The sequence below is a fragment of the Natrix helvetica genome (genome assembly GCF_964273705.1).
Source record: "Natrix helvetica genome assembly, chromosome: 7".
In the NCBI taxonomy this organism is placed as follows: domain Eukaryota; kingdom Metazoa; phylum Chordata; class Lepidosauria; order Squamata; family Natricidae; genus Natrix; species Natrix helvetica.
Window position 1 is genome coordinate 30,530,986 of NC_138558.1, and position 127,601 is coordinate 30,658,586.

Below are 127,601 nucleotides of genomic sequence, written 5' to 3' on the forward strand. Positions count from 1 at the left end.
TTAAGCATTTATGTACTCTGCATACTTTTGCTGACCTGCTCCACTAAGGTCCTATTGCGTTTTTTTTTATACTGAAGAATAACTGGTTTTGAAAAAGAACTGAGAAATTCCTTTCTTCTAATTAAAAAAAAAACAGGTTATAAATATTTCTCAATAAATATGGTTCTTTTATGAGCCACTGATAACAAAAGTTAGTTTCTCAGGTGACTTTCTAACTTTCTGTATGAAATGGTTTTAAGATACTAAGTTAGAAAGGTTGTTACTATGGTCATTTAGGTCACAATGTCAAGTCTATAAATGTGAGCTGGTATCATAAGTTGTTAGAACAGAAATAGAAATTAAAGCAAATTCAGAACCAGAGATGGCTATGAACACATCTGGTTATAAAATCTTATTCCTGTATAATTACTAGAAAGCAGTCTTTTAAAGCTTTAATTCAAATAGAGATAATAACAATGAGAACAGAAGCAAAAATTAGTTAAGCCTTCTCTACTTTGGATGCCAAGCTCATACAATGTCTAGTAAGCATATATTTGCCCATTCTGGCGAGGAAATGTAGGATTGGACATCCAACACATCTGGAATATCTCAGGTTGGGGAAAGATAGTCCAGTTTGTTTTATGACATGTGTTATATCATTTGCTTAAAAAGGTGAATTAAGAAGAACATATACATTTATGATAATTATTTATATTGTCTGAGCTTTTCTTGCTGTAAATTTTGGCATGGCTGGGTCTGGACAGATTACAATCTTGCATTATATTACTTTTTAAAATTAGACCTCTGAAATACACCAGCTGGTTCTGGGTGCAATTTATGCACGGCCTTTCCAAACAAACCCCCAACACCTGAGTAGATTGCATAGGCTGTATAGTGCTGTTACTATTAGTTAACTGGTTACTCCTAGATATCTCCATTTAGTGTTGCAATTGGTTCTTAGCCCTATTTTATATTATAATATGCAATAATAAGGATGGCTATTGCAACATGTTGAACAATTACAATAGGAATGTCACTGAAAATTTTACTGAGAAAATGATACATTGAGAAATAATACCATGACACTAATTATGCCATGTCACTAAGACTGGATGAGTTAATTAGCTTTTGGTGCTAATTTACAAATACCTTTTGTAATGAAGTGGATCTAGATTTCCATTGGCACATTCAGTACTCTGCTTAATATGCATTACTGTAAAAATATACTTCTCAGCATTTCAACTTGCATAATAGTATTAATATCTCTGCAAACAATTTTAACCCAAATATATACTAGCATGTTTACAGAGACTTCTGGGTTGCCATTTTCTCAGTTGTTTCCAGTGTGACATATAAAAAGAATACATGGGAAAAATTACATAGATACCTACACTATATTGCCAAAAGTATTCGCTCACAACTGAATCTGATTATTTGGATGGGTGAGGGAATACTTTTGGCAATATAGTGTACATCAACATACTGGAATGTATGAATGACCTTGGAAGGAGAGGGGAAGAGATGCTGTCTAGGAACAACCAAATAAAACTGGGAGGACCCTGTAACTGAGTAATGGTCAAAGAAAGAAACTTATCAGGTAGTTAAAAAGAGATAGCGGGGTAGATGTGTACTTTCAGACTTGCAAGGTTCTTTTAATGTATTAATGTAATGTATTGTGTTACAATAAAGTAGAATTAGTCCATCTTATTGTGTTTCCTGTCTGGTCTACTTGGGAGGCTGACAATAAATATTAAATAGCATCATACTACGAATTATTTTTCTCTCCAGAGAAAAAAATACTTATAAAAAGTGTTTTTAAAAACATAAAAAGTGTTATAATTTGTATAATTGAAATTTTAAGTGACTCCACATCAAGGTTACAAGGAAGGAATTTATGATTACATCAAACTAATGATAAAACAAAAAATGAGTCATAGCTATTTACTATTAATCCCTTTGTTCTCTCACTTTGCTGAAGACTGACTGCTTAGCAACAGACTACTAATTGATTGACTTTATTGGATTGGACATTTCATTTGCTTCTTTGGCATAATTAATATAACTAGAATATAGCCAAAACATTACCACTTGTTAAAGCATATCATAGTGTAGCACAGTGCATAGCAAAGTAAAATACAGTGACATTAGAAAGGTATGGGGCAAATATAAAGTAAAATTAAATATTGCATATTCATGGTCCTAACTGGTTTTAGATCAGAAAAAGAATGAGGCAAGCAGTCAGGCTCTAGAATTACAGTTTAAGACCTCAAGGCAATTCAGTTTTGCAGTCACCAGATGAAACCATCAAACTGGACATCAACACAAGTGATTTTTAAGTTGTGCAAACAAAAACTGAAAATTGTTTTGACCTGTAACTCTTACAAATCTCCTTAAAAGCAAAATAAATAAATAAATAAGAATCCTACCCTGAAGTGCTGAACATGGCTTCAAAGGTTGCTTGCCTTATTGCTCTATATCAGTAATTTTCAATCTTGACAACTTTAAGATATGTGGATTTTAACTCCCGGAATTTCCAGCTACACATCTTAATTTGCCAAGGTGCAGAAATTGATGACATACAGAATTTATGTATGATTACTAGTTCTTCTATTTTGGTACTGTCTACATTTATGATATGATAGCATGTTTTATTTTGGTTTTAGCATTTTAAAATATGTACATATAAAAATTAAACAAAAATCAAAATAATTAAATAACTATCAATATATTTGAGGTTTTATTAAATAATAGGACTAAAACATAGTATTAATTGTCTTAAAGACCTCTTAAATTTAAAGAGTTTAAACTATATTTCTTATCTTTTGCTCTAGTCTGTAGGACTTTGGTGCCATCTAGGGTCTATTAAGTATTATAGAAACTATAGTACAGTATCATGAAAAGTTGTTAACCATATGAAAAACTTTTGAGAGCTAGCCTACGCCACTGGAAATACCCTAAGATAGCTTTACAAGCAATTCAAACCTTTTTATCAAGCCAGATGTCAACAAATCAATCACAAGAAAAAAGGAACTACGTTAAAATTAAATTTCTACACTGAAATCAATGCATACAGAAGTTAAAAAATAGATTACGGACATTTGAATTAAATTGTGCTGAGTAATGGTCCCATTGAGTACTTAAGGTTGTGTAAGGCTTCTAGAAGCAAGAAGACTCCTGAAATACATATTTAAGTGAAACTTACACTGATTTCTTGGTGGAAACCAACATGGAGTTTTATACTGTGTTCATTTCGGAAAGTCAAACAGAAGTAAAATTGAATAGTTTATCTAGAAGATAAAGTACTGTACCCCCACAAAATACAATTCCAGTACTGGAATTTTACTATGCAATTCTTAGTTTCACTATAAGACTTTATTGTGGCTATGATTGCAAAAGACTGGTTTGCTTGCATTAAAATGACATATATCAATACAGTTAGGTATAAATGGAGGGAGGATCCACTGCTAAGTGGAGACATGAAGAGAAAATTGGAAATATCACTGTAGTCAGGTGTCATCTTCTAACTTAGGGGTGAACAATTATGACATATTCTTTGAAGAAGAGAAAATAACCAGCCTTAAGAAAACCACAATTTTAACTATTTAACTATTAGCCTCTTGTTGTCAAGAAAACTGCAGGGATTTGTCAGGCAGGCTCCAAGAATGAGACACGACTGAATGAAAAGGGGGGGGGGGATTTGTGAAGACAGCTCTGGGCTGTCTTTTTATTCCATGTGTTCTATGTATCTGGATCAGTGTCTTCTCAACCTTGGTCATTAGTTGAAATCCACATATCTTCAAACAACCCAGGTCGAGAAATGCTGAACTGGACCCTTGGGGTGTGGGCTTTTTTTTTGTTTGAACTAAACCAAGGGTCTTCACACTGGCAACCTTAAGCCTTGTTATTGTTGTTAGTTGTGTCCGACCCATCGCCATCCCATGGATAACATTCCTCCAGACCAGGGGTCCCCAAACTTGGCAACTTTAAGACTTGTGGACTTCAACTTCCAGAATTCTCCAGCCAGCAAGACCTCTGCTCCAGGCCTTCCTGTCCTCTACCATCCTCTGGAGTCCATTTAAGTTCAAGCCAACTGCTTCAGTGACTCATTCCAGCCACCTCATTCTCTGTCGTCCCGTTCTCCTTTTGCCCTCAATCTTTCCCAGCATTAGGCTCTTCTCCAGTGAGTCCTTCCTTCTCATTTGGTGGCCAAAGTATTTGAGTTTCATCTTCAACTTTAAGCCTGGAGAAATTCTGGGAGTTGAAGTCCACCAGGCTTAAAGTTGCCAAGGTTGGAGACCCCTGAGCTAAACAGCCGAGTTACCAAGGGGTTGCGCTTGTTTTGAGAAGGCAACCGCAGGGCTCCGCCGCAAACGGCTCTTTTTAGACCTGTCTTCTTAGACCAATCACATGAAAGTAATCACAGGGAGCGCCAAGGTCACCAAACAACTCAGCAGCTCCCGCCTGCCAGACCGCCCGCCCGCTCCCCATTCGGTTAGGAAGCCCGCCAGACAAGGCGGGAAGAAGCGGGGCGGGATCGTCGCCCCTCCCTTCACGCCGCTGCCACTTCCTGCTGGACTCGAACTACAACTCCCAGAAAACCTTGGCGTGCCGGCCTGGCTCTGAAAGTGAAAACAAACTTTTTAAGGGCTGTCCGTTTCGCTGGAAACGCCGCAGGTTTCGTTTCCGAGTGGGACGCGCCGAAGCCGCCGCCGGGAGCTGGTTTGGGGAGGGAGGGCGCGCTGGGGTTAGTGGAGGTTAGAAGCCCGGCGGGTGTCCCGAGGAGGAGGAGGAGGCCGAAGCGGGGGGGGGGGGAAGCGGGTCTCCGGTTCAAGTGGCGCCTCTCGCAAGAGTCCCACATGCGAGCTGCAAACGTGAGCCCGGCGTCTCCCGCTGCTCCAGCCGCCGCCTTGGCAACCGCCTCTCGCTTTCGGGCAGCTTTTCACGGCGGGTTGCTTTGCATGCCGCTCGCCCTGTGTTCTATAGCCGTCTAGTTTCTTTTTCAACCATGTGGGGCTAACTAAAGAGAGGGGGGGGCGGGAAAAGGACTTCCCTGCCGCTTCTGGAGCAATAAACAAACATGGAGGAGGAGGAGACGGCCGGCAGCAAGGAGGAGCAGCAGCAGAGCCGCCTGGGCAACGGCGTGGAGAGCCCTGCCGAGGCTGCCATGGACGGCTACTTGAGATCTCAGGGATTGCACCGCAAGCGGGTGGCGAAGGACGGCTCGTGCCTCTTCCGAGCGGTGGCCGAGCAGGTAAAAAGTGCGGCTCTCCGTAAGCAGCCCCCGTTCGGGTCAGAGGGCCGGAGTATGGTGGGGACGCTTCGGGCTTCTCTGCCAACTTGTTACACTCCAATGCCCATCACTCTCCGGAGACGAGAGGCTTGGGGGCAAATAATAGAAGAAACGGCTGGATGGGGGAGGAAGCGAATCCTGGTTCGCCGTAGGCCTCAGCAGATCGAGATTTCCCTTAGCCGGGAAGGTTATAATATCCAATCTCATTGTATATATGTTGTGCACTGACAATAAATAATAATTATAAGGAGGTCTTGGCTGAGCGGGGCCGGCTGTGGGCTATCACCAACCGCAGCCACACTGGAGACGGCTACTCGGGAAGTTTTGTGCTTCTAACTTTGGGCTCACGCCAGGCAGGGCGAAAGGAGAAGCGCTTAGGGTGTAGCCGCTTTATGGGGGAGAAATCCACCTGGGATGGAAAATTCGGGATGGGAGCTCATTCTCCAGGCCTTCCTTCTTGTAGCGACTCCAGATCGTCGCTTACCCTAGTAGTTTCTGGGGAGACAAATCTTGCTTTTGCATCCAGAAAGTTATTTTGGCGTTAAGTTTCTGTTTCCTGTTTCGAAAAAAAAAGTGATTCATTGTGTTGGGCCAGAAAAAAAAAAAAGGGGGGGGGAGGAGAAGAGGCTATTTTTGTATTTTGCACTCTGACCCATGAAAGTCTAATAATTTCACCGGGCATACATAGGGTGTGAATGTTATACAAAGTGCAAAGCAAAAATAAAAATGCAAGGGATCCAAAGCTTTTTAACCTTTGCTATTAAAGTGCAAAACTCATTGAAGCTGATTGGCTTTGTTTTTCCTGTGGCTCAGCAGACTTGCAGAGTATTTGTGTGTCCCAACTGGCATTTAAATGCAGCCTGCAGGATGTCTGGCCTTTTGAATAAATGGATGCCCCAAGGGCTGCTTTAATTTAGGCTAGCTTTCTGTAGCCCTAATGACTAAGCATTTAAAAAAAGGCAGGAATGGAAAGCTTTCCAGAATATTGATATACTTTCACTTTCACCCACATAACATTGGATTCTGATATGAAAGTGATACTTGATGATCAGAGAGGAATTATCAGGTCTGAAATACAATACAATACAATAGCAGAGTTGGAAGGGACCTTGGAGTCTAACCTCCTGCCTAGGCAGGAAACCCTTTACCAGTGGTTCTCAACCTTCCCAATGCCACGACCCTTTAATACAGTTCCTCCTGATGTGACCCCCAACCATAAAATTGGTGTGTCGGTTCCTAAGACCATCAAAAATACGTGTTTTCCGATGGACTTAGGTGACCGCTATGAAAGGGTCGTTCGAGCCCCCAAAGGGTTCCCGACCCTCAGGTTGAGAACCACTGCCCTATACTGTTCCAGACAAATGGCTATCCAGCATCTTCTTAAAGACTTCCAATGTTGGGGCATTCACAACTTCTGGAGGCAAGCTGTTCCACTGATTAATTGTTCTAACTGTCAGGAAATTTCTCCTCAGTTCTAAGTTGCTTCTCTCCTTGATTAGTTTCTACCCATTGCTTCTTGTTCTACCCTCAGGTGCCTTGGAGAATAGTTTGACTCCCTCTTCTTTGTGGCAACCCCTGAGATATTGGAACATTGCTATCATGTCTCGCCTAGTCCTTCTTTTCATTAAACTAGACATACCCAGTTCCTGCAACCGTTCTTCATATGTTTTAGTCTCCAGTCCCCTAATCATCTTTGTTGCTCTTCTCTGCCGTCTTTCTAGAGTCTCCACATCTTTTCTACATTGTGATGACCAAAACTGAATGCAGTATTCCAAATGTGGCTTTACCAAGGCATTATAAAGTGGTATTAACACTTCACGTGATCTTGATTCTATCCCTCTGTTGATGCAGCCTAGAACTGTGTTGGCTTTTTTGGCAGCTGCTGCACACTGCTGGCTCATATTTAAATGGTTGTCCACTAGGACTCCAAGATCCCTTTCACAGTTACTACTATTGAGCAAGGTACCACCTATACTGTACCTGTGCATTTCGTTTTTGTTGCCTAAATGTAGAACCTTACTCTTTTCACCATTGAATTTCATTTTATTAGATAGTGCCCAATGTTCAAGTTTGTCAAGATCCTTCTGTATCTTAAGCCTATCTTCTGGAATGTTAGCTATTCCTGCCAGCTTGGTGTCATCTGCAAATTTGATGAGTTCCCCATTTATTCCCTCATCCAAATCATTGATGAAGATGCTGAAGAGTACTGGGCCTAAAACAGAGCCTTGGGGTACTCCACTGCATACCTCCCTCCATGTAGATGCAGTTCCATTCCATACTTTAGGATGGTTCCCAAGAAAAGTTAATATTCATCAAGAAGTCCTTGGTTTGACTTGCATGTCGTTTGTGGAATTTATGCGATAAGCAACTGCCTTTCCTCAAGTTGCTTGGAATTCCAACTCTTCAACAGGGTTAGTGAACATAAATTATGGAAGCTGTAGTCCCAAATAGGTGAATGCCATTATATTGCCTGTCCTTATATTGCCTGCAATAGATTGGGTCACTAGTTCTGGATTCTCCTCAAATGTCAATAAAAGAAATGTTTCTAAGGGAGAAACCTTGTTTCCAGGTTAACCCAATACTAAACCACAATCTAGGCCAGGGGTGATTCATTATTCAGGCAAAACATGTTTCAACATGCTCTCTATTCAATAAAGAATAAGTCGTTTTTAAGTATCTTCATCTTCATCTGATTCTTGAACTTTAAAATTTCAGATATTAGTTTCTTGAGATTTTGCATTACTGTACACTTTGTATTTTGATAATTCTGTAATACATTCATCTGAAAAGTGCCAAAATTGATTTAGTATGTACTGCATCTATGTCTAGATATTTCTGGGACTAGTTGCATGGAATGATAACAGATTTAAGATGGGTCCATAATTTCTTTGAATTAGGTCTTTTACTTAGCTTCATTATAAACATAACTGTTGCTAAATTATATGGTGATTGAAAAGACAGTCTCAGTTCCGAAAGGTAAGAGATAATTTTATTTTTCAATTTCCTAGAAAAATGAAACAACTAAATATTGTTGAAATAAAAAAAATATTGTTTCCAAAATATAGATTGGACCCAGATGGTTTTTTCTGGATATGTTATTTTAAATAATCATTTTTTAAAGCTTATTTTGAAATTGGCAGGAACAATTTAATTTATAAATTAAAGCTGAATTTAGCTCTAATTTAACAACTTTTAACTTTAACAACTTTTAGATTTTAAATTCTAAATAAATATACATAAACTTGGAACTCTTTTTTTAAATAACTTTTTTCCAGGTTTTCCACTCGCAGTCTCAGCATCTTGATGTTAGGATGGCCTGTATAAATTATCTGTGGAAAAACAGAGAGAAATTTGAAGCGGTAAAAACATTATTATATTATGGATAACTATTAAAGCTATTCTGAACCTTTTAAGCACATCTCCTTTTTTACCATTATGCTCTGCGAAAAAGCATGGTCAATTTTCTTATGACAGGCATTTTATTCCAGCTAAGAGGATCTATGGGTAGTGCCTGAATAGACTTACTTCTTGGTTATTCCTTGTGTCAAATGATGTGATTTATAATGAATAGAAGACAAAATATAAATGTGCTAAATAAGCCATGCAGGTTTATTACCACATGATGATGTTCACATTTTTTGTTTTGCTTTATGGAAAGAAACTAACTCCGGGCATAAAGTCCGTCATAACCATGAAAAATCCATGGTCTTGTTTGCTTTTTTTGGTTTAGCATACTGTAGTTGCTAAACCATGTTGTATGGTTTAGTATGTAGGGTAAATTCAACTACTTGTCACTTAACCATGGTTTTATATAACTGATAGGTGAAACCCATGATATGTGCCACATCAGTATCAGGCAGTTTAGTAAAACTATTTCTTACATGCTGTATACATCATCCCAAGACTATTTATGTACTTTCAACTATGGTTAATTTCAACTTCCACAGTTCCCACTTAGAATGCCTAGTGGCAGTGCTGGTTTTGATCTATGAAAATTCTAGCCCAAAACATTTGGCGAGTACCAGAGTAATTAAGGTTTTCATCAACCGTTTACCTTTTATGAAGTCGGATACCTTCTGGGACTCATTAGATTTTAAAGAATGCTTTGAGTGTAGAAGTGGCTAACATTATGTTCTAACAATATATACAATAATTATCTCTTGAAATGTGGTTAATATAATGTATTGACTTTGCATATGGAAACATGAGAAGTGGATGCATTCAAGATACATGCACTATTTCAAAAATTTAAAATATCTGTAGTGAAGCATTTATCAACAGTGAGAACTTGCAGATATGCAGCCTCATCTCATAGAATTCTTAGCCATAGTGAATTCTGGGATTTGAAGTCCATTTACATCTGAAAATCACTAAGTTTGTAAACAGCTTGGAGGCTTACCACAATATCCCAATGGTTCCTACTGAGTTATCAGCCTGCAATTATGGAAAGGAAGTTAATATATGACCTGGTGCATTCCTAGATGCTAATCAGAAGTATATAATTTCTGGAGTATTACTAATGATAAATCATAAGTCTTCACAATTTGAAGATTAGAAGTAAGAGTCTCTGATCAAATCTTTTTACAGAACTGAGCCTTGTTATCTTTACTTAAGAGTAAAATTGGATGTTTCATCACACTGCTATTAAAACCTCTTCATTTTCATGCTTTACAGTTTATAGAGGGGTCATTTGAGGAATATCTGAAGCGTCTGGAAAATCCACAGGTATGTACTATCAAATTAACCACATATATAACATTTGGCTTATCTTATTCAGTCCTCCTTAAGGACTGAATCTCACAAATGAATTTTCTTTGAATATTACATGTAACAGTTTCACAAAGAATGGTTAAAAAAGTAAACTGCATGGGTGACTACAGATAGTCATCGACATAACGATCACAACTGAGCCCAAAATTTCTGTTGCTAAGCAAGACAGTTGTTAAGTGAACATTGCCCCACTTTATGACCTTTCTTGCCACAGTTGTTAAGTGAATCACTGCAGTTGTTAAATGTGTAACAATGGTGTTTAGGTGAATCTGGCTTGTCAGAAGTTTGCAGAAAGTGATCACATGACCACAGGGCACTGCAAAAGTGACTTATGACCATTTTTCACATTAACCGTTACAGCATTGCTATGGTCACATGATCAAAATTCAGACTCATGGCAACTGACTCATATTTATTTACCGTACATGACTCATATATTTAAATGGGTCAGTTATGAGTCATATATTATCCAGCGTCTGAAGTTTGATCATGCGACCATAGGAATGCTGTAATGGTCAGTGTGAAAAATGGTCATGTCACTTTTTCAGTGCCATTGTAACTTCAGAATTCTTGTAAGTCAAAGACTATCTGTACCCACTACTTCAAGTGTTTGAGGGAGAGATTTGAAGTTGCACAAAACATGTACATTTCCTGCAAACAGAGATTTGTTTATAGACATTTGTTTATTATAGCTTGCAAAAGAAAGACAAACCTCGCAGAATACACAAAAAGAATAAATGGTGCATAGGAAACACATAAGGAACCTTAAGCAGTAAGATGGGTCTGGGCATATCTTTTCTCTTGTTAGAAACTTAAAATGGCTTAGTGAATAAACTGTTTTTGGTAGGCAATTAGATATAATAAGATAAATGAAGGTAATTAGTATGGGAATCTATTATCAGGATAAAACTCCTGACTAAATAATAATTCCTGGGTATCTAACAAGACCATATTTCTTATATAGATTTTGTCTGTGCTAAGTCCCCATCTATCAGGAGGTGAACAGGGGAGCCCTCACATAGAACAGCTTTTCCTCTAAACCAGTGTTTCTCAAACTTGGCGACTTTAAGTCCTGTGGACTTCAACTCCCAGAATCCCCCAGCCAGCATAGCTGGCTGGGGAATTCTGGGAGTTGAAGTCCACAGGACTTAAAGTCGCCAAGTTTGAGAAACACTGCTCTAAACTGAGGATGGCCTCCATTCTCAAAACTTTGCAAGAGGTCTTTGAAGACTGAGTATAGAATCACAGGCCTTAATATGTGTTGTGGTAGAGACATTAAAGTTCCTCACTATGTAATTTGTTTATGCAACCTACTGAACAACCGATAGCTTCTCCACCTAGTTTTGCAAGTAGAATTGGGGATTGGAGGAATAAAACTCGTAGGGAGATTTTTATCTGCTTCTGTAAATTTAAAATAGGGAGAATGGTAGTCCATTTGTGATACTCACTGAGGGAGTGTATTGATCTGGCTCTGGTGTTCATGGTAATTGGAATGATTGAAGTTCAATTATTACTTTTCCAGCTTCTCCCTTGAGGTAATGGTGGGATAATTCTTTTGCCTGTTGGCTCCTCAAAGGAAGTGATAAGCCAGAAGAATAGAAAGCATTAGTGCTGGAACAAAACATGCTATTCTGTCTGTAATACTGCTTTTCAAATTAATGTAATTAATAAATCTCCAATGCCCAACTACGAGGGGGCATATTTAATGCATATCTGTGTTGGCGTTTTTGTATATTGCTTCGTGCCCTTTTTTGACTGCTTGAGTTCTTTCTACTTATTGGGCAAGAATAAAAATACAGCTAATCCTTCCCATATTTGAACTGCAGCATCATTGGTGGTGGAGACAAGGACAATGTTTTTAATATTTTGCATTATACATTAAGCCTTATTGTGGAGTTTTCACTGCTGTTTCATATAAAAAGGTAGTGTTTGGAATTTGAAGTCATGGATTATTTTCTCTGGTTAAATTGCTTAGAGACAGTCTGTTCTGTTCTGGGGTTGTATTGTTGGATAGGGCCTTCACTCTAAAGGAGAGCAAAAATAGGGACAGTTGGGATACATTTTTGCCTGTATAAGCAAAGCATGCAGGAATTGAATGATTTAATAAGGTTATAAGGTTATGGATCAAGACTTTTGGGACAGGATATTTTGAATACTAGGCAGCCGTGCTTCAGGAAAAATAAGGAGCATATGATAAAAATGGAAAGAATTGATTTTATATAAATTAAAAATTCATGAAAACTTCTTTGGAATTACAAAAACTTTAATATTGGTGAGTTGCAAAAAAATGCACATTCACTGAGGCTTTATTAAGTAAACTTTTCCCAATCTGGAGCCATCGAGATATGTTATATTACAATTTGGGTCATATCTCCTATAATTTGTAATTGAGAAAGGTTAAACCAAAGTATTAACTATTGCTGCTTGCTAATGATTTAAGGGTTCTTAACTATCCTTTGGGAATGTAACTGGTTATTTACATGTTACTTATTGTTTACTTACAATATTTTTTCTCTTGCTACTACAGGAATGGGTTGGACAAGTTGAAATAAGTGCCCTTTCTCTTATGTTCAAGTAAGAAACAATTCTTTAAGGTTCAAAATAATGCTCAAACTTTTTGGAGGCGGGTGGCATAAGAGAATCCTAAGGACACCAGAGTGTGATCTCACCATGGAGAGAGGGGGGGAATAGTGATAGTTTTTCCCATTAGCTCACATTGCTGACAAAAATATATCTGGTGTGTGACCCTCTAGTCGGACTCAAGATGATCTGGGAAAGGCCCATAGTGGCTGTGAACTCGGGATGCTTTCAAGGCCAAACTCAGGAATGGCAGATTGAAGTCTCTAGGATCATAAGCCTGTGGAACTTCACCGCCAACTCTGGGATGGCCGTCAGCTGCTTAGACGGGGAGGCTGCTGTATAGCAGGGAAGTTGGTACAATGGCAACAATTCCAACTGATTCTAGCTTCAGAAATCAGGTCCCACAACAAGATACTTGGGGAACAAGGGCAGAAGAGTGGGAATAAAGGAAGAATCATATCAACAATCCTTTTTCCAGTATAAATGCTGCTAGAGTTGATTAGTCTTTTTATTAGACGGCTGAAATATATAAGCTATTAACATTGCCAGGAAATACAGATGCATGGATAAAACCAAAGTGGCATATAATGTATAATGCATTATAGGCAGTCCTCAACTTACAACAGTTCATTTAGTGACCATTCAAAGTTACAGCATCATTGAAAAAAAGTGCCTTATGACCATTTTCACACTTATGGCCACTGCCACATCCCCATGGTCACATGATCAAAATTCAGATGCTTGTCAGCTGACTCATATTTATGAAGGTTGCAATGTCCAGGGGTCCTGTGATCCCCTTTTGCGACTGTCTGACAAGTAAAGTCAATGGGGAAACCAGTTTCACTTAACAACCGTGTTACTAATTTACCAAGTGCAGTGATTCACTTAACAACTGTGGCAAGAAAAGTCATAATATGGGGCAGAACTCAACAAATGTTTCACTTAGCAACAGAAATTCTGGGCTCAATTGGAGTCGTAAGTTGAGGACTACCTATATATTGTAACCTTATGTTTAAGGAAGAAATCAGGGAACTTAAGGCAGAGCAAGCATAGGATAAAGGGAGAAAATAGGGTGTTGTGTGTGATTATTGTTGCTAGGCTTGTTCATGGCTTCTTGAGGGCTGATCATCACATTTAATAGATCTTTTGGGGAACTTTGCAGAATAAACTTAGCCAGGGTATTGCGGTGCTAAAGATCCAAGGAACCTTATTTATCTTTTGGCCCTTGTTTGACAATTTTAAGACAGACATGGAAGTATTAGAAGCAGATATGGGGGAAACTTTGGTACAGAGTGAGGAGTGGAAGGAATATCAGGTTCTGTTAAGCAATCCTGTTCCATCTAATAGCCATTGCCATTCCTGCTACTTGACCTGAGCCTTGCAGTTGTTACATATTGCCATTGCAGAATTCACAAGATATTTTTTCCTGAATTACATAAACTCATTAAACAAAGAGTCCTGCACAATTTCTGTCAAGATCAGTCTGTTCTATTTTTAGTTATTAGCCATTTCATAATAACACTTGTGATTTATAGATGGTTTTTCCCTTTATTCGTTTTCTAGAAAAGATTTTATAATATATCGGGAACCAAACTGCACTCCTTCTTATATAACTGAAAATGGCTTTCATGACAAGGTAAGATGAATCCAACTGTAATAGATCTTGCTTGTCATATAACTGGAAGAATTGGGAGGTTTTTGCAGAAGTCATGTAGGAAGTATTGTGCTAGTCTTTAATTTGTCAGGGTGTAAATTTGCTAACTATTATACCCTAAGTATTCTTGTGCTCCTTTTTAGATACTGCTGTGTTTTTCAAATGGCAATCACTATGATATTGTTTACCCTATAGACTACACAATGAAGGCTGCTCTTTGTCAGTGTAAGTATTAATGTGATATATTAACTTTGAAACGTAATCATAGTATGGGATCAGAGAGAATCCTTCACATAGTTGCATGTTTCTATATGGGGTGTGGCTGTTTTAACAGACAAAAATGTAAATGCTGGCAGAGAGGCCCTATTGCAGGGGTGTCCAAACTTGGGAACTTTAAGACTTGTGGACTTCAACTCCCAGAATTCCCCAGCCAGCATGGCTGGCTGGGGATTTCTGGGAGTTGAAGTCCACAAGTCTTAAAGTTCCCAAGTTTGGACACCCCTGCCCTACTGCAAATCCCATTGGTCAAAGAAATCCTTCTATTGGGATCCAGTAGTGCCTTCCCTGCTGTAGCACCCAGCCTCTGTAACATCTATCCTCTAAGGTTCCACTCTTCCATTATTTTACTATTCTTATGTTTACACTTTTCATTTCTCCCTTTTTATTGCTGTAAGCTGCCTAGTGTAGCCCCCATGGTGAGATAGATGGCAAATAAAATTAACAAATAAAAAAAAATCTGTAAAGTAAAATAAATGATAAAAAACAAGTGAATTGGATGCACTAGTAGCCCTTGTGGTGGGTACCCATAAAATGTATTAAGGTGAGTTCCTGCATTTGAGTTATCTGCCCTAAATTATATTGTAGCTGGAATTGTAGTTTAAAATATTTAAATACCACTATTAATAAAATATGTATGGGTGTGTACCATACCTAAAATGGACGTAGCGTAAACATTGATGTGTTTGATTGTTTGCTTTATCTCCATGAATATTTGCAAGTGGATGTTGTAAAACCGATTATAAGTAATGGTAGAACAGCAAAAATAATAATAATCCAAAAACCCTTAGTTTGGGATCAAAAAAGTGCTTTTTCAAAAACCTGAAAGTCCAGTTGCCTCTTGAAAAAGCACCTTTGGAACAACCATGACCTAAATGACTGAGAATCTCACTTAGTTTGGGATATAAGTTGGAAGCCGAAAAACTGTCTGGAGAATTCCAGTTCTTCATCATCTTGAATACTAGAGCCTTCAAAAAATGCTCCTGGAAATGCTGTATGATAGGTTAGATAGAAATTGAAACCTGTGGAAGTGCTTTAGATCAGCGGTTCTCAACCTCTGCGCTGCGACCCCTTTGGGGGTCGAACGACCCTTTCACAGGGGTCGCCTAAAACACGGGCGCACGCTGCCCTCTTCTCTCTGACAGCCACCTGGTTAAAAAGTCATCCCCCGCGGCGTTTTTCCCTGGGGGGCTCCGCAGAACATCCCAAGACTGATGCCACTACATCTGCCCTCTTCGGGACAGGTCCTCTTCAGAAGGATGAGGCCCCTCTGGTCCCCTTCACGTTCCTTGCCTTCCAGCCGCTGCCCACACCGTGGAAAACATAGATGTGCACACGCCCTGCACAATTACAGCCTGGAGCAGGACCAAAGCCCCTCTCTCAACTGGCCCTTCCTCCCTCGAAGGGCTTCGGGGAGAAGCTTTTGCAGAAGCCTGGGTGAGTGAGAATAAGTTCCCACCGTTACGATGTCTCTGAGGCTGTAATTGTATGTGGGGGGTGCGCACGCCTATGTTTCCACAGCATGGAACTGTGCTGAGGCTCTGGGCAGCCGGTGATGATTCTGGAGCCCATCCGCGGGGGGGGGGGTCTCCCTCGCGTTCCTCATCTTCCCAGATGGGCTCCGGAGTCATCGCCGTCTGCGCAGAGCCTCGGCAGGGCTCCATGCCATGGAAAACATAGGTGCACCCACCCTCAGAATTACAGCCTCAGAATCTTTGTTAATGGCGGGAACTTGTTCTCACTTGCCCGGGCTTCTGCAGAAGCTTCCCTCCGAAGCCCTCTAAAGCCCTCCAAGGGAGGAAGGGCCAGTTGGGAGAGGAGCTTTGGTTCTGCTCCAGGCTATAATTGCATGGGGTGTGCACGGGCCCATGTTTTCTATGGTGTGGGGCTGCGGCTGGAAGATGAAGAACGTGAGGGGGACCAGCGGGGCCTCGTCCTTCTGAAGAGGACCTGTCCCCAATGAGGGGAGATGTGGTGGCATCGGTCTTGGGATGTTCTGTGGAGCCCTCCAGGGAAAAATGCCCCTGCCAGGTACTTTTAACCATATATTTTGGTCCTATGACTGCAGAATGCTGCAAAAAATCATAAATGCAGGCCAGTTGTTGAGGGTTTCAAATATGATTGGAACACTCAACAAGGTGACCACAGTATGTGTGTGCGCGTGAGAGAGAGTGAGTAAGTGAGAGAGAGAGACAGAGGGTGGGAAGGAATCAGAGAGAGATGGACAGACAGAGAGAGACAGACAGGGGGAGGGAGGAAGGGAGAGACAGGCAGACAGACAGAGCCACAAAGAGAGAGAGACACACACAGAGTGAGTAATTAAGTGTGAGTGAGAGACAGACACACACATATACACACACAGTGACACAGAGAGACACACACACAGAGAGTGAGTGAGAAACACACACACAGAGTGACAGAGATGGGGGATGGAGAGAGTGAGTGATACAGAGAGAGAGACAGACAGACATAAAGAGCGAATGACAGATAGAGACAGGGAGAGAGAGAGAGCGACAAAGAGCCAGAGAGAGAGAGACAGAAAGAGAAAGAGAGAGAAAGAGAAAGAAGAAAGAAAGAGAAAAGAAAAAGAAAGTGGGAGAGAGAGATGAAAGAAAAAAAGAAAGAAAAAGAAAGAGAACTTATGACCACAATTGAGCTCAAAATTTTGGTTGCTAAGCAAGAGCGTCGTTAACTGTGCAACGAGTTGGATGCGCTGAACAATGCTCTGCTATTTCACATTGCGCATACTGTCTCAAAATGTAGCAATGTAGTTTACTGTTGTTATATTAAGACTGTTACCTATGCTACATCATGCTTCAAGACAAAATGTCATTTATTTGTAATTAGAAATAATATTTCGCAATATATAATTACATATTGTTTTTGTGATTAATCACCATGCTTTAATTATATTCAATTTGTAATAGTGAAAATACATCCTGCATATCAGATATTTACATTATGATTCATAACAGTAGCAATGAAAATAACCACTGTTTTAGATGAACGTGATATGAAACTCATATTTTGAGTATTTGATCTGATACCCCAGGTTTCAAATCTGTTGTTGCAACTGTAAATTACTTTGCCAGCTTGGAAATGAAAAGTCCTGAACATATGAAGTTTATCAGAGTAATTGAAGTTAATGTTTGTGCTAACCTATACAAAGCATTATTCCTAGAGGTATAGAGAGTATTTCTTAGGGAATTGCAGTTAGTAATTAGCCATCTCTGTTTCCCTTTTTAGGAGAGTATAAATCTGCCTCTTCATTTTCAATTCTATTCGCTTGCAACATTCCCATAAATCATTCAAGGAAGTTAATAATCTAATATAACATACAAACAATTACAATCAAATAAAATATTTGATTCCCGAAATAATAATTTTAAATATTTTTATTTTGTTTTAAATTATTTACATTTTATTTTAAATTATTAACACCCTTAAATATCTTACAGACAGAAAGGTAGCATGTACATCAAAATAAGAATAAATTTTCCCTATTAAATCTAAATGCTATGCAAATGTAGTTCTGGATTCCTTAACAGAATATATATATTAAAATATATATATTTTCTGTTAAGAATATATATAATGTCTAGCCACTTACCCAAATCACTGCTGCAATAATTTTTGAAAGGTGCCGGCTGCGTAACCTCTGGAAAATTATATTTGCTGCCTAACTTTAAAATATCCTCAGTTTTGTCATTAGTCCCTTTTAGAGTTTTTTTTTTTAAATTTTAATTATAACTAAAGTATGTTTGTGATAAATGCCCATTGTTATTTGTTTTGTGTCTTAACTAGCTATTCTGTATGAATTGCTATATGAAAAAGTATTTGACATTGATGTGAATAAAGTCTTAAAAGAATTGAGCCATGGTGATTTGATTAAGAATGGCAGAAGGAACAGCGAAGAATCTGATTCAGAGGATGAAGACCTAGAGTAAGTAAGCCTGCATGTTTAAAGGTTAAGATGGTCGGACAGATACAATTTACAGTTATAGAGAGAATAAAGTACAGAAAAGCAAAACAGTATGAGGAAATAGTATGTTTTCCTCAAACCTACACGCATTATCATGTTTACTGAGTATTAATGGGAATTTCACCTGAAAGATATCTATAAGATGTCAGATTGAGGAAGACCATTGTATATAAATTAGCTAAATAATGACTAAATTGTTACAGAAATCAATTTTGGTCAAAGGGAGGGATGAGGTATATGATGGCGAACCTATGGCAAGTGTGCATTTCTTAGGGCACGCGAGGCATTGCCCTGTCAGCTCCTGCGCACATGCACACGCTGGCCAACTGATTTTGGCTTTCATTTCAACTGTTTTTTGTCCTCCGGAGGCTTCCCTGAAGCCTCCGGAGGGGAAAAACCAACCCAATGCACAAACCAGAAGTTTGGGCATCAGAGATGAAAAACGTTGCCATCACTGGTATAGGGAATTAATTCTCCCTTCTTATAATACTTGTGCTTTGTATGGTTCTTTAGGGCCTTATTTCACTCTACTAATCAACAAAGGATACAATCTTATATCCTTCTTTTAGCCAGCCTGTATATCTCCATAAACCATAGTTCTTGACAACTTGATAGATTGCATATGTAGAAAGCATATATACATATTAAACATACAATTTGATTTTGCATGATTTTAGCAACAAATATGATTTGATTTGAAAACCCAGTTACTGGTGCAAAAACCCACTCTCGACTTTATATCAAAATGAAATTACAATTTGTGTCCTTGGCTCAGAGGGTGAGGCAGGAGCTCTGATATTTCCCATCAATAGTATCGTAGAGGGCATTTGAATTGATAGTTGAGCTCTTGCACAGTGATGTTTAGTATGGCCAGAAATGTAATAGTTTACAAATCAGAAATAGGTTGCTGCTCCATTTTAAAACAAGGTGAACGTGCTGAACTACAAGCTAATCAATTGCCGTTAGTTGCCCAGTTAACACATGCATAAGATATGATCTTAACCTAGAGTTACAGCTAGCTTTCTTTTACTTGCTAGCTTTCAAATGTGTTGGAATTTCAAATGCGTTGTGAGTGCAACTCTCAGAAGTCATAAAGATTGCAGATTGGGAAGATAAAGAGAGATTTTCACCTGTTTATTGCCTGTTTGTTTTCATTTCCAGTATCTCTTCTGTTGGTGTCAGAGTTAATGCAGAAAAGCATTACAGCTTATGAGCTTGATAGGGTTTAAAATTGTCATCCCCCTGAGGTTAAAGCTGGCTCCAACCCTGTTGGCCTTTTGGAAGGCCCTCAAAAAAATGGAGTGATAGAGTGGAGGGTGTTGGATGATTATATGATGATTAACCGAGGGACTCTCTGTATGATTTGCTGCCATTTTGTCTTTGACTTCTTTTTTATTTTAATTTAAATTGTGTTTTAAATTGTGTTTTTAAATTTGTATATATATCAGCTCAACTGATAAGGAGGAGAGCCTGTGGCTTAGTGGCTAAGACTCCTGCCTAATATATAATACAGCCCATGTTCAAATCCCAGTAAGGGTATGGCTAGCTGATGAGAGCTAATTAGCTCGAAATAGATCTATACTAGTCTCCTTTTATTTATTTATCAGTACAAATACAACACACACACACACACACACACAATTTTATGTTATTAATATGCCACATAGAGTCACTTTTATAAGTAAGTAAGTATAATCTTTATTGTCATTGTACTTAAATACAACGAAATTGAGTGGGTGACTATAAAAATGTGACAAAATAAACAGTTGCTGAATTTTACCACTAAGCCAGCAACACTTGAGATGGCCAGTGGGGTGGGGGTAGGGCATAATTGATAGTATATGAACTGCTGAGATGAACCATTGAGATGCATAAGCTTCCTTTGCTGTCCCTGTCTAAAGCAATTTTTAAGATTAATATTCAACTGGTTATGCATATGTTTATTATAGTCACAATGGATTAGTACTGGCTTCATAGAATATCATTCTATTGAAGCTGCTCAGAGTGAAATGCACTGTATCACTATGCTCCTTACTTCTTTCATAAGGGTAAACACCAATAATGATTGTTTAAATGAAAACAAAGTTCTTCCTTGATTTTGAAATGTTTCTGTTGCATATCTTTCCTTTGTCCAGAAGTGAAAAGGCCATATCAAGTTATACAAACAACAATAAGGTATTTTATTTCAGTCTGTTTACTTATTTATTCAATGTCTGCGGCTGGTCCTCTTATGTAGTGTGACTGGGTGATTTTATTAATTTCTTGAATTTTTGCAATCTACTGTAACTTGAAATCACAGTTGCTACTACCTGTCTTCTAGAACAATTTACTTGGTATACTCTTAATAGCTTTAGTAGATGAGAGAGAGCGCTGGTACCCCAGAGCCCACGAGCCTTACTGGCAAGTAAAAACAAAATAAAATAAATTCTGTAGTTTCATTTCCTGGTCATACAGTGTTGTGTGTGACTTAGGAAAGAAACCCCTCTCTTTTGGGAGGTAGATCCATCTTAATAAGGTATAGAACAAATTTTATTTTAAAAAAGGAAAGAAGATGGTTAAAAATCATCTTTTTCAGTATTTATATATAAAATATCCAGTGCTGGGGGAAAAATTTAAAGTCAATATCTGAAAATGATTTCCCATAGAGAAATTATAAAGGGCAGTATACAATTCAGACTACATCACAAGATAGATCTGCAATTAATATAAAAACATCTAAGAATTCTTTATTTGAGAAATGGTTAAAGAAGTATAAACTTGTGAATATAGGAAGGAATATAGGAATATAGGAAGGAATATAGAAACAAGAATGTACAAATGTCCTCATTTAATAACCACTCATTCAGTGACTGTTCTAAGTTATGACAGGGTGAAACAAGTGATACTTATGACTGGTCCTTAAAAGTTCCAATTCTTGCAGAGCCCCTGTGATCACATAATCATGATCTAGATGCTTAGCAATTAGCATGGATCTCCAATCTTTGCAGCATTCCATGATCATGGGGAACATGATTTGCAAACTTCCCTGCTGAGCTTCCCATAAGCAAAGTAAATGGGGAATCTGGCAGGAAGTTTTAAGACGTGACCATGTCATGTTTCATTTAATGACTGGTGTGGTCCACATTTAAAGATGATAACTGGGGACTCCTGGAACTGTCATTGCTAAGTGGTCTGGTCATGCGACATCAAGCTTTACAACCACATCACTTAGCGACAGAAGTTGCGTCCATCATTAAGTGAGGACTAACTTTAAAACATGCAGCTGATGCTATTAATGTGAAAGATTTAAAGAGTAAAACTTGAAAAGGTTGTACTATAAAATGGTAGAAACAGCAGATTAAAGAGAAGGCAAGAGAAGTTTAACGGCTTTGTAATTAATGAGAATGAAGCCCATAATTATGTTTTAAGGCTAGATTTCTCAACAAACTCCTATTACAGTGAAGAAGAGATTCAATATGATGGAACTTCTGAATTAACACATAAAGGATTATGCTGCAGATTGCTTTGAGCATTTGCCACATGCAATTTTTTAAAAATATGCCTTTCAGTGGGTAAAATTAGCTTACCCAGATATAATCAGAAAAGAAACTATCGAAGTTGTTAATCAGTGATGCAGTTGATAAGCTTTGCATTACATGCTTATCAAGTCATAAATATTGGGCTATTGCATTTTTAACAATTATCATGAATAATACTTAGAAATTTTTACAGGAAGATGTTCTTATTTTGTATGCATGTTTGTAAGGTTTTGATTTAATAATCGATATACTATTGCTTGGCTTTGCTTCAGATTCTTTTTATATCCTGTATAGAATTGTTCACTTGTTTTTCTAAGTATTCTTTATCCTTTTGCACAATAGCTTCATAAACCTGGGAAATCACACAAGGTTTCGAGCTTGCCTGGAAAAGTTCTTCGTTCCCTTAATCCATCAGTTTACCAAAATGTTGAATATGAAGTCTGGCGACAGTCAAAAATAGGTGAGGAGCTAATGCTGAAATCACTTATTCTGGGAAGAAAAGGCAGAGGAAGCTGAGCAACTTTTTGTGCTCACCTAAGTGTATAGTATAATGCATTGTCTTTTTGTGCTTGCAGATCAGCAAAAACAAGATTTTTCTATTGCTGCTGGCATGCAGTATTCAGTTGGAGATAAATGTAAAGTAGGTGGCATTACATCTGAGTAACTCTGCTTAACAGCTCTTTCATTTTTCAGCATCATGTATAGGGTTTCACTTAGATTACCACTTTCCCCCCCATCAGGGATATATGTTTTTAAGAGCAGCTTTGCAACGAAGAAATGTGTCTGGAACAAGGTCGGGCATGATGACACAGGGAGAGGGGAAATTGCTGTTGCATTAAATTTGCACTGCCTCTCTAGGATGAAATGTTGATAAGCCCACCGCTTATTTCATTGTGTTACTTTGGCTTATTATCTTGTGCTCCATTTCTGATCCAGCCATTTGTTTATTATGTTCATTGTTCTCATTTTGCCTGGTTGATAACTCCCAGTCCTCCCAGATATGATGGCTTTGGAGCATCCTGAACATGGTATAGTTTCTGCATTCCATAGCCTGGAGCCACTCAGAAGGCCCCTTTTTCATGGGCCTACTAGCCAAGCTTCTAGCTCTGATGATGTTACCTAATTAGGGCAATGAAATGTCTGCAAGAAAACAAGCCAGCTCAGACAGCACCAAGGACCCCTCATTTCAACCCTGTGCTACAAATATTCTCCTTTATAAGAATGTTTTCAGAATGGCTTCTCAGATAATCACATCTTCAGATACTTAGGACTCTTGAGGTCAACAGCAGCATCTTAAGTTGTGCTTCGTAAGGAGTTAACTTACAATTATCATGACATGCATTCATTGTTAGTTTTGTTTTCTTTTTAATTAAAGTGATGTTCATTGGCACAACTTGTAGCAATGAATTCCAGAGTTTAAAGTGCTGTATCACTAAAGAAATACTATATTTAATCTCTCCTTAATTTCTCACCATTCTGCATCATTGAATTACCTGTGTGGCACTAAAATTAGAGTGAATTTTAAAAAAATCTTCTTGACTTATAAACCTATTTCCTGTGTTTCCTTTTGCATACGCTTTATTTTAATTTCTCCATAGGTATATTTAAAGAATAGTGGAAGGTATTACAATGCTCACATTCAAGAAGTCCAGTCTGCAGATGGACCAGTTATTGTTTTTGTGGAAGAACTTGGTATTAAGTAAGTAATCTTGGGGTGAATGGTGGAGTAGTAAATACTGTGGAATAACCTAATTTGTGAAGTAATAGACTTTCCTCCTTCACATATTAGAAGGATTTATGAAGGTCGGACATAAATTTTTGATGACCACACCAGATCCCCTCCAAATCTGTAATATAACCATGTAGTGTCCTAAAGTATACATATTTTGCTATCCAAAATGGAATATTGTTGGTTTCTGTCTGGTCAGATTTTGTCTGGCTTGCATAATATTAATGAAAGATAAATAGATAATGACACTTGTAAGTGGTGCATTAAAAAGGCAGGATGGAAGTTTGAATATAAATAAATATTCAGTGCTAGAATGTTTTGAATTAGATTCTTGAAAGGACTATGTATTTTTGACGCATTGTGTCGTTTCCATTAAAACTCCTCCTAATATTTAAGTAATACACAAAATTACTAAATTTATATTCTCTTAGAAGTAAATAGTGTGTTTTGATAGCTGCATGTGATAGTATTTATTATGTAACTATAAATCTGGGATATTAAAATGAATATTTATATTAATTATGTTCAGTGAAATACTTTTTATGCACAGTTATTGGGAAATTCTAGGAATTTATTTAATAGTTCTACTTTATTGCTAACAAAATTGTTTTGCAATTTATACCCTTACTTATTTACTGGAGCAGATATAAAACTGCAGTCCAGCAGGAAATGATGGAACTATGTTAAAAACTAGCGGTTATCCCAGGGGTGTCCAAACTTGGGAACTTTAAGACTTGTGGACTTCAGCTCCCAGAATTCCCCAGCTGGCTGGGGAATTCTGGGAGTTGAAGTCCACAAGTCTTAAAGTCCCCAAGTTTGGACACCCCTGGGTTAAGGCATTGGGAACCAGAAGGCTATTAGTCTTGCCTTAGGCATGAAAGCCAATTGAGTTATTTTGGACCAGTGACTTTCTCTCAATTCACCTCGCCTCACAGGGCTGTGGGAAAATAGGAGGATGAAAGAGTATTAGGTATGTTTGTTGTTTATAAAAACAATAAAGGCAGGATACAAATGAAATAAATAATAAAATATATTAAATGTGAAAACGATTAAATATAGATCTGATAAAAATCAATCAGATATGTGTTTTTAAAGGCAAGAAAAGTTGGAGCCATTAGATTCAGGAGAGAGGGCATTGCATTCCAGAAAATGGCAGTGATTGTTTATCATACTGTAATGTATTTCAGTTGCTCAAGTTAAGTAAAAAAATTCACTGGATTTAACTCTGATTCTTGCAGTTAGTAATAGCAATGTAAACACTGTTCGTAAAGAAGTGACATTGTGTTGCATAGTGAAACAGTGGAGAGGAGTGGATAACCTTTTGCCTATTTGAAAGAAACATGACTTCTGTTTAAAATGGACAGTTTTAATTATTGATCATCTAATATTCCTTTATATTCTTTCCTTCTTCTTAAAGTGTTAAAATAATACCGTGAACTACTTGAAGGTGATTTACTTACTTGATTTATATCCCACCTTTAATTCAGGTATTCAGGATGGCAAATATAACATTCCCTCTTCCAAGTTTTCTTCCACAAAAACAACTCTGTTATACAGCTAAGCGTGTACTAGAAGTTGGGTCTCCTGTTCCTAATCTTTATCCACTATGCCTCTGTTGTGCTATAGAAATTAAGCACACAGACGACACACACAGACATTGAAAATTATGTTCCATAACGTGTATAGGTTCTGTTGGCAGCCTATTTGGTTTTACTAATGCCTTCAGTGCAATAGTGAAATTACTACAGAAGCTTTGTTTCTTCTTTCTTCCATCAGGCATTCAGTACTGCTAAGAAACATTAAACCTGTTCCACAGGCAACTCCTTTGGAAACCTGGAGCACAGTACCAGGGAAGAAAAGTAAAAAAAACACTCCGGTGCATGGGCAAAATGTTCAGACTGGTACGTGTTTTTAACTTAAATTCTACTGACTTTATTGCTGATCTATTTTGGATTAACTGATGAAAAATATGTCTTCCAGATACAGATTGCAGAGGCTCCAAAAATCCAAACAGGCTAATAAAAACCACATCAATTTTGCCTCCTCAAATGCAAATCACAAGACAGCATCAGTTGTCCAGTTTGGGGGTGTCTTCTCAACAATCTTCTGCTCATCACAAAACTCAAGGCAGAAACCCTCTGCAAGCTGTAAGGTGACTAATATCTCACGCTTTTTTAGCTACAACTTGACATTTTAAAAGAGGAGTTACTAACTGTCCTTTCTATCCTTTTTCATTTCTTTTCATTTTGAATTTCTTTTTCAAAATACTGTACTTAAGAGAGAAGAGAGAAAAGAAAAAGGAATTGTTCTATGTAGTCCTTTTAAAATGTAAGAACTAAATAGGAACTTACAAAATACTAAGGCAAGGGAAAATATTCCTCTGTTATTTTACTAATACATCAGAAAGGATGTAATCATATCTCAATTTGACCATTTAAGGACTATTATTAAAGTCATAAGTTAACAAAAATAGCCAAAATATAGGACTTATTAAGATAATGAGAAGAAACAAGAATTTCTAGCTAAACCTGGAAGAAAAATTGAAGCATCCAAAGCTACTTGTCTGAAGTAAGTATATGAAATGTAGGAGATGAGCAGGCTAAACTGGAGGGCAGGGTTAAACATGTCATCAGTTTGGGATAATTGCGCAGCCACCAAGTGACCCCAAGATCAGCCCCCACCATGAATTCCTTTGATCCTTATCTAGCACCACTTTAGCTTGGACTGTTAATTGACCAGATTCTTGTGTATAGATAGTAATAAACTCCTCAGTGCTGTAAATTCAGTGAGTGTTCCTTGTTCTTTGCACCTGACAGACATCAGACAGAATCGAAAGATTGAAGACATTTTGTTAAGAGGAACCTAAACTTGGATTATGCAAAATTGTATGGGAAATCCTCAATAATTGGAATTGGATTTCTGTTGTTAAGTGATGCAGTTATAAAGTGTGATGCCACATGATCCCATAGTTTAGTGATGTCACTCCCTGTTGCCTGATTGTGAGTAGTTAAGTGAGCCCTGGATGACTGGCAGGCAGCTGAATGACTGCTGGCAGGAGGGGGAGAATGTGTGGTGACCTGTGAGACGCAGTAGGGCTGAGGGTGGCTGCTGCCATGTGGGGCGGAGTGTGAATGACTCAACAGAGCAATTTATGACTTTTGCTATTGGCTTCCCTGTTGACTTTTCTTATGGGAAATGTACACGGAAGGTTGCTAATGGTGACCATGGAACTGTGGGATGTTACAATTGTCATAAGTGCAAATGCTTCCTAAATGCCCAGATCAAGGTCATGTGACTGGATGCTTGGACACCTGGAGCTTTGAGAATTGGTCATAAGTGCCCCTTGTTCAGCCTTACTGTAACTTTGAACAGTCTTGAAGAAGTGGCCGTTAAATGAGAACTATCTATACATGCAAAATTACAATTAACAGTTCCCGAATTACGTTAAAGTTAATACCAGATGGCATTTTTTAATATCAAGTTATTTTTTGACATTGAAGCATACTCACCGACCTTATTCTGCCAGTCCTCTAATGGAATAAATAAATGTAAACATTTTGTGGGAGGCATTGTGACTTTCCATGAGTTACCATCTCACCTCAGTATACTTTTGTAAGAATATATGGCTGGGTGATGCTTAACCAAAAAAGCGGGCAGGAATGGAAAGTCAGCATTTAAAATTTGTATATTTCTATAGTCATTCATCTTCCAGAACTGCTGAGCTTTGTGTCATTGCCTCCATGTATAAATGAACCTATATTGCAATATTGATACATTGATATACTTTTTGGTAGAATTATTCTCCTTGGATTTTCTATTGAGAAACTCAAAGATTTCAAAGGGATGCATAATTCAAAATACGAGATTTACCCTTTGAATTAGCAGAAGTTTAAACAGGCTTTAAACAGTAATATTTTTGCTTTAAGTGAAGATAAATTTACAGTGATAAAAAGTTTAGATTAGTTTGAAATATTGGATTAGTTTTTAATCCAGAAATTTGACAGATCGAAACAATCAACATCAGATGAAGCACCATTTTGCTACTACACATTGTACATGCAGGTAGCAGTTTCTAAAAACAAGACCAAATTAATATTTGATCTTGTTATTTAATTGAATATTTGAAATGCCATAAAAGGATGATGAAGGGGCATGATGGCTCAGTGATTAATGATGCTGAACTTGTCATCTGGAAAGCTGACAGCTAGGGTTCGAGATCTGAACTCAGCAGGACAGAGTGAGCTCCCATCACTTGCCCAAACTAGCATTTGAAAGCAAGCAAATCCAAGTAGACGAATATGTACCACTTTGGTGGGAAGGTCAGTGTTCTGTGCACCTTGGCATATGGTCCTGCTGGCCATATGGCCATGCAAGTGTCTTCAGACAAGGCTGGCTTCCTCAGCTGAGAAATAGAGATGAACACCACCCCCTAGAGTCAGACAAAACTGGATAAAAGAAATATTTACTTTTTAAAAAGGTGATGAAACTGCTGCAGTTTTAATAGATGTAATTTCCCCCCAGAAAAACAGATTGTGAGACAGTGCAAGAATTGGACCACCGAAACAAGAATTGTAACGTTGGTCTTTCTCCAGAGGAACATAAAGAGAAACAAGCTATAGATGAAGTTAATTCACTTTATGAAATCCAGTTCCAGGATGAAGAAGCTTTCCCTGCACTTTTGGTATGTGTGCTGGGTTTGCCATTGGGCTCTATGTATGCTGGACTACAGTACATTATTATTCTGTTCCAGTGAATAATGAAAGAGAAAGTCAGTCTTTCTCACAACTGAAATATTACCTGATATATTTTGCTTTGCCAGTTGAATCTGTTATATACTATGGCACTTGGATAGTACAGACCTGCACCAATCCTAAAATGTCTTAATAAGGTAAACCATATTCTAAAAAGTTTTTGCCCATGGGAGTCCTTCAGACAATGTTGGCACCAGCACCCAGCTTAATTAGGTACATATTGGAGGCCAGTGCATTTAAGAGCTGCACAGCTTATGTAACTATACTGGACAGCTCTCCCTTATTAATGACTTTACACTCATCTCTAATATCCATGTTAAGGCTTGATGCCATTATTAACAGTGCAGGCTCTTAGATCCAGTGCACATTGAGATATCAGTTTGATAATCAGACAAATAAGCGAGAAGGGTGCTGGCAACAATACACTCTGCATTCCTAAAACTAGAAATGGGCCTGCCTTTAAATATTATCATTTTTTCTCGGTTAAGAAACACAAAAGAGATTGGATAGGTATACTGCCATTCAAGGAATACATACACTAATATGTTGTACTGTAGAGACAAAGAAAAATCTTGCACTATATTATTAATAATTCACTAGATTCAACTGGTCCCTTAATTTGAGCAGAAATTAGTTTTCAGATATTCATTAGAATGAAGTTAAATATGGTAAAAGGACATAGCTACAACTTGGTCTTCCTGGTTTTGTTCATAGGCTGGACACATTCAATAGTTCATGGTATTTTTCTGTTCAAGTATTTTTGTTTAATAAACAGTATTTCCACATATTTTTCATTCTGGCTTTAAAAATCAGAGGGGACTTTTGTGATGCAGAATGTTTGCTCGGTTAAGGAAGAAAAGTTCTTAAACTTGTAGCTCTTCAGGTCTTGACCATTGTGCAGATAATTAGACTTTGAGATTATATATTCAGAACAGGAACAAATGATTTGGATTGGGGCTCAATACAAGAAAATTCAACAGGGACAGTTACTCATTTTGAGAGTGTGTGTTTAATAATTCATTCTCACTTTGGGGGAAATTACCTGACTTGGATTTTAACTAGATGACCCATCATTTCCTGGGTCATTATTTCAGAGATGTTTCCTTACCTAAACAGATAAACAGTGATTATGGGCAGGTAGTAGAGTAGTGGGGCTTTCTGCTGGCTTTCTCATTGATTTTGCTTGTGAGAAGCTGGCGGGACTATTGGGAACAATGATCATGTGGCAGTGCTATAGCAGCCATAACTTTGCCCAATCTGAAGACCCTTGAAATTTCAATGCTCTGGGAGTAATGGGTCATGGATTTTGGAATCATTCTTTAACTTATTCCCTTCAAATAGCTTGATTCAAAAATTGATGCCCAATGATGCATTATTTTGCCCAAATGAAGGTAACGGACAGAGTTTTAATAATACATAAATTAAAGCAAGAAGATAATTTTTAGACTTGCAATTCCTAGCACTATTGTTAGGACACAACATCTGAGAAATCCTGTTATTTTTCTTAAGGAAAAAAAAACAGTGAAGACTCAGAATTAATTTTGCTAAGGTTACCTCATCTTAATGGGAGGTTTGGTAAACTTATTATGGGAACATATTTACCTAAATTTTGATTGAAAGCACTTTATGGCACTTGTGACCAGGACTTTCATATAAAATTAGGAGCTCTCTCAGATTCATATTCAATTATTTCAGAATACACCTGTGTCTCAAGTAGCTACACAGACTAATGAGGCTTCTGCATGGCAAACATCCCAAGTTCCTAATGGGAGAAGAATTGGCAACTTAAAGGAAGAACAGGTGACAAAAAATAAAGATGCAAAGGATGAGAAAGGTATGAATAAAGTCAGATATTGGGATTTCTTTGGATTGATGACCAATATATTTTCATATTAAAGATTTTAATATATTGTTCAATAAAGGAGATAACACAGTAAAACAATAGCACAAACTGGAGGGTTTGGAGATCCTAAAATCTTGGTGTATTTTTAGAGCATGGATGAATAAGTCTATGCCATCTAGATCATTAGATTTCAAGTTCCCATGTTGTTCGCTTTATTGGCTAGAGATGATATAGAAGTTTATAACATCTGAAAGTTGCAGTACCTGCTTTCTGTTATTCTGTCATTTTATTAATTTTGCTGCTTTCTTACACATTATTGCAGTGTCTAATCTTGAGCAGATTCTTGCAGATCAGAAGCTGGATCCCAGAATGTCTAAGGTAAGCATGGTGCACTGTGGTGCATCCTGATCATCTTTTCTTCTTTTGCAAAATAGATACCATCAAGTGTCGTTTTTAATTTGCAGGACACTAAGGAGGATGTAGCTGTTGCAGGTATATCATCTCTGTCAAGCAATGGAAATATTCATTCACAGCCAGTTGAGCAGGTAAGAGATGTATGTTTAAATTTGTGTGGCTGTTTCAGGGGAAAGATGACCTGAATTGAAGTTTGTCTCAAAATTTGAGTTTTAAGCAAATTGCTAAAATTCATATTTCTTCGGTTGGAATCTTAAATACAATCCATTAAAAATATATTGCAACAGTCCTGTCAGAATTACTAGAATCTATAGAATGTGAATTGTTCACTAAAGATATGTGTCTTAATTACGGATATTCAGTATATCTAATGAAAGGTACCAAGATCCACAACATCTGGCATTTGTCAACCTTGTAGCTTTATTGGATTTCTGACATTTGACAAATTCAGCACTGTTCCGTGTGAAAGCCTTTGGAGTCAGTTAAGCAGAGCAAATGACCTAGTCTGCTCTCAGTTCAGTCTGAAAGCCAATTTATTATAGCTTTATAGAATCACCTTGTTCAATGATAGCAATAGTGAAGGTTTATTTCTTTCCTGCTACATGTACATTTCCTGTATGTACATTTCCAAGAAATTGGCTGGATGCTGGAAAATATATTCTGATCTTATCAAATAGAATTCTATTTTTATATTTTTCTTGGGGAGTATTGAAGCATGCGGGAAGGGAGAGGGAATATTAAGCTACTTCAAACTGAATTGTCCTCACTAAAGATGGTAGGACAGTGTAATGTGTACTGTTAATTTGCCTTACAGTAAGGATGTTGTATATGCAACTGATCATGGAATGCAAATGTTGTCAATGATATTTTGCATAAAGTATACTTTGGCCCATGTTTCCTGCATATTTCCCAGAAGGCAAGACTGGTTATTTATTTATTTATTTATTTATTTATTTATTTATTTATTTATTTATTTATCTATCTATCTATCTATCTATCTATCTATCTATCTATCTATCTATCTATCTATCTATCTATCTATCTATCTATCTATCTATCTATCTATCTATCTATCTATCATCTATCTATCATCTATCTATCATCTATCTATCATTTATTTATTTATTTATTTATTTATTTATTTATTTATTTATTTATTTATTTATTTATTTATTTATTTATTTATTATTTATTATTTATTTATTTATTTATTTATTTATTTATTTATTTATTTATTTATTTATTTATTTATTTATTTATTATTTATTTATTTATTTGACTTCTTAGTCGCCCCCTCTCCCCCAAGGGACTTGGGGTGACGTACACTAGCAGCGGTCACAACAGTACAATATGGAGGAGGTGGAAATAAATAAATAAATTACAATAATTTAAAACAATTAAAAACCCCAATGATAGTTAAAGTTTAAAAATTAAAATTAACAAATAAAAATAATTTAGAGCTTCTCCAAGAGGTGGAGAAGCGCCGGCTAGTCGGAACAGGTGGGTCTTAAGTTTCGTGCGGAAGGAGCGGAGGTCAGTTGTTGTCCTAATGTCTGGGGGGAGGTCATTCCAAAGGGTATGGCCCATCACAGAGAAGGCCCTACTCCTGGGCGCCGCCCTCTGACACTCTCTGGAGGACGGCACCCGGAGGAGTCCCTCTCTGTGCGAGCGAATAGGTCGCAGGGATGTGTGGGGCAGAACGCGATCCCGCAGGTAACTAGGCCCTGTGCCATGGAGCGCTTTAAAGATGGTAACTAACACCTTGAAGCGCACCCGGTAGGCCACAGGAAGCCAGTGCAGCTTGCGCAGGAGAGGTGTTATATGGGAGAACCTCGTTCTCCCCATAATTGCCCGCGCGGCTGCATTCTGGACCAACTGCAATCTCCGGGCGCACCTCAAGGGGAGCCCCATGTAGAGAGCATTGCAGTAGTCCAGGCGGGACGTCACCAGCGCGTGAGTGACTGTGCGCAGGGCATCCCGGTCCAAAAGGGGTCGCAATTGGCACACCAGGCGAACCTGGTGGAACGCCCCCCTCGCCACGGCTGCCACATGGTCATCCATAGCCAGCCGGGCATCTAGGAGGACGCCCAAATTGCGCGCCCGTTCCACCGGGGCTAATTGCTCGTCCCCGATGGCCAGAGATGGAATGTACTGGTTGAACCGGGAAGCCGGAAGCCACAGCCACTCTGTCTTGGAGGGGTTGAGCTTGAGCCTGTTGTCCCCCATCCAGACCCGCACGGCTTCCAGACACTGGGACATCACTTCAACGGCCTCGTTGGGGTGGTTTGGGGTGGAAATGTACAGCTGCGTGTCGTCAGCGTACAGATGGTATCCCACCCCAAAACCACGGATGATCTCGCCCAGCGGCTTCATATATGTGTTGAACAGGAGAGGCGAGAGGACCGACCCCTGCGGGACCCCACAAGTGAGGGGCCTCGGGGTCGACCTCTGCTCCCCTGCCAACATGCATTGCGTCCGGCCAGAGAGGTAGGAGCGGAACCACCGCAGCACGGTGCCTCCTACCCCCAACCCCTCCAGACGGCGCAATAGGATACCATGGTCGATGGTACCGAAAGCCGCCGAGAGGTCTAATAGGACAAGGACAGAGGAGCAACCCCTATCCTTTGCCCTCCAGAGATCATCCACCAACGCGACCAAGGCCGTCTCCGTGCTGTGTCCGGGTTGGAAGCCGGACTGGCGCGGGTCTAGATAATCAGATTTCTCCAGGTGACGCGGGAACTGCTGAGCCACCACACTCTCAACAACCTTCGCTAAGAAAGGAAGGTTGGAGACAGGACGATAATTTGCTAGCTCCGTTGGGTCCAGAGAAGGCTTCTTGAGCAGGGGCCTCACCACCGCCTCTTTCAAGGTGGCTGGTAGAAGGCCCTCACTCAACGAAGCGTTCACCAGTCCCAGTAGCCAGCCTCGTGAGCCCTCCCAGGATGCCAGTACAAGCCAGGAGGGACACGGGTCCAATAAACATGTGGTGGCTCGCAGTCGCCCGCGCAACCTGTCCAAATCTTCGGTGACCACAGGGTCAAACTCCTCCCAGCGTGGTCTCTCAAGACTCGCCTCGGACGCCCCCCCTGGAGCACTGAAGGGGGTCCATTCCCTCTGGATCTGATCGATTTTATCCTGCAGGTATTCCCCAAATTCCTCTGCCCTGCCCTGCAAAGGGGGATCCCGCTGCCCCTGTGACAGAAGGGAGCGGGTCACCCGAAACAGGGCGGCAGGGCGGTTCTCTGCGGACGCAATAAGGGTGGCACAATATCGGTGTTTGGCCACTCTTATTGCCACAAGGTAGGTCCTTAAGTAGGCTCTTACCTGTGTTCGGTCAGATTCGGAGCGGGAGGTTCAACTCAAAGGGACCATACAAAGAATTGGACTATGAAATTGCAGAATTAATTTTTGGATTTTAAAACCGAATTAGACTGTTTTAATTTAACATATATTAAATGATTACAAAATGTATTAAAAGTCCATATTATTTTTACAGGAATCTTTATCAGGTATAAATAAACAGTCTTCAACTGCTCCTGAAATACATTTGCCTCCCACTGTGCCTTCTGCACCAGCTTGGTCAAATGAATCAACAGACTATGGATTAACAGGTTCGCAAAGGGGAAAAACTCTTTTAGTCCCAAACTGGTTTTGCAATAGAAGATCGTTAGTACTATTATACTAACCAATATTCAGTATTCAGAGGCCAAATTAAAGTTACATGTCCGTGTATGTGTGTGTGTGTGTGTGTGTATTTGTGTAAGTTTTCTTGATATTGTGATTTCTTATTCATTTACATATATATTTCTGCATTTCACATGCATTTATAGCGATATATAATAAAAGTAAACTATAAGAGCAATACAGAAATTATTATCCATAAAGGCCATAATATTTCCCAGCTGAAAAATACAAGTATTGCCCATGCTATACTACATTTCACCCTCTGCTCTGCCAACATTCTGATTCCTGGGGGCTTCAATAGCTTTGATTGAATTTGTACTTTTCTCTGCCTGCCTTGGACAATTTGAGAATAATAGCTTCTCTTTTAGTTGCGTAGATTTATGTTTGTTTGTGTTTTTCTTTGTTCATGCCTTAGGTGTTCCATCCCAAATTCCTGTGTCATCTGGGATACCAACACCAACCCCTGGATTAGATTCAACTCTGAGTCAGGCAGCCTCTAGTCCAGTTGCTGCCATTCCAGTAACACTCCAAACAGTTAATCAGCCTTTAATACCTATGCCTCAAACGCTGAATCTTTATCAGGATCCCTTGTACCCTGGATTCCCAATTAATGAAAAGGGGGAAAGAGTTATTACGCCTTCATATTCTTTGTGTGGTACAGGAGAAGATCTACCAAATGGTAAGAGAGTTGTCCCTTCCTTATCAAGTGGGTGTGGGTGTGTAAGTGGTGACAGCAGTAGGAAATGCTGTATATTTAGTAGTAGTTTCAACTATTCAGTCATGTCTGACTCTTGCCATCTTTACAGAGAAGTGCTCTCCATGCTGTATATATAAAACTCCATTAAAGTGGAACAAGCATGAAGAAGGATGTCTATTCTATGAAGGAAATTGTCTCATCCAGTTATCTATTTTTACAGTTTAACATAAGAATAAACGTTAGTTGAGAAAAGCTAAATTTTCATTTGGTAGTTTGAAACAAGTTGGACAATAGAATTCTGATCCTAATTTACTTCCTAAAATATTTATAAATAAGGGTTGGAGAGCAGCTAAATATTTAATTGATGTATATTCTATTGGATAGATTAGATCACCAAAAGTATTAAGTAATAACTACGAGAGAAAAAAAATTAAAAATTAAGTAACAAGCTATATTCAAAGCTACTAAACTTTATTAGTTTATCCTTAATGTCTTCTTTCCTAACTCCAACTGTTAGAGTAAAGAGCACACAGTGGAGATGGATCCCTGTAAATAAGTTTAGTGTATATTCCACTTCTAGCAATATATGATCAGCTTGATCTAGAAATAAAACAATGATGGACAAAATGTCATCTGGCAACATTATATATAATATTAAGAAAAGAAATATTCTGCAGTTTGTGAAAAGAATCAAAGCACTTTCCATCAGTGATGTGTACAAGATTGTTGCTATTTGTGAGTGCTTAACTCTTTATCTCTCCCATGCCTTTATTAAAAAAAACCCCACAGAAAAATAAATTATACTGTGATTATTAATTTATATAAAAGATATAACACGCCTTTTTGAAGAGTCGTAATTCTTTTAATTTTTTTTTCTATAATGTATTGGCAGTAACACATCACAATCTAAAGCTTTAGAAATAACACATTTTGATTGCTGAATCTCTATGTTTTAATTTATATACATAACTGAACAATATTTTTGTTTCTTTTCATGAAGATAAAAATATCCTCAGATTTTTCTTCAATCTTGGTGTAAAGGTAACTGTCAACATTCTCTGTTCTGTAAAATTGTGTGAAAAGCTGAATGATTTTTAAAATATTGTTTAAAAACTGTAATATTAGAATAATTAGCTGAGGATATGGCAAACTAATTATTATAATCTGACTATAAACCCAAGGTTGTGAATATATTTAGTACTCCTGCCTCCTATTTTGTCCACACAATTTAGTGAGATGAATTGGGCTTAGAAAGACTGATGATCATATAGTCACCAGTCAGCTTTCATGCTGAAAGGAGGTGTAGAACAGTCTCTTGGTTTCTAGGCCAACACTTTAACCGCTATACCAAACTGGCTCTACAGAACAACTTGCCAGCATTCTATAAAAATATCCCAAGATTTTGTTACTTTTACAAATAAAAAAATTACAACAGAGTTACCAAGTAAGATCTTGTGGGTAAAATTGGTTTATGCACCTAATCATCATCATCCATGTTTATTTCACATTAGCTCAGGGCAGTGGAGTAAACCTAGGCTGTTTAGTTTTTGTTTATCCCAGGGGAGAAGACAGTTACTTTCTGGATATTTGGGATTAATTCCATTAGTTCCACCCATCATGGGCATTTAACAGTGATTATGGAAATTGTAGTTAAAAAATTTGGAAGGCACATGGTTGCCTACCCCTATCTCACACATATGTATAATTAAATAAAATATATTACCATGGAAGAATAATAAACTAAGCAATGCTTAGAACATATTAATAAAGTTAATGTTAGAAACTGGATAATGTTATGAGGGCTTACATGGGAGATTTCCAGAAAATATCAAGGTGGTAAGCTAGACTAGAGAGTTTTTTTTAAAGCATCTCAGCAGAAGGCAACAGCCTTCTACTTCCTTATTGTTGTCAAGAAGACTTCAAAGGGGTATTAAGGAAACCAATAAGAGTCAAGCTTTAGTTTTACATTATCTTGAATATAGCATGGTCTACTGCTGTGAATTGTATGGAAACCTCATGACTTGGATCTTCTCAGCATAGCCCCCATGGTTTTTCTGCATGTGTGCCCATTCAGAGCATGTGCTGTTGGGTTTTTGATGCTTTTATTAATAGTTGGTATATTTGTAACAAATATAGAGACTACTAGATTTATAAGACCACATCTTCAGCCCAGAACAATTATTTGATGCATGGAATAAAACAATGCATTAAAATGTAATAATTTGTAAAATAATAATCTGACCTAATCTACTTTTAAAATGTAATGAAAATTGTCTTTGTTGCATTACTTCAGGCATACAGTTGTCCCATGTGGGCGCCACACTCCTATTTGTACCCTCTACATCAAGCTTACCTGAATGCCTGTAGAATGTACCCAAAGGTGCCAGTTGCAATGTATTCTCATCATCCTTGGATGCAGGAGATACCATTGACTCAGGATGAAAATGAACAAATAGATGGACCATTCCATGTACCAAATGACGTCAGAATGGATGGCTCAAGTCTGCAGACTGATACTATGTCTTCACCCATGCCTCTGTTTATACATGCTACCCAAGTGCCTGAAAATCAAGGACTTGTCTGCGTAGAGTCTGAGAATCCAGCACAAGCATTACATGCTGGTTATGAGGAGTCCCTAGGAGGCAAAAATATATTTCCACAACCTCCATTTGGGCAGAATCCATTTTTAGGTTCTGTACCACTTACATCAGTTTTCCCTCAATTTTGGTATGGATATCCTGTTCCAGGTTATATTGAAAATTCTGGATTGAGGCAAGTTGTGCCACAGGAGGCCAAGAGAGATGATATGGTCTTGTCTGTGGAGGAAACTTCTTCAGCTTCAGCTGCTGAATGTGCCGAGCCACTTCAGAAAAACAAGGTGGAAAGAAATCTCCAAAGCATACCTCTCCCTAAAACTGCCATCAAGAATGAATGTAATATCATAAATAAAACCTCAGCCCGAGTGCCTAAGGATCAGCAGACCAGTCCTGCTATCCCACCTGCTACCCAAACAAAATCTCTACTCCAAAACCTCTCTCCTACGGAAAAGCAGGACATCAAGAGACAAAAATCAACTTCAAAAACTGAATTTAAAAATGTTCTTGGCCATAAAGAAAAGAGTAACAAGACTAATGCATTTATACCAGCAAGTGGGGAGGAAAGTAGAGTACCACGGGCAAGGGAAGAGAGCTCTGAAGATGAGCATGAAGTATCTGATATGCTTAGAAGTGGCAGATCAAAACAATTTTATAATCAAACTTATGGTGGTGGTAGAAGACCTAGAAGTGAAAGGAGCTATTTACCTGGGAGAGGAGGCTATCAGCATCCAAAAAATGAGGAACCATGGAAAGGGTCACCTACTGGAACTAGAGGGGAAGGTTCGCATTATCACCGCAATTTCAGAGGGAGGCCATATCGTAATGAGAGAAGAAGGTCAAACATAGGAGATAGTTACCGAGGGCTACAGTTGTCTTAGCTATCAAAATCCAGACATTCAGCATGCATATAAATGCTGATAATGCTCAAGGCTTATATTTCTGCTTTTCTTAAAGAACAGAATATTCTTTTTGTTTTGTCAAAGGAAAGATGTGGGGTCTTTCAGAAATTTAAGTGGTTAGATATTATATAACATGATAATTGATAAAAACTAATTTTGCTTTATTTAATTTTTTAAAGACTAAATATGATTGTGTTTTAAACATAAAAAGTGTGTTTTTGTTTAAGTTTTATTTTTCCCATAAAGATTTAAGTTTGTGATAGAGAAGAAAAGAAAGAAGGTATAGTGAAAAGATACTGTGGTTATTTCATACCTGATAATGATGCACCAAATACACTCTATAGCATAGTGTATGCTATGTTGAGTCTAAGGATTCTCAAATCCTAGACTTATTTTTATATACTCCAATCCAAAGCTTTTCATCTCAAAAAAAACTAGTAAAACTTGAATGTATGAGATTTTATTTTGCTTCTTAAAATAACTTAATTTTTTTTTGCAATCACTATTTTTGTGTCTTAAAGATGGTTTACTTTGTTTTATCCATAGTGGTAGTGTGTGTGTGTTTATTTCTTGAACTATTTAAAAACAATCAAGAATCTCCATATATCACGTGGTAGTATGCTCAGTTTGGTGAATTCTTCCAAGGAGTCCTAACACAGGAATGACTATAATAGTGCCTATGCGAAAATATGTATATAAGACAAGAGTAGATGCCATGCATTTCCAAAATAATTTTACACCTGTTACAAATGAACTTTTAAGATAGTTTTGCATTGAAAATTCCCCAAACGAACTATGGGAGAGATGCATGAAATAGATTAAACAGCATTTGTCTTGTACTTTGGGGTTATTGAGGCTTTTTTCTTTTGTTGTTGAACATGTTTGTGTTGTTTTATAAAAAGTGGGATTTTTTTTTTAAAAATGTGATTATTATAGTGTGATTTCTAACTTTACAGTCAGTATATGTGCTTTCCTTTGGTATTGCAAACCTATACTTCCATTTTTTCATATCTAAAACCAATTTGTGTACAGTTGTCACTCTCTGTGTGCGTGTATCTGTGTGGGTGTGGTATAGAATGTGAGTTACATTTACCATAATGTTTGATCATGTGAATTGAGTAATACTTGGTAAATTCCCTTAATATACACATACATTGTATAAATAAACATTTGCCCTTTCTGATATAGATTTGAACTGTTGGCTTATCCATCAACTTCTATATGTACTATATAACCAGAAGTGACAGGTTTTGGACTGAAACTAATTGAAAGTTAAACCTGCAGCTCAAATCACTGCTCCCTGAAACGTAAGGAAATCTTAAATGTTTGTTTAAAAAATTACCATTTAAAAAACAAAAAGCAGTGGATATTCTTTAAGATTTCATTTGTCATCAGCTGAAATAATTTGTGCATTGAAAATTCAACTAACTTAGCTCTTCTATCCTTTGTTCCAAAATAATATCCCCCCCCCTCTTTGGTACCCCTCTTAGGCAGAAACTCATATATTCTAATCAATTGGTCCATTTCCCAGAAGTGCAAATAAGATGGATTAGTGAGTTCCCCATTTTGGAAGGATCCACATGTATACAAAGGATTACAGATAGAATATGAAGCTTAGAGAACATCACGATTGCCTTCATGCTAATTTAGTTTATATACTTTCTTGAATTTTTCCTCAAATGGTTGATAGTTTTCCTTTACTTTCATTGCAGCACCTTCCCCAAATATACAGCTTATCTGAGGAAGCCAGTGGTGTGGCAACTATAAAAAAGGGATAGTGCCATTATATATCAGATTTTAACATTAAATTTTGATCCTATCAACTTGTATTCTGACAGAAAAAATGTATTGCAAGTTTATTTTTACAGTAGATAAAATATACAAATGAAAGGTTGCGATTTAAAAGAGGCAAAGCTAAACTTTCCCTTGGATTATCAATGAATAAACATACTAGTTAAAACTTTCAGGAACTCATGTCACATATTATTGATCTTAGATGTAGAGACAAGTGCATCATCAGAATGAATGGAGGAACTAGGCTAAAAATAACCTAAAGAGAAATCTGGCCACTTCAAAATATATTAAATGTTTGGGATAATTTATTTATAATCATCAACCAAAAGATAGTAAGGCTAAACTAAAAACTCAGGGTGTGTGTGTCAGTTCTTGGGTATTTGCTGTCCAATTTTTCATATGGCTAAAAATATTTTCGTGTTGCGAAGGCCTACCATGTTCATTTAATTTTGGCAAAATAAATGATGTGGGTATATTTGGAGCCGGATGCAGGTAGGTCTTGATTTTTCACAAAACAAATGGCCAAATACCTTTTATACAACATTGAGGACTGGGTAAATAACTTGTTACTCAAAGAGCAAAATGGATTTAGGTTTGATCACTCTGCCATTCATAATTGTTCTATATTGAGTCATCTAATAGAAAAATATACAGCTAAAAGGAGCGAACTCTTCACAACTTTGATAGACTTTAGTGCAGCATTTAATTCAATAAGCGGGACCTTTGGAAGAAATTTAACAATCTGACATGGAGCCCAGACTCATCTTTTTAATTAAGGCATTATACTCAAAACTAATAACACACACAGGAACATGTACTTTAATATCAATAAAAGGGTCAGACAAGGATGTATACTGGCTCCCATTTTGTTTAATTTGTACATTAACAATATCCCAAACTCCGACGGATATGCATATGGCTAAAATTAACATATAAACATTCTGCTTTACGCAGATGCCATAACATTGATGCCATATATTCAGGATAGGATTGAGAAGCCCTCTCTGCATTCAACTACCTGAATATCAAATCTAAAATTAAGGTGCAGGTAATTCTCAATGTGGAACCATTTATTTAGTGATCATAGTTACAACAGCATTGAAAAAAGTGTTTTATGACTGTTTTTCACGCTTGTGACTTGTAGCATCAAGGTCATGTGATCAAAATTTGTATGCTTGGCAATTGGCATGTATGACTAAATTAACAACTGCGATGATTCACCTAACTGGCAAGTAAAGTAGTAAAATGGAGCAAAACTCAATAAGCTATCCAACAGAAATGTTGGGCTCAATTGTTGCAAGTTGTGGACTATCTGTAGTTTTTTGGGGGAATAAGTGGATCCAATTGGAGCTTGGATAGGGAACATAGAGATTAAGTTGTATCTATACTTAGGGTTTTTTTGCAAAGTTCCTGGCTCCTGTATTTTAGGAGCTACAGCTTTAAAAATGTCATAAGATACTGGAGTCCTCTATTTTCATTCATAAAGTTATGTAACAGCAAAATAGTTCCAAAGTTCACATGGCGCAAAACCATGGGGACATATAAATGCCTCATTGGAACAGATAGTCTGTTTCCGTGATGGTGAGCCTATGTGCTGGAGGTGGCATAGAGCCCTCTCTGTGGGCACGTGCGCCATCGCCAGCTGTTCTGATTTCCATCCAGCTGGTCCTTGTGGGTGCTGGAAAATGGCCTGAAACCGGCCCAAAAATGACCAAAAAACAGGCATGCGTGCGACAGATGGTTGGTCTTCAGGTGTTCGGCGTGTACAAAGACCAGCTGGCCAGCGTGCAAGTGTTTGCCAGAAACCCTAATATCAGCTGGCCGGCATGCACATGTGCACTGGCCAGTTGGTCTTTGGGTTTCTGGTGCTCTGGCGTACGCACATGCATGCATGTGCGTTCCAGTTTGGGTACTGTCGAAAAGGTTCACCATCACTGGTATATTATCTGAAATGTATCTTGGGTTGAGTAAGTCTACACCATCTCCAGACAATGGACCTATCCTTTTTGAATACAAATTGTACTCTGCAGAAAGGGCTGTTTATGTAGATTCTTATTTAAAAGCTAAAAAAATACTGGGACATCTAGGAGAAAGTCTTTTTGCATGGAACCTGCGCATCTCTAATAAAGCTATACTCCTTATATCAAAGGCTATTTTGAAGAGGATGGAATATTTAGATCAGTGTAGATGTGATGACTTACCATGAAGATGTCCTATTTTCTTTGTATCTATTGTACTTTTGTATTTGCTTTATTGATACGGTTTGTCACAAAACAAATGGCCAAAATGAAATGGGTATGAAATTTACAACTGAATTGTAGAAAAGGAGTTTTGTATAATCATTTATTTACAAAAATGTCTTTGTGCAGACCAATCATGACTTTCCCTCCAATAAAAAATGGTATTTGCAAGTAAATTATCTGATTTAACGGTTGCTAATACTGACACACTTGTCAATAAGCCACACTGTAAAGCACAATGTCACATGATTGTACTGCATCAAGACAATTCCTGGTTGTCATTAAGCAAATCCTGTGGCGTTTAGCGTGGCATCATATGGTCATCATTTGTGGCCTGCTGGCTTCCCAACTGATTTTGCTTGTCAGAAGCTGGCAGTGAAGGTTGCAAATGGTGATGTGACCATAGGATGCTGTAATTGGTCACCAAGTGCCCAGATCACAATCACATGACCCTGCAATGGTTACCACCTCTTCAATGCCATTGTAAGTTTGAACATTTGATGAATAAAGTGATTGTTAAGTGAGGATTACTACCTGTAACCAATTCTGTTTTTTCAGTAAAGCTTTTAGGATTTTTTTAAAGAATATCCAACTCCAGACCTAATTTAGTGAAGGTACACATTAGAGGATTTGTAAAATACTCTAGTATAAGATATTAATTCAAATGTGTGTTTTAAATCACCAGGCCTTACAATCTTGTGTTTCTAAAAAAAATTCAAGCCATTGCATGCATTACATTTTCAGTCTGACTATGAATCAAATATACTAGAATTCCAAAATATGGAACGCACAAATCAGTAGAAGCAATATCTGCTGATACGTGAAAACGTGAATGGCTAATGAAATTCCATTAGATAGGTTGTTTATAGCACAGTTTTTACTCAACCCAGGATTCCACTACAAGCAATCGGGCAGCAGGAATAGTGTAGGAACTCAGTACTCTTGCTCCTCAAAATTTTATACACATTTTAATCATAACTGAGTCATTAACATTAAAAACAACTGCTATAGCTTTAGATGGGCATTTATTTAGGAACCTCTCATTTTTCAGGTTTTATAATAGTAATTTGTGTGATGACCTTTTTTGTAAACGACCCTGTACAGAAAACAGCTTAAAAAAGTAAAATTGGAAACATGACAGCATATGGTATGTTAATAAGTTATATTTGAACCACAGTGAAAAACACACAGTCTTTCTATGACATCAGCTGTATTTGTTTTGAAATATTACATCCAAAAGATGGCCATGTCAGGCACAAAAATTGGTACTGCTTTTAGGCAGTAAATGTTACATAAAGAGTACCATTTTTACTCTTTAACCACTGGAATGAGCATTACATTTTAAAACCTGATTGTATTTCATGTAACAAAAGTTTTCACTGTTCTAAATCAATGAACTATTTTTTAATTAATCGTCCAAGAAAAAGTAATTTCCACTTTTCTTCTGTTCCACGTCCTGGGGAGAGAAAAACACTATTAATGAGCTTACTTAACACTCATAACTACAGAAAACCCCTCCACTACCACCACCTAACATTTTGCAGATGCGGTAAGTATATGTATGAGAAGAAAAAAATAACATTTCTCATGACTATTCCTACCTTGATTGAATTGACTTTGTTTATTCTTGGTCTATAGTTGTTTGGATCTCTTCTGAAAGTAATTTCCAGCTGAGACAAAAACTTATTCATACCAGCCAGAAGAGTTTGAGGACTGTAAAGAAAATTGGCAATTATTATTACATTTTAGACAATAAACAACTTTTCTAATTAAGTGAAAGCCATCTACAATTTGCCACATATTAAATAGCATTTATATACAACAAAGCACACATAATTTGATTCATCTCGCATTTTGCTACAGTCTAGTAGAAATCTATTATGCTGGCAACTATTTAGGGGCAATACATACCTGACATGAACTAACGGGAAAAAAGGATGTAAGAAAAGGATACTTGTACACATAACATCCAGCCCGCTCACCCAATTTTGCTTAGGCTTGTAAAATTCTATTTTGAAGTGATTTTACCCAGCTTTCAAATATACCTGTAGAGCTTTTCCAGCCTAAAAGGGACCTCGGAGATCTTTCCTGTCCCTAAACAAAATATAGGAAACAACCCTCCCCTTCCTTAATTGCTACTACTGGAGGCAATTTTTTTTTTTAAATGGTCCAAGTGCAAAGATTCGAAATCAATTGCAGAGCTGGCAGTGAGGCCTGTGAAATGTAATAGAATTCAGATATTTCTTCCAGAAAGATTAGAAAATAACTACCTCCCAAACCTTGAAAGAAAGGAGTGGGAAAGAATTTTTCATAGTTCCGATTAGTGTAAGTACTGACATGAAAGCCCTTTCAACATCTAGCCAGCCTCTTCCACTTTGTGGAAATACCAAATCAGCCTCCTTCCAATTTGTGTCCAAACATGTCCAAACAATGTAACAGTTTAATTTGCAAACTACAAAGGCTACATCTGTTTCCCAGTAACAAATTACTTAAGTGTACTAAACTTCCTTTGTGGTGCTTAGCTCTGTTCTTATAAAGATACATCTGCGTTAGAATCCATTTAGTCTAAATTACTAAGAAATATGCTCTGTGCTCTTCCATCAAAGACAACTGTTTTTCTTTTCCTGCAGTTAGGAAATGGGAATCTGCTAACTGAACGTAAATTAAAACAACTTTTTTAAATATTTTTTTTATTTTCAAACACACACACACAACACATAATAACATAAAACCCTCTTCAATTACACACAAAGTCTTTCTGTGTCCTTTCCGTGGTCCTCAATTGAATTTTATCAAAATTCACATATTGACAATCAAGATATCTTTGTATACATTGTTATTATGCTTCCTCCTATTCTCATTAAATCATGTTAGCATTGATAACATTCTCTAAAAGTTTCCAATTCCATGTTTTTCCCCATTATTAGTATCATCAATCTAATATACATGTATACAAATTGTTATACTTATTAAACATCCATTAAGCCCAGCTATTATTACATCCTTTCAACATAAGGCATATTAAATTTGAAGTAAATTTATATTATAACATTTTATTACATTATCCTGAAATCATCTAATGATATTACGTCTTTCTAATCTATTCTATATAGTTTCTTTTATAAAAAGGCTTTTCAACATCATCTCCATATCCTCACAGTATTGTATAAAATTTCATATTATCAATCCAGTATATATAAATGTGTTATCATTATTAATCATTTATTTGACTATAGCTATTATTACGTTGTACATAGCATTCAAAATTTAACTACATTTGACTAAAATTTATTATGACATTTCATCATCCTGTATCGTTCCAGAGAGAGTGTAGTCCAATATCTCTTGCCATTTGTAAAGTCTGTATTCTAAATGTTTTCTTGATAAGTCTTATGTGGACTTCTCTTAAGAACTTGTTATTCATTATAAGAATACGAAACCCTTTATTCAGCTTCACTTTTGTTATCATTAGTGCTTCACTTTTGTTATCATTAGTGATTACTCTCATTATTTCTGCCAAATCTGAAGATCCGGTTCATCAATTTCTCCTTTTCATATTTCACACCTGTCATTTCCCTCCACTGTCTGTTTGCTGTCAATGCCAACAATTTTCTTATCACTTTCAAATATCTCTGTTATTTTTTCAGCTCTGTCCTCAAACTTCATCGCTGTCCCCATACTTTTTGTATTTTGATCTATAATTTCAAATCTCTTTTCAATTCTCTTTGTAATTATTAAAACTTTTTGAATTTCTAAGAAAATTATTTGCAAAGTTAGTGCCTTTCCACTAGATGGCAGTGTTACCTCTTTTCCATCTGTTTCTGCCTCTCTATCCGAGAGGGGGAAAAAAAACCCTGTAAAAATTACGCTGCATCCCAGCCTTACGAGAGAAGAAGCCTTTAATCCACGAATACCAAAAATGGAGAACGTATAGAAGGAAGAAAAAGAGACCAGTCCAGTTTAAATGTAAGAGGCATTTGTAAAGAGTCCATCCATAGAAAACAAATAAAGTTAAGGTAGAAAAGATAACACGATCGTCTTAGACCAGAGTTGATTCGCCACTTGTTTTCATTCTGTCTTCAATTCTATTTTAAATTCCAATTCTTTTGGGTTTTCCCTTCTCTAATAATAAAATTTTTTCTCACCAAGTTGACACACTCCTGCACAGCTTCTGTTTCAGAGGCTTGTCGCAACCTTTGGCAGCCATTTTGGTTGGTTTTTTTTGTAGCTGGCAAAAAGAGCTTTCTCCTGGATCAATCAGGGGCTTTGCGATGCCCCTGAGATCAGCAGGACATGCTCTTCTCTATCACTGTTCCTTCAGAACAGTTTAGGTCCAAAAGGACCATCCAGAAACAGAGATATCGACAGCAATCCTGGAGACCCAGGGGTGCATGTCTTGTCGTTGCGACATCAAGCCCCGCCCCTCCAAATTAAAACAACTCTTAAGACTACTTTAGCTTAGTTTATCCTAGTCAAATACTCCTTTTGAGAGAGGCAAATAGCTGCTGATCTGGCTTACTGTCAATTCTCTTACACTGTTTATGATAGAACCATAGAAAACCATGGTTGAGATCAAGCTGCAAGCACTTCACTCCAATCTACACAATGGCAGCCAAATACCCATCTAATACAATCCCTCTAATACCCATAACAACATTCCTAAAATTCTTTGACAACACCTTTGCCTGATACAAAAGAGTGTTCACCTTATCTGATTTGACTATTAACTTCAAAGGTAATGGACAAAAGATTTAACATCCCTTTTCAAGAATGTCTATGGAGATTCTCAGTTATCCAGGTCATGGTTGTCCCAAAAGTGCTTTTTCAAGAGGCAACGAAACTTTCTTTGTTTTCCCTTGAAGACATTTCGCTTCTCAACCAAGAAGCATCTTGGAGCTTCCGGTTCCGGCGGCTACGGCGACAGGCAAGCCTTTGCCTGCTCCCGCTCTCCCGGTGGGCTTCCCCCGCTTCTGGGGGGGCACAGGATGCCCCGGAGAGGCGTCCTGCCGAGGGAACGGCTCGCGGAGGGTCCTGGCGTCGGCTGGCGGGGGCTTCTCCGCTTCGTTCTAGGCATCGGGGAGCAGTTTTGGAGGGCGCGTGTGCGTCTCGCTTCATGCCGATCGGAGAACGCACTCTTGAACGAAGCAGCGGCAGTATGGTGAGAGGCTTCCTTTCTTCATTCCCTCTCTTTTGAATTTATGGACTTTTCAGCACTTTTAAAAAGTTAAACTTTCGGATCCTTGCTAGAGGTGCGGCTAGAGGGAGGGGGATTTCCCCCCCTCCCTTGGACAAGCGGCTTGAGAAGATTTTGCTTTCACCCCCAGGGGAAGGAGGAGGGGGGAGAGCCAACTAATGATGCCTCACCCCCATAAAAGTGACTTTCATTGGACTTAGCTCCAGAACCTATGGGTGAGCTGAGAACTTTCTGAACTTTTAAAATTTTATTATGCCTCTGAGCCCAAAGCTGGCAGGGCAAGATGGCACACTTCCGTTGTCTTCATGAACTGTGAAACCTGACTCCACCTTTAAAATTCAGGCTTCCGGTCTTTGTCTCCGAGTCACCCAGAGGAATCTCTTGTGGATTGTTATTTTCTGAACTCTTTGGAGAAAAAACTTTCATCTATCGCTAGAGTGAAAAGAAACTCCCACTTGTTTGGATCCTCTGCCTTCTGAATTCGCCTGCCTGCTCTACTTCCCCAGCTGCCCAGTTTCTACTCTGACTGATCTCCTTGCTTCATAAACCATGTCTCCAAAAAGACCACCTCCTGGAAAGCCTGGCTTTGCTACTTCTGCCCCAACGTCTGCAACGTCTAGTCCAGCTACACAGTCAAAGATAACAGAACTGATGCAACCCAAGACTACAGAGATAGACTTTCAACAAATGCTTCAACAAATTCTACAGGGCCAGGAGGAAATTAAGAAACAGTTAAGGGAAATGAAAGATGAAATTAAAGAGAATCAAGCCCAAATCTTTAAGAACTCACAGAGACTGGACCTTGTGGAGGGTGGGGTGGCGGAGGCGAAGGGGGGGGGTAGAGGCTTTACAGAAGGGGAACAAAGAACTTGACATCCAACAAATGAAAACAGAGTTTGATCTTTATCTTAGATTTCAAAATGTAATAGAAGCAGATGGGGAAAATATAAGGGACATTATGACTAACATTTTAGCTGAATACATACACAAAGATAAAACAGCAGATGGAATGGGAGATAGACCTAGCCTATAGAGTGAATTCAGCATATGCCAGAACACATAATGTACCCAGGGAGGTTCATATTAAATTCCTTAGGAAAACCACAAGAGATGAAATTCTGGGTGTACAAAGGGGGCAAACACTGACATACCATGACAGGGAGATAACCATTCTGAAGCAGATTCCCAAAAAAATTAGGGAAAAAAGAAAAAGTTATTCGCAACTGGCGAATAAATTATACCAGAAGGGGGTGTGGTTTAGATGGTTGATGCCTGAAGGTATGCTGATATTCTGGGAGGAGACAAGAATCAGAATCAACACACCCATAGAGGCACAGGCCTTTATGGAAAAAAATAAAGCGAACCTAGAAAAAACAGAAGACACTACAACGGTCATACAGGACACGGGAGGGGCCGGAGCTCTGCCAGCGGGGGGTGAAGGGGCAACACCAAGAAAGCTCAGATCACAAAAATAAATAAGAAAACCACAATGTTATAAACAGACCGAAAGTAATAATGAATTTATAACTAGACTATATATTATAACTATATAAACTGATTGAAAATTATCTTTTCTAGAATTAATATGCTGATTTTTTATGACTATGTATTATGGTTTGATATTTAGATGTAACCTAGGAGTTTGGAGGGAGGGGGCGTCTGCCACACTTGCAACTGCCAAAATTTGTAACCATTCCACTTACCCTTTTCCGCATAAATGTTTTAAAAAAACCAATAAAACTTTTTGAAAAAAAAACAAAAACAAGAAGCATCTTGGATGAGAAGCAAAAGGTTTTCAAGGAAAAACAAAGTCCAGTTGCCTCTTGAAAACGTACTTTTGGGACTTTTCAATGCCTTTCTTCAGATGCAGACACAAATCCACACAGATACATCGTCCTGAGTATCCCTCATATCAGACCTGACAATTTTTCTTCTGAGCAGCTTCCTAGAATGATCTCAATCTAAATTAATGTCATTTCAATGTAGAGTTCAGCTAGTGCAACATTACAAACATTGTGAAATTCTACCTACTGCAACTACAATTAGAAGATGGACATGGTTTTGACTTCAACACTACCGAGAGTCCTTGATTCAGACCTATAATGGAATCTGCCCATTTTGGTCGGAAGTTGTAAAAGGTGATAACTGAATGGCCCACATGATCGCCTAACAATGATCCTGGTCTCCCGGATGCAATTGTTAAATGAACACGCGAGTCATTATGCAGAGCATGGAATGCCTCAGGTAATCCCAAGAGGGGCCGAATGTTGGCGCTACCCCAAGCTTCCCAAGGTATATCTCACGTTGAGGACTACATGCAATCTGATTTCCTCATCTCATATTTGCACACATATATTTTATACAGTTTATTCCCTTTAACTCATTATAAATAGCTTTTATGTAAAGTATAAGAGAGTGAATCCATATATTCCTTAAAAATATCCAATCCACACATAGAATCACTGAAATCAGAATGTGTTAATTTCATAGCCATAAAACTATAGAAAAATGTAGTTCCTTATTTTCATTTGTCCCCATCAATATCAGCCTTTTGTTGACTTTACAATGAATATAGTTAATTATCATATCCCATTTTAGCATTCCATATCTGTATAATTTCAATATTCCTTCTTCTGTTCCCTTTATTGTCCTTTACATCCTAAGATACTTTTGCAAGACATTGTCACTAAGTAAGATTCTTGATTAAATATGCATTGTATGTGTATGTGTATGCACACATGCAGTAGAGTTAGCACTGACTCCTGTACAACTTACTGCAGTTTTCTTGGCAAGAATTCAAAAGTGATTTACCACTGCTTGCCTCCTGGAGCTAAGAGTGACTGCCTAAAAGTTAAGGGTCTTTGTGCCTGAAGTGGGACTAGAACTCAGTTGCCTAGCTTCTCGCCTGATGCCTTACCAGACTGGCTCAACTCTATATTACCTTAATCTTCATTATTCTGAACTAGTGCTCAACTGCAAAGTCATCTCTGATATAATACACTGAAAATATATCACAAGTGTTTATTGTTTTTGGAGCTGTCATTATTAATTTTTATTTACTTCTACTTTTATTTATTTATTAGAAGAGCTGCCCGTACTCTAAAGTGTGTGTTTATGTGTAAAATACAAAATGGCTTGATTGAAAAATGAGAATAAGAATGCAAAAATAATTCATTATAGCATAAGTAGTTCTCTTTTTTTCTATCCATCCTGCTTACCTGTTTGCCACTGTGCACCTGGATGGTATTCCATCGAAGACAATGACACGATCTGCTAGGTAGGTGGCCATTATAAAATCATGCTCTACCACAAAAGCAGTTTTTTTAGCGTGAAGAATGAAACTGAAATAGAAGAGAGTTTATTAATTTTTTGCAATCAGATTTTTCATAAATTACAATTGCCTTCAGATACTAGATATTTCTCAATAAGGGTGGAGATAGCATCCATGCATGGGTTGACACTGTCCTCGCTCTGATTGGACTGAGTCTGAATATTAATTAGTCACTGTACTATATAACCCGCCCCTGTGAGTGTTACCAACCAGTTTCCGACTCAGTCCACTCTGGGACAGTCATGTTATCCCTTGCATGTATTTGCTATCTATTTACTTCTACTTACCGATTTGACAAGTTCCATCCTCGTTATCGCAGTGGAAGACGATCTGTTGGAAGGACCGTGAGTAGTTACAAACTCCTCTGGGGGCTCATCTCTCTCTCTCTCTGGCACGGGGCTCCGGCCCACAGGCCTGTGTTCCTGACAAACTCTTTGAACTGGCTACGCATTGCGAGAGAAGAGGGAGACAATTGAGGTCAAAGAGCCCAGTCTCACAGCCACCCAGCAGGTCGCCTGCGAGGCTTGTCTTTTACGGCCGAGAAGCGTTACACATGCTGGGCTTGAAGCGGAGGAGCGCACGCATCTCGCTGTTTTGGAAAGCTGCGCGCGCTGCAGATTAGCCAGGCGAAGGCCTCCTGCCTCTAAACATCGCGGTGTGGAAGCAATCTCTCCGAGCGAAGCGTCAGTGGCCCAAAACGGCCGGCTGAAGCCAGGCAGTGGCAGGAAGCCTCCTCTTTCCATCGGGACCTGGACCGCCGCCAAAAAAAGGCGGGAGCGCCATTTTGAGCCAGTGGGGTGTAGCCCGCATTGTAGCGGTCGCCATTTTGAATCAGCAGTCCCTTTAGCGGCGACATGGCTGACAGCAGCGTATCTGAACTGGGCCCAGAGATCAACAGGCCCACCAGTCAAATCGGCGGCTTGGGGTTTTATCCCTTGTTATTTGTCATTCCTAAGGCCTCTGGAGGGTGGAGGGCCATCCTTGACTTGAAATGGTTGAATAGGTTTATTGTGTATAAACGTTTTAAGATTTACTCCTTGCAGACCATCTTGGAAGTTGTAAGGGAGGATGATTACCTTACCTCAATTGATCTCACAGAGGCGTACTTACACATACTCATCCAGCAGGAGCATCGACAGTTTTTACGTTCTTCTCATTAATACACGGCTTTGCCATTTGGCCTTTCTTCAGCTCCCCGTGTCTTTACTAAGGTTTTGGCTGCCCCAGCAGCTCATTTATGCACAGTGCCTGTCAGGGTTCAACTATACCTTGATGACATCTTGGTACAATCCACTTCTCCGGCCAGGGCCAGAGCAGACCTCCACATTACAACACAGGTGTTGCAGGTCCATGGGTTTTCCATTAATGAGGCTAAAAGCCATTTCATACCTACCACCAGGATTCTCCATCTTGGAGCTTTGATAGATTCCAGGGCTGAACAGGTCATGTCTGAGGAGCGGGCTGCCAGCTTTAAACAACTGATAACGGAGGTGATCAACAGGAGGAGAGTTTCATTGGCAACCTTATCTAAACTCCTTGGATAGATGGTCTCGGCCATTTCCATAGTGCCTTGGGCTAGACTACGCATGAGGGACCTCCAATGGTTTTTGCTGCCCTTCCAGAAGAAGAGGATCAGCACGTTGTTAAGAGGGGTGCATCTCACAAAGATGTCATTTCAGGGTCAGGCACAGAATCACCATCACCACCGATGCCAGCTTATACAGCTGGGGGGCACACATGGACACACATATGGCCCAGGGTTGGTGGTCGCAGGAGGAAGCCAGCAGGAGCATTAACTGGCTGGAGCTCTGAGCCATTAGATTAGCTCTGCTGGAATTTCACCGATATATCGATGACCGACACGTGCTGGTCCTCACAGACAACATTACGGGCAAGGCCCACGTCAACAGGCAGGGGAGCACTAGATCGAGGGAGCTCATGCTAGAGGCTTATGTCCTGGGAACGTGGGTGGAGAATAACCTTTCCCTTGTGGCTGAGCACATTTCAGGGGAGGCTATTGTGCGGGCTGACTGGTTGAATAGGGCTACAGTAGACCAGGCTGAATGGCAATTGCTCCCTTCTCTCTTTCAGGAGATTACTCACCGGTTCGGAGTCCCAATTGCGGATCTGTTCGCCAGCCCCTCTAATACCCAGATCCCCAGATTCTTTACCAGATTCCACACGCTGGGAGCGGATGGAACTCTTTGCTGCCCATGACCCAGGGGCCTCCTTTATGCTTTACCCCCGGTGCTTCTCCTCCCCAGGGTTGTCCACAGGACCATCGAGGACAGAGCAGAGGTCATCCTCTTGGCTCCGCACTGGCCGAGGTGTCCTTGGTTTGCCGACCTTCAGTCGTTGTCGGTGGAGAGGCCCTGGAGGATTCCAGTGGACAAGACTGTCCTCCGCCCAGGAGCGCTACAGCACCCAGAGCCCCAATGGCTCCAGCTGGCCACCTGGCGGTTGAGCGGCTCGCTTTAAGAGGGGATCAATTCTCTGCCAGGGTTATTGATACTATACAGGCCTCTAGGAGGCCCTCGACGGTGTGCATTTACGATGCCACCTGGAGAATCTTTTGTAAGTGGTGCCTGCCTAAACAGATTGCTCCTGAGGACTCCTCCATCCATCAAGTCCTGGAATTTTTACAGGACCGCCTTGACAAGTAGTTCTCTCCCAACACCATCAGGAGGCAGGTGGCAGCCTTGAGCACCATTCTTACGGGGGGGGGGGGGGTGGCCAGGCCATTTCTCAACACCCCACGGTGAAAAGGTTTTTAAGGGGAGCTACCAACCTTCGGCCACCAGCTGTACACCATTACCCTACTTGGGATCTCACTAGGGTCCTTGGGGCTCTAACCAAGCCACCATTCGAACCTTTGAGAAGGGTCTCCATGGAATTACTTACCTGGAAAGTTGCCTTCCTGGTGGCGATAACTTCTGCCAGGAGGATTTCAGATCTGCACACTCTCTCTGTTAGGGAGGACCTATGCAAGTTCCATAGCGATAGGGTGGTCCCTAGACTGGACCCTTCTTTTGTGCCGAAGGTGGGGTCATGGTTCCATAGGTCGCAGGAGGTGGTGCTCCCTAATTTCTGCCCCAACCCAACTGACCAGCTTAAGAAGCAGTGGCACAAACTTGATGTCTGTCGGGCGCTGAAGATTTACATCGTGCACACGTCTGACATTAGACGGTCGGAGACGCTTTTTGTATCTTTGCTGTCTTCGTCCTTAGGCAGTGTCTCTATGACAGTGATTGGCAGATGGGTGAAGTGTTGTATAGTGGCAACCTACGCCAGCATAGGAGCTGGAGGTTCCAGGGGGTATTACTGCTCACTCTACACAGAGTGCAGCCACCACAGCGGCGTGGGCTACTCAGGCTTCTCTGGAAGAGATCTGTAGGGCCACGACTTGGGCATCCCCATCGCCATTCATTAGAAACTATAAGTTAGACAAGTTTGCATCGGCAGAGGCTGCTTTCGGCCGCAGAGTATTGCAGGTGGTACGATCTGATGTTCAACTACCGGAATGGTCGCCTTCCCTCCCTTGAGGACACCTGGCTTGGGTATGTCCCATGCATGGATGCTATCTCCAGCCTTATTGAGAAGAGTGTTGGTACTTACCTGATACGCTTCTTCTAATAGGGTGGAGATAGCATCCAGCCCCATCCCTTCTCTTTTTTGGGAGGCGACCTGTCTTACCTGCGATTGGAGTTTTATCGGGCTTGGTTGAGCGCATACGGTTGTGTTCTGTTTACCTGTTTCACTAAAGTTTATTTTTTTGGATAACACGTGGAGTCTGTGTCTTCATTTACTTCGCCGGAAACTTGGTGGTAACACTCACGGGGGGGTTATATAGTACATTGACTAATTAATATTCAGACAGTCCAATCAGAGCGAGGACAGTGTCAACCCATGCATGTATGCTATCTCCACTCTTATTAGAAGAAGCGTATCAGGTAAGTACCAACGCTCTTTCTCTCTGTCTACGATAGTGCCAACTTACCGTTTGACAACTCTAGCAGCCATCAGACGTTGCTCTGAGTCCAGGTAGGCGGAAGGTTCATCAATTAGGTAGACATCAGCGGGCTTTCCGAGACAAAGAGCAAGAGCAACTCTCTGCAACTCACCACCAGATAAAGTTTGCACCTAATGCAGAATCATGTTTTTAAAAGTTTAGCTGGTAAATTAGGGAAATTTCATAGAAACGAACCATAGTAACACAAGAATAATACCTCTTGATCAATGATATTTTCAATCTGCAAAGGCTTCATTACATCAGTCACAAACTGTGGATGTGTGTAAGCATCTCTGATCTTCTCATGAAGTAGCTGACGAACACTACCCTATTCAAATTAGATCATATTTAGACTTAGGCATTGAATTGAGTTGACTATATTCCTACTACTTTTGTTAGGGTGCACAGTCCATAACCATCTAACACCTAATTAGTGACTATCAGACAGAATAGGAGCAAGAGGCAAATTATCTCTACTCTTCAGACACCATAAAATAGCCAAGTCATCTCAAAAATATGGAATGCCAGCCATTTTGGCCAGCAAAAATTCTGAAATAAAGGCAGGACTGGTTTAACTTTCAGAGGAATTCTGCTCCTATTCCTACCTTTAAAGTTCTAAAAAAAATTAAAAACCCAAACATATATGAAATCATTTCCAGGAGTTCCGCCAAAGGTTGGCAGATGGTAGAACCCAAGCTATGTAAGTGAAAGTATTCTAAGGTTGCACTTAGGAACATTCCATGTTACCTCCAGACCATGCTGACCAGTTCATTTCTTTGGTGATGCAAACATTTTTAAAAGTCAGTGTTCCAGAATATTAAAAGATTTATGGTCCTTGGAATATGATCTAGGTTTCCTGAAATGTTCTATCCATTGACATAAACTTGTGCATATATCTACCCCCATATCAAATGTCTACTACAGTGTTTCCATGAAACTAAGACCCAAGCAGAAAATAACCCCCAGCATGATTTTCAATAATGTAAGACCTATCCCCAAAATAAGCCCTAGTTAAGCTGGGTGTAAGACAATGCTTGTGTTGGCGGCGTCTGTGGAGGCCTGGGCGGAGTCCTGGCTGCCTCTTGGGGATGGGGGCTCCCCTGAAGCTCGTCCCGCATGTGCAGTGAAACTGGAGGACAAGGTTGGATGGTGGGGCCTCACTTCACGTCAGCAGCAACAGCAAGCGGAGACAGAGGCAAGGGAGGAAAGTGATCCAGCCCACTGGATGTACTGTGTGGATAGATTGGGTGGCCCGGGGGGGAGGCACGATTCAACCCGCCAGATGTATTATGTGGCTGCCCACCCACTCTGTCCCATTGTCTGTATTTGCCCATGGCCGTGATGGGGCAGCCAGCCAACAGGGTGTCTGGATTGCGTGCCTCTTCGTTGCTGGTGCCACAGGTGACAGAGCACAGGTGGTGCCAACCTCGCCCTCCAGCTCCGTCGCACACAGAGGACATAATCTGAAAACAAGCCCTAATGCATTTTTTGGAGAAAAAATTAATTTAAGACCCAGTCCTATTTTGTGGGAAACCTGGTAACTCTGATTAATGGATAGCACAATAAAAAAAATGAAGCAGCACTTACGGTAGATTTTGGACTGATCTTCTGCGGCTTATAGCTAACATTTAAAACAGGTACTTCACCTGAAAGAGATATACTGTATGTAATCTAAGTTATGGAAAATTATTTTTAAATGTATGCTGAATCAATAAATAAACATTACTTTTATCATCTGGAGTAAGTCGCCCTGCAAGCATCCGAATGAATGTTGTTTTTCCAGTTCCTAAAAAATAGAAAAATCTTATTTAAAAAGCAGTAGTGTTGATAATGTCCATCTTAAAAACAAAGCACATATAGTCTGTTATAGTCTGCTGCTCCCTCTCCAGAACTGCACTCTCTTCAGACAGTACATGCACAGTCCTGAACTGATAGAACCATATCCATTTACTCATACATATGCTAATACAAGAGGGATGAAAGTATCACACCTTGAAGCATCTCATATATCAGATGCCTCAAGCTCAATTTCTGCCTCATTGACTGGACTGATCACGGAGAAACAATTACCATGACACAGGCCCATCACTTCTAATCCCTAAAAGAATCCTGAAGGAGACTATGGTCAATGGTATTGAAAATCACTGAATAATCAAGAAGAACCAGCTCTATTGTACTACCTTCATCCCAGCTCCTCCACAAATCATCAACCAACAGAACCAACAGTTCTGTCTCAGTACAAAACTAGGAAGCTGGAAACTGGATAACTACTGGACTGTGGGATCCAGTGACAGCTTCCTGAGGAGAGGGTATACCATTGCCTCCTTCAAGGTAGGTGGAACCTCCAGCTCCCCCAATAAAGCAGATACTACTGTACAGCCACGTCACCTCAAGGGCAGTCCTCACCAGCCAGAGGGGCATGAATCTAATTAAAAGATATCTGGATTAGCAATCACAAGGACTATGTCAAATTCTTCAGGAGCCACATGATCAAAGTAACCTCAGGTAACTTTTTAAGATTTTGCTTCAATCACCTTGACATGATTTGTCCAGTCACAAGTCCAATTGAAGCAATCTAGATGTCTATTCTTCAAATGGGCTACTTTACAGATGGTTCTATTACACATTTCTCAACAGTAAGAAAATAATCACACTACACAACACTAAATATCATTTAAATAAGATCAGAAGCAAGCAGGCCTTCTCATGAAAACTCATTTATTTTCTTTTTAACAAAACTCACCATTTTCTCCTAACATCACCATTATCTCAGAGTCAGTGAATTCTCCAGCTACGATAGACAACTCAAACTCTCCCATCTTTTTTCTCATTCCAGGATATTTATACATACACATCTTTTTAACTTCTTCTTCGTTAGCTGTCTCTGCCACTTTAAAAACTAATGATGCATCTCGAAACCTTAAGTTTTCTGTTGGGACATAACCATCTAAGAAAATATTTATGCCTGGAAGAAAAGAAGCTTTAGTTAATATTGTAAAATTGTCACAATAGATTTTAAAAATGCCCCCAAAGTTCTGTGCCTTAAATGAATCTGGCTTCCCCAATGACTTTTTTTGTCAGATCACAAAAGGTGATCATATGACCCTGGGACACTGCAACCATCATAAATATGAAATAATTGCTAAGAATCTGAATTTTGATCACATGACCATGGGGATACTGCAACAATCCTAAGTGTGAAAAATGGTCATAAGTCACTTTTTTCAATGCCATTGTAACTCAATGGTCACTAAATAAATTGTTGTAAGTCGAGGATTACCTGTATTCATAAAAGTTCTGCTGTTTTGGAAATGAGATGATCTTGTAATACAGGTTTTGTATAGGTAAGCAAACATTTAGATACATAAAGATAAGGCAAAATTTATCATAAAAGCATTTTATCCCCCTTTTGGAATATTTTCAACATGGTGCAGCAAGCTCTTCATTTTGAAGTGCTCATATCATATAAACTTTTACTGAAACAATGAAGAAAGGAAAAATTGAACTATACAATTAAAGTACCATATCATAGGCATGGTAAGGACAAGAGACAGTAACTGATTTTCACAACTGATCAAATTATCATATCAGTTTTTTCCAAACCCGTGTTCTCAATTCAGCCAGAAGCAGGGACGTGCGGTCAGGGGAGGCAGAGCCTCACCTCTCTTCATGAAATAATAGTATATAATATTAGATACTATACATATATATATATATATATATATATATATATATATATATATATATATATATATATATATATATATATATATATATATATATATTTGTGTTACAACCCCTGGTATGCCTAAATATGGGAGGAAGGTCACTACTCCCTCTTTCTGTCCTTCGGCTTCATCACAGAAGACCATGCAGGCAGAAAACCATATTCTTATTTTTAATGTTGCCTTTTTTTATATTTGTGTTGTATTTGTACTGATAAATAAATAAAGGGAGACTAGTATAGATCTATTTCGAGCTAATTAGCTCTCATCAGCTAGCCATACCCTTGGTTCAAATCCCAGTAAGGGTATGGCTAGCTGATGAGAGCTAATTAGCTCGAAATAGATCTATACTAGTCTCCCTTTATTTATTTATCAGTACAAATACAACACATATATATATATATATATATATATATATATATATATATATATATATATATATATATATATAATATTATATTATATACATCTGTCCGGCCGCGCCCGGGAGCTGCGGAATGAAGGCACGAAAGGGTTCCCCAGTCGCTTTCGTGCCTTCGTCATCCGGGAGCGCCGACATTTCTGCCTTCGCCCTCCGCAGCTCCCAAGCGCGCCCGGACGGCGGTAGCCAGAATGGCGCCAAGGCAGTCCGGCGGGCGAGCGACCGAGGATCAGGCTGCCTCGCTCGCTCTTTCGTCCACTCGGACCGCCTCGGCGTCGCTGTGGCTACATCCGTCCGGCCGCGCCCGGGAGCTGCGGAGGGCGGAGGCAGAAATGTTGTCGGCGCTCCCGGATGACGAAGGCACGAAAGCGACTGGGGAACGACGAGAACCTTCCTGCCTCTGCTGGATTTCGCGCGCTGGGTTGCTTTCGTCATCCGGGAGCGCTGACAACATTTCTACCTCCGCCCTCCGCAGCTCCTGGGTGCGGCCGGACGGATGTAGCCACAGCGACGCCGAGGCGGTCCGGGTGGATGAAAGAGCGAGCAAGGCAGCCTGATCCTCGGTCGCTTGCCCGCCGGACTGCCTCGGCGCCATTCTGGCTACCTCCATCTGGGCGCACCCGGGAGCTGCGGAGGCAGAAATGTTGTCGGCGCTCCCGGATGACTACAATATGCAGTCGCGAGGAGCGCGCAAAGTCCAGCAGAGGCAGGAAGGTTCTCGTCGTTCCCCAGTCGCTTTCGAGGACTGCGGAGTGCGAGCCGGTGGAGCACGCTCAGGAAGGCGGGGAATGGGATCACGTGTGCTGGAGGCTGAGGCAGCCTGAGCCTCCAGCACACGTGGTCCCATTCCCCTCCTTCCTGATGATGTCACCAGCCTCACCAGCCATAAACCTCACCGCACGTCACTGGCCAGAAGTAATCTAAAGCAGCAGGCTGATAGTATGTGTGAAAAGTACTTTACAGTATGTGTGAGAATTATTTTATCTTTCACTTATAAGAACACACTTCCTAGGATACAGGCATCCACTGCTACATGTTTTACATATAGATGTCAATGTATTTATTGCATCAGGGTTTTTGTAAAAATATCCAGGACAGATGAAAGAAACACTCTGAACAACAATTACCTTCTCTTACACTGAAAGGCATTGTGACGACACCATAAGCACTTGGCACACCATACAAGCAGCAGATAAAATCGGAGAGATAATCTAAGACACTCAGGTCATGCTCTACGACAATAATATATCTAGAACATAAAAAAGTAAAGAACCAAAAGTTCAGAAATTTCAATTAAGCTTTTCTTCACGTTTCAGTAAACATAACAGCAAGGTACAATATTTTACTTGTGCAAAATAAATGTGTGAATATCATTTTCTATCCTACAGGGTTTTATCAACATCATTTTACAAACAGTTTGAGGATTCTTTACTTTCTTTTGTTTGTAAAAGAAAAGAAATAATACTCATCTAGGTAAGAGTTACAGGTACAGATAATTTCAAAGAAATAAAAACAAAAAAGGAGCAAAAATAGTTCAAGGAGTTCTATTCTGAGAAGGATTAAAAAAAACAACATGCAGCTCACATGATTTTAGGTGTCCATTTATAAATGTCTTACCTGTCTGGATTTATTAGAGATCGAATAGTAACAGCAGCCTTCAGACGCTGCTTAACATCCAGGTAGCTGGAAGGTTCATCAAACATGAAGCTACCCCCCCCCCAAAAAAAAGAAGACAGGCTTTCATCAGCATTAAAAAAAACATTTTCCCTAAAAAAATACACCATTAAATCCAGTAAGCAAAAACACTCCACACAATTCAAAGGTGTTCTGAGCATGTGCATAGGCTTCACAAGTTACAAATTTATAGCATAATAACAATTTTGATGGATTAGACCAATCTTAGTATTTTGATTCTTAAAACGGTTGGTTCTTTTGAGAATCAGGGGTGGATGTATATCCCTTGGAACTGTTTTTTTTTAAATATAATTTTTACTAATTTTTTTCACCTGCAATTAAAAAAACTACAGAAATATAATAAGTAGAAAAAGGAAACATGAAAGAAAAAGTGACAAACTGCAAAAGGGAGAAAAAGAAATATAACTAAAGAAGTGAATTCCAGTATTCTTTGTAATAGTTAAAAACATAATGATTAATATTTCCACACTCCCAAATTACATGTTGGGTTCCCTTCTTCCCATAAACGTAACTTTTTAAGCTATAAATCCCAAAATCACCAATTCATTTTCAGCAAAATGTCTATGAGTGTGGTTGCATAGGAGAGGGAGTGTTGCAATCCAAGTGTGTTCTATGAAGTTCAAGATCCTGGGATTTTGCACTTCACAGTAGAGCTCCTCAGGATAAAAAGAAGCCAGGGTAATCTGCAGCTTTCCTGCCAGCTTCCCAATTGACTTTGCTTGGGGAAAGTTGCAAATGATGATCACATGACCATAGGCACTACAACCATAGTTAAGTCTGAGCCAATTACCAAGTATTTAGATTATAATAACATGACTGCAAGGTTGCTGGAATTGCCAGAACTTCAAGGACCAGTTGCAAGTCTCACTCATTCTGTGCATTTGTATGTTTACTTCTCTTCTGTCATAACTCTCATCATATGCTAAATAAATAATAAAGTACAGTTGTAATTTCAAACGATTCCTGAATGAGTGGTCTTTAACTGAAACTACCTGTGTATCATCAAAATTGAAGAAGCCGCCATAACTCTTATTCAATTAATAACATAATCACAGGACATAGCTATTCATTCTAACAATAATGAAAATATTCTGACAAGAGTAATATTACCAAAATATTTGATTGAAAATACATACATATCAGCTTTCTGAATGCAAACAACAGCACAAGCAAATCTCTGAAGTTCTCCTCCGGATAGATCTTCGACGTTCCGTTCTCTTAGATGAGATAAATCTGTAAAAGTAGATTTTTTTTTAAAATAGCAAAATATATATCACCATATATATTTTGTATACATATATACAAAATTTCCCATCTTTATAAGTACTTAACTATTCCCTTCAAGGAAAATACTAGAAATGAACCTTGGTTATGTCCATTGTGCTGTTAGGTCCATTGCATAGGTCCATTTTTTAACATATAGAAAAAACTGAATCCTAAATAGCAATTCTTGCTGGTAAAAGAAATACAATTTTTCTTGATTTATTTTTACTTTCTGTTCTCTCTCCTTCAAGATCCCATAATTCCAGAAAGTCTCCTTCAAACCTCAATTTTGTGGAATATGAGATTATTTTAATTGGATATTTTAATGCATTTTTCAGATTAGAGATATAGAAGATTTGATATGAAGTGGTTCCTGGAAATTTAAGAATGGCTGGACATGAGTTAGTAGATGAAAGATAGGCAAAACAGAGTTAATTCATCTTGGTAGAGGTATAAGGGGCAGTCTGAAGTCTGGACTAAAAATTGGTTCTAAATAAACAAATGGCAACTTTGACAAACAGTTGTTGTCCAACTTTTGTAGACATTGACATATTTATACAAAAACAATTCAGACTCAGACTGGTCTACAGGTGATTCTCATTTAGTGATTGCCTCTTTTAGGACCTTTTTTGCAATTATGGCGGCAATGAAATTTTTTTTACAACTAAGGCTCAGATTTACAACTTTTGCAGGTCTGTAAAACAAGAGAGCTAAAACAAAATCATAAGCACACTTGCAGTTTCACTTAGTCACTAAATTGTCAGACCCAATTATGATCACTAAATGAGGACTACCTTTATGTGTTGAAAATCACGCTGAAAATCTTCAGCTGATAAACAGTGAAAAGCTAGTTTGCTGAAGGCAATCAAGACTTCTGGGACAGCTAATGCTGATTTTACAATACTCTTATTGTGTACAATTCAAAACTATGACATTAATACTTTAAAGCAGTAATTGGAAATGGGATACCTACGTGACTCTTTCATTTGTCGAAAGCACAGATATTCTTTGTCTGAAAATTACATTGTAAACTAGAACCTTTGAGGAGGCATATGTTACGTATAGTAGTATGTTGGAAAGACCTTGGGAGGTGGGTGAGGAAATGTTGCCAAGAGAAGGGTCAGATAAAGCAGCATAGTCTGCAACTGCATAGTGTGGGCAGAGCAAGCAGCTCAGAAAGGATCCTCCATAAATTCTCAGGCTGTAAAGGTGATGGCAGAAAAACTGCACTTTCACACCCTTACATGATTCTGTGAATGTAGCTTTACAATAAAGCAGAATTAGCTTACTTGGTCATATTTCCTATGTGGTCTACCTGGTAAAACTAATAGTGTGGGTGGTACAAGATTGCAGGAGAAGTTTGTTTTGAAATATGTCTCTATTTAGAATTCCTGCTTTCAGTTTTGGACTCCATTAAAAATACTTTTACAAAATTTATTTTGATATAGTTCATCATTTTAAATAATTTCAGCTCAATTGGATTTAGTTATATTTTGATCCCACTGAAATCAACCTGATTAGGAAACACAAATGTTTAATTCTTCCTGTTTCCAGCCTATTTCATGTTTAATTTGGTTAGCTCTGAATTTCACTGTGAATAATACATTTTAACATACTCCACATCATTTCAATATTTCATTAGCAGCTAATGTACTTTATTTTAAACAGAAAGTTTTAAAATATTAAATGATTATTTAAACATTCCCAAAATAATTTGTGATGAAACTACCACCTACCAAGCTGTTTACATACAATGGTCTGGGTACCGGTTTCATCCTTCCTGTCCAATATTGCGCCCACTGTTCCCTGTCATAAGACAACAACCAAGTTGTTTTTTTAAATCACAGGAGAAACTATACAAAACTGAAGCTTGCTACAAAAACACAAGTGAGGTTAAATCTTTCATGAAACTTTGAAAAATTATCTCATTCCCATAACTGATCAGTTATCCCTTTCTTTCGCAATCCGAGCATTGCATATCGGATATGCAATGCTCTCTTTACTCACTTTGGCAGCTTTTGGGATCTGGTCCACATACTGAGGTTTAATGATGGCCTTGAGATCATCTTCCAGAATTTTTGTGAAGTAGTTCTGCAACTCAGACCCTCGAAAATATGTCAGGATTTCTTGCCAATCAGGGGGGTCCTAAACAAAATATTTAAATAAATGTTTATTGGAATAAAGCCATGGTTCACAAAATAAAACCACAGATGGTTATTTTGATTATATGCTTCGTTCTGATAAGCGAGAATTACCTTTAAACTGCACAGGCAGGGTAACAAATGGGAGATAATGGTAGCAAAGAATTGCAAAACTGATTTGGAAATAACATGAAAGAAAAAGAGACAAAAATAAAGTGGAAAAGTTTGTGGCACAATGGAGCGAGCACATGTTTTTTTTTTTAAATGGTTGCTTTCTAATTCTGTATTTATTTCAATACATTAAATGTTTTAGATATCATACGTGGATGAAAGTATGATATAAGCATTTAAAATAATAAAACTAACATAATGAAAGCACAAAATCACACAGTGAATATTTAAAAAATCAAACATAAAGTCAATTTGATAAAATAATGTACTGTAAAAAATTGAAAAGCCAAGCTCAACTGCATTAATAAAGATCAAAGACTTGGGAGAAGAAATATAATTAAAGGGATCTTAATTAAAGGGAAAGCTAACCTGCAAACTTTCAAGCTCTACTAGTTTCTATCCACTCACACATTCAAAGGAGCATCATGCCTCATAAGGTAGACCAGACTAAGAAACCAATGGCATGTAGATCAATATTACTTTTATTGTAAAGCTACAACAACAGAATCATGCAAGTCTGGATTTGCTTCTTTCCCTCCCTCACTTTATCTTAATGTTAACTAGGAGGGGCATCACTGAGATATTTCCTCAAATTAGATTCTTAAATGGGCAGCCCCTGCTTATCTGACTGTTGCTTTGGTAGTGGTCTTCTCCTTCAAGGCCATTCCCAATGTCATTTACAATTCTTTAAAGCAATTATTAGATCATTATAAAGTTGCTATATACTTACATCGTATTTCCCAAGATTTGGTTTCTGCTTTCCTGCTAAGATTTTCAAGGCAGTTGACTTTCCAATCCCATTTGTTCCAACCAAACCAAGCACTTCTCCAGGACGAGGAATAGGCAACCTTCACAAAGCAATTAAAATGCAGTCAATAATAAAAAACAAGATATTACATATTCCTTTATTTTCCAGTTCCATTGTCTTTAGAAGTAGATATGCACTTATAATGAAAGTTGCAACATTTAGGTTAAGCTTAAATAACGATTCATGCTAGTCTAGAAGAAACGGAGAAGTATCAAAAGTTTTAACAAAACTTCATTTGCTGTTAAACGAGTGTTCTTGAAAATATTGTTTAATAAGCACTACAATCTAAATCTGTTTGAATATACTGGGTTGTGACCGAGTGTATTCTGATCCTATTTGTCGATAGCAAGATTAATCGTACAAGAGAAAGCAAACAACCTCCTTTGAATTGCTTGCCAGTGATAGCCATTCAGAAAGCCACAAAGTAGTTAAAATTCTGCTGATCATAATATGAAAACTGGTAATTTATGGAATAATTAGATTTAATTATTCTTATGATATTTCTTTGACAGAGAGGGAATAATTGTTTCATATAAAGAACGTGCATATTGGCTCCATAAATTCCCACCATTCTTAGGAATGTGACAATACTACATGGAATCATCAACATCCAATTCATTAATTAATTAAATCCAAGTAGATATCTAATACCATGTTTCCCCGAAAATAAGACAGGGTCTCATTTTCTTTTGACCCCCAAAATATTGATTGGGTCTTATTATCGGGGTGGTGGTGGTGTTGCCAGATGGCTGCTCTCTTGCGAGCGGGCACCCAAAGAGCCAGGCACAGCCTCAGGGGTAAATGGCTGTGTTGCGCTATCGCAGCAGCGCAACATACCAGCCATGAGGTGACCACACTCACGAGCAGCCACCGGCAACCCCCCTTTCCAGCCGGGCAGAGCGCCACTCACGGACCCAGTGATATCCCAAAGGCGCTAAGCCACGTGGTGCTCTGCCCTCCCCCCCCAGTTCCCGTGCTTGACGCATTCAGGATACCCTTAGGTCAGTGCATGGCGCTCTGCCCAGCTGGAAAGGAAGGTTGGGCGAGCGCCTGTTTCATCCCCAGCTGGTGTGCCTCCCAACCTCACCATGCCGTGGGCCAGCTCTCCCTGCAGGGTCAGTGTGCTGCTGCCGCCGCAGCACTCCAAGCATAACCTATTCTCCGGCTTTCAAACTCCGGAGATCCGCAGCCGAGTCTTTCGGCAGCAGCCACTCTGGGAGTACGCTCTATGGTTGTGGGGTGGCTGAGGCAGAGTGTATCCCAGAGTGTACAACCATAGAGCGTATTCCCAGAGTGGCAACTTCCGGAAGACTCGGCATCCAACCTCCGTGCTTTGGAAGCCGCAGAAAAAGCCATGCAGTGGTGGTGGGTCGAGCCAGCGGAGATGCCCTGGCTCTGCAGGCAGAGTTAGACAAGGGCATCGTGAGGCTGGGAGGTGCGCGAGCGGGGAGAGGAAAAGCTGCTTGCACAACCCCCCTCTCCAGCCATGCAGAGCCCCATTCACTGACCTAGGGGCATTCTGAAGGCGCCAAGCCGCGGCAGTCGGAGGGCAGCGAACAGGCGGTTTGGTGAGGGGGGGGTGCCGGGCGGCTGCTCGTGAATGTGGTCATCTCATGGCTGCTGTCTAGTGCTGCTGCAAGAGCCCAACACATCCGTTTGACCTTGAGGCTGTGCCCGGCTCTTCAGGAGCCCGCTCGCAAGAGAGCAACCGCCCAGCAACCCCCCTCTCTAGTTGGGCACAGCACCGCTCACTGACCTAGCGGTATCCCGAAGGCACCAAGCACCATGAGCCTTTGCCCCCCGTTCCTGCGGCTTGGTGCCTTCGGGGTACCGCTAGGTCAGTGAGTGGAGCTCTGCCTGGCTGGAAGGGTGTGTGTGTCCAGGGGGCTTATTTTCGGGGGAGGGCTTACATTTTTGCCCACTTGAAAAATGTCGCATGGCCTTATTATCAGGACATGTTGTATTTTCGGGGAAACACGGTAAGTGTATTGATAATTATCCTAAAGTTGAATTTAAGCTGTAAAGCAATGTTTTACAAAATGACACAAATAAAGTACGCAATTGTGATTACTTCATATTCATAATTATTTTTTAAGAAATGTAGTAGAGAGATACCTGTGAAGTTTAAAGGCATTGGCACAATATCTGTGAGTTGTTTCTTTCTCCAGGTTGCTAGGCAAGTTAACAATTGACAAGGCTGCAAAAGGACATTTCTGTAAAATAAAATGAGTTTATACATTTAAAACATTACAATTAATAGAAAAAAACAATTTTGACTGCAGTTCTCTTTTTAAACAATTAATAATGAAGATGATATAATTTTATACTGTATAATAGACTGAGATAGGTGGCTATAGAAATCGAATAAATACATTTTATTTAAGACTATAATAGGCCACTAGGAGAAATTAAATGAAATTTATCTTGAAGTTGCTCGTAGAAAAAGAATGGAAAGCTTCATATTCAAAGCAGAATACCAAAAATATACAGAATTTAATGTATAAAATAATTGTCATGATTTGGACATTGTAGCAACCATAATTGGGGAGAGCAAAGAAGCAAGAATTAAAAGCTCAAATTCTATAAACAAACCCCAAAATTAGAATGCATCTTCTTCAAAAAGCAGGAGTCTATAATAAATAGCAATTCTACTTTTTAGCCCAAACTGATCCACACATAGTGCCAAGCTTTATTGAAGTTTGGCTTAGCATATTTTTCACTGAGGCACTTATCGTTTTGTAAATCATGTTTTATTGGCTCAATACAATATATAAAGCCAGTGAATAGCGGCTGATTCGATAAATCATTGTTGTATGTGCTACATTTACAGGATACGTGGCTTAATGTTGGCTTAATGTTGACATTAAAAATGCTTACAGATTATTCTTAATTTATAACAAGTTGCTTAGCAACCATTCAAAGTTACAATGTCTTCTCAAAAGCTACTTCTGATTCCATGTTGAAGTTACGACAGCTGCACCAATAGTTTCATGATTGTATTTTGAGATTTGGCTGGTTTCCAGCAAAAAAAAAAAGCCTATTGGGTAAAATCAATTCACACAACTATGGAATTTGCTTAACCGCTACAAAAAGGTCATAAATCATGTCCAGTCATGTGGTGAACTGCTTACAACTACAACAACTTTAATTTTGGGCTCAATTATGTTGAGGACTACCTATACTTAATAAATAAATAGAGTATGACATAGTAAACCACAGCCAATGCTGTTTGCTAAACCACTTCTCTTTGCATGATCTCCCAGTTAACAGTCAAGGTGTCTGGCTAGCTGATATTTTCTGGTTATTTAATTTTGTATTATTATTATAATATTCCACAAGAAGTTTAAAGTGGACCACCAAGCATAGAGTGAGAAAAAGACAGCTGCTTTCATTTCAGAATGAAGATCTTCTGTGCCCACATAAAAGATAAAAAAACCAAAGTGCAGCAGTAAAATTGTTCTTCATTTAACTTTATTTCCCTGGAAAGCTAATGACTGCTTATTAAAAGTATCCAACTATTAATCCTAAATCACAGCTACTTATCAAGGATAAATCAATCAATTTTCCTAATTGTTAAATCACCTGTTACCTATCCACAAAGGTAAAAGAGCACTGTGGAACATCAAACTGTGGTTTACATCTATGCAGAATGAAAGCCTTTCAACAGTCTTTTGAACGTCTGGGAAGAGCAAAGAAGCAGCACAAAAAATCTTATCCAACAGAAAAAATTAAAGAAAAGCATCCATACTTGGAATGGTCCTATTTGAAAGAGAGGTATTTTTCAATTATTAATGATCCATACCTTAATACAAATACCGCAACCAATACATAATGTTTCAGAAATCCATGCTATTTTGCACTGTGATGTTACTTCTATGCACAATTTTCCTGAATAAAAAAAAATTAAAAAGAAGAAGAATTACTCATAGCAGTATTATCTCTGACCACAATAAAATTTTGTAAATGGTCTTAAATAATCCTGAATTTAAGTATCTTAGGCATGTATCTCTTAACTTTAAAATAAAAATCAGTAAACGTATTACAAAACACATCAGATATTTTGAAATATGACTTTATAGTTGAAAATTATGACTAAATGTTTTTTTTTCCTTTTTCAATTAAAAAAACCAGTTTCATATAAATGATCTTGCATTTCTTACCCATTCGAACCACAGGGCAACTCTTCTTGCATTCCTGGCGACATTTCTTTGGCTTACATTTATCATGGTTCACAATAGCAATTCTTGTTAGTTTATCAGCCATAGTAAGGATTTACAGATGATGCACATACACAAACTGAGGATTCCAAAATGATGGTTCTAGAATAAAAAAAAACAAATAATAAATATCCAAGAGACACTGAAGAACAACAGATATCAATGATACAGTAAAGTAAAAGAACAAGCATGCTTGGTGTTTCATCTCACTCTTGCATTGATTTTTGTGGGAAAAGCCAAAACCACCCTTAGTCTTTCAGTGCCACTTAAACTATTTAAAACTAAACTCTTCAGAGTACAAATCTGATTCCTTATCAGCAATATAAGCAATATATGGACTATGATATCAGGTTTTTTTATAAAAAATGTTCAGTTTTTAAGCTATGATTTTCAATAGCTTATGTCCTGACTGCATTTTTTATAAGATTTTTTTTATTTTTTGAATAAACACAGACATACAAAACACAAAAAACATCACAAAACCATTTTCTATTACAAATTGTAGAAAGTATGTCAATTGGTTACAAAAAATGTTCGTGCATCCCTTCCACAGTCATCACCTACAATTCATATCGTTATATATTTTAAATCAAATATATTTATATATATTACTATCATCATACCTCAACCTTCATTTGACTATAATTGTTTTTACGTCTTTTTATATAAAATATTCCAAAATTTAAAGAAAAACCACACAATGGCATTCCGTTAATTGTTTCCATTATCATCCGGTAACATTACATCTTTATGACATGTTCTAAATAAAAAAATGATTATATTTAATAACAAAGTTTCTAGACCTCCTTTCTTTATCACTGTTTACAATTTATATCCAATTTCCTTTTATCAAACCAGTACATATATATACATTATTTTTAACTAAACTTGACTTAATTTTTTATTATAAGCTTTCCTACATAACAGAATCTCTAAACTTTCTTTCGTAGTCACCATTTGCAATTTATATCAAATTTCCTCTTATCAAACCAATACATATGTATGCATTGTTATCATTATCAATTATTTATCTAACTATATCCATTATAATTTCATTTTTTACATAATGCTCTAAATTTAACTAAATTTGACTATTTTTTTATTATAAGCTTTCATATATCAACCTGTGACTTTCAAGTAATAGTGCAGTCTTGTCTTTTGCCATTTGTGGGATTAGTCTTCTGGTTGTTTCCTTAATAAGTTTTGTATGGACTTCTCTTCGTAACTTGTTGCATATCTTATATAATCTCGAAACCCTCCATCATTTGCTTCTTTAATCAGCTTATCTTTGGTTATCAATAGTGCTTCTGACAAAATTTCTCTCCTTAGATCCATCAATTCTTCTCTTTCTTCTTCTTCTTCTATACCTTAAAATCTGGGGTAGAGCTCCTGTCCATCTATCTCTCCTTTCCATATTCCACTCTTTCCATTTCCAACCAGGCTCAGTTCACTGTTGGTATCAACAATTATCTTGTCTCTTTGTTCATTTTTCCCTTCAGTTTTTAGGACTTTAACCTCCACTTTTTCCATTTGATAAACCTCTTCAATTTTTCCATCATATTTTACTGTTTTACAATCTATTTTTTCCAATCTCTTCTCAATTTTCTCTGTTACTTCTAATAATTTTTGAATTTCAAACAAAATGTTTTGCAATGTTAAGGTTTCTTTTTGATGTTGTGCCATTCTTCCAATTGGTAAACACTGCCACTCTTGAATTCAAAACTTTTTATTAGATTTGACGCAAGTTCATTTATAATCTTTCAAAACAAGGCTTTGTTTTCACTTCTCTCCAGCTGCCAATGAAGCTCCTAAAGAGCACCTGTATAAACAACCCATGCTCTTCTCCTTATCACTCTCTATAAACAAGCTGAAGAACCTTGAAGTGCAAAGTCAAAATGATCAAAGCGAAAAAAGAAAGGGGAATGTTTCCAGGACTCAAGCCTCCAGCTGGCAGTGTTACTTCCTTTCCCTCTGATATTACAACCCTCTTTGTATTTCTTTTATATCTTTTTTATATTCCAGGCTTAAAAGAAACAAAATTCTTAACTGAAGCAAAATAAAAAATAAAAAAACCATCCAAACCAGTATTATAAAATAAAGAAAAAGATTTTTATCCATAGGTAAAAAAAAGAAGTAGAAGAAGAAAAACTAATCCATTCACTTTAGAAAATAGGAAATATTTGCAAAAATTCTTTCCATAAAAGAAAATTAAAAAAAGATAACATGCTGTCCAATGTAGCTTAATTTTGCCGCTTATTTTCTTCTGTTTTCAAATTTAATTTAGCTTTAATTTTTTGGGGGGCTATAAGATTTTCTCACCAGATGGACACACTTTCTCTTTCTGCTTTCCTCCTGTTCCGGAGCTGTCCCAACTTCAGCAGCTTTTGGCTGCGCTTCTGTCGCCGGCAAGAAGAGATTCTCTTGGATCAATCAGGGACTTTGCGGTGTCCCTGAGATTAGAAAGACGTACTCTTCCATGTCACCGTCTCTTCGGGACGGTTTAGGTCCAAAAGGACCATCCAGCGGCAAAAGTATTGACTGCGATCTCGGAGCTCTGAGATCGCACATTGTGTCATTGTGACGTCAGTTCCCGTCTCCCCATCCTGACTTCTTAAAGAGTGGTGCGGTGGCCTAGAAGTACAGCTCTTGCCTCACAATCAGGAGGCTGTGAGTTCAAGCTCACAGTAGTAGAGGCAGATATTTGTGTCTCTGGGCACAATGAGGCTATATCTGCTGAATAAAAAAACCTCTGCATTGGTGACAGGAAGGGCACTCAGCTAGTAAACATTCAGCTCCATTCAGTTGCAGACTCCACCCTTCAAGGGATTATGGGGTTGTTAACAGAAGATGTCCTGACTGCTTAAAGCTGAAAAGTACCTCTCATCCACATTTCTTTCTCATATACTCCTATATGACAAGATATGTGACAAGATTTGGAATGAGATCTGTAATCATATCAGCTTTTATAGAAAAAGTGAACATAATATACACAATAAAAGGGCAAAAAAAGACAGTCATCATTTCACGGCCATATTCCAAATACAGAACTTAATTAAAAAAATAATAATAAAGATTTTTGTAAAATGTTTGTAAAACAAAATTCTGGAGCTTTGCTGTTCTCTGAATTTGCTTGTAGATATTTCATTATCCAACTAGATAACATCATCAGTGCACTCTAGGTTATTCTCTTGGCAACGTAGTTGCACCTATGTTATCTTGTTGGGTAATGAAATGTTTTCAAGGAAACCAAACTCAGAGAGCAACAAGGACTGCACAACTCAATCCTGAGCTACATATATTATTTTATACTGGAATTGCATAAAATTCAAAATTTTATTTGTTTGCTGAATACACACACACATATATATACACACATACATATACATAGATACATACGTGAATTTCTGCAAAAATATGTTGGTCAAACAGAACTTAAATGTATTCGATATCAAAGTCTAAATCCAAAACAAATCAGTACTATTTGATCAAGTATACCGAACTGCAGACTGTGTATGTGGTTCTAATAGCCTAATTGAACTTTACATTTTTCATCACAAAACATACATAGAGCTTTAATATAATACAATAATTTTCCTGATATTTTTAAGTCAGTTTTTTTTTACTGACTTTTTGTGGATAATCAGTAACACTGATATTAGGCAAAGTATTGAGCAGTGCTTCCTGTTTGAAAGGGAAAACAGTTGCAGAGTTGTAGAGACCTGCATAAAGGTACATAAACTTTTCTTGGGTTCATGTGGCCACTATTTGCAGCTGTGGCACAATCTAAAAAACAAACAAACCCCAAACCCCAAATCTGTCAGGTGCTATCTATACACCCAAACTCCAAAGAGTTTTTCTCTAAATATTCAGAATGTTGCTGAACCCCAATTGACATGATTTCCAGCCAGTCAAAATGTTATCTGTTCATTCTTTCAATCCATAATTATTAAACTACTGAACATATGGGAAGCATTCACGTACAACAGTTTACATCCATTTGTTGTAGATGATTAGCATAATACAAGACTCATAAAGCAGTTTTGTAATGTTGATTCAGTTAATAAACATTTCTGATCAAAGAAAAATTATTTAAATATCCTGGGATTATACTACCACCAATTATCCCTGCTACCTAATAACCCTGACAACTATACTGTCTGTTTTATCACATTTCTAATATGAATGCTACAAATTATCTGGTGAATAAGTGAGTTCATCATCACTTTGCCATGATCATCTTGTTTTATAACCATTCTTGTTTTTTACTTCATGATACAACATGGGTTCCAGCACAGGAGACATTCAAAGCTTAAACAAATATCTAAAAGCAGAGGTAAAAATAGCCACCTTACTGGTCAAATCAAAAGGGTTTCATAGGGATCAGAAGACTCAACAGCTAAGTGGAAAAGGGACATGTTCTAACCAGTGGTGCCACCGCTGGAGGGGAAAAGCCTTCTTAATAAAAGTATCTTGAATAAAGCCGGTTCTTGGAAAAGAGCTTCGTCGAAAATTATTGCTCTCTTACACTGTATACTTAGAAGCCCCAAATTTACCAGGAGAGAAGAGTTAAGGGGCTCAACTGGGCTATACCACTATGGTGTCACAGTTAAAAAGTGTCGGATTGTTATCGGGAAGAATCAAATTTAAGTCTTACTCAGCTGTTAAGTTTACTGAGAGACTTCGGGGCCGTCATTTTTTCCTGGCCCAACGGTGGTGACGATTAAGGGCTGTATGGACGATCCAAGTCCCCGTTGTATCGAACAACTCAGAAAGCGAAATATAAATGTTAAAGGCTAAGAAATAACCCCCCCTGGAAGTGAAGAAGGCGAGTCAATGGAACCACAGCGGTACAAATTAGGGACTGTTCGGCCTTCTCACCCGCGAGGCTCCCTCTCTTTCACCGCGACGGGAAAGAAGCCTCAAGGCAGCTGGACAGTCGCGGCCCAGCCAGCCTTATCTACAGCCACCAAACCGACTCCACCTGATTGGAGAAGGAGCAGACCGGGCCCAACTACCACGAGTTCCACTTACCAGAAAAAATTAAGAGGCGGGAAGAACGAGAGTGAAAAAAAACCTCCCCAGGCCTCCGTGGCTCACAGGTGGACGCGGAGACAATGTGGTCCGACTGCCACCCGGCCAAAATGGCCGCCACCCTTAAAGGAGGAGCCGGCGCTTCACACTATAGAGATTGAAGTCTGTGATGAGATACGTACGGTGCCATAGAGAAGACGAAACGCCGGAAGTGCAAGCGAGAGGTCTCTCTCTCTCTCTCTCTCTCTCTCTCTCTCTGCCTGACATCATCACTTGGCGACGGGCTGTCTGGAAACTCAATGGTGGCGGGGAGGAGAAGGAGTCGGGCGACCAGTTAACGGAGAGTGGAAGGGCGTGGCCAAAAAGTAGGTAGCGCTGTTACCGTAGCGGGGCGAGTAAGTCAGTCTTTTACCGCGTGCTACTATTGGACGTTAGAGAACGTTCCTTTTGGCTTGCTGTTAACAGGCGTTCGTTTGTTTCACACCATATATAATTACTGATTAAGATTTCAAGGGATCTCTTAAAACTGAAAAATTGGAATGGCCCTCGGTATTATTATTATTATTTTCAAAAGACAGTATTAAAAAGCTTAGAATGAAGACAAAAACGTACATTTCCATATTGGAGAAAGCTGTTGTAGAACGTATGATATTCCTCACCTAAGCGGACCATCCTTGATGCTTTGACTGAAGTGTCAAGCAACATTAGAAGGAAGGTAGAAGCCTCAGTTGTAGCTTTGCTATACCTGTGCCTTTTCTCTCTCTACCTGGTATGTACTATCGTAGTATTCATATGGATGTCTATGGAGATTCTCGGTCATCCATGTAGTCCCAAAGGTGCTTTTTCAAGAGGCAACGCTGAAAGGATGCAAGAGACCAGCTGTCTGCAAGGAGTGTAAACCCTTCCATTCCCTACCTCATCCAGTCAGCTGAAGAAGCTTCTTGGATGAGAAGCGAAATGTCTTAAAAGAAAAACCAGAAAGTCCAGTTGCCTCTTGAAAAAGCAAGAGGGATATTCATATGGATTTGTGTACATTAATATTAAGGTGTTTTACATATAATGTATCTATGAAGATTCTTTGTCATCCAGCTACAGTTGTCTGAAAATTGAGTCATGACAAATGGACTTTTCTTTCTTTCTTTTGGTCTTGAAACGATTTGCTGTTTATTCAAGTAGCTTCTTTAGTGATATATATAGTATAATATATCATATATAATATGGGTTTCTAGAAATTATACAGAGGGAACAGAAAGTTTGAGTGGGCCATACAAGTAGGGAAACAGAGTAAGAAATAGAAGGTAAGAAATTAGAATAAGAAATAATAGAAGATTGTATCTGAACTTATTTGAAAACAGGCATTTTTAAAAACTGTTTCTGTCCTATGATTTGCAATATTTCCTGTCATAAACAGATCATATTTTAATTTCAGGTATAAATGTAATCTGTTTTAAGCCATGGGGCCAGATCATTCTTAGTGATCAAATTCTACCATTATCTTAGCAGGAAAATTGTTTGAACAATGATTATGCTTCAAGATATTATTATGCCTCTTATCATATACCTCAAGTGTGCTTGAAATAGGAAAGCCAAATTTTCTTTTAAGGTCAAATCTAACTTGACTAGGAGAAATAATTTAGATATTAGATATTCCAAAGTATCCTCAACCAAATTATGAAAACACATTCACTCTAGATGTGATTTTAAATAACTGCGATAAGATTATTAATTTGACTAATTAAGGTACAGATAACTAAAAATATAACTAATTGCAAACTTTATTTTAGCCTTATTCTTTGGCTGTAAAATAGCAATTTCCCTCCATTTCCTTTACATGAGGTTGCTCAGTGGAGTTATTTGTAATAATAAAAGAATTTTCCAGCATAAGTTCAGTAGAACTACCGTTTCCCCCCAAAATAATACCTCCGCAGATAATAAGCCCAATTGGGCACTAAAATAAGCTCTCCCCCCAAAATAAGCCCTCCCCTAAAATATTTAACGCATGTGCAGCTGGTCACCGCCATTTCCTGGGGATGGAGGCGAAGGGAGGAACATGTCCCATATACACCACATGCACCTGCCATCCATGTGGAATGGTCTCACAGAAGCCGCTCCTGCAAACCCTTGCAACCACGCTCCTTCTCTTAGTGGTGGCCGCAAAAAGAGCAGCAGGCCCAGTGACACTAGGGTTGGCAAGAGTTTGCCAGAGGAAGAAGTTCCGGCCCTCTCTGGATCAGCTAATCCACGGGCCATGGGCTGAGGTTAAGGGGCCTCCTATACCTCAAAAACAAGACCTCCCCCAAAATAAGGCCTAGTTCTTATTTCGGGGAAACATGGTAATATTGAAGTGTTGAAGCCTGTTGGACCCAATTTTCCTACACTTTGTAAACAAAATCATATTTACAATGAATTAGATATCCTGGCATTGACAGCTTGTGCTGGAGACAGCCTATGAAATGCCTTGTCAAATTGTGATATCTACAGTTCAGTTACAGAAGTTCATTAAGATACATTAATTAGAATTTGGATATTCTGTAGATCTTTGCCAACCCTGGACAAGTTCAAGTTCTGGACCTCAAGAGAAAGCATAGCACTCCAATTGCTCTTTGTACTTTATTCTCTGAATCTGGTACTTAAAAGTGTGGAAAGAAGTGCTTTGCAGCACCTGGAAAGGTGTAGAAGCCTCTATTTTCTAACTTTTAAATCTGTTGTGTTATTTGCATAACCATTTGCTTTATTGAGGGGGGGAGATAAAATTTCAGTGCATATGGAGACGACTGGGAATAGGTTCTGAAGTTCTTTGCATAAGCCTTGCAAATGATGCATATTGACTGGTCTAACTTGGCATTTCTGGGTAATCCCCCCCCCCCCGCGCAAAACACTGTCTAGATCTATTCTGGTCTATATACATTCCTAGGATTAAGACAGAAACAGGATTAAGACAGAAACACTTATGATCATTATGACTTGTACTAGTTACTGGATGATGGAGCTATTCAGTAACTGTTCCTTGAATTTGTCCTTGTAGTAACCCTTGATAACATGGAACATGATATTCTCCCATTTCCCTTCTTTAGCCTCAGTATTACATCTAAACTTTTGAGAAAGTTTCCAAAGCCAATATTTTGTATGTTATTTCTATTCTGCCCCATAATTTTGGCTTACCTAAAGTGCTTAAGTTTAAATTTTTTTATACTGTATAAATTATATCCGCCACATTCTGTCTTCAAGAGACACTATCCAGAGTTTCGGCATTATTATCTTCAAATTCTCAGTTCTCCCTGCAGTTTTACAAAAAGACTTTGGACTTCTTAAAACAAATACAGGCGAAATAGCTCTCTGAAAGGCAGCTGATCTAATAATGTTGTACAATTGTCAGATGAGATGGTATTTTCCCTGTAGAACTAAGTACACAACTTGATGATACTGTTTCTTTATTTTCAGGGAAAAATAGGCAGAAATAGAAGGATAGAGTAGAATATTCTTTATTGGCCAAGTGTGATTGGACACACAAGGAATTTGGGAGGGGGAGCGTCTGTAGTGCGCGCATGCGCACTGTGGGTCGTGCATTGCATTATCGGTGCGGCATGCCCGCACACGATCCCCCTGCGTTCCCCCCATTTATGGCACGCGAGCCAAAAAAGGTTCGCCATCGCTGGTTTATATAATGACTGTCCCTGATGGTGGCCTGGTAGCTTCAGCTGATATAAGTGCAACTATCTAGACACTAATGTAGCTAACAAATCTGAAGTTATTTATTTATTTATTTATTTATTACTTGAACTTATTAGTCGCCCCCTCTCCCCACAGGGACTCGGGGCGACGTACAAAGGTATTATATAGCGTATAGAGGAGGTAAGAATAAATAAATAAGTTACAATACTTAAAAAGTTAAAACCCCAGTGAAATTAACCCTTAAAAACTAAAATTACATATTGCAGTTTTGTGTCAGTTGCATATGGTTACAAGCATATGATTAGTTCTCCACTTACAACAGATTACTTAGTGAACGTTCGAGGTTACAACAGCACTGAAAAAAGTGACTTACAACTCTTTTTCGCAGTTACGACCATTGTAGCATCCCCTTGGTCATGTGATTTACATCTGGATGCTTGACAACTGACTCACATTTATGACTGTTGCAGTGTCCCATGGTCATGTAACCACCTTTTGCAAACTTCTGACAAGCAGTCAGTGGGGAAGCCGGATTCACTTAACGTGTTACTAATTTATCACTGCAGTGATTTGCTTAACAAATGTGGCAAGAAAAGTTGTAAAATGTGGCAAAACTCATTTAACAAATTTCTCACTTAGCACCATAAATTTTGAGCTCAATTGAGGTCATAAATTGAGGACTACCTGTATTTTGGGGAACCAATTCCATGCTGCTGTGAACCTTTAAATCCCTTAAAGGTATTTCTTAAAGGACTTCATGTGTAACATCTTGACCCTGCACTAAGAACTCCCTTGGGGCTCTTTGTTAAAATCAATAATGTTGTATTATAGTAGGAACAAGATACAGAATTCTAACAGATACTCCAGATCTTTGGAATACCAAATCAAGCTTTGTCCTGCCGCTTCATCTATGACATTTAGTTAGACCTTGGATAATTTTCTTTTTAAGGCTGTCTTTGATAGATTTCATCTGCTATCATAGTGGCTTTAATTATTTGATAACTGATTTTTCACTTTTAAAAAGATTATTTTCGGCAGGTATAAATAAATCAGAATGTAACAAACTTGTAAACCATGATCTACATACACAGAAATCTAATTACAAATACCTGCACTATTTCTATAATACAGCTAAGTGATGAACTGATTATGACTTCCTAAACATTTGTTTTCTAATTCTGTGTCTAGGAAACTCTTTAATGTCATGGGAAGATTCTTAATAATAAAGGACCATATTATTAAAGTGGAAAATGGCTTTCCAAAAGAAAATTAACACGTGGCCACAAACCACAGATTCTTGACATTTTAAATAATATAAAAACAGTTTGGAAACAAGATCTAACGCACTGGAAACTATTCTTGCTATTAATACATTTGAAATAACTCCAGTAGCTGTAATTAATACACTTTAAAGGTCTTTCTGAATTTTCCCATTGTGTAATTATCTTATAAATCATTCCTGTTAATTTTTATTGCTATTACAGCTAACTCTGAAGAATAATTTTATTCTTTTATTTTTAAGTTAAAGATGAATATCAGCAAAAAAGATAATGTGATATGATTTCAGCAAAAATTGTCTTGTGACGTTTAATGTATGGATGACTCATTTATTCTATAACTTTTAGTTATACTCAAATTCATCAATGATTATTTTCAAGTATAAAATAAATTGGTTGAATCATCAATTATATAAGAAAAATAAGCATTTTTGATATTTCGGTTTTGTCAAGGACTTCTGGATGGAACTATGCTGATTACTATTCATTTTAGCCTTGTTATGGCTGTGATCTAAGAGACAGTCAATACAATACAATACAATACAATACAATACAATACAATAGTAGAGTTGGAAGGGACCTTGGAGGTCTTCTAGTCCAACCCCCTGCCTAGGCAGGAAACCCTATACCGTTTCAGACAAATAGCTATCCAACATCCTCTTCCCATTGCTGAGTTTTACCTAGGAGAAAATAAAAAGTCACATCTCCTGTTTTTATGTTCCTTTACATCAATGTTTCTCAACTAATGAAATGGGGAGTTTGGATAAAGGATAGAATTTGGATGAGTTGGGTCTTTAATCTCCAGTGAAATCCCCCAAGTAATAATTTGGGGCTACAAAAGACTATAGATAAGCCAATAAATAGTACAGCCACTTCCGGTTCTGTTTAATGGATTGGTAGACCTTTGCTTGTTAATCTTATGCAAGAATTTATTATAAGCATGATTAACCTCAATCCTATTTTCCACCCTTATATTTTGTTTTAAATTTAAAATTCCTAAACATACTCCCGTTCTTGTTTTTATTAACCAAAAAATATGTTTCTATTCTTAGTCTAAAGTAATTATAAGCCATTAGGTCCATAAAATGAGAAACACTGGAAAAAATGAGGGAGGAGGAAGGTCACCTAAAATATTTCAACCAAAGATTGCTACATTTGCGGCAAACCTTTTCAACATTTTCCTTTCTGTTCCTATTGTCATGAATGTGGAATATTTCAAATATACTTTTAATTTTTTTTCCCCTAGTGAAAAATGACCACTGCTAACAAGACTCCCCCTGGTGCAGATCCAAAACAGCTGGAAAGGACAGGCACTGTTCGAGAAATAGGTTCACAGGCTGTTTGGTCTCTTTCATCTTGTAAACCGGGTAAACTGCAGAAGCATCTTGTTTATAAACAGGCCAGAAACTCCCTTTAAAAGTAAAAAGTAACTTTTGGATTTAATATAAGTTAGATGTGACAATCAAACTTAAGTGTTTTAGGCATTTGGTGTCCAAGAAAATAGTTCAGGAATATAGAATGTGCACTACTCCTTTTCACTAGCAAGAGCTTTTTAGATTACCATTGAACAACCCATGGTCCTTGGATCATCATTTCAGAGACATTTCCTTACCAGATTCCTCAATGCCTTGAACAGTGATAGAGCTTCTAATGTAGTGAAAAAAAATCTTTAAAAGATTCAGGGAGGTATTCAAAGGTGTATCTGCCTTGAAAGTAGCCCATGTTGAACTGTATAAGATAGCCAAAAATCAGGAATTTGACAATAGGAAATGTTTTATAAATGTTTACATCATAAAATGTTTTATAAAATTTGCCAAATGTCAGTTCTATGTGGGACATGCGCCCCAGATTTTGAGATTAAAGACTCATTCTTTAGTTAGCCCATTCGAGGTGCCTTGGTTATAAATGTCACCGTATGATGCACCATTCCACCCAGTTTAAGATCACAGACATAAGAATTTTAGTAGCATAGCACTTTTGGAAACAGAAAATACTAAAACACGGATCTATCTACTTATATGCTACTGTTGCTGAAGACTGTCTACTTCTGTATCAAAATAGGCTTTGGGGTGGATCAGTTACGAGATGATAACCTAGAAACATACTGGCAATCTGATGGATCACAGCCTCATTTGGTCAACATCCAATTCAGGTAGTGAATATTTATGTACCAGTATTTTTCATTATTATGCATTTACTTTTTTTTAAAAAAAAATCTCTTATACAATTTACATACACACATACACATGATAACCCATGGCCCATTCAGTCATCATTTCAGAGTTATTTTCTACCAGATTTCTACTTTCAATGACAGAACTTCTGATGTTTCTGCATTCACTGGAAATGTTAGGATGCATTCAGAGAAGTATCTCCCTATCACGATAGGTAGTCCTGGATGTACAACCACAATTGAACCCAATGTGTCTCTTGCTAAGCAAGGTAGATGTTAAGTGAGTTGCGCTCCATTTAAGATCTTTTTTGCCATAGTTTTTATATGACTCACTTAAGTTATTAAGTAAATTGGTCGCTAAGCGAGTCTGGCTTCCCCCATTGACTTTGCTTATCAGACTTTGCTGGCTGGGTAGGTGTCAAATGGTGATCACATGACCACAGGACAGTGTAACCATAATAAATTCATGCTAGTTGCCAAGGGCCTTAATTTTGATCACATGATCATGGGGTTGTAAAGGTGAGAACTGGTCATAAGTCATTTTTTTCAGTGCCATTGTAACTTTGAAAGGTCACTAAACAAATGGTTGTAAGTCGAGAACTACCTGTATCACAGAATTGATATAATTTCCTTCAATTATATCACTAGGATAACATTGTCTTCGGTTTATTGGACTTTTAACAATAAGGGACACCTCTTCACTAAGTCATTCAGTTAAGTGAGATTTCGCGGTACTGTAGTTAAATATACAGTACTGTTTAGCTAAAATATAACCTTTTTAAAAATAATGTGAAAGTGTAAAAGAAGCCTCCTGAAAACTGAATTGATTCAAAATAATAGTATGAGAAACATAGTTTAATTGCCCGCAAAATAGATTTAAATATTTTAAAATTAAGATTATTCCATAACCTCACCTTTTCATGGGTAAGTGGGTCACTGTTATAGTTGAAGATGTGGGGAAATACTGTACATATTCATCCTTCTTCCTTGATAAATGAAAACAGAAAAAGTGCCTTGTTTTGTTAATCATTGCCTGTAAAAAATACTAATTTTTGAAAATAAGTTTAATTATACTTTTGCTTTAATACTACTCTAGCTTTAAAAATTATAATTTAGATATGTATTTCATGGCCACAAAATCTCAGGTATTTCATTACAAATTATTATTTCACTGTTGTAACAATATTGTATTTTTACTCCATTCACTTTTTATATGCAAAAAAGCCTCGCTTATTGTTTACATATTACTTTAGAATGAAATAAAAATTGAAAGATATGAATTACCCTAAATTATATTTTTAAAAATTTCAAATTACAAATATTTGGTTACAAATCTTGAATGCTAAGATAAATAAATAAAATTGCTTAGAATTCGAATCTTGGGATAATTAATGAATCCAAGGATACGTAGAAACAGTAATGTATATAAAGCTATCTTTGATAGGAAAAACTTGAATTCTTTCCAGTATTCTTTTTTTTAAATTTAACCTACTGTTTGGTTGCAATGTTTCCAAAGAATGGTACTGTTTTAATAAACCTTACTTAACCATGATACATTTTTATCATCTAATCTTGATTTTGCAATTGTTTAATTCCAGAAGAAAAACTACTGTGAAGACTTTATGCATTTATGCAGATTATAAATCTGATGAAAGTTACACTCCAAGCAAAATCTCTGTGAGAGTAGGGAACAATTTTCACAATCTTCAGGAAATTCGGGTTCGTATGCTTTACTCCTTAAAAAACATTTTACAGATACAGTAAGTCCTTCCAAAATACAGCTCATCTCTGCTTATACATTCACAGGTAGTGAATAGTCACAGACCAAAATTTGGAAAGTAAAAGATAGATAGATAGATAGATAGATAGATAGATAGATAGATAGATAGATAGATAGATAGATAGATAGATAGATAGATGATAGATAGATAGATGATAGATGATAGATAGATGATAGATAGATAGATAGATAGATAGATTGATAGATAGATAGATAGATAGATAGATAGATAGATAGATAGATGATAGATAGATAGATAGATGATAGATAGATGATAGATAGATGATAGATAGATAGATAGGATACAGTCCAGGTAATTGAACTCTCTGACTGGCTGTTTTTTGGAAAGCAGATCCTGCAAATCCTGCTTCAGACAGCTGTTTGATTCTCATAGCTATTTTAGGAGATATAAGGAAAAGCTTTGTAGCATCAATAAAGGAAGGGATACTGTTGTTTCATCTGTAGGTGCCATGTTGCATTTTTTTTGTATTGTTTTAGAAAGCAAATAGCTGAGAATCTAACTAGATAGATAGGCAGGCAGATAAAAGGATTTTGTGTTTAAACCAAGCAATTTTGTGTTTATCTTTAAGCAACTGATAGCCATATTATGTCACAAATTGTTTTGTAGAATCTCCCAGTATCAGAACGGGCTGCAGTTTCAAATGGGTCAGGATGCCATTTATAGATGCCTAATATTTTCACTTATGAACTTGAGGACTAGATTTTGGTGATGTCTTCATAATTGGCACAAACCAGTGGCATACCAATAACTATCTTGAATCTATGAAAAGGTTTTGACTGCTGTCTAAGATTTTGATAGTTTAAGCCAACTGAACTTCTATGTCATCTGTTGATTATGTAATTTCTGATTGGCGAGAATTGCTCCAGTAACTAAACTAGGAAAAAAAGGTTGAAATATAAACAAAATAAAAATTTCAAAATATTTAGTACAATTCTGTCTGTTCTTTGACCCCCCCCCTTTTTTTTCAATTCCACTAGATGTCACTCTTGTCTTTAAATTCTTTGGCTTCCTGTCCCAACATCATTCTATCTATGCTTCTAGATCTACCGTAGTTATAGAAGCTGAGCAATTTGGTTGAGATGGGGAGAAATTATATTCTACAGGCTATCTTTGCTATTCATGCATGCATGTAAAATGTTTATATTTTAATGGACAATTTTAATCTTGATGTGTGGACTTTCATAGATATGTCAAATCCTGTTTTATTTTTTCACCTGCTGCCAGATTTTTATTGCTTCTGTATTTGTTTCCGATTGATTTTAGTCTTTATGCAAGTAAAGAATGATGATGGGAAAGTCTTAGCTTCTTATTAAATAGAGAAAACATCTTACAAGTGCTATTACATTTGCTGCTCTCTACAACTTGCATTTTAACAACAACTTAGTACAACTAGAATCACAGGGCTAGAAGGAACCTTGGAAGTCTTCTAATCCAACTTCCTGCCCAAGACATGAGACTACTAGACTACTAGATTACTGCATTTATGAAACAGTAATGTATAAACTGTAACTGCTTGTTAAATGTCATACGAGGAGGCACTGCCTGGCTGATCTAGATTGAACACCCCCCTCCCCCCGCCAGTAATCAGTGTTGAATCTGGTAAAATCACTAGCTATCAAGAAGACTGTATGGATGTATCTATGTAATCACAAGGGCTGTGCTTGAGAGTTTCTGATGATCATTTTGTTGTATAGGTTTTCATTTTCTTTATTTCTATTCAATATATGAAGAAAGAGCAAGATAAATGAAAATGCATATTTTATGAATAATATTGCCCAATCCAACCTATCAAGAGAATTTGCATAAGATTTCAGCTCTGTTCTAGTTCTCATTCTTTCAGTCTGCATACTTAATTAAAAGTGGAACATCTTATATTTTAGTTTCCCCTTTTCACGAAAGAAGAGACAATCCAATTCAATAAAGAAGGTTAACATTCTAAAATAATTAGCATTATGAAAATAAAACTGAATGACTTAAGATTTTATCATCATTCTATATTTTTCTCTCTTTTCTCAACTTCTGATACAGCAAGATTCAGAACTTCTGCTTCTATTTCAGATTAATTACCTTTTAGTCTGTTCTGTTAATCTTAACCATGACAATTAGAAACAAACCAGCCCTATAAATTATTATTTACATTTAGTTTATTTCCTCTAAGCATAATTCAAATTATTAATTATTGTTTGTGCTCTGGTTACTTGCAAACTGGTTTATCTGTAATATCACCAGAAGTTTCCTAGATCTTCCTTGGTAGTTCTTCAAATGAGGCATAAACCCTATGTCTGCTAAAGTTTATTCTCCTGGGTTATGTCTGATCAAGGCCAATATGATTACATAAGATAATTTAAACAATGTTACTCATTTTTTATTATTTTATGTTTGCTGATTAGCTGGATTAACTTCTGTTGTTAAGTGCAAAATTTTTTGGGGGGGGGGTTAATTAAAAATATGGAGATACCCTGACTTCTTTATTTTTACAACACATACGTTCTTAATATTGAGTTATTTCATTTTCTTTTCAAACATTCTAGATTTATTTTGGAAGAAATATTTGAACCACATCACTAACTTTTGGCAATTGCAGTTAAAAAGGAATATGAGGGTTGGAAAAATGATTGTATACTAATCACATTGCTCAGAAAAAAAACAGTGGGCAGAAACATCATAGTGCGTGATTTCTGACTCTAATTTATGATGGAATTATGGTCATAAATTGTGCCAGTCATTAAGTGGATCACCACAATTACCACACCCATTTGTATGACTTTTTTGCAGCAATCATTAAATGAATACCACAGTCCTTGAATGAACACTGCAGTTGTTAAAAAGTGCCCGATGAGCAATTCTTGTTGGAAACCTACCTGGCAAAAAATTGTTGCAAATCATGATCACATGGACACAGGATGCAGAAAACAGCTGGAAATTCCCGCCTAAAATGTGATCATGTGACTGCAGGGGGACAGCTGTAAAAACTTCAAAACTAGATTTTAAGTAGCTCTGGGGAGATCTATTATAACTTCAAACACTCCCTAAATTCTGCTAATCTTCAAAGATTTTAATCTCGATTTAGTTCTCACTTGCAAAGGAAAACTTAGTAATGTGCTTCTTCTAAGAAAGTGTCTTTAGCATTCAATTTTTATGTAGTGTGTAGTTTCTTGTTTATAACGTAATTTGAATACCTTGACATGTGAACCAACTTGGAAATTTATCTGTGTAAACCCTTGTTAATTATTTTTTTATACCAATAGAAATTCTCATTCTGTTATCATGGCCACTAGTAATCTTTCTACATTTTGGCACCAAAAATGTAGAGCTAAAGTAATTAACCTTTCTGCATTTTGGCACCCAAAAATATAGTGCTAAAGTAACTAACCATAATGAATTGTTTTCTTATTCCTTTATTCTTTGTTAGCATCAACAATGGAAATATTTATTTGTTTGCTAGGTTTTCAGTAATCAACAAAGATAGTCTTGCAACAAGTACAATCTCATTTGCATGAGATTCTCCTCTGACTGTACAATATACATATGAAATGTACATACACCATATTGCCAAAAGTATTCGCTCACCTGCCTTTACTCGCATATGAACTTACTGTAAGTGACATCCCATTCCTAATCCATAGGGTTCAATATGACGTCGGTCCACCCTTTGCAGCTGTAACAGCTTCAACTCTTCTGGGAAGGCTGTCCACAAGGTTCAGGAGTGTGTTTATGGGAATTTTTGACCATTCTTCCAGAAGTGCATTTGTGAGGTCACACACTGATGTTGGACGAGTTTACGTGGTCTACCACTTCGTGGCTGAGTTGCTGTCGTTCCCAAACACTTCCATGTTCTTATAATGCAGCTGACAGTTGACTGTGGAATACTTAGGAGCGAGGAAATTTCACGACTGGATTTGTTGCACAGGTGGCATCCTATCACAGTTCCACGCTGGAATTCACTGAGTTTCTGAAAGCGACCCATTCTTTCACAAATGTTTGTAAAAACAGGTACTTGATTTTATACACCTGTGGCCATGGAAGTGATTGGAACACCTGATTCTGATTGTTTGGATGGGTGAGCTAATACTTTTGGCAATATAGTGTATGTACATTTATTGGAATTGTACATATTGCTTAAATCAGAGACCTAGAATATTTAGAATTACTTAAACGTTTATGAGGGGAAATAAAGTTTTTAAAAATCCATAAAGTTTAAATAAAGTTTGTCACCTGAAAAAAGGTGCTTGAAACCCTTATACAAAGCTCTTTAACATATGAAACTGGTAACTTATAGTGAAATTGTGCACCTACTTTTAGGATTAAACCAAGAGAAAAACTCTCACTCTCTTTTATATACAATCAGGGAAGAGATGTAGAGTAAGTTGGAAGATGTGAAAGGAGTGTAGGATAGCAGACCAGTGTTATATAGCCACTTCTTGTTTAGCAATTACCTTGGCTAGTAACCATTTGTAAATATAGCAGTAATATAAAATTCCTGCATTTAGATCAACCTTCATACACCTTATAACAAAAGCTTTCATTGTTAAACTAATTAATGTCTGGTCGGTTTCAGGCAGGGGGTTATCTTGTCTGAGGGTTATAATCAACTAATTAAAGTAATAATACTGAACTTCTTAACTTATATTAGCACTTTTCAGGGAAGTGCTGCATTGAGGAGAAAAGCAGCTCAGAAAGAGATAAGCAATCTTTCCACTTTCTGGTGGGGAGGGTGTTGTAGGAAAAAAATGAGTCAAGCACAGGGCACTGTATGAGAACTTATCTGAATGATCTTTGCAGCTTTCCACGCATTCACTCACTGTCTATTTCACAGTCATATGTGAGCAACCATTTTGTTTAGTAACCATTTCACTTCTGATTTTAAGGAACAGAATGTGTCTGCTTAGTGATTGTGTCACTGCCCTGTTTCCCTGAAAATAAGACCTTCCTGGATAATAAGCCCAATTGGACTTTTGAGCGCATGTACTAAAATAAGCCGTCCCCCGAAAATAAGCTCTCCCTGAAAATATGTAAACACATTCGCAGCTGGTTCCCAACAATTTTCTTGTGGGGGGAACATGCCCCATGCACCCCACATGTACCTGCCATCCGCACGGAATGGCCTCGTGGAAGTCGCTACCGCAAACCCTAGCCACTCCCCTTCTCTTAGTGGCAGCCGCAAAAAGAGTGGCAGGCCCAGAGACGCTAAGGCTGGCAAGGGTGTGCCAGAAACAGAGATAGAACTTCCGGCCCTCTCTGGATCAGCTGATCCACGGGCCAAGGTTAAGGGGCCTCCTGCACCTCAAAAATAATAAGACTTCCCCAAAAATAAGGCCAAGCACTTATTTCAGGGGTCAAAAGAAAGTAAGACCATGCCTTAGTTTCGAGAAACACAGTACATGAGAAGTGGGTATATTCATTTTACACACCTCTATTCTACATTTGGTGGGTCTTCTTACATATTTTATTTATTTGCATTGTGTTTGTAATGGTTAAGACATTGGATTGGGAGTGGGGATTCCAATCTTGTCTTAGGTATGAAATCCAGCGGGATCACTTCAGACCGATCACCTTCAGCCCTAAACCAAGTAGTTAAAAACCTCTCAGAAGAAGGCATTGACAGACCACTTAAAACAGTTTTGCCAAGAAAACTAGAGGGACCTATCCATGAGTTTGCCAGAAATTTAGATTGACTTGAAGTCTCTGAGACAAAGAATAACAACCTTACATTAAGGACTTGCAGAGATTTTTTTGGGGAAACACCCCCCCCCCATTTCCCTATTGTTGCAAGCTAATTACATCAATGTGTGCATAGATTCAATAGGATTTGAATTTGAGTTTATTTTAAGGAAACGTTTACTTTTTTTCCCCATCCAGTATCCAGTATTCTAGATGAGTACTAGAAAGACTCTTCAACTGTATCAGAGCTTAGCATCAGAGCCAGTTCAAGCTGAACAATAAAAACTATTGTGGGCTTTTGACCAATATGTGTACACACACATATATAAAATTCTATATACATCATACAAATGGCAATTAAAAGATTTAAACATTATGAGAAAAGGAAAGGAAGAGGGGAAGATTTTAAAAATATCAAAGGAACATAGTTTTTTCATTGGACACCGTTGCTTCTTGTAGAAGCAAGGCACAATTTGGCTGTGTTATTGGAAGTAGTAATATTGGTATGATCTGCAGCTAGAAGATAAAGAGACGTACCAGTAGTCATCTCTCCCTGGGAAGTGCTGAACTAATACATTGTACAGGTTCTAATAGACATTACAGTGCAACAGGATATGTGAACATCCTGCATGGTGTGGGAGTCACAGAGGCAAAGTTGTACATGGAAGAGATTTTTTAAAATATTCACCATCAATATCTGCTGAAGGGAGTGTGTTGAATTTATCCAGAGCAAATGTTCTACAATATTGTTTGTTAAGGATTGGTGATCATTGTCTGCCTTGGTGGTAAAAGATGGTCTCCAAGACTTATCTAGCCTTGGTGACTGAAATTGAAATCATGTTGCGATCCTGTATCAAGGATCCTTTCCAGTGAACTTTTGTTTGGTCAATGGTCATATCCCATCCTTTGTATTCCCTAATTAGGGAAGCCATAGACTGTCAGTTTTTCTGTAGTGGATATCTTCCAGTAGTTTGGCTGTTATGCCTGTTAACCAGGAATGTAAGACCTATTAGATTACATAGTAGTTTTAGCCAGAAATTAAAGATACAGTCCAGATCCTGGCTCCTGTCCTTGTAATTCTTAGTTCTAAGTCTTCAAGGTGTATTAGATGCATATCTGAGCTCAAATATATATTTTTTCTTCCTAGTATTTTCCTTCAAGTGCAGGGTCCACTTTTTTTCAGTTCCATTTAAGTGTTGATCTATTAATTGTGACAGGAATTGACTGATCAGCTTGTTGGCTAAGCTTGACATCATGGGCAGAGAGAGAATGATTGATCCAAAATCATCCTGCTGGGCCTTCATACTTAAGGTGGGAATAGAGATTTGGTCTCTTGATTTCTTGCCTGGTGCCTTAATCAATAGACCAAACTGATTCTATTTTGGTTCTTCCATAATGGATCTCAAAGGCCTGGACTCTGGACTTTGTTGAATGCCCCAGTTGAATCCCCTATAATAATTGTGACATATTATTTTCCTCACATAATGTTAGGGCAGCCAGAATGTAGACTAATAGGACAATATGGCTGAATCACTCATCTGCCAACCTGTGGTATATGGGCCAAGCCTGTGGTCTCTGCATCCAGAGAAATGAAAGATAATACCTAAAATACCTAAAACATTTAACTTGCTCAGTATTCTTACCATTAACATACCAACTATGAATAGTCTTTTGTTAAAGGTTTTGGGGTTATTTTTCCATTTTTCTTTTCCACAATATTAAATGAAGAATCTAAAGGCCCTTCACATCCCTAACACAGTGACAGAATAACCATGTCAACCATCATTCATTATGTAAAAATTAAAAAAGAAATGGAACAAGGATACAACTTTGCTTCACTCTTCATGTTGTTGTAATTGAATTAATTAGTTATTGATATATTGATATATTTTTTAGATTTATAGTTAATTCAGATTTTTAATTATGGCATTTTCAATACGACCATGTAGTCTATCTGTATGGCCCATAATAATAGAAATGATTTCATTTTCCCTATTTTCAACATTGGGAGTAAAAGCTTTCTTTCTCATTCTGATCCTTTATGCACAATATACGTTCATGTTAAATGAATTTATGACACATTCTGAAGAATTCCAGTTCTTTGCAAAAGTATATTTATTCTTAGATTATCAATTCTCCATGGGAGGTGGGAAGAATATCCAGATGTATTTATTAGGAGTTACTGTATCTTTGTTCCTATAACATTTCAATAGTTGTGTCATATCCCTGTCGGAGTCTGAATCTGCGGGGAAAGATGAGCTGGAACAAGGCCTTGGAGGAAACTGGGGAAGGGCAGAATCAGTCCAGGCAAGGCTTTTCTGAATTAGTAAGACCTGCAGACAGGGAGGAGCAGGAAAGACAGAACTCAGGAGAAGAGCAAGAACTACCCTCTCCTGATTCTAGAACAAGGAGGGAAGAGAGAAGGCGAGATCAACACAGATTGAGCTGGCTGCAAGGGAGGAGAGTGCCCCACCCCCCTTCACAAGACACACCTGGGGACTGAGATGTAAGGAGGTGCTGGTGGGAGGGATATTTATCAGGAACAAGTATTGAATCTATGGCGCCTCACATGCCAACACCTGGAGATTGCTGTATTCTGTCTTGTGGGGCTTGCTCGGTTTGCTTGCTTTGCTGAACTTATTGCTTTGGTTACTGTTTGGGCTAACTTGGCTTATGAAGGTGTGTGTGAGAGCTTTGCTCCAGGACTTGTAGTGAATGTGGGAATGTTTGGGGGCACAGTTGGAGCAATAAAGGGGAGTTAGATCTGTTCTCTGGTTGTGTTGCTTTCGTGCCACGCCCCGGGTCATCACAAATTGCCTGTTTTCAAATCAGAACAGAAAGGTAAGAACATTTTGCTTAGTTTGTGATATAATGTAAGAATTTCAGTATCCAAAATAAGCTCTTTTTTGTGTGGCAGATTTTGAATGGCACCATATCCCAGTATTGTAAGTCTTCAATTAAGTATGGCATTCTCTGCCAGAAAGAATGTAACATTTTTTCGAAAGGATTTTGGATTTGCACAGGAGGTTCCAGAAAGTTTGTATTGATGACCTATAAGCAATGCTCATAAAGAGTGACGCAAATTCAGACTAGTGTATTGTTGGAATTTGCATTTAGAGTTATTAATTACGTCTTAATGGATAGCTTGTATTCTCTTTTATAGTAGGCTCTAAATAGGTTCAATCAAACAATCTGCTGAGCTATTGGGCAGAATGACCAATAGGTCACTAGACTCATTGACCCTGTCACTATATAACAAACATAGCAAACAAGTTTTCTCTGCCAACAAAATTACAAATTAAAAAGTTCCATAAGAAACTAGAACATCCTCTTAAGAATGTGGAATGTATGAGTCAGTCACATAGAGGTTAGGAGATCATGTACCAAATGTGCACATACTAAATGTTTGAATGGGCTTTTGCTCTTTTCATAAACATGAATGCTTTAGTAAAACATTTAGTGAAAACATTTACTGAGAAGTTTTCTTTTGTCTTGGAACATATTTTTAAGAATTTGACCAATATACTCCAATTTCAGTTTGCCTTCCTCCCCCCCCCCACTTTTAACTTTTGTACTACTTTTTTTTTTTGATGAAATCACAAAGTTTGGCTGGTGATTGCACTCTGTTGTAATGAGTGTTTGGCTGGTGATTGCACTCTGTTGTAATGAGGGTGGAGTATGTTTGTCGTTCTGTAACCATGCCTGATTTTTGAGTTAACAAGCCAACATCTAGAGCAGTACATCTGAGTATCCTAAAATTTGTTTTTGTGAAGTGGAAGAAAGCATCCTACTGTGTAAAAAATCCAGCTTTTCTATATAATATTATAAAACTATTGGCCTATCATTATGATTTACTTTTAAAAAATGTTTATGGTGGCAGTGACGTATCCTTCACATCTATGAAAAAAATTAGCATAACACACTCCTTTTTTCTAACAAAGCAGAATTAGATAAAGTTGCTCCAATTCACGGTCTATTTGAATCTCAAGAAATGTCAAACAGAAAGAGACTGGGTTGGGTTGTAAAAGAATTAGGGGGAGGCATCTATTTTTAAAATCAATTAAAAAATAAGTTCTGAGAACCACAAATATGACATGCTTAGATTCATTATAAGCCAGAGAAAGATGATTGATTATTTTTGTCTTTTGAAAAGCAATGATTTGTGTTGCACCTGATATTTAAAACGATTATTTAGTTGATTGGAAAGCTAGCAGGAAAAAAAAAAGTTAAGTCCATTAGATTTGTAATGAGGGGGAAATGATGGTCTGTTTCACCTAAAGTAAGAGAGACAATATGTAATAAGGGATTTTGTGGTTTTACAGCTCAGTGCATGTGTTTGAAAGCTGTGCTCTCAGCTTCGTGGGTGGCAGGTTATGCTACCATATAATGTATTGTAGTTGGCTCTCCACACTTGTCAGGGTTAGCATTCAACCATTCGGAAAATTTTCCCATTGTTCTAGCATGTGAACCAGGACTAGTGTTGAATTCCCAATAACTTGACAGATGGGGGAGGGGAGATAGCTTAATCACGTTCAAACTTTCTAATTACTTTTCTTATTAACATAATGTATTTTGCATAACTCAGACCATTGATGTGTGAGCACAACTTGTTTATAGTTATTTAAGAGCAACCTATTCTGCAGGCTTAAGATAAATTTTATTATACTATCCCCTGGCTTCCTTCAGCACTGGCTTTCTGTTTCCATCTTAAACATGTTTGCTTTAGATGGGCCATAGCTTTTGGCAGCTTTTGCATTTTTAGCAAATAATGCTGTTTCTAGCAGACTAGCGAGCAAAAAAAAAAAAACTTTGTGTGAGGTCCTTGTAAACTGAACCTCAGGAACGTTATGTTTCTGTATTTTCTGCTTTGTGCGTTTTCCTTATTCGTGTCATGGTTATAAATTATATAGTTTGAAATGAAGAATTAAGAACATTCTAGCTTGTGACTCTCTGAAAAGAAAAAAAATAGCTAGGGTGCAGCTTTCTCTTTTTATGTGCTTGGCTTTATTTTCTTTTTACCTGTTGTTTTCAAGGCTGGCATGCAGTGAAATAAGCAGTTATGACATCGAAGCTCCATTGTGCCAGGGCTTAATCCAATAAAAACAGAAATACCGCCTGCTGAGCTGCACGCACCATGCTTGTGTGAACATCAATGTCTGCTGTTCACACACCATTTCCCCCCCCTTAAAAGTTCTCTTTGGAATATTGGGGAAAAAAACTTGAGTCTCTTTGGCTTTTACATTTTAAAGTTCGTAGTGAATATTATTAAATTTGCTGGTCATTATCACATTAAAAAAAAGGTTTTAAAAAAAACAGTGGAGTAACAATTTCCAGAGAATTGGATATATATATATATATATATATATATATATATATATATATATATATATATATATATATATATATATATATATATATATATATATATATATATACATATATATATATATATATGTATATATATATATATATATATGTATATATATTGCTTTCTCAGAAAAAAGCAATGCTCTACTAATCTGTTTTTTACTTTTTGTCTTGAAAGGTGGGGGGGGTCAAGAAATGTTTGTTTATATGTGTGTGGTAGTTGAGGAAAAGATAATTTAATACTGGCATATAACTATTGAAAATATTAAGCTTGATTTTCATTTTAAATGAACTATCCCTTAGCTTCTATATTTTTTTAAAAAAAAGATTGAACCAAGCATTTTTGACATTAACCTTAAAAAGAGCTGTCTGACAATATGATCTAAATATAGTAATTGGCTCGATCAGTTACCTTTGTATTTAGTTAAAAGTGTTCTTCAATTTCCATACATCCAAGATGTAGGAAAAAGTCATTTTAAAAAGCTACCGTTGATGCCTTTTTTTATCTGTCATTTCCTTTAGCTTTCATTTAGTTAAACAGTGTTTTCCAATCTTCGGCATCTCCTTATTGTTAGGTGACCTGCCTAAAGCAAAAATATGTTGCTGCTTATAATTTTCAGGTCAGTGTAATCATAATGGAATAACTTGTAGGTGGTCAAAAATAGAAAACATGCAAGCAATTACAATTTATTGTTATGCTTGGAATGTAGGATATCCCCTTCAGTTTTTGAAAACATGGTTTTCTCTGATACAGTTGCTGTATTTATTGCTGAGATAATGATCTGGCATTGAAATAACACTACTGCCTTAGATCGCTCAAAATCCTGGTTCTAAAACAAAACCAAAAAGGAATTGCTAGAGATAATCTATTCATGGGAATCCATAGTGTTCTTTATAAAATGCTTGTTTTACTCTACCATGTCTAAAATTTAGCAGATAAAAAGGTGAGAGGTAATGTTCCCTTTGACGTTTATGAAATAGGAATTTCAAGCTAATTTGGAATGGAATGGAATGTTCTTTATTGGCCAAATGTGATTGGACATACAAGGAATTTGCTCTGGTGCCTAAGCTCATAGTGTACATACATACAACAAGTAATAATCATAGACCATAAATTATAGTTACAATCATTAATTATAAGTTCCAAACAACAATTGATCAATCAGCTAGAGAGCATTTCACTGAGCATTTCATCAGCAGTGCCATCTTTAACAGAACCTTTAAAAATGCATAACCTTTTTTCTTTTTCTTAAAACAAGACAGATTGTGTAAACTTTAAATGCAGTTGGAAAAACAGTCTCTAAACAGAAAAAAACTGACTTTCCTAGCCCCCTCCTCAATTTAAAGTACCAGCTTTGCCACACAAAAACTCTGTTACTATTTTGTAGATCATCAATTACTCTTCACCTGAGGTATTCATATCATTGCATATTGCTGTAAAAACCCTTACAGCTGGTTTTTTATGCAACGAAAGATGAAATATTCATTGAACTTAATATTTGCATATGGTTTTTCTGGTTAGAGCTCTCCTCATCTATACAAGTGATATGCTTAGTCTTTAGAAACAGACATTTTAAAATGTGTATTCATTTGTACAGAAAATGGCAAGGTACGATGGAATAAGATAGAAGAAAAATTATCTCTAAGCCCAAACTATAGTGACCCCATCTTGTCTTCTACTTTAGATCAGAGTGCAGTCCATTGTTTTCATTCCAATAATAAAAGACTAATGCTCTAGAGAAGCTGCAAGTTATCAAATATGATTGTTTAGAAAATTCTTTTGTTTGTACAGAACACTTTGTCTGCAGAACTTGGCTGAAAGAACATAAAACCAATAGACCGAACATGTTGTTATTCTTAAAACAATCCAATATGACAATCATTTAGAGGGATGTATCATCTGCAAAATAAATATATTAAATCATTCTATGAGGTATTGTTTAAAATTTAGCCAATTATTATTTTTGTATGTTTCCACTTTTTGCGTGAATGTAAATCTTGTTCTAAATTTTTGTGTTCAGTAATACTTGGTTATATTTTACTTTCCCAAATCCATCTAATATGGACTACTTAATAATATACTACCATCAAAGAAAAGACTAGTAATAACTGTGACATGTACCTTGATAAGACATAAGATATGTGCTTATTTTATGTATCATATATCTGAATTACAGTACAGAGGTAGTCCCAAGCTAAATTGACATATTGTTATATGTATCTATTTATTTCCATGTATATTTGCACAAAAATGTGATTTTAAAACATATTTTAGGAATTTCTAACTTTATTAAATTTACTATTTATTATGATTAATTAATTAACTATTGATTTGTTATCATATAAAGTCTATTAGTGATATCAGATATGGAAGGTAGACCAAAAGAATTGTATGTATCTCTCAGTGTTGTTATCAATAAAGTATCATGGCTAAAATCTAAAATATCGCTACTACATATAAAGTCTGCCAACTGACCAACTAGTGGACCCAAAAGAAATGAATACGATCAGGAGCTTTTAATTCCCAAAAGTAAAGACTTTATTGGATTCACCATTTTGGCACTGAAGAATCAAAACCAGTTCTGGTTTCCCAAACAAAGTCTTGGTTAAACTATAGCTTCCCTTTCTACCAACCTCTGGGTATTCACATTGTCCAATTATAAAATGTCCTTTTGTTATGGGTACAATCTACCTCCTTCTCAAGTACCTGCAGTGGTGGCCTTGATGGTTTCCAGGCTCTCATGCTCTGTGCACAACATCTCAACATTCCATTCCACCCTCCCCCCCCCCAGTTAATTGGCAAGTTGCATAGCAATAAGGTTCGAAAGAAGCAAAGGAGTTCAATCTTGACACAGTCTCTCTATGATATCAAGTTCTCAAGAGCTTAGCTGATAGTCAATTGATTTAACTCCTTTTTGGTTCAATTAACAGTGCTAGCATTTGTTATTGTATCTGTATATATTAGTTAGCACTTTGGGGAGAATGTGGTTTTCTTATGTTTATAAATTATTCTGTGGAAATTGGATTTTTAATGCCCTTAATACTTTTCACATTTTAATTTATATCACTGTATGATACATGGCATTCTTTTCCTACATGGGAAAAGTATTATACAACCATTGTCTGCTATGTCTGTACACAGCAAAATATACAGTATAATCATAGGTGTCTATACTCGATTCCATTTATTTATTTAAAAATATATTCAGCTGCCTAACTTGTAAAATACAACTCTAGCCAACTCACAGCATTTTATCCTACTTCCATGTCTGAAAGAAGCCATATATAAAGCAGAATTTCCCATTCTCTAAAACAGTTATTAAGCTGTCATCCTAGCCCATATCATGCTGGGGAGTGGTAGAAGTTATAGTTTACCAGTATATGGGGAACCACAGGTTCCCCCATCTCCTTTAAAACTTCATTGGAATGTGTTGATCGATTTCTTTCCATAGCACTGTTAATTTTAATGTTCTTTCTTGTATTAAATGTTTTCTTTTAAATTGTTGTTAAAGTGATAGTCACATTAAGCATTTATTTGTGCTGGGTTTATTTTGTGGGCTATTCAGGAATGTCTGTTTTAGCTTCTTAATTAAGCAAGTAGAAAGCTTTTCTGATCTAATGCTCTGAACTATCCATATCTGGACCATTTACAGGAGGTGACTGAGGGCCACACAGTCACCTACTTAGGTGGTCGTTACATGTCTAGGCCCATGAGCTTGTCTCTTTACAGTGAGTCCTTTGACTGAGTTAACTTCTGTGCTTCTCATAAAGTTTTTCCTGTGGTGTTCTTCCTTTTGACTCATTTGGAATTTCTGAAGTTTCTCTTGGATATGCTTCACTTTCTTGCTGGAATTGGTACTTCATTTGCTATTAACTTGTTCTCTTCCTTCCTAAGCAAAGAAATGGCAGGCACTCGAAATTTGCATCTTTATGTGTTGACAGTTCCAGTTTTGAAATTACGCAGCAGCATGTTTAAACTGGGTTTTTGTAGTTAATATTACGATATGTGAGAGACCTTGATCAGAAGTTGCAGAATTCAGGATAAGGATTCATTTCCCACAAACTATACATATGTACCAATGAGGATACAGCCAATACAGGAGAAAAAGTTTGATTTTTGCCATTATAGGTGGCATCAGTCAGTCAATGATAATATTACTATTAGAAAAGTCTCTTCACTGTACTGTAGAGTAACATACCCATTAAAGTCATAATTTTAAGAAAACTGGTAAGAGTCTGAATAGCATTCTGCACCATAAATTTTGCTATAAAGAGCAGTATTGCAAAGAAGAGGTAAAAGAGGAGTTGTTTATTTAACAACACAACGTAACAACACAACATAACATAGCATAACATTTTAATAGCCAGTTATCTTTCAGCTAATTGGGTGCTTCCAATCAAAAAGTAGATTGAAGAGGATGTGGCAACAGCTAAGAAAAGGAGACTCGGAAGGAGGGAGCACAAAGATGACTTGAATGTTTGGTGAACTTAATACAAAATGTGATTTAGAGAGCCAGGCTGAAAAATACTATTTACAATACAATAGTTTATTTTATTTTTATTTATTTTACTATTCAGTAAAATATATTTATTTATTTTATTTTATTTATTTTACTATTCAGAAATTGAATCTGAAATCTGTAATAAATTGCCAGAAATGTTTGAAATAAATGAATTGAAAACATTTTGGATCACAAAAGCTAGCCTGAATGTAAAACTTTTGTATCAAGGAACAATTGTTCAGATAAATAGATAGGTGAGCAGCATTTTCTGGTTGGGTGTCACGGATTGAATGAGGAACTCCAGTTACATTTGCGGTGATTCTAATGATCCATCAAAAATCTCTCTGGGTGGTCAGGAGACTCGGCCGAGGGAGTTATCATAGTACAGGGTGGGGACTGCTGGATGAGAAGTTGCTCACTCAAAATTGGCTGGACTTCTGTCCAATCCATTCCACTAAAAATCCATCCATTAACCAATTACAGATATCATTCAAGACATGTAGGTAGCTGTGGAGATTGCGAGACAATGGGAAACTTACCTTCCATTCATTTAATTATAAATTTAAACAAGATACATACAATTTTGTGACTATTCTATTGATTTTAATAAAGTATCATCATGGTATGGTATCAAATCTTTAAAAGTTGACTTAAATTAAAAAGTGCTTCATATATTCTGTATCCAGCTTTTAGATACACATTGTAATGAATTAGATGACACCTCCTTTTAAGTAAATGTGAATGTAATTACCTTTAATATTATGTTTTTTTAAAAAAGCAATCTTTTTATTACTCATTTTAATTAATATCTTATTTTTACATTCAAAAATTCACTTTTCTGTCTTTAGCTAACATCTGAGTTTTAACACTTTGCTCTAGCATGTGGATATGCTATACATTCTGATTGCTATCTCCTATATGAAGTTTATGAATTTTAATCGCAATAGCACTAGCAATAGCACTTAGACTTATATTTACAGCCCTCTCTAGGTGGTTTACAGAGTCAGCATATTTTCCCCAACAATCTGAGTCCTCATTTTACCGACCTTGGAAGGATGGAAGGCTGAGTCAAACTTGAGCCTAGTGAGATTCGATCTGCCAAACTGCCGGCAGCCAGTGATCAGCCAAAGTAGCCTGCAGTACTGCATTCTAACCACTGCGCCACCACGGCTCTGTGGCTGCAAGACCATATTTACAATTCAAATATGATTTATGGAACATATTACTGGACATATTTGCATGCAAAAATAAGCTATAATTTTCAATATTTTGGTTAAATCATGAAAACAACAACATGTTAACAGGCACTATTAACAAACCATCATAATGTCTGTGATTTATTTGTTGCAGTGTGTAGATCAGAAGAAACAATAGTCAGAAGGCATAATTCTTAATTCTGATGTATAGAAAAATTAGTCAGAGATCCTACATGTAATTCTAAATTATGGATGGAATTATATGGGTTTCTTGCAAAATTTATTTATAAGCCATTAAACAGTGTGTAGTCGATTAGGAGCATTTTCATGGGAAGAATTTTGGTTTACCACTATATGAGACTGCTCCTGGTGTCACAAAAATAACATGTCATTAAAATGCAACAACTTGAGTTATGCAACATGAAGGATTGGAGAGGTTCACCTTTGTGACTTGTATATTCCTTAGCCATGTGGAGGAGAGCACAGGATTATCTATCTATCTATCTATCTATCTATCTATCTATCTATCTATCTATCTATCTATCTATCTATCTATCTATCTATCTATCATCTATCTCCATCCATCCATCCATCCATCCATCCATCTATCTATCAAGGGAGGTGATTGTAGCATACTAAAAAATAACTTATGTATAACTGCCAAATTTCTGAAGAATTAGATAGTAATTTTGTTGCTCATGCTAATAAATAGAATAGAATAGTATAGAATAGAATAGAATAGAATAGAATAGAATAGAATAGAATAGAATAGAATAAAATAGAATAGAATAGAATAGCATTCTTTATTGGCTAAGTATGATTGGACACACAAGGAATTTGTTTTTGGTGCATATGCTGTAAGTGTCCATAAAAAGACAAGATACATTCGTCAAGAATCATGGTACAATACTTAATGATAGTCATAAATAAATAATAAATAATTTGAACCTAGTTCTTTCTCTCTCTGTTTCCACTAACATGCCTTTCTTTTCCTTTCTAGCAACTTGAATTAGTGGAGCCAAGTGGTTGGATTCATGTTCCCTTAACTGACACTCATAAGAAACCTATTCGCACATTTATGATTCAGATTGCAGTTTTAGCCAATCATCAGAATGGAAGAGATACACATATGCGACAAATTAAGGTTTATACACCAGTGGAAGAAAGTTCTATTGGTAAATTTCCTAGATGTACAACAATTGATTTCATGATGTATCGCTCAATCAGGTAAAACATATTTTTGTACTGTAATCACCCCAATTTTTAATTTAATTTCAAAATAAAGGTTTAAAATCCACTTGTTTATACTGTCTTGTTGTGATGTTACAGATTTCTGGGTTCTAGTTCTGCTGTCCAGAGATATTTCCTTATCTAAAAATAGAACAACCATAGGTGGGCAAAAAAGCAGTGGGAGAGGAAGCAACTTCTGACTTCCTGCAGGCTTTTCCATTGAGTTTTCTTGTGGGAAGTTGGTAGGAAGCATTGGAAATCTCCCTCCCTCCTTCTCCTTCTCCTCCTCCTCACTTGTTCCCTGCTATCATCCTTTCCAAGATATTTCCTTACTAGTTCCACAATGTCTTCAACAATGGCAGAGCTTCTAAAGGTATAGCGTTCACTGGAAGAGTAGGGATACATTCAGATATGTATCTGCCTTGAAAATAGCCAGTGTTGAAGTATATAGCACATTCAAACATCAGCACAGGTAATATTTTATGATATTTTGTATTCTATCATAAACTGCTTTGTGATCCTTTCTATGCCATGTTTTATAAAATTTACCAAACTTCAATTCCATGAGAATCATGGATCCCAGATTTTGGATGCTTTCTATAAGTTAACCCATTGAATTATCTTGCTTCAAAACTTTTTGCCCTATAAGTATACTGTTGAAGTTTAAGGAATCAGTTTTAGTGGTATATAGGTAGATAAACATGCCTCAAACCAGAAGACAGAAAGTTTCCTGGTGCGAAGTCATTGGAGGGAATTATAAAGATTTCTCTGTAAATCTGCTCGTCCTGTTTGTCATATCATCTAAAGTCTTTGAAACTGGGTAAGTAACTATAGCACAGAATATTTTCAATTGAAGTAGCCTAGATGCTTTATAAATGTTTATTTGACACAGATTATTTCTGTCTTTCACTGTTGAGCTTAAATCATTTTAATAATCTTTGACTTTAGCAAGTAATAACATGGTTTTGTTATTATTGCATTGTTTGCCTGCTTTGCAAGTATTGGTTCTCCTATATTGATATGTCTATGCTTCTTTGATTTTAATTTATGTATATTTCTGCTTGATTATTATTTTTGGATTGCAATTTATTTCAAGTCTTTGTAGTGGAAAGTTTACAAGATAAATACCTATAGTGGCATAGTATCTAGAATACCATAGATTCTTTGAATGGAATTGGGTTCTGTTCTTATGTCTAATTACACATAGTAATTGGAGATAACGTTTGTGGAAAATTCACATATTCACATATGTTATAAATGAAGTAAAGAGAACTATGCAGTAAAAAAACCGCTCAGAATAGAGTGACATTCTACTGAACCAAATTTCACCGGTTTCAATGGAATTAATTCTTCCAAGATCTTGGAATTTAAACCTCCCTCGGTGGTTTTGTACCTCATCCTGAATTGCATTTCCAGCCGGATGGCACAGCTCAATTGCACTTTATCACTATTTCCTATCCTCTATAATTTATTTCTGCCCCTAAACAACTGCTATTCAAGGTTTTAATTTACCCCTTTTTCCACAGGGTCAAGCAGCAACAATGAAGAGGGTGCTAGCTACTTGTTTTAGTGGCCCAGTTCTTGTTGGGCCAAGGCATAGAAGACAGTATAGAAATACTGCCTATGCTGGGAGACAAATACCCTGCCCATTTTTAAAATAATTTTTAACATTTCTTGCCTCTTTTAAAATTTAAATTTTATGCACTGTTTTTATGCTCTGTATGCCGCCCAGAATCCCTCTGCAGGAAATATGGAAAGTCCCTAAATATGATAAATAAAATAAACTCATCTGAAATAATGAATTTGTCAGAAGAAAGCTAAGGCATTTGGGAAAATCCGAGAGAAAAGAATTAATCTACAGGCTCCTGTAGGATGATCTGAAAGAGCAAACTAGGACGACATTAACAATCTGGTCATATGACTGAATTTAACTGAAGTCCATAGTTCTAAAGTGTCACTGATGATAAACACCATTGATTGATGAGCAGTGGACTAAATCTTGATTAAACACAGTGGTATTACAGTAAACCTTAAATTTAATGGATTATTTGGTGGTAAGGTGTTCTGACCCCCCCTCTCCACACCTGTGAATAGACCAGAACACAGGCTTGACTGTTTGCCACTATTTAATTTGCTGAGATAACAAATCCTTTGGCTGAGGGCCCAGACAACTCACGTTCAAGAAAAACAACCCAGATAATCCCAACGAGCAGACATGGCTAGAATACATGGATTTTCTTCACTGCTAATTCGAACAGTTGTTTCCTGCAAATGTCCCCTCCCAATGCCTCACCTATAAGCTCTCTTGGGAGGGGCCAATTCACAACCACCTGTGCTAATCATTTTCTGTGAGTCTGTCTACGTAGTTGCTGCTTCCGTTTCTCAGCCCTTCTCAATCTAGCATCAGGAACAAACTGCCTTTGATCCTCCCCACTGCTCCATGCCTCAGGTGCCTCCTGGTGCCCAACCAGCCCCTCTGGTCCCTGCTCTGAATCTGAACCCTGCACAAGGTCCTCCACATAGTCCAGGGCAGACTCAAATGATCCCTCGCTATCCGAGTCCATCAGCAGCTCAACCGGATCCTGCTGGGCCACAACAGTAAGGTATCACCAATAAATCTGAATTTATGTCAATCTGTATAATTTGTGCCAATTTAGGTCACTTCTGTAATTATATAATTTATGCAAATGGGATCATTTATTGTAAACATTTAACAGACTAACTTTTGCTTCTTAATGGTCAATCTCAATATTAGCACCAGTAGGGAGGAAAAGCAGATACACATGCATGAATATTTTAAATGGTTTTTTCCCCCTGACTGCTGGAAAATGTCTTGAACCTTGCTTTTTCAAAAAGTACTCTGGATAGCAAAGAAACACACAATTGTGTGTAAAATTACTCCTATTGCAGATGTGCATTACTATTGTGATTTTCTTATAAGGTGAGCCACAGTATGTATTATTAGGATGTTAATGTGCCAGGCATGCCTGCCAGTATCAAGGGATCTACATTTAAAATATTTTACTGTTTAAAAAACTACAAAGGGAAAAAATAAAACATTTGTTTCGAATGAATGAATGAATGGAGTGAAAGAATTGGGCTGATCTTTCTTTCCTTTGCTATTCCCTTTCCAGATAAGAATCAGTTCAAATACAGAGGTTTCACTGAACCCTTATTTGATATCTGACACATTAGTGGTTTCCAGGAGCACTGGACTTCTTGTCAGCTAAGGTCAAGCAAATTAAAGTCGTTTATATGTAAACCAATTGCAGGTTTTTGAACATAATGTACATTTTTGTTTCTTTCTAAGATGCTAGTTCACTGTAGGATAGGAATCTTCATTTTTTGAAATATTTTAGTAAGGGAACCTCTTCCTAGAATGGGCAAAATGTGGCCATCCAGATGTTGAACTACATTTCTAACTAGACTAACCCACATGACTAATAGGAATTATTGTATTTATAGTCCAGAAATATCTGAAAGATTTATTTGATTCCTTTTATCTTAGATAATAAAATAACTGCTAGAAAAAATGCTTATCTTGCTTAAGATATAATTGCTATAAAAGAAGATATGCTCTAATGTAAATGGTATATTATGAAAGTATACTTCATAAAAGCTTGAACTCATCCATAAAGAATATCTTACACAACGAACTTTGACTTTAAAGATCAATATCTCACACCAGTAGTGGGCCACCCAAGAGGAATACCCGCTTGAAGTTTCTAACAGTCCATCTTTGAAAATGAAACATCTATCTTGAGTTTCAGAATAAATACATATAATAATTATATCATTCTTAAGCTCACACCCATCATAAGGGTAGAAGATTGATGTTGCAGAAAACATAGGGTAAATGTCTGTTGGTAAACTTTCAACACTTTCATTAGTTTTCCTTGAGTCATGACTAATATTTCCTATTTACAATACAATACAATAGTAGAGTTGCAAGGGACCTTGGAGGTCTTCTAGTCCAACCCCCTGCCTAGGCAGGAAACCTAATGTTAACAGAACTAACATGTTAACAGAACTAACATGTTAATATGTTAACAGAACTAACGTGACTAATTAAAGTTATACTTCTAAATATACTCTTTTTAATACAATTGCTTCCAATTATGCTAGTTTTGTTTAAAATATTATATAAACTTTGTACTCATGTAAAGTCACATGCTATTCAGTAAAGTCAATGGAAATTAGCTCTTTTAAACTGTATTTTACATGATTTATCGTCAATTTGAAGGTAATGATGTTTTCAAATTGTATTGTATTATTATATATTTTATTATTAAAATATGTCTATAAATAATATTCAAGCCATAAAGGTTTTTTTTTAAAGATAAGAATGCCCAATGAAATTGTTTTTCAATCTCTGTATTTCTGATTTCACATCAAACCCAGGGAGTAGTAAAACTTAACGTTTAGAGTCCAGTGAGAACCTTAATGAATGATTGTATTCATATGAAATCAGTCCATCCTCTCAGCTTTTGGTAAGCTGATAGGACTGGCAGGATTTGGAACATTAGTTTCCTACTATGAAATATACCCTGGTTTGGTGTATGTTTATGATAGATGACAAATATTTTAACCCCATCCAGTTCTTGCTATTAATTTGGCTAGAGAATGATACTCAGACAGCTCAGGATGCAGTACTCTTCAACATTGGGTTAATTATTTGAATGAGGATTTTTAAAAATCGAATTTGCAGATATAAAATTAGTGATAGCTGTTGTGGCCCAGCCGGTGCCGGTGCCGCTGCCACCAGACTCCGACAGCGAGGTGTCCTCTGAGTCGGCTCAAGAGGAGGTGGGGGACCCTGGACAGGGTTCCGACGCTGAGCAGGGCGCAGAGAGGCTGGTTGGCCACCAGGGGCGCCTGAGGCATGGAGCAGTGGTGAAAGCCAAAGGAAGGGGGCTCCTGATGTCATGCCTTGGAGCAGTGGAGAGGAGTCACAGGACAGTGAGTCAGACAGCAGTGAGCTATTAGATGCTCGTTACCGACGTGCTACCCGGCGTAAGGAGCAATTGAGCAATTACCGGAGATAATGGCTCTCAGCTGCTGATCATTAGACTCCTCTCCAGACTATAAAGGGACTGCTTGTGGACACACCCTTTGCAGGAATCAACTGATCATTGGAGTTGGAGAAGCTCAGATCTGTGTCGTACTTTGGCAGGCTGGATTGCTGCTAAAGATTTTACCTGGATTACTGTCAATCTGTTCCCTGGACCTTGGCTGCTAAGGTGATTATCTGGAGCTTGGTAGCTGGATTGCTGCCAAGGGGTGTCGCTGTAGCTGGATTGCTGCCCAGAGTGCTATCTTGACCTTGGCAGTCTGGATTGCTGCCAAGGTGGAACCTGTATGTCAATAAACATCTTTGAAGAGACTTTGTGTCGGAGTGTCTTGGTATACAAGAGGAGGGGGTCAGAACAGATAGCTAACATTTCAGAAAAGAGAAAATTCAAAATGTCAGGCTAGGGAAACACCTGAAAATAGCAGAATTAAATTTAACAAAGGCTCTAAGTTCTCTGCTTCTAAAAACACCAAAGTATTTTTTTCAACTTTAATATAAAAACAAAAGTCTGAACACACTACAAACATACCTGCTGCAGAAGTCAGAGGGATAACATGAGCTTGTACTAATCCATTTTACTGCATAACTATTATTTCCACTTAACATGTGCTTGCATTTGTTTAAATAAATTCTGAGCAACTTAAATAAGTACTGAGTGGTTTGGTTACATTAGGTTAAAAAAAGTTATTCAATAATGGAAGGGAAGATAACAATGTTCCTTTGTCATAGTTTTTCCAATGTTTTTAGCAGAAAAATAAAGAAATATATAATTAATTTTCTCTTTGTCAGGGAATTGCACAGCAGGTGTCCAAATGGAGTCAGAAACACTGACACTAACTTGTAGTTTTATCTATCAAATTTCAAATCAAATCAAATTTTATTTGATTAGCCGCAACCCTCTCCCGAAGGACTCGGGGCGGCGTACAATCACAAGGATAAAATACACATAGGACACACATACATACGAAAAAACAAGGACAATTACATTTGTGCATGGAGGAGAGTAGACCTGCAAGTGAAAGACAATAAACACAGCTAAAAACACAGTTAAAACACAGTTTAAAATCCCCTAAATAAAATTGCTGAATTAAAAACCCCTCAGGAGCGTAACGAAGTTATGGTTGGGCCAGGCCAGATATTTGAAAAAGGTGGGTCTTGAGCTTAACACGGAAGGAGCGGAGGTCTGTAGTGGTCCTAATATCCGGGGGGAGGTCATTCCACAGGGCTGGGCCCGCCACAGAGAAGGCTCTGCTCCTAGGCGCCGCCCCATGGCATTGTCTAGTGGACGGCACCTGGAGAAGTCCCTCTCTGTGCGAGTGAATAGGTCGTAGGGATGTATGGGGCAGAATACGGTCCCACAGGTAACTAGGTCCTGAGCCATGGAGCGCTTTAAAGATCGTAATCAAAACCTTGAAACGCACTCGATAGACCACAGGAAGCCAGTGCAGCTCGCGCAGGTGTGGTGTCACATGGGAGTACCTGGTGCTCCCCATAATCACCCGCGCGGCCGCATTCTGGACCAACTGTAGTCTCCGAGTGCATTTCAAGGGAAGCCCCATGTAGAGAGCGTTACAGTAGTCCAGGCGAGACGTCACCAGCGCATGGGTGACTGTGCGTAGAGCGTCCCGGTCCAATAGGGGGCGCAATTGGCGCACCAGGCGAACCTGATGGAACGCCCCCCTGGCCACGGCTGTCACATGTTCATCCATGGACAGCTTGGCATCCAGGAGGACGCCCAAATTGCGCGCCCGCTCCACGGGGGCGAGTTGAATGCCCCCAATGGCCAGAGATGGAATTATCTGGTTGAACCGGGGAGCCGGAACCCACAGCCACTCCGTCTTGGAAGGGTTGAGCCTGAGTCGGTTGTCATCCATCCAGACCCGTACGGCTTCCACACACCGGGACATCACTTCGACGGCCTCGTTGGGGTGGTTCGGGGTGGAAATGTACAGCTGAGTATCATCAGCGTACAGGTGGTATCCCACCCCAAAACCACGGATGATCTCACCCAGCAGCTTCATGTATGTGTTGAACAGGAGTGGCGAGAGGACCGACCCCTGTGGCACCCCACAGATGAGGGGGCTTAGGGTCGACCTCTGCTCTCCTGCCAACACACGTTGCGTCCTGCCGGAGAGGTAGGAGCCGAACCACCGCAAGACGGTGCCCCGGATCCCCAACCCCTCCAGTCGGTGCAACAGGATACCATGGTCGATGGTATCAAAAGCCGCCGAGAGGTCTAATAGGACCAGGATAGAGGAACAGCCCCTATCTCTGGCCCTCCAGAGATCATCTACCAACGCGACCAAGGCCGTCTCAGTGCTGTGCCCAGGGCGAAAGCCGGACTGGCGCGGGTCTAGATAATCATTCTCCTCCAGATGTCGTGGAAACTGAGAAACCACCACACACTCCACAACCTTCGCCAAAAAGGGAAGGTTGGAGACAGGACGATAATTGACCAGCTCCATAGGGTCCAGGGAAGGCTTCTTGAGCAAGGGTCTCACCACCGCCTCTTTCAAGGCGGCCGGGAGAGACCCCTCACCCAACGAAGCGTTCACTAGGTCCAGGAGCCAGTCGCGTGTAACCTCCCAGGATGCCAGTACAAGCCAGGAGGGACACGGGTCCAACAAACATGTGGTAGGTCGCAGTCGCCCACGCAATCTGTCCAAATCCTCGATGACAACCAAGTCAAACTCCTCCCAAAAAGGTTTCTCAAGACTCGCCACTGGCGTCTCGACTGGGCCACTGAAGGGGACCCAATCCTTCCGGATTTGAGCGACTTTATCCTGCAGGTATTTCCCAAACTCCTCTGCCCTGCCCTGTAAAGGGGCCTCCCGTGGCCTCTGAAACAGAAGAGAGCGGGACACCCGAAACAGGGCGGCAGGGCGGTTCTCTGCGGATGCAATGAGAGCGGCACAATATTGACGTTTGGCCGTTCTCAATGCCACTAGGTACGTCCTTAAATGGGCTCGTACCTGTGCTCGGTCAAGTTCGGTTCGGGAGGATCTCCAACGACTAGGCATCTCTTGCGGCGCTTCATCACCCTTAGCTCCTCGGTAAACCAAGGGGCCAGGGTGGATCATTGCCGCCGGAGAGGCCGCAAAGGCGCCACCCGGTTCAAGGCCCCGGTAGTCGCATTATTCCACGCGGCCACCAGGTCCTCTACCCGAGGGCGGGTCAGGGCTGCAGGAGGTGGCCCAAGCTCCGTCTGGAACCTGTCTGGTTCCATCAAGCGCCTGGGGCGGAACCATCTAGTGTTCTCCGGTTCCGCCTCCCCGCAGCGAGGAGTAGCACCAGGGAAGTCAAGACGGAGGAGTGAGTGATCTGACCATGACAGAGGAGTGATGGTTAAATTCACTCCTCCCAGATCACTCAACCACTGGCGAGAGACAAAAACAAGGTCCAAGGTGTGACCTCCCTCGTGTGTCGGGCCCTGAATCATTTGAGTCAGGTCCATGGCTATCATGGAAGCCATGAACTCCCGAGCCCCCTCTGATGCTTCTCCCACCGACGGCAGGTTAAAATCCCCCATCACTAAAAGTTTGGGGGTCTCAACCACCACCGATGAGATCAGCTCGAGGAGCTCAGGCAGGGTCGCTGATGTATGGCGGGGAGCCAGGTATACTATCAGCAAGCCCATCTGCCTCCTAGGGCCCCATTTCACAACCAGGGATTCACATCCGGACGTCTGTAGCACAGTGGACTCCCTCGGCTCTAAATCCTCCCGGATAATCACTGCTACCCCACCGCCCCTTCCCCGGGCCCGGGGCTGGTGAAATGCTTGGTAACCTGGTGGGCACATTTCCACGAGGGGTAACCCTCCCTCGTGGCCCAACCAGGTTTCCGTTATTCCCGCGAGGTCCGGCTCCCCCTCCAAAATCAGATCGTGAATGAGGGGGGCCTTATTGACAACGGACCTCGTATTGCATAACAACAGCCTCAGGCCCTGGGCCTGCAGATCCTGACCACCTAGAACGCGGGGGTTGGTACAAGCGACCGGGTGTAACCAGCACCCACGGTCTCCCAACCGACTACGGGTTGTTAGTCTGTCCTCGTATCCGCCCCTCCCTACGACTGTTGGAATCACGAAGCCCTGTATGGGAATGATATCCTCTCCCCCCTCGTCCTCTCTGCTCCTTCTGCTCAAGACCCCGCCTGGTGACCTGGCTCCGTCATCGCTCCTGATCTGGGCCCCCCCCCCATCTAAATAAATATATTTTACAACTATACGGTATATACAGCAAACTGGATAATCAGGCAAACAGGCGCATCATCAGTTAAATTACAGAGCATATAGAAGAAAAAGGTGGGAAAAAGGGAACTCCCACTCCAAATCTGTAGCAACCAATCACAGCAGATTGCCACATGCAGGAGCCAGCACTCTTCAACCAATCAAAACATAACTCTGTGTTCTGTTTCACGGCACAACCCCCTGCCCCAGCTACTAGATTTAAATAATTTAGCTACTAAATTTAAATACCCCCCCCCCCCCAACCATGTAAGGTTCCATTCATCTGTGGCCACTCCAATGGATTTCCAGAGTTTCTGGAGCACACAGTGGTGGATGCCTGAAGATACCAGCTACCAAAGTGCTGAGGTGGCTGGTCTCTGCTGTTATTTTAACCCCTGATTGCCTTGGGGGATTTGCAGATCCAGGGCTTGTTGGAAGCTGTTCACCTTGGCTGCAATTTCATTTAAACATTGCAATATAAAAAGGTTTCTGAAGAGAGAAGGCAATCCTCCTGGAAAGATTTAGTGATAAAGTTATTGGAGTTTTTCCAGAAAGTTATCTCTCTGCTCCAGGAGATGATTTGGGCAGAGTCTTGAAGGGCTGAGGAGGTGATCTGTGTTACGGCTGTTCTATATTGTTATAATCTTTGGAGGTGAAAGAGGTACCAGATCCATTACTCTCATTTTTGGTAGCCTCAGGTGGAGAGATAAGAGCAGATCCTAATTTCTTTTTCAGCTTTGTAAATTTTATCAGTTCTAATATTGTTGCTGGGCCTGTTCAGGGTTCTTTTTTTACCCTTGGGTGGCATTTTGAGGGTATTACGTTAAGCCAGAATTGGTAAGGACTGTCGTAAACCAACAGCTTCTTTCAGAAGTTGTTGATGTGTTGCCATCTTGATGCCTTCCCCTGAGATAAGCTTAGATTTAACATTTTTGTTACGCAAAACAGCAACAACCTGTCAATTTAGACAGGAATAAAGATAGATTTTTAATCTTCTGATCTATTACTTCATTACCTCATTTCATGTGTGACATATCCAAAGTATTATGGCGGTGGAATCTTAAGGACATCTTGAAATTTTTGAAGTTTTCAAGAAGGTTCAAAACCATTCATCTCTAAAACTGAAAAAAACTTCACTTTAAAATAATAGTAGGTGTCATATTACTATCATGAAAATGTAATGGGGAGAAAGGGAGATAGATAATGCATCAGATATTTATTTAAAGATCAGTCTTCCCTGTTGGCGTTTATATGAAGAACCAAAATCTGGACTCTCTTATTATCTTTCCATTATGTAGCACATTAGGCATTGGCAAATAACTTGCACAAGTGGCCTTTCTGATTTGCAGTTTCTACTTTGCTTCACTACTTACTTTACATTTATTTTGTTTTGCTAATGGTCTATTACAGAGCAAACTTCCAAAGAAGAATTAAGTTGGCCAAAGTTTAATGTAAAAGCATGTTGCATTACTGATTCTAATAAATACAGTTAACCAACATATTTCAAGTATCTTGGGCCTGGGCAGAAATTTTGGGATTGGAGAATGTTGTTAAGACACCAAGAGCAAGATATGAAACAGAATCAGGAGGAGAGAGCTGACGTTGCAACGATACGACGTGATATTTCTGCCACTGGGAGGTCCTTTAGGACCTACACCATCCCGAAGAGACGGTGATAGAGAAGAGTATGTCCTGCTGATCTCAGGGATACCGCAAAGTCTCTTGATTGATCCAGGAGAAGCTCTTTTTCTTGATGACAGAAACCCTGCCCTGAAGCTGCTGAAGTTGGGACAGCTCCGGAACGGAAAGAAAATGGAAGAGAATAGTGTGTCGGATTGGTGAGGAAATTTTATTATTAGAAAAGAGACTACCCAAAGAAAATTAAAACTAAATTAAAATTGAAGACAAAAGAAAACAAGTGGCGAAATTAAGCTACATTAAACTTAGTGTGTTATCCTTTTAAAAAAATTCTCTTTTTACGAATGGAAGTTCTGCAAATGTTTCCTATTTTTTAAATTCGAGGGCTCAGTTTTTCTTCTACTTTTTATTTTTTACTTTTTCTATATATACTTGTGGATTAAAAATTTCTTGCTTTTCTACAACGTTTGATTGGATTGTTTTTTTTAATTAAGAATTTTTCTCCTTAAGTCTGCTATTTAAAAAGGGCTGTAATAGCAGGGGGAGAAATGTAACATTGCCACTTTAAGGCTGGAGGCTGAATCATTGTATTTTCTTTCTGTTCTTTGATCATCGGAGTTCCTTTTATTTATTGAGTTGTTTATTGAGAGTGATAGTGGAAAGAGCATGATTTGTTTATACAGCTGCTGTTTCGGAGTTTTTGCAGTGAAGGCAAAGTTTTGACTTGAAAGATTATAATGAACTTGTTTGGAATACAATAAAAGCCTCGAATGCTATAGTGGCAGTGTTTATAAGTTGGAAGGATGGCGCAACATGAAAAAGAAACATTGATATTGCAAATGATTATGTTTAAAATTCAAAAGATATTAATAATAACAGAAAAAAATTGAATGAGAGTGGATGATGCAGAACAAAGAACAACAAAAAGAGATGGAAAAATTGAGAATATTTATCAAAAGAAGAAAGTTGAGGACAGAGTTCCAAAAATTGAAGGAAAAAAGGAACAAAGAGATAAGAAAATTGTGGATACTGACAGCATACTGAGCATGGTTGGAAATAGTAAGAGTGGACTATGGAAAGGGCAGATAGGTGGACTGGAACTCTACCTCAGACCTCAAAGTACAGAATAAGAAAAAAGAGAAAATTTAATGGAAGTAAGGAGAAAAATCTTGACTGAAACATCAGTGATAACCAAAGATAAGTTGATGAAAGGAACAGATGGAGAGTTTCGAGTGTTCATAAGATATACAATGAGCAACAAGCTGTGAAAAGAAGTCCATAAAAGACCCACTAAGAAAACAACCAGAATATTAATTCCACAAATGACACAAGATATAAAACTGCACTACTACTGGAAAGATACAGGTTGATGTAGTGAAAGTTTATAATAAAAATTAAGTCAAATTTAGTTAAATTTAGAGTATTATATATAGTCATATAAATGAGTAATATTGATAATAATACATATATAGGTACTAGTTTGAGGATATGAAATTTTATACAAACTGCAAATGAGGACTATGAGAGGAGACTTAAAAGTATTTGTTATTAAATATAATCAATTTTTATTTAGAATATGTTAGAAAGATGAAATGTTATTGAATGGAATGCTATTATATAGTTTTACCTCAAATTTAGGATATTTCATGCAAAAGGATGTAAAAGCAATTTATAGTCAAATGAATGTTTAATAATTATAATAATTTTTATATAATATACTGGATTGATGATATGAGAATTTGTTTGAAATGAGTTGATAATTTGTGATCTTACATACATTTGAAAGTGAGGACTATGGAAGTGATGCACAAAAACTTTACAACCAAACAACATGGTGTACGTGATTGAAGAAGGTTCTATGTGTTATTTGTTGTCTGTTTTTGTACGACCAAAAAAGAAAAATATTCTTTAAAAAAAATCAAGAAATGATATACAAAGATTTTTGGGTTTGCAGAAATACCACCCCAAGAAAATAGAAATTAAGAGCTGGAAGAGACACCTGCAGCAATAGAAAAAAAAAGAGGAAGAGAGGGAAGGAGGGAAGGCAGAGAGAAAGTGAGGAGAGGAAGATGGAAGGGGGAAGCAGAGAAGGAGAGAGGGGAAGAAGGGGAAGAGGTAGAGAGAAGTAGGGGAGAGGTAAGGGAAGAAGGAAGGGAAAGGAGAGGAGGAAAGAAGAAAGTAGAGAAGGGAGAGGGAGAGAAAGGAAGAGAGGAGATGAGAAGAAGAGGGAAGGAAGATAGTGAGGAGAGGAAGATGGAAGGGAGAAGGAGAGAGGGTAGGAAGGGGAAGCGGAAGAGAGGAGGAGGGGAGAGGTAAATTGTCTACCGTGGACTTCACCCCATTCCTAAGAGGTCCGTAAAGGGGCTGTGCTGCATAAGCACACCAGTGTGCCTACCGTTCCTGTCCTACTATCCCCATTTATTTGTACTCATTTCCTTGTCCATGTCCATGTTTATACTTATACCTGTTATCTTGTACATGGTCGATAAACTAACTAAATACAAATACAAATACAAAACTAGGGAAGGGTTTGTCAGACATTTATTCACATTACATTTATATTTTGTAAAAATAAAATCAAAACTGGGTAGGTGAATGAGAAATTGTGTAGGTATTTTAAGCAGGTTGCCCAGAATGTGTCTGGGAAAGGGTAAAAATAGTATAATGAACACTTGATAGCTCATTTGATAGAATCAAAATTGCTATCACAAAAGGTGAACGGTAATTGGGGGAAAATCTTGACAATTAAATAATGTATAAGTTTTCAGGAACTTGAGATAGTCTGTAATTTAAAATTACAGGAATGCAAAGTAAATCATGGAGTTGAGGAAAGGATAAAAGTGCATTAAAGGGATAGAGAATAACTAACAGCATCTGGAGAGAACAAAAACCAAAAGTGAAACTAGTAAGAGAAAACAAAATGTAGATTGCAACCAATGACCAAAGATCAAAAGTATCCTGAAAACAATTTGTGGCTGAAACAGCATGCTATATAAAACAATATAATTATAACTTTTTTCTTTGAAAAGCCATATTGTGAATTCACTGCACCCTGAAATCTTTGCATCTTTTCCCTCAGCTTGATATCCAGGCTCCAACAGATCTATCTAAGCGGGCAGTATATGTTTGTAAAATAGTAGGCCTATATTCCCCTGCCATCAAAGATCATATTAAGATCCATAGGTTTTTTCCCTCCACCAACTAAATAAAATAGGCTCATGGGCGTACAATCATTTAAGTAGAGAGCATAGGGCTACCGTCTCTGATGTGCCCTAATGGGATATATATGCTACAGGGCTTGGCTGCTCATAAATCATGTTATCAACACCTTTTCCAGTCACATGGAGCCAATCATAACTGCCACTATCCATTTCATGGAAAGGCAATGTACATAATACAAAGCAATCCTTGAATCCCTAAGATTAAAAGCAGAATCAGACTTTGCTGTTCAACAAATAGCTCCCTTTCTGTTCTGGACATATCTAGTCTGGGTGAAGATCCAATGATTTTCAAAGAACTTTCATGTTTAAAGTACAATAAATTGGGAATATAATATAATACAACGCAGTACTATGCAATACAGATTCAGCAAACCTTGGATATCTACTGTAGTACTAATTTCACAGTAAATTTCTGTCTGCCTCTTTTTTTCATTTCCCCCTCTTTCCCATTTATTTTTCCATTGGTATTATAGACCTTAATATATAGCAGTTTAAATTGATTTATCTACTAATTAACAACTGATTTGCTGATTCATTAGAGTTTCATATGTTGGCAGAATTAAGGATACTTCTAAACATTATTGTTTATACTACATTGTTTATTCACATATTTTGTATAGGTGGTCCAAGCATCATTGTCTTCTATTTTTAACTTTATTGAATTTCTATTCTTTTAGTTTTTACACTAAAGCGAGCAAGCAAAGAAATTCAAGCTACATGGTGCTTTATGATCAATCAGGAGCCCATTATCTGGAAGCATCCTTCAAAATAAACACTTTTTTGAGAATATCAAAGCGGGTTTAGGTTATTTGCAATTCAATAAGTATAAAATAGCATATTTATAATTTATTGTTTTCCACTATAGCAGTGGTTCCCAACATGGGGCCCATGGCCCATAGGGGGGGGGGCAACTTGATTTTTAATGTAGGCAATTTGAACCTTGTTTAAACCAAGTTAATGGCCTTTTAGGCTTCCTCCACGTGAGTAGAGTTCACTTTTTGAGTAAAGTAAGAATTATACGTCACGGGTGGGGAGGGAATCAGAATTTTAGAGCTGCTTAGGTGGGGCATGGCCAAAAAAAGGTTGGGAACCACACAGTAATCTCCACTGCAAACAAACAAATAAATACTGTAATACAAATGCGCTACTCTGTCTCAGTTACAAATATAATAATTGGTCACTATCCATTTTTCTTCACTTTTTCTAATACTATAGCAAGCATATGAGAATACATACTTGCATATCTTAATAGTGAAAATCCCAATAGGATTATAATTAAAGAAGGCTGGCAAAAAATGAAATTTTGATTTAAAAAATTGTCTATATTAAGCATCTTATAAAGGTAGTCCTCGACTTAACAATTACAATTTCCAATTCTAAGAAAAACAGTGGTTAAATGAGTTTCCCCCCATTTTACAACCTTTGTTGACACAGTTGTTAAGTAAATCACTGCAGTTGTTAAGTTAGTAACATAGTTGTTAAGTGAATCTGGCTTTTCATTGACTTTGCTTGTCAGAAAGTTGCAAAAGATGATCATATGACCCCAGGACACTGCAACCGTCATAAATATGTAAGAGTCTTAATTTTGATCACGTGACCATGGGGATGCTGCAATGGTCATAAGTGTGAAAAATAGTCATGTCCCCTTTTTTAGTGCTGTTATAACTTTTAATTGTCACTAAATCAAAGGTTGTCAAATCAAATCAAAAGTCAAGAACTACCAGTATTAACTAGGTGATTCTGTAAGATGTGTAAGGCTTTATACGAATCTTTATTAAGGCATTTTCCCCAACTTAACATCATCCACAATGCCTGATTAGTCAGTTCCAGAACATCTAGATGGTGGCACATTGAAATGTCCATAGCTATCTGTTGTTCTGCTTCCAGATGCTGCCTGATTAATAAAGCAGATAATTTTATTATGACTAGTCACTGAGTACTTGTTCAAATATAAAAAAGTGCTCTAATGCATTCACAGACTAAAATATGTTGGATTTATATGTGCTCAGTCATTGACAATAATCAGCCAGCTAATTACCACTTTTTCCCATTAATTTAAAACTTTGGGTGAGGTAGAAAGCTTGACAGGTATCAAGAGTAGAAGATTTTGGCTACCTAGTTCAGGAGTGTCAAACTCGTGGTCCACGGGTCAGATGCATCACGCGCTGGCCATGCCCACCCCTGGTTTAGCAAAGGGGGGAAACGTTGCAATACACCACATGACAACAACGTGTCGTCACGGGTTTGACACCCCTGACCTAGTTGGAACATTAAAAGATATGCTTATGCTTAAGATGAGTGGGGTGAAACTGCACGACAACATTTTCCTACAAGTGTCTAAAAGGCTCTGCTTTCTAAATTTTGTTGTAGGAAGAGTAGTAAGTGAGAATGCGGTGAGTTCTACATACCATCTTTTGAATTGTCTGATTTTATGATAATACTTTAGAACTTCAATTACATTTTTGACTGCCTAGGTCAGGGCTGTCAAACTTGAGGCCCGTGGGCTAGATGTGTCACACGCTGGCCATGCCCAGGCCCGGTTAGCGAAGGAAAAAACAGTCCTGCCGTGATGACGTGAGCTTGATACCCCTGTCCTAGATGAACATGATAACCAAAGTCTTTCAAGAATAGAGCTCTAAGATACAATATTAAAGTCCTGCATTATTTCAAGAGGATGAATCCTAGAATATGCAGCTTTAACCACAGCTGTTATCTTAGATTTTTTTTTCTCCTTCATGCTGCCTAACATCACGTGAAGTCATTGTCCAAGAAGCTGGAATTTGATGTAGATTAAGTCTTTTTGTAATAAATTCAGGATTCAGCATTGTTTGTCTGTTTGTCCTGCTCTATTAGAAAGGATGATTTTGAGTATGTGCCATCAAATCAGTGTAGATAAACCTTCTCCATAATAAGTTGTGCTTCAACTGGTTTTTCAGGTCTTCAAATGGAGCACTTAGCACTACTGTAACTGAATCCATCCAAGTTGCTGCTGGTTATAAAGTAGTTCTGTATAGAGGAGTGGAAGTGATATTCAATTATTAATGTACTAGAAAATAGTGAAATGTTGGCAAGTGTAGCTAATGGATAGCATTTAAAAATTATCTCTTTTTTCCCCATCAGCAAACTAGATTGAGTCCCACAAAATTGAGCTGATGAACTGCCTTAATATATGTGGAGTGAGACTTCAGCGTCAACCCCTAATTCACATTTAAAACTTAATGTTAGTCCATGCCATGCCAATTCATGATATTGAAAGTTTAAAACACAAAGAAGAAAAGATGGGTTAAAAATAATATCTTAATTACTTTCAGCAGTGACTATGGATTCATTACGAATGTGCAGCAACAAGTTACACAGAGTGTATTTGTCTTATGTGCACAGCATGAAGTACAAATAATGGCTTTGAACTAGAGAATATTTAGCAGTCAGATGAAAAGATTCAACAGATGGAAAAAAACACAAATCAGCGAAATGTGCTATCAATCTACTTGGGCAGCTGAACTTGTCTGCAGATACAGATGTTGAGGAGAGATCTCAGGGTTATATTACCTTAAAGGAATGTAATAGGTGAATGGGTGGTCTTCAGAAAAATTAATATTTGAGATAAAAATCAAAGCAAAGGGCTACAGAGAGAAGAAGATGTGGTTAACCTTTTTATTTAGACAGGGATTCAATTTCAGTAGAGACCATTTCCCCACAAAAAACATGACAGCATTTGGCTCTCTAAACAGAAATAGTTTGTGGGCAGTGATATGACCTTTCACAGCTGCTCGAAAAAGTATTTGGTTCACCTGGGGTTTCGTGTTTGATATGATGCGACATAATAAAGGACTGAAGCACACTGCATCAAGAAATAATCTCTTATGAAAAATGAAGAATAGAAAAATATTAAAGATTATTCAATATAATCCACCAGAAGATGCTGAGTTTGATTTATGTGGGTGATTACTTTTTGTTTCATTTTAGAACTTTGGGATACCTCACCTATTTTTTAATTCTTCATAAGTATTTGGGGAAATATGATGCTCAGAAAACTGGTATTGTAATAATCTTTTGTCACATTGCTATTTCTTAGGCTATTTTAGTCCACGGGAAGGTATGAAGATAAAGCAATAAATGGATACAAGATGCTCTCCGTAGGCATTCCTTTTGAGAGGACTGATGTCTTTTCCACTACTAGCATTCTTTATTTTGGTCGAGCTTGCCTGGGTTTTCCAAGGGAGAAGCAAACCAATTTACTCTTCATTCCATCACTGCACATTGAATCCACAGGAGAAGAAATGGTAACCCATTAAACTTCCAAAACTGTACAGCATCCCATCCCACTAATGCTTAATTCTGGGATAGGCAACCTTGTGAGTCTGGTAGGCACATTTGGAAGTCTGAGATTTTGTGGGTGCCACAGGGTGTGAGGAAGGGGGAGCCATTAAATTTGATAATACATTCTGGTGAGCGTGGTCAGTCATAAAATACCAATCTTCCCAAGTAAATCTTTAGCTATTTTTGGATTTGGTTGGTCTGACAGCAGGATACCTCTCTAGAAACTCAACATGATGGGTTTAACTTTGGTATAGGGCAGTGCTTCTCAATTATTTTCTGTCATGCCCCCCCTAGGAAGAAGAAAACATTTCGCGCCCCCCCCCGCGCGACTGTAAATAGTATCATTTGTCTATAAAATTGTTATAAGTACACCTCTGCATAACATAGCACACCGGTCTTTCCTCGTCTCCCACCGTAGTCACATGCTTTCTTTCCTCTTTCCCTCTTACTTGTCTATCCTTCCTTCCACCCTCCCTTCCTCCTTCCCTTCCTTCCCTGCCTCCCTTCCAGTTCCCTCCTTCCTCTTTCCTCCTGCCTGCCTGCCTTCTTTCCCTCCTGCTTATCTATGCTTCCTTCCTTCCTTGCACCTCCCTCCCTTCTGCCTGCCTGCCTTCTTTCCTCTTTCCCTATCCTCCTATCCTTCCTTTCTCCCTCCCTCCTTCCCTACCTCCCTTCCAGTTCCCTCTTTCCTCTTTCCTCCTGCCTGCCTGCCTTCTTTCCCTCCTGCTTATCTATGCTTCCTTCCTTCCTTGCACCTCCCTCCCTTCTGCCTGCCTGCCTGCCTTCTTTCCTCTTTCCCTATCCTCCTATCCTTCCTTTCTCCCTCCCTCCTTCCCTGCCTCCCTTCCAGTTCCCTCCTTCCTCTTTCCTCCTGCCTGCCTGCCTTCTTTCCCTCCTGCTTATCTATGCTTCCTTCCTTCCTTCCTTGCACCTCCCTCCCTTCTGCCTGCCTGCCTTCTTTCCTCTTTCCCTATCCTCCTATCCTTCCTTTCTCCCTCCCTCCTTCCCTGCCTCCCTTCCAGTTCCCTCCTTCCTCTTTCCTCCTGCCTGCCTGCCTTCTTTCCCTCCTGCTTATCTATGCTTCCTTCCTTCCTTGCACCTCCCTCCCTTCTGCCTGCCTGCCTTCTTTCCTCTTTCCCTATCCTCCTATCCTTCCTTTCTCCCTCCCTCCTTCCCTGCCTCCCTTCCAGTTCCATTCTTCCCTCCTTCCTTCTGCCTCCTTCCTGCCTGCTTGCCTTCTTTCCTCTTTCCCTCCGGCGTGTCTGCTTTTCTTTCCTTCCTTCCACCTCCCTTCTGCCCTTCTTCCCTCCCTCCCTGCCAGCAGCTCCTCCAGCATCCCAGCTGGAAGCAGCAGCACAACAGTCGCCGTTACCAGGGGCGAAGGGGTGGCGGTGGCAAGATCGGGCGACCGCCGCCCCTTTGTCCCTTCCCCAACAGCGGCTGTTGTGCTTCCGCTTCCAGACGGAATGCTGGCGGTAGAGCTGCTGGCGGGGAGGCGAGCTACGCGGTGGCGAACATGGGCGGTCCCATGCTTTCCTCCCTCCCACCCCCGCCCGAGCAGGCTTCTTGCACAGCTCCAGCCCGCGGCTCCAATGAAAATCCACAGTCCGAAGTGCTGCCACTTCCAGGCGGGATATATTATGCCTCGCCCACGCCTTCGCCGCCGTTGCACCCAGATGGAAAGGGAGCCTTCGCGCCCCCCTTTACGGAGCCTCGCGCCCCCCCAGGGGGGCGCGCCCCACTATTTGAGAACCGCTGGTATAGGGGGAGAAATGGCGAAATAAAGACTGAGTTCAATGTTGTCCTTATCAGGCTGTGGAGAAAAAAAATCCAGAAAAATTCTCTCACTGCTTCCTTATGAGAGTAGGGACAGAAATTTGGTGTGTTGCCAACTGCTGTATTCTGAGCAACTCTCCTCCTCTTCTAATTACAGGACCCAGAATGGAGTTAGTTTTAAGAGATTGGAAAGAAATCCAGGAACCATCCATCTAAATGCTTTCTCTACCTTAGTTTGATTACAATAATTACCTAATTTATTAAAAGAATTATCGGATCTTTATTTGGACAGGAGACACACACACACTCCAGAGAGAGAAAAAATCTGGCAAAAGGCAATGATACCAAGCTTGGCTTAAGGCAGACTTTCTTTTTACACTTATAATTATTGTTGTTTTTCCTTTGCATGGCAGTTTTGTTTATTAAATAGGGAAGTTTGGTAGGTTTAGTTCTTTATCTTCATTTTATTTTTTACTAGTTCATAAAGCATTATACACTAAATAAGGCTATGCTGATGATTGGTGTTCATTAGAGTTCAGTTTAAAGATCTTATTCAGAAATGTATTAACAATATTCGCCGATTTAGATATTTGAATTTTGTATGTTAGCCCTTCTCCTGCCAACCCAGTCAGGGGTGGGTTGCTGCTGGCGTTACTGCCAGTTTGGTGCGCGCACATGCGAAGTTGCCTATAAATGCCCAGACCACTAAAAATGTCAAAAAAACAAGCCGTGGCGTGGCAAGCCTGCCATCTCTACCGGTTCAGGGACCCAGTCGCATTTTCCATTACCAGTTCACCTGAACAGGTGTGAACTGGTAGCAACCCACCTCTGAACCTAGTAGATAAATAGGTACCACTTTGGTGGGAAAGTAACAGCGTTCCATGCACCTCAGCATATGGTGGCCACATGGCCACAGAAGCATCTCCAGACAATGCTGGCTCCCTCAGTTAGGAAAAGGAGATGATCATCATTCCCTCGAGTCGGAAACCACTGGACTGGGAAAACCTTTACCTTTTTAAAAAATTTGTTCCATATGTATTCAATTTGTCTAATTGATAAATCATATTGTTTTGGTGTATATGATATGTTCCTTACATGATTCTGGTGATATTTCATTTCATTTATCAATTAATTATGCTTAATCTATACAAATGATCAATTTTTAAATAGCTGCATTTTCTCATAATTCTTTTGTGTTTGTAGCAATGGTCCTAAACAATATGTATTATATGATGTATGTTTTTTCATTTTTAAATACATATGACCAAATGTTTTCAAAGTTGATAATTTTTTTATAAATGCTCAGTCAAATATTCTTTTCTTACTCAGTAGTGATAAACAGGATCAGATTTGTAAATATGTGTATTGGAGGAAAAAAGGATACTAATTCTTAGAATCTGAACTGAAACCAGACTTAAAACAGATTCATTAAAATCAATGAGAGTAACCTTTTTATGGATTTTGGCAAGTTAAAGTAAATCTGGATTTGTTAGAAATATATATATTTAAGCTATTAGTATAGCTGCCAGAAGAAGGAAAATATTTTCCTGATTGTAATCAAACACAAATTGATTTATTAACAAGCATCTTACCAGCAGCCAGGAGGCAAGAATCCTCAAATAATGGAATTACTTTTTTGATGGGAGAGGAAAATCAAGTTTTTAAAGCCTTATGAAAGGCAAGCAAAGTTGGGAACCACCCAAATTTCAAGGGGTGCACTGTTATAAAAGGTAGGCAGCACAACAGAACAGCACTGGGCTTTTCCTGGGCCCCATTATATGGTATTGCTTCACAGGTAACACATGCATTGTGTCATTTTGAGGGCATTAGAGATATTATCCTACCTTCCTTATAGGTAGTTAAGATCAGCGTATAAGCTGATGTTTTCAGTATGTTTTCAGAAGTAGAATCAGTTTACCAAGTTCATAATGCAATCTTCCAGAGGAAGAATAAATAAAAATAAAAAAAATATTTAACATATCATGCATCAATGGTAAGTCTCTCTTGTATGGATGAGGATCTGAGAAATTTGCTAAACCAAGTCAAAGCAGGTATGAGGTACAGTTGTCTGTCAACTAGAGTGAGTGGTTTAACGGGAATGAAAGGGAATGAACTGAAAGACATTTAAGACCATTAGTTGCTCTACCCTTCTCCTTCAACCAAATATTTCTGCAGTGATGTTAATTTTCCACCCAGACAGTACTGAATGAGGTAAGAGAAGGGAACCTTCCATATAGCTTCACCAATGAATACTGTGTTAAATTTTCTCTGCTTGGAAGACTTCTGGTGCTATTTCAAAGATTAATGAATATCATCTTGTCAAATTTAACAGATTAGCATGCTTTAGTTTACATTGATGATGTAATAAAAAAATTCCCTAAGTGGCAGGCTACTCCTTAAGAATTTACATGAAACTTCTATGAAAGAAACAACCCAGAAATAATCATTAAAGGGAGTGTGCCAGTTTGGAGGAAAGTAGTTCCTACTTTTACTCTTTTTTAAAAAAAGACATTGGGTGTCCTTTTTATTTTATTTTATGTTATTTTATTTATTTAGTTTGTCACTCATGTACAAGATAACAGGAATAAGAATAAACATGAATAAGAACACAGGAAATGGGTACAAATACATGGGGACAGTAGGGCAGGGGCGTTAGGCACGCTGGTGCACTTATGCACGCTCCTACTGACCTCTTAGGAATGGGGTGAGGTCTCCTCCTCCTCGAATTACAGAACTGAAATCATTAGCCAAACAATATATCACAAATAAGATGACTTTAAAATATGACACAGTAGTAGAGACAATTTATACCAAATTACACCACTTAAGCAGAACTGTTAATTAACCTAATGTCAATTAACATGCTTCAGCAGCATCCAGAATTTCTAAAATAACACCCCCTCATTGTTTACTTTGCAAACTTATTCTAGCACTGATACTAAGAAGTAGGTTGTCGGTCTTAATAAAAAGGAGAGAGTATAGACTTTCACATAATCTATCCAAATACACAAAGCATATGTGAAAAAATCAATAGCTTTAATCCCCTAGCACAGCGATGGCGAACCTTTTTTGGCTTGCGTGCCACAAGTGGGGGGAGCGCGGGGGGGTCGTCTGCAGGCATGCCGCACCCATAATGCAACGCGCCCCCAGTGCTCAAGCAGCAGACCATATACCAGTGATGGCTAACCTTTTTCTAAAGGTGTGCCAAAATTGTGCAACCCCCCCCTGCACATGTACGTGTGACCCCCCTGCATTCTTTCTAGATTTTTAACATGTTTTTTATATCATGGTGATCAATATTCCAAGTGTGGTCTTACCAAGGGAAATGTATTCATGTGATCCTGATTCTATCCATTAATGCAACCTAGGACTGTGTTGGCTTTTTTGCAAGCTGTGACACACTGCTGTCTCGTATTTAAGTGCTGCAGCTGCCAAAAAAGCCAACAATCCTAGGTTAGTATTAACAGAGGGATACAACTAGGACTCCAATATCCCTCTCTGTTATTACTATTGACCCAAGTACCACCTATTCCATATCTGTGCATTTGGTTTTTCTTGCCTAAATGAACCTTACAACTGAATCTCATTTTGTTAAATAGGGATTCAAGTCTGCCAAGATTGTATCTTGAGCCTATCTTCTGGATCTTAGCCTACCTTTGCCTTAACTTGACTAAATATAAAGATGGGTATTAAGTACATTTGCTAGTTTGAGTTGATCAAATAGAAAGGCAGAATAAAAATCCAATAATAATTTGCCAAGAAAAGCACAATCCCCAATTATTGAGTCCAGTTGAAGGGTGCATTGGCCTGTTAGGTTCATGAGTGATCCAGCATCCTATTGGAAACTAAGGTTTGGGGGTTGTTTACTTTTTAAGGGTTTGCCACTTTGTGGCAAAACGATGGGAAAATGAGGAAATGGCTTTGATGACTACATAAGTATTTATATCCTGAGGAGAGGAAGAAAACACAGAATTTGAGGAGGCAACATCATTGGGGTAGATGACATTAGGTGCAGCCAAGAGGCTGCCACCAGGGCCAAAGAGTGATGCAGCCAGTCCAGGTTCAGATTTGTGACCATCTCCCTTTTCCTCTCCCATTTTCGTCTTTTCTTATCATTCCTTTCACATAACATGAAATAAACTCCTTTAATGCAGGGGTCTCCAACTGTGGCAACTTGAAGCCTGGAGGACTTCAACTCCCAGAATTCTCCAGCCAGCGAATTCTGGGAGTTGTAGTTCTCCAGGCTTCAAGTTGGCAAGGTTGGTGACCCCTGCTTTAATGCACTTGGCTGACATTCATTCAGGTTTTTTGCTCCAGCAAGGAATGGATCCCACGGCTAGAGAGGATGGGCGATGTAGTCCAGCCGTGCTGCATATATTTACTTCTGCCTGTGGAAAAATTGTGAGCTGAGCGGGACGGAGCAAAACAACAACAACACCAAAACCAGTTCTTCCCATCACATAGTAATGCCTGGTTCCGGATTCAGATGTGCTTTGGCTGACGCGAGTTAACAGGCTCGCAAAGACAGGTGCGTCACCACTCGGCGCGCAAGAAACCCAACACGCCTCTCTCCCCTAGTCTAGGACAAAGTCTCCTTCGCCTCAAAAAACCGGGGGGAAAAGCCTGACTTCCTAATGGCTTCCTTCTATCGGAGCGGAGAATGATTGGTTGGTGGGTGTTAACCTTCCTTTTCTCCCGCTCTCCGCCACGCGCAGCAGAAGACCGCTATGATTGGCTGATCCTTAGGGCAAATCATTCCCTTGGCTCTGTCCACTGCAGTTTTTCATCCCATGAAGTTGTAGGCGGACACCAACCCAACGTCTTACTGGGAGCGCGGGATATTGCTCCTCTTCCTCGGATTGGCTGGATCGAAAGAGGGGCGGGGAAAGAAGAGAAAAGAGAGAGGGGGGAAAGATACGCGCTCAGGGATGGGCGGAGCCTCTGAGTGGGAGGGTAACCCGTTCTGAGTCGGGCTGAGGGCAAGGATGGGAGTGAACCGGGTGGTTGTTTGCGCCGTTAAGGCGCGCGCTGCCAGAGTTGGTCGTCTCCGACGCCCGGGTTTTGCATTGTGAAACTGCACCCAAGTTTCCTGTCTGCGCCCCAGATTCTCCACAAGTCGGTTCTCTTGAATTCGGCCTTTCACAGGCAGTATGAAGTCGCCTGCCTGCCTGCCGCTCCTTCGTGTTAATTCTTGGCAACCCGGTTTGCTGCGGTCTTTTTCTTTGGGTTGTCTAGGCGCGGTGGGACCTCCTGGTGGTTTCACCTGACCAGCCACGGAGAACATGATGACGTCTTTCGAAATTTGACAGCATTGTCCTATACACTAAGATAATGTTGATTATTGATGAAATTTAAATAATCTAAGATCTTCCTGAAGTGTTTGGTGGCAAGTTTTCAGAGTCTGGCATTGTTTTCTCTCTCCAGCGATATTACTCATACCAAATTTTGATGGAGAAATCCAGATCTTCAACTGAACAAGGTGAAAAGGATTGTCATCAATAAAGACTTTTCAGTGTTTTATCACTGTCCTCATCCTTACCAGTCATATTCCTAAACATGCTATAATAGGATAGTGATAGTTAGTTATAACGATCATAATTAAAGATTAAAGAAAGTTATGGGTAGTTCTGACTTAATTTATTGTGGCCTTGAAATAAAGTGCTTCAAAATTGGATTTGGTGTTGAACTGTCAGATTCAAATTGTGATATATAGAGACCTCTAGGGACTGTAAATGAAAACTGCAGCTCATGGTGTGCAGACTAA

The 127,601-nt window shown here is 38.4% G+C and overlaps 3 protein-coding genes across 6 annotated transcripts; 2 read left to right on the forward strand and 1 right to left on the reverse strand.

Moving 5' to 3' along the window:
- Nucleotides 1–4,874: 4,874 nt before the first annotated feature.
- On the forward strand, nucleotides 4,875–39,575 carry OTUD4 (OTU deubiquitinase 4). The gene is made up of 21 exons (XM_081959512.1): nucleotides 4,875–5,230; nucleotides 8,545–8,628; nucleotides 9,944–9,994; nucleotides 12,567–12,613; nucleotides 14,183–14,255; nucleotides 14,417–14,498; nucleotides 18,354–18,492; nucleotides 20,667–20,706; nucleotides 22,392–22,509; nucleotides 22,625–22,689; nucleotides 23,648–23,748; nucleotides 25,555–25,679; nucleotides 25,759–25,930; nucleotides 28,300–28,459; nucleotides 30,225–30,363; nucleotides 30,695–30,750; nucleotides 30,837–30,917; nucleotides 34,283–34,397; nucleotides 34,886–35,149; nucleotides 36,168–36,208; nucleotides 37,461–39,575. The coding sequence occupies exons 1-21, from the start codon at nucleotides 5,057–5,059 to the stop codon at nucleotides 38,640–38,642; spliced, it is 3,309 nt and encodes a 1,102-aa protein (XP_081815638.1). The 5' UTR covers nucleotides 4,875–5,056; the 3' UTR covers nucleotides 38,643–39,575.
- A 1,732-nt stretch (nucleotides 39,576–41,307) lies between these two features.
- ABCE1 (ATP binding cassette subfamily E member 1) lies at nucleotides 41,308–74,858 on the reverse strand. The gene is made up of 18 exons (XM_081959513.1): nucleotides 74,704–74,858; nucleotides 69,616–69,774; nucleotides 69,258–69,343; nucleotides 67,571–67,668; nucleotides 65,378–65,495; nucleotides 64,343–64,480; nucleotides 64,072–64,141; nucleotides 62,209–62,305; nucleotides 60,995–61,084; nucleotides 60,505–60,626; nucleotides 57,975–58,196; nucleotides 56,958–57,017; nucleotides 56,819–56,877; nucleotides 55,449–55,559; nucleotides 55,220–55,362; nucleotides 51,110–51,232; nucleotides 44,299–44,410; nucleotides 41,308–44,153 (listed from the first exon to the last, which is right to left on the reverse strand). Exons 2-18 carry the CDS (start codon nucleotides 69,716–69,718, stop codon nucleotides 44,106–44,108), a joined length of 1,800 nt encoding a protein of 599 aa, XP_081815639.1. The 5' UTR covers nucleotides 69,719–69,774; nucleotides 74,704–74,858; the 3' UTR covers nucleotides 41,308–44,105.
- Nucleotides 74,859–74,920: 62 nt separating this feature from the next.
- ANAPC10 (anaphase promoting complex subunit 10) lies at nucleotides 74,921–101,650 on the forward strand. 4 transcript variants are annotated; one of them, XM_081959515.1, is made up of 5 exons: nucleotides 74,921–75,068; nucleotides 80,899–81,019; nucleotides 81,714–81,804; nucleotides 83,424–83,544; nucleotides 101,354–101,650. In XM_081959515.1, the coding sequence occupies exons 2-5, from the start codon at nucleotides 80,905–80,907 to the stop codon at nucleotides 101,582–101,584; spliced, it is 558 nt and encodes a 185-aa protein (XP_081815641.1). In that variant the 5' UTR covers nucleotides 74,921–75,068; nucleotides 80,899–80,904; the 3' UTR covers nucleotides 101,585–101,650. The 4 variants fall into 4 exon arrangements, with proteins under 4 accessions (XP_081815641.1, XP_081815643.1, XP_081815640.1 ...); XM_081959517.1 differs by having other exon boundaries at nucleotides 75,003–75,098; XM_081959514.1 differs by lacking the exon at nucleotides 74,921–75,068 and adding an exon at nucleotides 75,105–75,472.
- The last annotated feature ends 25,951 nt before the right edge of the window (nucleotides 101,651–127,601 follow it).

Bases quoted from the DNA above. Each gene is read 5' to 3' on its own strand.
- ABCE1 (XM_081959513.1), bottom strand. From the start codon at position 69,718: ATGGCTGATAAACTAACAAGAATTGCTATTGTGAACCATGATAAATGT. The intron at 55,560-56,818 runs GTAAGTGCTGCT...TAATTTGAATAG, and splicing joins AGATCAGTCCAAAATCTACC to GGTAGTGTTCGTCAGCTACT. The intron at 55,363-55,448 runs GTATTATTCTTG...ATTCTGCATTAG, and splicing joins AAAATATCATTGATCAAGAG to GTGCAAACTTTATCTGGTGG.
- ANAPC10 (XM_081959515.1), top strand. From the start codon at position 80,905: ATGACCACTGCTAACAAGACTCCCCCTGGTGCAGATCCAAAACAGCTG. The intron at 81,020-81,713 runs GTAAACTGCAGA...GTATCAAAATAG, and splicing joins TCTTTCATCTTGTAAACCGG to GCTTTGGGGTGGATCAGTTA. The intron at 83,545-101,353 runs GTTCGTATGCTT...TTTCCTTTCTAG, and splicing joins ACAATCTTCAGGAAATTCGG to CAACTTGAATTAGTGGAGCC.
- OTUD4 (XM_081959512.1), top strand. From the start codon at position 5,057: ATGGAGGAGGAGGAGACGGCCGGCAGCAAGGAGGAGCAGCAGCAGAGC. The intron at 5,231-8,544 runs GTAAAAAGTGCG...ACTTTTTTCCAG, and splicing joins TCCGAGCGGTGGCCGAGCAG to GTTTTCCACTCGCAGTCTCA. The intron at 30,364-30,694 runs GTATGAATAAAG...ACATTATTGCAG, and splicing joins AGATGCAAAGGATGAGAAAG to TGTCTAATCTTGAGCAGATT.